General features: G+C 46.8%; 1 protein-coding gene across 2 annotated transcripts; it reads right to left on the reverse strand.

The window, feature by feature from the left end:
* Window positions 1–10537: 10537 nt before the first annotated feature.
* sdr16c5b (short chain dehydrogenase/reductase family 16C, member 5b) lies at window positions 10538–67801 on the reverse strand. Of its 2 annotated transcripts, XR_015079007.1 has the most exons (7): window positions 67194–67801; window positions 62416–62547; window positions 53238–53337; window positions 39981–40125; window positions 30244–30369; window positions 26746–26892; window positions 10755–10902 (listed from the first exon to the last, which is right to left on the reverse strand). XR_015079007.1 is itself a non-coding variant. In XM_085992975.1 (6 exons), exons 1-6 carry the CDS (start codon window positions 67509–67511, stop codon window positions 10809–10811), a joined length of 915 nt encoding a protein of 304 aa, XP_085849101.1. In that variant the 5' UTR covers window positions 67512–67796; the 3' UTR covers window positions 10538–10808. The 2 variants fall into 2 exon arrangements, 1 of the variants encoding a protein (XP_085849101.1); XM_085992975.1 differs by lacking the exon at window positions 26746–26892 and having other exon boundaries at window positions 10538–10902; window positions 67194–67796.
* Window positions 67802–144179: the final 76378 nt, after the last annotated feature.

Below are 144179 nucleotides of genomic sequence, written 5' to 3' on the forward strand. Positions count from 1 at the left end.
CAGGGGTGTAAGGCACTCCCACAGGAACAAAAGGCAGCCATAAAAGACATGCCAAGGCCAGTGACCGTCCAGGGAATGAGGAAAGTGTTGGGACTATTTAATTACTGCAGGAATTTTATATCAGACTTTGCAGGGAAAGCAGAGCCAATTCAACGGTTAGTTACAGGGGGGAGACCCGCCACTGATAAGATAGAATGGGAGACGGAGCAGGAGGAAGCATATAGGGCCCTTAAACAGGAATTAATAACAGCCCCTGCCCTAGGATTATCAGATCCCACTCGACCCTTCCACCTATATTGTGATTTAGATCATGAGAGTTATTCAGCCGTAGTAATGCAAGATCACGGAGGGAAACAGAGACCCGTTGTGTATTACTCTGCAAAAAAAAAAGACCCAGTAGCGAAGGCGATGCCACGATGTGTGGCTGCAATAGATTGCGCCACCTGGGCGGTGCGAGTAAGCTAACCAATAGTGATGATGGGTAAGGTAATTTTGCATACTCAACATACATCAGTGGAACGACTCAACACAGAAAAATTGCGGACTATATCGGATAGCAGGAAAGCTAAATGAGAAGCTATATTATTCCCCAGGGATGGAACTGTGATAATACAAAAACTTACCGGGGTTAATCCAGCCACGGGCATATTGACGGAAGGAGAAGAGCACAGTTGTCAGATGAAAATGGAGGAAGAAATAGGTAGTGGAGTAAAGGAAGACCCACTAGAAAATCCTGATATACTTTCGGGATCCATCTACATAGATTATCATATCAACAGAGAACCCAGAACAGGGTGGGCAGTAGTAAATCAAGAAAGAAAGACCCTGTTAAAAGGAGCCCTTTATGGGGATAAGTTAGCACAGGTAGCGGAACTAGTGGCTTTAATAAAAGCGTTGGAAATAGCAAAAAACAAACGGATAAATGTTTATACCGACAGCCGTTATGCCTTCGGAGTGGTGCATGATTATATGACACTATGGGCCAGAAGGGGGTACATGACCTCTATGGGAGAGGTAGTAAAACATGGAAAACTAATAGAAAGGCACCTTTAGAGGCAGTGATAATTAAAATAAAAGCCCACATAAAGATAGAGGATATGGACTCACAGGAACCCCAGGACCAGGCCCCTATAGGGAATAGGTATGCAGATTTAGCCGCCAAACTAGCTGCGGAAGAAATGCAACCAGAGGACGCGTTCAAAAATGAAATAAATATGGTTATGACAGTCAGTGGGGTACAGGAAGTGAATATAATGGATATTCTGCCCTCGCAACGCGATCCTATGCAGAGCTAGACAGATAGCGAACAACTTGATATCTTCCAATAAAATCACAAGGCTTGACTTTTCTTGTAACGCTTTACTGAAAGATTCTTATTGTAAAACTGAAATACAACACAGAGATGGAAGGACACATTAGTATACAGACGCATAATTGATATGTATACACGAATTTAGGTACGCCTGGGCAACACAGTACATCTGGCAACGAATATACATTTAGCAAGCTGGAAGGCATTCTCTTTAAATTAGCCCTGTACATAGTGTATCAAATACGGCTGCTAGTTAACCAGCTAGACAGAGAAAAGTTACAACTAAACATTTTCTACAACATACAGTGTACGCTAATCATCTATAGCATTCTAAAATACTTACAGACAAACAATTTCCAAGACTCAAGCATGGGGACAATACAACTGAGGAGCACCGTGGCGCAAGTCCTGTTCCGGCGGAGGCTCCACGAGGAATGCGCTCGCAGTCCCGTGGGGGGCGTGATGACCTCATCACGCTCGGGGTTGCGACGTCATCACGTTTGCCGGTCATTGCGTCGCTGGCCGTTGGGGCCTGAGTCGGGAGCGGGAGCTGAAGGCCAGGCTGGGCCGGTGCTTGCCGCGGGAGCGGAAGATAGCGGCGCTCCCGGCGGCTGATCGATGCGGCCGAAGACGCTAGGCCGGGTTGTGCCGGCGGCCTTTCTGGAGGGCCGAGTCGGGCCGGCAGCCGCCTCACGCACGTCACGTCGTACGTGACGTGACGTCAGCACGCTAAGGCGCGTCTTAAAGGGGCAATGGCCCTAAAAGGTGAGTTAAAGGGGCAACGGCCCTAACAGGTAAGCTATACATATATAAGTAGGTTATGTACATACAGTAAGGTTGAGTTAGAGGGAGAGACAGCACAATGGAGGTACAAGAAAATACTAGTAAAGAGGAAAAGGAGAGATGGAAACAAGCTGGTGCCCGATCGCAAGATGGAATTTGGAAATGGGGACCACGAAGCCAGGTGATGGCACCGGAATGTTGCAGACAACAACTGATGGCGCTATACCATGGTGTAACACATACTGGCAGAAGTAACATGTTGCACCTACTGACACAGTACTGGTGGTGGCCAAAGATGGGTCGGGAAGTAGCGAAATATTACCACCATTGTATAATATGCACTAAGAATAATGTAGGACAGAGATGTAGAGTTAGAGTAGCAAACCAACCCAGGCCCCAAGGACCCTGGCAAAACTTACAAATTGACTTTACCGGCCCTGTAGCGCAGGACTGGGGGAAGAAATATTGCCTGGTAATAATTGACCAATTTACCAGGTGGATGGAAGCCTTTGCCACCCGAGATTGCTCTGCAAAAACAGTTGCACTAATATTGGCTACCGAGGTTATACCCTGTTGGGGAGTGCCTCTGCAAATTGACTCAGACAACGGCACTCATTTCACCGGCAAAATAATGAGAGAAACTTGTAAGCTGTTACACATAACACAAAAATACCACATACCATATCACCCCCAGAGCTCGGGGATGGTAGAAAGAATGAATAGGACACTGAAAAACACGCTGACAAAAGCCATCCAAGAGACAGGGAAGGGATGGTCGGAATTATTACCCAGCATACTAATGAGGCTGCGAGTCACTCCAGGATGCACGACCGGACTGACCCCCTATGAATTAATGACAGGACGAGCTATGAGACTACCAGAGGATCTGGCTGGAGGGGTGGGAGAACCAGGACCAGTACAAGATAGATTAAGGCGATACTTAGTACAATTAAATCAGGAGGTACAAGCACTAAATAAAGAAGGAACCGACAACAGATTAAAGATCTAGAAAGGCAGAATGCTGGAATTAAACCATACGAGTTGCCCAGAATAGATCAACAAGTAATGACGCAAGTTATCGAAAGAAAGGGAATGGAACCTCGTTGGATGGGGCCATATACTCTATTAATGACAAGTGATACGTGTGTTTGTCTACAGGAACCGACGGGTATGCGATGGAAGCACTAGACCCAGGTGAAACCATTTAACACTAAAGACCCCCATTCTACCCTCTCCTCTAGGGGAAAGAGCTCGGAAGACGACCAGACCTCTGTTTAAATTACAGATAAATATGGATCCAGTGAGATGGATTATTATAACTACTCTGATGACAACACTTATAAGCCCAAATAATGGGCTGAAAGAAATGGACTGCAAGTTAAGATCCCCTAGCGGAGACTCCACGAGGAACTTCATTATATCACACAGTTACGAGTGTGAAAAACAAGGAAAAGGATGTTACAGGTGTAACGGTATCTGGGTGAACTTGGATCAACAACCATGTGGACCCTGTAGAATGACAGATACCAGCAACATGGTTATACAATACTCCCCTCTGCCTCTATATCCCGAGCGGGTGTGATTGTGATCGACGTGATAATTCCAACATGCACCCCTCTGTCTTATTATAGCCGCACTCCTACCGGAAATGGGCATATCGTAAGCGTACACTTCTTCACGAAAAGGGTGGTAGAAGTGTGGAAACAGTGGATTCTTGCTCAATTAATAATTTTAAATCTGAGATCGATAACATCATGTATTTATATAGCACCCTTAACATAGTAAAACCTCGCAAGCCCCTAAAGGATATGGAGCCAGGGCAAGTGGATGGAGTTAAGATACAGATCAGCCATGATCTCATTGAATGGCAGAACAAAGGGGCTGGATGGCTTACTCCTGTTCCTATTTTCCTATGGCTAGAGGATTTAGTTAACCTCACCAGCAGAAAGTTGGACAATTATGAGTAGCCTGCGAAATAATCATTCCATGCCTTTCAGGTGACATACCAGCCATTAAAATAGTGAAGTAATGGCCAACATTGCTAATCCAACTCTGGAGTGTGGGAAACAAAGAGATTAAACAATGTACAGGAAACTTTGTGCTATCCGGCACTGACGGGACCGAGCTGTTGCCGTTCCCTCAAAACTGCTGGACACTCCAGCGTTAATGTTGAAGCATAAAGAGCTTTACATCTCTGTATCTGACAACACTGTTGCTTAGCAACAGCTTCTAAACAGTCGGCCCGTACCTTGGAAGCGTCTCTGTAGCTTAGCAACAGCTTCAGGCTTTCCAGAACCTGACTGTTGGGGAAAAAAAAAGCCACGAGAAGAAAAAAAGCCACGAGAAGAAAATAAACCTAACAGAACGGCTCCTGATTTTTGCCGGTGGCTCGAGCTTAGCCTCCAGATAACACAAAGTTTCCTGTACATCCCGATTCATTCATATGGTAATTTCTGGATTTTGAAAGACTGGTTTAAGAGGTCAATGGCATTAAAACCAAAGTATTTGCTTTCATGTTTTTGAAATCAGAAAAATTATTCAAATTTTGCACATTGTCTGCTTGTGCAGTTTGCACTGAAATTATTGGGACTGTTGCTTCTCGGCAACTGCATGAGCCAGCAGTGTAATGCGCTGACCTTGTGCTATAAGGCAATGCTCACAGAACAGCTGCACGTTGATGGCGTGAAATCCCTTTGTCTTCATGAATAGGGTATCATTGGGGATGGGAGCCCATATAGCCATGTGTGAGATAAATATTGCCCTAGATTTTGTAGAATTCAGCCAGTGAAAGTGCAGGCCTCTCATGTGTTGCTGCTTATTTTCCACGGTGAAGTTCATGAATCGAGAGGTCTGGGCAAACAAAACATCTGCCACCGGCATAATGTAACGGTGCACTGCAGGTTTGCGATTTAGCAGAAATCAGCTGTTGCTCCTCAGAATGACCTGTAGCATATAAATTTAAGGCCATGGTCTGCTTGACTGTGAATGACAGCCATCCCTGTTGCTGAAATGGTTTGTAGTTCTGGCTGTAGAACTGTGCAAAGTTCAGTGGCAGTTTCTTTTGAGACACATGGGCCTAGAAATTCAGTCGCGCCACTTTTGGGGCGCTAAAGTCGGGCGGTCGCTAAAGTTAGCGCCCGCCGGAAAGTGTAGGCCACTTCGCCGAAATTCAGTAGATTTGGCCAAGGAGTTTGGGCGAGTGCTGAAACTGGCGTTGCACTCCTATCTTTAGGCGCTAAGCCGGCGGTGCGGACTGATAACGCCGAGGCCGGGCGCAGCGCAGGTGCGGTCATGTTTTGATTGACAGCAGACACCCTGACGCCGGCCAGCTCTTAAAGGGGGAAGGGTCGACTTTGTCTGCTGCCACGCCCTGGATAGTGGAGCCCTGCAGCTAGGCCTCAACACTGCTGGTGGACCCAAATAGCGCCTGAAGCCATGCAGAAGGCCCGTGAACGAGCGCAGCGCTTCTCAGAGCCTGCTTTGTGGGTGCTGCTTAAGGGTTTGGAAAAGAGAAGAGAGATCTTGTGCCCGGACAGTGGCAAGAAGGCTCCCAGGAGGCAGTTCAGGAGAGCCTGGAGGGAAATCGCCCACAGGGTGTCAGCCACCAGCGATGTCCCCAGGACTGGTGACCAATGCCGCAAGAAGTACAATGACCTCACTCGGTTGGTCAAGGTGAGTAGCCTTTCCAGTGTCCTCCTCATCCTTGCATGTGCACCTCACATTATGGGCAAAGGGACCTCAAAGGCCTAATGGCCATCCCTCCTCCCGCAGCTATGGCACTGGCATGATCATCAATAGCACTTTCTGCACTTTACACACTGGACAAGCTATTCGACCATGGGAGGCAGTGCACACAACAACAGGGCACCACACTGGCCAAGCTATTCGACCATGGGAGGCAGTGCACACAACAACAGGGCACCACACTGGCCAAGCTATTCCACCATGGGAGGCAGTGCACACAACAACAGGGCACCACACTGGCCAAGCTATTCCACCATGGGAGGCAGTGCACACAACAACAGGGCACCACACTGTACTTAGAGGCCGTCCTTTCTCTTGCAGGCCAAGCTGGCCCAGAATATGAAGAGCCGGAATGTCACCGGGGGAGGCCGTGCCCAGTTCCAGGAGCTCAGTGAGCTGGAGGAGCGCGTGGCTCGACTCATGCGTGGCCGGGTGGTTGGCCCCGTTGCTATTGGTGCTGCGGACCCTGTGCTGGGCCCCAATGGTAAGGACATGACCGTTTGGACCTCTCTCGTTCCCCTTGCGCTTCAGATCTACATCCTTTGCCACTGTCTGACCAATGCGCATAATGCCACCACTCATGCCTCCCTCGCTGACGCCCTGTCCTCACTCTAAAGCTACTCTTGTGCCTTCCTGCTTTCAGCTGGTGAGGAGGAGGTCCATGAAGCTGAGAGTGCCAGTCCCTCGGAAGAGGAGGACGACGAGGACCAAGAGGAAGGCGGCACATTGGGGGAACCCTCATCCGCGCCAGGGGATGGCAATGGAGGGGAGACGTCTTGCCTGGAGGAGAGCCAGGGGGAAATGTTGCAGGGGGGTGTAGCTCCTGGGCCCAGTGGCGTCCAGGCACGCGGGAAGGGTCGGGCAGCACGGCGGCCTTCTCCCCAGAGGGAGAGTCCGCCCTCCAGTCCGGAGACGGTCCTCGCCCAGGAGGTGCGCCTCCTTCATGAAATGTCCGCGGCCTCAGAGCGGCGCCACAACGAGTTCATGGGGGTTGTGGGACAGATGCCTCAGGCCATTGAGTCCCTGGCTCATAGTGTGGCCGCTTTCGGGGACTCACAGGCCAGGGGTGTCGACCAACTCGCGGCAGCACAGGCCAGGGGTGTCGACCAACTCACGGCAGCACAGGACGCGAGTCGCGAGTTCATGAGTGGTGCCGTGCAGACACTGGCTGATCTGATGCGGGCACAGACCAGGGCAGTTCGGGCACTCACTTCTGCCACACTCGCGGTGTCACGGAAGCATCGCCAGGGCACCCGCCGCCCTGCTGCAGCACAGCGGTCTGGCCTCCACCAGATTGCTGCGCTTGCTGCAGTGCCAGCCCGGCCGAGTGCCAGTGTCTCTGGCGACCAGCGAGCGCCTGGCATCAGCCAGCTTGCCCCCATTGCTGCAGCCGCCACTGCCACTCCCCCAGCCAAGGTGCGACGAGCTGATGCAGAGACTGATGCTGCCCAGCCACAGCTGCAGCAGTCAGCAGCCGGCCCCTCCAGGGCCGGACCTCGTCTAGGCCGACCCCCAAGGGCATCTGCCGTCACGCAGTGTGCCCCTCAGGAGCCTTCCCCCAGCCTTGCCACACCCACAGGGCCCAGGTTGAGGCGGAGCAACAGGTCGGGCAGGGGCCGGAGAAGCCTGCACAAGGACTCGCCCTCTCGGCACACCAAGTAGAGTGTGTTGCCAACTGTTTTTTTATATGGGGGTGTTTGTGTTCTGGGGGGGGGGGGGGCTTATTTTGGGAAGGCCGAAGATGAAGCCAAATGTTTTTTTATATGGGGGTGTTTGTGTTCTGGGGGGGGGGGGGCTTATTTTGGGAAGGCCGAAGATGAAGCCAAATGTTTTTTTATATGGGGGTGGTTGTGTTCTGGAGGGGGGGGGCTTATTTTGGGAAGGCCGAGGATGAAGGCAAATGTTATTGACAAGTTTTGTTATTCCTCCCCAGGTTGTGGGAGTGAGAGATGTTTTTGACTGTTTTTTGGGGGTCTTGTCTGTTTCTCTGTTTCATGTGGGAAGGGCCCTGAGTTTGTTAAATAAAGCTTTTTATTTATTCAGCTTGTCCAGGTGTGATGTTTCAAGTGGTTGTTGCGTTAACCGGCTGAGGGCTTGCGGAGCGGCTGCATTCAGGTGCGTTCATTGCCACAAGCCATTCCCTGACAGGGGGCCTAGAAGTGCCGTTCAATAAGCCGCCGGCGGACGGCCCTTGGACCTTGTGGCTCCCTCCTGGGCTGGTACTCCTCCTCCTCCTCCTCCTGAGGTAGTGGTCCAACGTGAGGTGGCAGTGCCTGAGTCCTGCGCATAGCCAGGTTGTGCAGCATGCAGCAAACGACGACGAACTGGGAGACTCTATCCGGCGAATACTGTAGAGATCCGCCGGAACGATCCAGGCAGCGGAACCGTTGCTTGAGGACGCCAATCGTTTGCTCTATGATGTTCCTTGTGGCTTGATGGCTTTCGTTGTATGCCTCCTCCGCAGGGGTCCTGGGCGCGCGAAGCGGGGTCATGAGCCATGTACACAAAGGGTAGCCCTTGTCCCCGATAAGCCATCCCCTTGGTGGAGGCTGTGCCTCGAACATGTCAGCCACAGTTGTCTGGCGCAGGATAAATGCATCGTGGCTGCTTCCTGGAAAGCGGGCATTGACAGCTAGGATGCGCTGCCTGTGGTCACACACCAGCTGTACATTGAGGGAATGGTAGCCCTTCCGGTTGCGGTAATCCTCGGCATTGTCGATAGGTGCCCACATAGCCACATGCGTGCAGTCAATGGCGCCCTGCACCATGGGGAAGTCGGCGATCCTGGCAAATCCAACTGCACGCTGCTCCTGCCTCTCTAGGGTCATGGGGAAGGAGATGAATTGGTGTCTCCTTGCGAAAAGGGCATCGGTGACCTGCCGGATGCAGCGATGCACGGCAAACTGGGAGATGTTCGCTATGTCCCCAGCAGCGGCTTGGATGGAGCCGCTTGCATAAAAGTTCAGAGCCACCGTGACCTTCACTTCCACCGACAGAGAGGTCCTGCACATCAGCTGTGGACGCAGATCTCTGTGAAGCAGCTGGCAGATCTCTGCAACCACCTCCCTTCTGAAGCGCAGCCTCCTAACACAATGCGCGGCAGTCATGGTGAGATAGGACACCTGCTGCCGGTATTCCCTGAGTGGGTAAGGCCTACGTTGCCGACGCCTGATGGCCCCTCTGCGTCTAGGCATGGCTGCCCCTCTCACACAGCGTCTGCGAGCCCTTCGCACATAATGCTGGAACCGAGGGTTGGAACCCCATGCAGCCCCCATAATAAACTTGCAAACAGTGAAATCACAAGAGTCAAATTTCCAAGCTCTGGCTAGAAGCCAAAAATACCTCTCCTATGTTGTCCCAAATCAGTAAGGTCTGTTCCTTGGTCTCTGTACAGAAATCCAAAGCACTGAAGTCATTGCAGCAAAATGGCTGGCCTTTATAGTTCAGTGTAAGTGCCCTTTAATTAGCGCTCCCCGAGGCCCACAGGGCCTCTGCTGCGTTCCACTTCACAGTTCTTAACAGCGCCACGCCCACATTGGGCGGGTGCCACTGAATTTCCGGTTTGGGGCGCACAAACAGCGTTGCACGACAAAATGACGTCAGAAGCTGCGCGCGCAGCTGAGCGGGCGCAAACACTTTGCGCCGGCGCTAAATGTCAACTGAAGTTGGGCGTAGGCGCAGATCGACCTGCGCCCGGGCGCTAAGTGCCTAGCGCTGGAAATCTACCCCTCTTATGGCGTTAACGGCTGGCGAACGCAACTGAATTTCAAACCATGTTCTTTGCACACTTGTTTCAGCTATCATGTCCAGGCACAAGTACCTGGCTTGGTGTACACAACTGGCAGCATAAGAATAGGTCCTCACTGATTGGAGGTTGCTGAGTAGATCTTAGGCTTCAGTGCCCAATAATATGAGGTACAATGTACAACATCGCTACAGCCAGCCTGCATTATTGGCCACTATATTTTAAGTTGATTTCTTTGCTAGCTCTGGCCTTCTTTGCAATTGTAATAATGTACTTAAGCATCCAAACTGTGGAATTTTTGATTTCTCATGAGGAACAGCTCCACAACCAATGGGAGGTAGTGGTGAAGTTAGTGCTCAGATTTAAGATGCCCCTAAGCCCAAAGCTGCTCATGTGATTAAAATTCCAGTGAGCACAGCACATTAGACCAAAAAAAAGCTTATTTACCAACACCAGGTCAAGATTGGGCACTGCCTCTTATAGATTCCCTGATGTGCTGGGTCACACAGCAGTCATGCGTTACATTTACCAATGACTCTAAGTCACTTGAGTTTTTAATTCTTTTGTCATTTTAATTCCCTCCAGCAGTAAACTGTCTTATCTTTTTTTCTGCAAGCTCATTAACAAGCAACAGCAGATTTAAAAAAAAAACAATTCTCACCAATTTGGGGTGGGGGTAGAAAACAGAATTGGAAAGATTCTGGCAGTATTAGCTTATCTCTTGGTTTTCTGCTGATTTTAACATGCAACTCTGCCATCATCAGTAAACAGTGGAAAACATCTCTGCAGTGGGTCTACCATTTGACAGACTAGCCCCATTGAGTTACAGCTACTCAACAGTTTATATAGTCAAATTGTGGATTTTAGAAATGGTTTTCTAAACATCTCACCTTTTTAAAATTACTGTCATTTTTATTTCATCGGTTTCTAAGGAATAATGAGCATGTCACACCTTCTCAGTTTTCTGTTGATTTTAACAGGCATCTCTGCCATCATCACACCTTTATTGTCTGAAATAGAAGCATTAAATTTTCCATAAGCTTGAAATTATCAGTACACAGTAGCTTTGAAATACAAAAATACTGCAACCCGATACAGATGTCGTAATCATAAGCAAGATAAAGTAGCACCAAAGAAAAGTATTGCAATTATATATAATAATGCATGTGCTTTTGTAATAAAGTTTATTTAAAACAGTTGTTTTTATTGATTCTGCAGATCATGTTAATCGTTCTTATCTCGACCCTTGAAGTTTTCCATGGTTTGGAAAATGCCAAAGTAATTTCCAAGAAGAATTCCAAGTTTCACAGGAAGCATACTATTTAAAAAGAAAAAAAGACTGGTGACTACAATCATATATTGTTATAGCAACAAAAACCAACAATTACCAAAGAGAAAGAAAAAAGGTCCTTGACGAGCTTGCTATACACTTAACAAAACTGGAATTAAAGCAGTATTTGAAATGATTGGATAAGATCATTTTAGCAGAATCTGTCTTTTCTTTCATTGAGAATTATTTTAGTGACAATCAGTCTTTAATTGAATCTGAACTTTGACTATTAAACATATTGGAGTTCGGGCCTAAAAATTATTAGGTTCAATTAGCTTAGGCTAGTGACCTCAATTTAAAAAAAAATGTTTTGGCTAAACACTTGTCAGTTTGGCTCAGTATGTAGCACTCTTGACTTTAATCTACAACCTTTTGATCATGAAGTCCAACTTCAAGACCCAAACTCATTATCTCAGTTGACACTCCAGTGCAGTATCGAAGGAATGCTGCATTGTCAGAGGTGCAATCCTCCAGATGAGTTATTGAGGCCTTGCCTGCCTGTTCAAATGGATGTTGAAGATCCCATGTCACTATTCAAGGAAGAGAAGGACGTTCCTTCAGGTATTCTGGTCAACATTCCTACCTTAATCAAAGACAGGTTAACTAGGCTGTTGGAGGGCAGCGAAGTTCCAGGATTTTGACACAGCGATGATGAAGGAATGGCAATATATTTCCAAGTCAGGATGGTGTGTGACTTGGAGGTGGTGGTGTTCCCATGTGCTTGGTGCGCTTGTGCTTCTAGGTGGTAGAGATCACAGGTTTGGGAGTTGCTGCAGTGCATCTTGTAGATGGTACACACTGCAGCCACGGTGCGCCGGAGGTGGAGGGAGTGAATGTTTAACGAAGTGGATGGGGTGCCAATCAAGCAGGCTGCTTTCTCCTGGGTGGCATTAAGCTTCTTGAGTGTTGTTGGAGCTGCACTCATCCAGGCAAGTGGGAGTATTCCATCACATTCCTGACTTGTGCCTTGCAGATGATGGAAAGGCTTTGGGGAGTCAGGAGGCGAGACACTCGTCACAGAATACCCAGGCTCTGACCTGCTCTTGTAGCCACAGTATTTATGTGGTTGGTCCAGCTAAGTTTCTGGTCAACTTTTCTGCAACTCCAATCTGGTGCCTGCCCTACCACAGTACTGAAAAGACATCAAAGTCACAAATGGCATCCTCTGTGACTATCTATCCTTGACCCCCTTCTCTTCCTCCTCTACATGCTGCCCCTTGGTGACCTCTCCATCACCACTCTCAGTCCCTCCACTGCCTCTGTGGTATCAGACTGCTTGTCTGACATCCAGTCATGGATGAGCTGTAATTTCTTTCAGTTAAGAATTGGAAGACCGATGCCATCATCTTTATCCCTTGCCACAAACTCCATACACCACAAGTTTCACTCACCCATCACCCCTGTCCTATATTGGCTCCCTGTACCCCAATTTTAAAATTCCTTTCATGGTGTCACCCCACCCTATCTTTGGAAGCTCCTCCAGCCCTACAGCTACGCACCCCCCCCACCCCCCAATCTCAATTTCTCTGACTGGCTTTGTGAAATCCCCCCCTCACTTTGGTCCACCATTGGTGGCTATGCCTTCAGCTGCTTTGGCCCCTTGCTCTAAAATTCCCTCCTTAGACCCCTAGAACAGAGGGTAAGAGAATTGTGAGGTTGACTTATGTAATTGCACCCCGATTCATGAATTGGAGTCAGATGGCTGCAGATGCTATTTTGAAAGACAATTACAAAAATAAGTGCAGTGCAACTATGGACTACAAAATATATCACTATTTTTAGATTTAAGACTTCGGCATTCTACAGGATAAATTTAGTTGGTGCTTTTTGAAATATTTGTACTGCACCAGGAGACTGCAACGAAGTAGTCTATAATGTAAATTTACAGTCATCTGGGATTCAAGGATATATTTCAGTTTTAGGTACAATCTTAAAAGTGTTCATGACTACTCTTCCACTCAAATGGAACTTTTCTTCAATGGAATTGTACCATAAGAGTGCAGTTTTGCTTTTTGAGCATTGCATTCAATTTTTTCACAAATTGCTACAGGTCACGGATTCTTTCAGACAATCTTTGGCAATTTGATGGAAGCTAGAACACTGTTCACTTTACTGTTGTCCACGTGCTTGCTCTTTCTTTGTTTAGTGATGTGACATTCACTTGCATATCATTCAATAGCATCCACTAGAATATGTAGACAGCTTTGATGAAGCAGTAGATTTGAATAGTGACAGCCAGACTTTGATTGGCCAAAACTAAGTTAAAACATCAATTTGCAGGAATTGCTGCCTTAACGTTTGAGCATTAACCATGATCCACTACCAGTGTTGTCTCTAATCAGTGGGATGTGTGGTCTCATGGTAACTATCAGGTTTTCTGCTAGGAAAACCTCGAGATAGTGGCCTGCATCTTGGCGGCAAAGTCTGCTTGAGGTGAGGGTCTGTAAATCACCCAGTGCCACAGTCATTGCTCCAGGACTTAAGCACATAATCTTCGTTGACGCTCCAGTGCTACATTGTTAATAAGAACTTAAGAATTAGGAGCATGAGTAGGCCATACGGCCCCTCGAGCCTACTCCGCCATTGAATATCATGGCTGATCATCGACCTCAGCTCCACTTTCCCGCACAATCTACGTATCCCTTGATTCCAAAAATCTGTATCTATCTCAGCCTTGAATATACTCAACGACTCAGCATCCACAGCCCTTTAGGGCAGAGAATTCCAAAGATTCACAACCCTCTGAGTGAAGAAATTCCTCCTCATCTCGGTCTTAAATGGCCGACCCCTTATCCTGAGACCATGCCCCTTAGTTGTAGACACTCCAGCCAGGGGAAACAACCTCTCAGCGCCTACCCTGTCAATCCCCTTCAGAATCTTGTATGTTTCACAGAATCATTGAAAGTTACAGCACTGAAGGAGGCCATTTCGGCCCATCGTGTCTGTGCCGGCCAACAAAGAACCATCCAGCCTAATCCCACTTCCCAGCTCTTGGTCCGTAGCCCTGCAGGTTACAGCATTCCAAGTGCACATCCAAGTACTTTTTAAATGTGGTTAGGGTTTCTGCCTCTACCACCCTTTCAGGCAGTGAGTTCCAGACTCCCACAACCCTCTGGGTGAAGAAATTTCCCCTCAAATCCCCTCTAAACCTTCCACCAATTACTTTAAATCTGTGCCCCCTGATTTTTGACCCTTCCAAGGGAAATAGGTCCTTTCTATTCACTTTATCTAGGCTCCTCATAATTTTATACACCTCAATAAGGTCTCCCCTCAGCCTCCTCTGTTCTAAGGAAACAAACCCAGCCTATCCAGTCTTTCCTCATAGCTAAGATTCTCTACTCCCGGCAACATCCTTGTAAATCTCCTCTGTACCCTCTCTAGTGCAATCACATCTTTCCTGTAATGTGGTGACCAGAACTGCACGCAGTACTCTAGCTGAGGCTTAACTAGTGTTTTATACAGTTCAAGCATAACCCCCCCTGCTCTTGTATTCCATGCCACGGCTAATAAAGGCAAGCATTCCATATGCATTCTTTATCACCTTATCTACCTGGCCTGCTACCTTCAGAGATCTGTGGACATGCACTCCAAGGTCCCTTTGTTCCTCTACACTACTCAGTGTCCTACCAATAAATGTGTATTCCCTTTCCTTGTTAGCCCTCCCCAAATGCATTACCTCACACTTCTCCAGAATGAATTCCATTAGCCACTGTTCTGCCCACCTGACCAATTTATTGATATCTTCCTGCAGTCCACAGCTTCCTTCTTCAGTATCAACCACACAGCCGATTTTAGTGTCATCTGCAAACTTCTTAATCATACCCCCTATATTCAAGTCTAGATCATTGATATATACCACAAAAAGCAAGGGACCTAGTACTGAGCCCTGCGGAACCCCACTGGAAACAGCCTTCCAGTCACAAAAACACCCATCAACCATTACCCTCTGCTTCCTGTCTCTGAGCCAGTTTTGAATCCAACTTGACACTTTGCCCTGGATTCCATGGGCTTTTAACTTAGTGACCAGTCTGCCATGTGGAACCTTATCAAAAGCCTTGCTAAAATCCATATACAGGAAACTGTGCGCTATCCGGCACCGACAGGACCGAGCTGTTGCCGTCCCATCAAAACTGCCGGACAAACCAGTGCTAATGTTGAAACATACGAAGATTTTAAGCTCCGTATCTGGCAACAAACCCTGTTGCTTAGCAACAGCTTCTAAACAGTTGGCCGTACCTTGCAAGCGTCTCTGTAGCTTAGCAACAGCTTCAGCGAGACCTTGCAGAGCTTGACTGTTGAGAAAAAAGCAACAAAATGAAAAATGAAAAAAAACCTAACGAAACGGCTCCTGATTTTTGCCGGTGGCTCGAGCTTGCCGGACATTTAGCCTCCGGATAACACAAAGTTTCCTGTACGCTACATCAAACGCACTACCCTCATCTACCCTCCTTGTTACCTCCTCAAAAAATTTAATCAAGTTTGTCAGACACGAACTTCCCTTAACAAATCCGTGCTGACTATCCTTAATTAATCAGTGTCTTTCGAAATGAAGATTTATCCTGTCCTTCAAAATTCTTTCCAGTAATTTTCCCACCACCGAGGTTAGGCTGACTGGCCTGTAATTACTCGGTCTATCCTTTTCTCCCTTTTTAAACAAGGGTACCACATTAGCAGTCCTCTGGCACCACACCTGAAGCCAGAGAGGATTGGAAAATGATGGTGAGGGCCTCTGCTATTTCCTCTTTTGCTTCGCTTAACAGCCTGGGATACATTTCATTCGGGCCTGGGGATTTATCCACTTTTAAAGCTGCTAAACCCCTTAATACTTCCTCTCTCACTATGTTTATTTCATCTAATATTTCACACTCCTCCTCCCGGATAGCAATGTCTGCTTCGCCCCTCTCCTTTGTGAAAACAGACACAAAGTATTCATTAAGAACCCTACCGACATCTCCCGCCTCTCCAGACAGATTACCCTCATGATCTCTAATAGGCCCTACCCTTTCTTTAGTTATCTTCTTACTCTTAATATATTTATAAAACATCTTTGGGTTATCCTTGATTTTACTTGCCAAGAATTTTTCATGCTCTCTCTTTGCATTCCTAACATCCTTTTTAATTGCACCCCTGCACTTTCTGTACTCCTCTAAAGATTCTGCAGTATTTAGCCCTCGGTATCTGTCATACGCCTCCCTTTTCAATGAGATCACCTCTCATGCGTCTAAACTCCAGAGAGTATAGGCCCATTCTACACAATCTCTCATCATAGGACAGCCCTCTCATCCTAGGAATCAATCTAGTGAACCTTTGTTGCACCGCCTCCAAAGCAAGTATATCCTTCCTTACATAAGGAGACCAAAACTGTGCACAGTACTCCAGGTGTGGTCTCACCAAGGCCCTGTACAATTGTAGCACGACTTCCTTACTCTTATACTCCAACCCCCTTGCAATAAAGGCCAGCATGCCATTTGCCTTCATAATTGCTTGCTGTACCTGCATGTCAACTGTGTTTCCTGTTCGAGGACATCTAAATCTCTCTGAACACCAACATTTAAAAGTTTCTCACCATTTAAAAAATATTCTGTTTTTCTATTCTTCCCACCAAAGTGAATAACCTCACATTTCCCGACATTATACTCCATCTGCCACCTTATTGTCCACTCACTTAGTCTATCTATATTCCTTTGCAGACTCTGTGTTCTCCTCACAGCTTACTGTCCTGCCTAGCTTTGTATAGTCAGCAAACTTGGATACATTACACTTGGTCCCTTCATCCAGGTCATTAATATAAATTGTAAATAGCTGAAGCCCCAGCACTGATCCTTATGGCACCCCACTAGTTACAGCCTGTCAACCTGAAAATGACCCGTTTATCCCTACTCTGGTTAACGGACAGAAAACAATCCTCTATCCATGCTAATATATTACCTCCAACCCCATAACCTTTTATGTGGTACCTTATTGAATGCCTTTTGGAAATGTCTTTTTTCAGATGTGGATGCAAAATATCCAATGGCAGTAAGAGGAGCAAGTGGTTCATCTGGTGTCCTCAACCAACCTTACCAAAACAAATACAAAAAGAAAATACTGCAGATGCTGGAAATCTGAAATAAAAACAGAACATGCTGGAGATACTCAGCAGGTCAGGCAGCATCTGTGAAGAGAGAAACAGAGTTAACGTTTCAGGTCGATGACCTTTCGTCAGAACTCACGAAAGTTAATCAACCTGAAACGTTAACTCTGTTTCTCTCTTCACAGATGCTGCCTGACCTGCTGAGTATCTCCAGCATTTTCTGTTTTTACCAAAACACATTATCTGGTCATTCATCCATTCATTTGTTGTTGGTGGGTCTGTGCTGTGTGCAAACTGGTTGCTATGTTTGCCTACATAACAAGTGGCTGAATTTCAAAAGTAATCCATTAGTTGTAAAGGACTTTAGTACAGCCTGAGAATGTGAAAGATCACTACATAATTGAAAGAATGAACTGGCATTTACATAGCATCTTACACATCCCAAAGCACGTCACACCCAAGGATTACTTTTGAAGTGTAGTTATTATTATGAGAGTAACCTGGCAGCCAATTTGCACACAACAAAGAGCAGTGAGTTAATGCCCAGATAATCTGTTTAGTAATGTTGCTTGATGGTGAAATATTAGCCAGGACACCGGGAGAACTCCTCTGCTCTTCTTTGAATAGTGCCATGGGATCTTTTACATCTACTCGAGATGGCAAACGGGGCCTCAGTTTAAAGTATCATCTGAAAAATTGCACCTCTGACAGTGTAGCGCTCCCTCAGCACTGTGCTGAAGTATTAGCCTAGATTATGTGCAAGTCTCAGAGTGAGACCTGAACCCTTGACTGTCGGACTCAGAAGCGAGTGTGCTACCATTGAGGCAAAGCGGATAGATTTAAGTTATTTCTTTCCTTTCCTTACCCCCAAAAGATAAATGAGTCAAAACTCCGTAATATCCATCCTGCTTCATAAACCACAATATTCATGCTTAAATTCACTGGCATGGCACATCCAATGTCCAAGAACCTCCTAACCAGATAGTCACCTTTAACATGTTAAATTGCCACAACATTAAGTGAATTTGTAAGTCTGTTCCACATATCCATTATGCCATGGGAAAAAAATACTCCTTCTAATCTGAAGTTTTGTTCGCGTCATCAATTTTGTACTCATATATACCTCTCAGATTTATTTAAAAACAGCTTTCTTCAGTAAAAACAGTTCAATCCCTAGTCTCTCTTCATAACTTAAGAAGTCTGAAGCCTAGACTTATTTTTCACAGAGATCACAGAAACCCCACAATGCAGATAGAGACCATTTCGGCCCATCGAGCCTGCACCGACACATATCTCACCCGATCCCCGTAACCCCACGTATTTAATCCCCCTAACACTAAGGGTCAATTTTATATCATAGCCAATCAACCTAACCCGCACATCTTTGGACTGTGGGAGGAAACCGGAGCACCCAGAGGAAACCCATGCAAACACGGGGAGAATGTGCAAACTCCACACAGTCACCAGAGGCCGGATTCGAACCCGGGTCCCTGGCGCTGTGAGGCAACAGTGCTAACCACTATGCTACCGTGTTGCTTTTTGTTGCTTTTCTTCAAACCCTCTTCATAGCATTCATTTCTTGAAGCTAGGATGCCCATATGAACATGTAATATTTAAAATATAGAAAATTAGAATCATTTGTTTTTAGGTATAATCAAACTTTCTTTGAGATGCTTTCTATTATATGATTGTGGTCACATCTAAATCAGTTTTTCTTCTCTACCTTAATTATAAGACACTCCTTAATCTAGTGCTTATTTCAAATTTCCTGCATCAGCAATCAGAACCTTCCATTTATATCTACATTAAAATCAATCTGTCATTCTTTAGGCCACCTGCTTAATTGGTCCAGATTACTCTGAATGCCAAAATTACTCAATCATTCCTGGCTGCATTGTTTAGTGTTAAAAACAAATGCTATATAATACACAAGTACACTCCTCCATACTATTCAGGCATAGTATGAATAGAACAGATGGGGACCCTTAACAAAGCTCTGCAGAACTCTGCTAATCACTGCCCAAAGAAACCTTCTTTTCATTTTTAGCACTTATTGTAAAGCCAGTTTCAATCCAGTTACATTTTATGCCACTAATTCATTAACCTTAATCTACTTTATAGTTTTAAACAAGTTAGATTGGGCTAGAGTTTAAATTAATATGGTAAAATTAGTCAGCACAAAACAACATAACAATTCCTTTTTAGAGGCACAGATTGCAAAAAGGCAAAATGGGAAAAAGATGAAGGCTATATGTTCTAAATATATTCAATATGTAGTATACCTAAAGTATTAATTAGACACACATGACTGGTTGACATAAACCCACTAAGTAGAGTGTACTTAATGTCTGCAAAGTGACAAATATATTTTTCCAGCCACTATTCAGAGACAAACGCTTATTTTACTGACTTACATACAGTAGGACATAAATAATGGACTACTGAGTTAAATAGTCAGAAAATATTTGCAAAATTAGTTTTGTTGCAGAGTTAGGGAGAAGAGGCAAGTACCTCCAGACAGTGTTCTCAGATATTTATTTTTCATATTATGTTTGTGTCTTTTACATCAGAAGAATTATTAGATACACATGTTCAACACAAATAGTTAAAGCGATGTATAGGGAAAATTTAAAGCCTTCAAAATATGTAATTTATGGGGATTTTATTATTTCATACATCCAGTGAAGAGAGGGGTATATAGTAAATTAGTTTGTGACATCAAATAATATCTCACTGCCTTACTTAAAGCATCAAGCCATTGGTGTCTTATTACTGTAAAGATTCAGTGACCAGCTGTAACATGCCAACATATTTATCCAATCTGGTCAAGTTATTATTGCTCATCAAAATCATCTTTTAAGCTGTTCTCATTATTCACACTTAGCAAGACCATTGAAATGTTTCATGCTATCGAAAGATATATTCTCCCAGAAGAATTGCAGTCTTCAGAGGGATAATGCTATGTAGACAAACCACACACAACTATGAGTGGTGTTTGAAAATTAGAATGTTATTCCTGCAAACCACTAAGCAGCACTAATCAAAGTGTGATCCAAGTACAAATCAAAGCTTATCTTTAAATTAATAAGTGCTACATAAAATTGCAATGCTGGGATTAACTTGCAATGTTTCTAGTATTTTGATACTTTAATTAGGAAAGCACTGGAACTTTGTCATTTCTCAGTGCAATATTTACCTAGAATAGGAGTTCCAACCTTGTGAAAGTAACTACTAGTAGATTTAAGTTCCTAAATGCTATTAACTTGTATAGCTCTTAAATTAATTGATAGTCACTTCTGAAAATTATGTGGACATTCTAAGCCATTATCTGATAGTGAATTGTGCTTCAAATTAGGGAGCCACAAATGCAGTCATCAACATCTGAGCAGTAATGGCCAAATATAAAATCTCAAATGTGTTCCACTGATCCATTATATTTTGAGAGACTCATGGTGGACTGAATAGAATCTATCAAAAGAGGCCATTCACTTGGTCGGTGCTAACTCTTCAACCAAAGTCATCTACTCTAACTCCATTTCCCTGCACTTACCCCGAATCCTTTTATATTCTTCCTTTACAAAACTTATCCAATTCCCTTTTAAATGATATCAGAAATTTTTATTTTGCAAAAGGGCAAGGAAAAATTGCCTGTGCCATGTGAGCAGCAGGGATTTTTTCAAGGTACACCTCATTTCCATATGCTCCCAAACCTGGAAACTTGCACAGAGAGGCAAGACTGCATGTTGATTGACTGAAAGTAAGTCACAAAGTTGGATGAGCCAGCAGCTCTTAAAGGGCTGTTGCTCAGTATTAATACTTTGCTGCCTTGCATTGAAAGGAAGTTTGGAAACCTATAATTGCTGAAATATGCACATTGAGGACTGTACCCAGGACTTCTGCATTTAGTAACAATTCCTTGGAGGTTTTAACACAGACGTTACAGCAAAAGAATGTGGCATGTTTTGATGACAAAGGCCACCTATCAGTTAAAACACAGGTGTCAGCTGCATGGAGAGATAATGGAGTGAGTGAATGCAGTCTCCCACATCTGTTGTACCTAGGATCAAATGTGCAAGATGTTCAGCGGCATCAGGAGAAGTGCCAAAGTAGCTGTACCTATCGTCCACCTTTGTTTACTCGTCAGCCACAGTAAGTTGTGGTTCCAATGTAAATGTTCTATCTCCTGCACCCATAGGGAGAAAGCATGCAGAGAACATGTACATTTTTTTGTGACACTTGTTCATACAACACAAGCCGTAGGTTACCTTGCACCTAGCAGCTCAAAGTTTAGCTCAAAAAGGGTGCTGCCAATCAAAACACCATGCAATCTAATTTGCAAAGTCATGGCAGTAGGAGGGAGGTTAAATGGGCTCAGGGTGCTGAGGGAGTTGTTCACATCATCTTAAATATGCTCTGCTTACAGGACAATGCAGCATAACAGCTAGAGAAGGGGGACTAGGTCAAGCAGTGGCTTAAACAGGTCACCCTCAATAAGCAGATGGTCTTGGCCCTTTTTGGCTATGAATCTGTGAAAGAGATGTGCAAGGGAAAGTTAGAAAACTTAGTGACACCACCCCAGCAAGTATCCCCCATTTATTATTATCCTTTCTACACTGACTCATTTTCTTAATCCGCATGGCAAGGGCTACAATTGCAAAACAGTCAAAGCATGACACACAAAATGATTTATGATCACACCTCTCTTTGAAGGCATTGTCTTGGGGAATCTTTTTTTCCCTCCCCAAAGGTGAAATGGGAGCAAGTGGCACCATGGACTTCACAATAGTTCCCCTGCCCTCAACATAGATACCAGCACACTAGAGCATGTAGTGCACGACTGGAGGTTGCAGGAGAGGATGAAGACAGAGCTGGCCAGGTTGGGAGCATACAAGGTACGTCTACTCTATGGACAAAATCATTGGTATCCTACTGAACCGGACTTCGGACATGAGCTAATGTAGAAGCAAAAGACATTTTTCACATCCTTTGAATCTACTGTGAGCAGCCTGCAGCAGCTGGTGGAGAATGTGCAGTGGTGCACCTCTTAACACGTGGGATTTATGGGAATTCAAAGTACCAGAGTGAGTGCAATCTTCAGTTAACTGAAAGAGCACAAAACGGAACATGTGCTGAACACCTTGCTCTCAAGAAATATGTGACTGTGTTGGAACATGGAGAAGAGGCAGAGAGCTTGATGGGAAATTAAGTTAGCTTAGCATACAAAATAGGTGGGAAACTAAAAGCTAGTCTAGCATAGAGAATAGGAAACATTATTGCGAGATAGATAGTGTGTGCATGCAATTGATTGAAATAAAGCAGTTTGCCTGTACCCTGGAAGCCTGCCAGAAGGCGGCTTTTCGGCTGTAAAAGTTTGAAAGACAAAGGAGTTATTAAAATGCAGCTGCTGTTCACAGAAAGCAGACAGATAAAATGAGATAAGGGGATGCTACGTGCAGGATAGCCTAGGCCTTGGTTCAGTCTAGAAGCAATGGGAAGTTACTGAAGGGGTGGTGTCCCGTTAAATCAGGTGACACAGGAATCCAATCAAGGGAGAAGAGGCAGATTCAATTTTACTCGGGAGATAAGAATCATAAAGAGAGACATTTTGTGTTTAGAAAAGTTAATGCAGCAAAAGAAATGAATGTCTACATTTCTGTATTCATATCTGTTTAATCTACTTTGTTTGTAAAGTACTTTGCATGCTGATTGATGAAATTAAGGTATTGAACCTGAAGCACAAATAACTTAATTACTACTTGAGTAAAAAGACAACGTGGGTCTTTTTACCAACAGATTGGCACCACGAACACCATGGGCCCCCACTTACACAAGTGTCACTGGCTCAGACTGGATGATCAGTTGGAAAGAGTGTTGATGAGACAAACTGTACAGACAGCTCTTGTATAGGTCATTGGTCATCCAGCTGGGGTGTCCAGTACCAGAAGGCGTCTCAATAGAAGTTTCCCGATGAGAACATTTTAGGAGGTCAGCACATACCCCTCAAAAGATTGATGTAGCACCAGATGGCAGACAGGCCCTGGCAACCATGGAGCTGTTGGACATGGCTCCAGCTGTTGCATGAACATCTCATGTGCAACAGCCAGACATCCAGGCAACTACCATCCCAATAGGATCATACTACCCTACACAACTTGCACATCACAGTTGCTCCTCCCACTCAAGGAGCACTTAGACACAGCCTTAGATTACTGATTAGGACAAGCACTCTTCACCAGGGGAAGCACTAGTGTAGAGCTGAGAGCACATAATTATTTGTTTTGTGTTACTTGCATATTGATCTTTTTATTTCTCTTTTGTGTCGAGAGTTTTTAATTGGGTGGGGCTATGAAAAGATAATCAGTGGAAGGGGCCAGTTTGTTCTAATTGGGGTCATTAGCCATGGTTGCAAAGGGTAGTCCTGTTCATTCTTGCTGGGCCTTCAAATAATGCAGGCACCACAGAATGCTGCATAATAAAAGCATCATGCTCCCAAGATAATGATCATTAACATGCAGACATACATTCCTGTGGTCAGAAACCACCTAAGCATTTATGGAGTGATATCCTTTCCTGTTCATGTATGTATTGGGGTTTACACATGGAGCCAAATGCCCATCTGAGTTCCATCTATTCTGCACTGGACGCTTGGGAAGCCCATCAGCCACTAAAAGTTCTGCCCATTGCAATTACCGGCTTTGCTTCATTACCCAGAATTGAATCGAGCATTGCGTCTGTTCATGTTGGACGTGCAACATAGCAATTAAGGAAACAATTCTTGATGCATTTTCACCACAAACTTTTGCTGTATCCCAATCTACCTTAGAACAGCTAAAAGTCGCCCTGGACTTTATGGCTCAGAAGTTAATATCCTAGTTGTAAATAACAGCACCAACATGAAACTATTCAAAGGCAGTGGGGCTTATTTTCAGATATTTTTAGTTTATTTTGTAGCCCAGCGGTTTCAGAACTGAAAAATGTGCAACCACCTGCCATAAATGGGGAAATTGGATTTCTTTGTTTAAATTTTCACTACCAGCTCCATCTGTAAGATCTAAAATTGTAAGTTATTCACCAATAATAGCATCGCAATTATTTTTGGTTAACCAGAAGATTTGAAATACGTTAAAGATACTTTTGACCTTTTGTTTCCTTATACGGAGGAGCCATTGGAAGTGTACAAAGGGGAAGAAAGTGAGCTTATAATCCTGGTCTATAAAATACTGCATAATAGTCATGCTTTGTTTTGGTATCACAAAGGGATTCCTTGGACTCCATAGTGGTTTGCACAGAGTGATCCTAACTGAAGTGTTTCTAAACAGAGTGCTAAAGTTAGGAATTTGGAGAGAGTGGGAATTTGAGGCAGAAGGGGAACGAGAGAGTGAAGGAGCGGCCAGAGAGAAAGGTAGGCCCAAGAGTCCGGAAGAAACGCAAGCATCAGTGAGCGAGTTAAGTGATGTCAGCATAAGGGAAGGAGCTGAAAAGAAAAAATAAATTGGCGAGTAGCTTGGTGATTTTTTTTTTTAAGCCTCGAGTTTATTTCTGTTAAGTTAGTTAATAGTCTAGTAAATAGAGGCATGGCAGGGCACCTCAGTCCTGTGGAACTCCAGGACGCTTCCCGTGTCCTGGACAACCACATGTGCAGGAAGTGTCGTCAACTGGAGGAGCTCCAGCTTCGGGTTTCAGAGCTTGAGCAGCAGCTGGCATCACTGCAACGCATCAGTGAGGCTGAGAGCAACATGGATAGCACATTTCAGGAGGTGTCAACCCGCAGCACAACAGTTGGCAGGCAGAGAGGGAATGGGTGACCGCCAGACAGACCAGGCAGGTAGTGCAGGAGTCCCCAGAGTGCATCGCACACTCTAACCGGTAATACAGGTGAGGGCGATGATTCCTCTGGGGAGTACAGCCAGAGCCAAGTCCATGGCATCACAAGTGGCTCAGCTGTACAAGGCTTTGGTGGGGGGGGGGGGGGGGAAGATCAGGAAAGCAATAGTGATAGGAGATTCATTAGTTAGGGGAACAGACAGGCGTTTCTGCAGCCGTAGACGTGATTCCAGGATATTATGCTGCCTCCCTGGTGCCAGGGTCAAGGATGCCACTGAGCGGCTGCAGGACATTGGGTGGGTGGGCGGGCGGGGGGGGGGGGCGCGGGCAGGGGAGGGGGAACAGCCAGAGATCGTGGTCCATATCGGTATCAACGACATAGGTAGAAAGAGGGACGAGGTCCTGCAGGCAGATTTTAGAGAGCTAGGAAATAAATTAAAAAGCAGAACCTCAGAGTAGTAGTCTCCGGATTACTCCCAGTGCCATGAGCTAGTGAGTATAGAAATAGGAGGACAGAGCAGGTGAATGCATGGCTAGAGAGATGGTGCAGGAGGGAGGGCTTTAGATTCCTGGGACATTGGGAGTGGTTCTGGGGAAGGTGGGACCTGTACAGGCCGGACAAGTTGCACCTCACAGCTGGGACCAATGTCCTTGCAGGGGGATTTGCTAGTGCTGTTGAGGAGGGCTTAAACTAATTTGGCAGGGGGATGGAGCATTAGAAAGGAGAAACAAGGTGCACAAAGGATTGGGAGAGACAGATAGCACTAGAGTAAGAAACAGTATGGTATTAGGTGGGGTCAGACTAAGAGAATACAAGGTCTAAAATAGGTTTACAGTGCATGCGTGTAAATGCACAAAGCATGGTAAATAAGGTTGGTGAGCTGCAGGCACAAATAGCAACATGGGAATATGATGTTGTAGCGATAACGGAGACCTGGCTCAAAAAAGGGCAGGATTGGGTACTAAATATTCCTGGTTATAATTTGTTCAGGAAAAATAGGGAAGGAAAGAAAGAAAGGAGGTGGGGGTGACAGTATTGATTAAGGAGAATATTACAGTGCTGGAGAGAGAGGATGTCCTAGAGGGGTCAAGGACAAAATCTATTTGGTTAGAGTTAAGAAACAATACAGGTGCCATTACATGACTAGGTGTATTCTATAGGCCACCAACTAGTATAGGAAGGATATAGAGCAGCAAATTTGCAGGGAATTTACAGAGGTGCAAGAACTATATAGAGTAGTGATAATGGAGGATTTCAATTATCCTAATCTAGACTGGGATAGTAATCGTATAAAAAGGGTAGAGAGGGGGAAGAATTTCTGAAGTGTGTTCAGGAGAAATTTCTTGATCAGCACCTTCGATAAGGTTCCACACAAAAGATTATCATGCAAAATTAAGGCTCATGGGATTGGGGGCAAAGTATTAACGTGGATAGAGAACTGGCTGGCGGATAGAAAACAGAGAGTTGGAATAAACGGCTCGTTTTCGGAGTGGCAGGCAGTGACCAGCGGGGTGCCGCAAGGATCTGTCCTGGGACCCCAGCTGTTCACAATATATATAAATGATCTGGATCAGGGAATTGGATGCAATATTTCCAAATTCGCTGACGACACTAAACTAGGAGGAGGGGTGGGCTCTGATGAGGATGTCAGGAGGCTACAGTGTGATTTGGACAGGTTGGGGGAATGGGCGGATACGTGGCAGATGCACTATAATGTGGATAAATGCGAGGTTATCCACTTTGGGGGTAAAAACAGGAGGGTAGATTATTATCTAAATGGCAATAGATTGGGAGATGGGGAAGTGCAGAGGGACCTGGGTGTTCTTGTGCACCAGTCACTGAAGGAGAGCATGCAGGTGCAACAGGCGATTAAGAAGGCAAATGGTATGTTGGCCTTCATATCAAGGGGGTTCGAGTATAGGAATAGGGATACCTTACTACAGCTGTACAAGGTGCTGGTGAGACCGCATCTGGAGTATTGTGTACAGTTTTGGTCGCCCCATCTGCGGAAGGATGTTCTTGCCATGGAAAGAGTGCAACGGCGATTCACCAGGCTGATACCTGGAATGGCGGGAATGACCTACGAAGAGAGATTAAATAGTTTGGGCTTGTACTCACTGGAGTTTAGAAGATTGAGAGGGGATCTCATCGAAACATATAAAATTATGGCAGGCCTGGACAGGCTGAATTCAGAGAGAATGTTTCCAATGGCCGGGGAGCACAGAACCAGGGGCCACAGTCTAAAAATAGCAGGCAAATCATTTAAAACAGAGATGAGGAAGAATTTCTTCACTCAAAGAGTGGTGAGCCTGTGGAATTCCCTGCCACAGAGGGCTGTGAAGGCTAATTCACTAAATATTTTCAAGAGAGAATTGGATATATTTCTGAAGGCTAAGGGGATTAAGGGTTACGGAGAAAAGGCGGGGACGGGGTACTGAACTGGTAAGATCAGCTATGATCTCAGACGAAGATCAGCCATGATCTCATTGAATGGCGGAGCAGGCTCGAAGGGCCGAATGGCCTACTCCTGTTCCTATCTCTATGTATCTATGTATAAGATTTAGATTAGCTATAGAAAAGGGCAAGGAGCAATTTAGAGTAAAAATACTTAATTGGAGGAGGGCCAATTTCAGTGGGTTGAGAATGGATCTGGCCCGGGTAAATTGGAATCAATGGAACAATGGGCTGCCTTTAAAGAGATGGTTGAGGCACAGTCGTGGTACATTCCCATGAGGGGGAAAGGTAGGGCAACCAAAGCCAGAGCTCCCTGAATGACAAAGAGAGAGATTAAGATGAAGCAGTAAAAGGGGGCGTATAACAGAGGTCAGGTTGAGAATACAAGTGAGAACCAGGCTGAATATAGAAAGTTCAGAGGGGAAATGAAAAAGGAAATAAGAGGGGCAACGAGAGAGTATGAGAATAGATTGGCAGCTAACATAAAAAGGTAATCCAAAAGTCTTCTATGGGCATACAAATGATAATCGGCCTCGCCTCCTCTTACTACCCGTTTAGGGACCAAAAAAGAGACCTACGCATGGAGGCAGAGGGCACAGCTGAGGTACTAAATGATTACTTTGCATCTGTCTTTACCCAGGAAGGAAATGCTATCAACGTCATAGTGAAAGAGGAGGTAGTTAAGATACTGGATGGGATAAAAATTGATAAGAGGTACAAGAAAGGCTGGCTGTACTTAAAGTAGATAAGTCACCGGGATTCATCCTAGGATGCTGAGGGAGGTACTGGCCATAATCTTCCAACTCTTCTTAGATACGGGAGTGGTGCCAGAGCGCTGGAAAACTGCAAATGTTACACCCTCATCCAAAAAAGGGTGCAAGGATAAACCCAGCAACTACAGGCCAGTCGGCTTAACCTCGGTAGTGGGGAAGCTTTCAGAAACAATAATCTGGGACAAAATTAACAGTCACTTGGACAAGTGTGGATTAATTAAGGAAAGTCAGCATGGATTTGTCAAAGGCAAATTGTGTTTAACTAACTTGATTGAGTTTTTTTGATGAGGTAACAGAGAGGGTTGATGAGGGCAATACAGTTGACGTGGTGTACATAGACTTCCAAAAGGCGTTTGATAAAGTGCCACATAAATAGGCTTGCCAGCAAAGTTGGAGCCCATAGAATAAAAAAGTGACAGCGGCAGCATGGATATGAAATTGGCTAAGTGACAGGAAACAGAGTAGTGGCGAACAGTTGTTTTTCAGACTGGAAGAAGCTATACAGTGGTGTTCCCCAGGGGTCAGTACTAGGACCACTACTTTTCTTGATATATATTAATAATTTGGACTTGGGTATACAGGGCACAATTTCAAAATTTGCAGAGGACACAAAACTTGGAAGTATATTGAACAGTGAGGAGGATAGTGATAGACTTCAAGAGGAAATAGACTGGTTGGTGAAATGGGCAGACACGTGGCAGATGAAATTTAACGCAGAAAATTGCGAAGTGATACATTTTGGTAGGAAGAACGAGGAGAGACAATATAAACTAAAGGGTACAATTCTAAAGGGGGTGCATGAAGAGAGAAACCTGGGGGTACATTTGCACAAATCGTTGAAGGTGGCAGGGCAGGTTGAGAAAGCAATTAAAAAGCATACGGGATCCTGGGCTTCATAAATAGAGGCATAGAGTACAAAAGCAAGGAATTTATGATGAACCTTTATAAAACACTGGTTCGGCCTCAACTGGAGTATTGTGTCCAATTCTGGGCACTGCACTTTAGGAAGGATGTCAAGGCCTTAGAGAGGGTGCAGAAAAGATTTACAAGAATGGTTCCAGGGGTGAGGAACTTCAGTTACATGGATAGACTGGAAAAGCTGGGGTTGTTCTCCTTAGAGCAGAGAAGTTTGAGAGGAGATCTGATAGAGGTGTTCAAAATCATGAGGGGTCTAGACAGAGTAGAGAGAGAGAAACTGTTCCCATTGGAAGGGTCGAGAACCAGAGGACACAGATTTAAGGTGATTGGCATAAGAACCAAAGATGAAATGAGAGAACATTTTTTTTTACGCAGCTAGTGGTTATGATCTGGAATGCACTGCCTGAAAGGGTGGTGGAAGCAGATTCAATCACAGCTTTCATTAGATAAGTACCTGAAGGAAAAACATTTGCAGGGCAATGGGGAAAGGGCGGGGGAGTGGAACTAGCTGAAGTGCTCTTGCAGAGAGCTGGCACGGGCTCGATGGGCCGAATGGCCTCCTTCTGTGCTGTAACCATTCTGTGATTTTATGACTAATTTAGTCACCTCATATGTACATTAGCTCTAAAACAATCATGAAACATATTACGTACATGATTTTCCATTTCATTCCATCTTCATTGCTGTGTGGAGTTTATATAATTTCATTATTTTATATTCTTGCATGCAGTAGCACTCCAATTACAGGAAACTCTCGATTTACCGGCACCCAAACAACCGGAAATCTCGGTTAACCGGCAAAATTCAGGAAGGAGTAGGTTCAGTTAAGTTTTTCTTCATATTAGTGGCCGTTCCTGGATCTGTGGCTGTGTAATCAGGGGTTTCTGCACTTGTTGCTAAGCAACAGGGACGCTTGGATTTGTTGCTGTGTACAGAGTTCTCGTACCTTTTAACTATAACTCTCTGTAATCCGGACTTTTTGATAAACCGGCACCACGCCGGTGCCGGATAAAAAAGTTTCTTGTACAAAGTTTAACTACAATCTTAATATGCAGGCATTATGTCAGCAACTGTAAAGTGAAGCAGTTACTTATAATTGGTCATGCTTTGACGGAATGTTGTATTCATGCACCATTGTGTACAATCACTAGTTGTTTGCCAAACAGGAGTCTTCATGTAGAAGAAAAATTGTGTCATGACAAGCAGTTGCAGTAATGGAGATTTAGCACATTCAAGGCTTAGACTGCTTAAAAGACAGCATAAAAATGAATTGCAGAACTACTTACTTTTTAACAGCAAGCATAAAATATAGGCTTCGTGGCATCACAAGAAGCACTTGTTCCCGTAAAATGGCATCCGTAATCTTTTTGGCAGCGTAATTTTGATCTAACACAGGAAGAAGATGTGGCCACCTGTAGAGAAATTGAACATAGATTACGAAGTAAAAGCTGTGGTTCGATTGTTCACAATTTGTCTATTAAAAAAAAAATCATTCAGGTCTTCAAGACTAGAATAAAGGTGGTCAACCACCCAAAAATAGTTTATTAGAAATCCTACTAAAATATATATTAAAAAAGCAGAAGTTTTCTCCAAAATTGTTCATCAGGATCTCCCTGCTGACAACAGGGAGGTTTTTTTTTTGCCAGTGGTATCCATTAGCTGCACCTAAACAGTAGCAATAAATCTGTGGTACTACCAGATCGAGGAGTTTCCCTCAATGCAATAAAGGCTTCGGAGCACTTTTTGGGGCTAAACAGTAGTAAGCAATTTGGCAATATGAACATGCCACCAGCAGAGGGAGGGAAGACTCTCTGCAAGCCTTCAAGAGGGAGCTGGGCCAATTCTTGGCTGAGGCAGAGATCAAATTGTATAAAAGTTAAGTGGATTTAAAGTTAACGTATGCAGGATCAATGTGATCTCCTGGACTCGTTTTGATCGCTTGAGTGGGTCGGAGAGGAATTTTCCAGATTTTTTCCCTTATTGGTCCTGGTTTTTCTGCCTCTCCCAGATTATTATATATACCAGAGGGGGGTTAGGAACGGTCTAGTCATGATGCTCCAGGCATGAGTGTGGGGTAGGCTTGATGGACCAGCTGTCTTCTCCTGCATGTCATTGTCATATGTTAACTGTGTATTCACCTTTTCTTATCCAAGCTTGAATACATGTAATGCTAAACATTTTTCTGGGATGTAGTTTGTCTATTTCCTTTGGAATCTTAAATACCTTAATAAGATCACCTCAATACCACCCTCTCAACAAAATCGGGCAAAAGTAAACATCCTAGTACCCTGGAACCCATTCATCAACATAATTGATCTTCTTTGTATTCCCTCAAAAGGCCAAGATGTCCTCTTGTATTTTATACAGACTATCACGTTGTGCTCTATGCCTCAAACTAGACATTCTAAGTTCCTACTTTCACAACACATGGCACCACATTATGACGGTGGTTTAAGAGTGTTTACCACTAAAACTTTCATATCCCTCTTCTGTGTGCTTTCCTGTATTCCCACTGTTTGTTTTCATTCCCCAGCCTCATGATTTTGTGTTTCTGTACAAGAAAATATATCCTCCACTTTATGGCCTAAAATCCCTCAGCAAATGTTCTACTTCTTCCCTACTATTTATGGCCCTCCCAATTTGGTGTAATTGTCAAACTTTGACAGTTTTGTTATTGTTCCTTCCTTAAAATTATTTATATACACCGAAAATAACAATGGTCCCAGAACTGATTCCTTCAGCACACTGCTAAATCACATTTTCTTTGTTGGTGCAGCTCTCCTAACATAGAAACACAGAAGATAGGAGCAGGAGTAGGCCATTCGGCCCCTCGAGCCTGCTCCGCCATTCAATGAGATCATGGTTGATCATCCAAACTCAGTACCCTGTCCCTGCCTTCTCCCCATATCCCTTTAGCCTTAATATATCTAACTCCTTCTTGAATATGTTTAATGAATTGGCCTCAACTGCCTTCTGTGGTAGAGAATTCCACAGGTTCACCACTCTCTGGGTGAAGAAATTCCTCCTCATCTGTCCTAAATGGCTTACCCCTTATCCTTAGACTGTGACCCCTGGTTCTGGACTCCCCCACCATCGGGAACATCCTTCCTGCATCTAGTCTGTCTAGTCCGGTTAGAATTTTATAAGTTGCAATGAGATCCCCTCTCATTCTTCTAAACTCCAGCGAGTATAAGCCCAATCGACCCAATCTCTTCTCATACGTCATTCCTGCCATCCCAGGTATCAGTCTGGTGAATCTTCGCTGCACTCCCTCCATGGCAAGAACATCCTTCCTCAGATAAGGTGACCAAAACTGCACGCAATACTCAAGGTGTGGTCTCACCAAGACCCTGTACAACTGCAGCAAGACATCCTTGTTCCTGTACTCGAATCCTCTCGCTACGAAGGTCAGCATACCATTTGCCTTCTTAACTGCCTGCTGCACCTGCATGCTTACCTTCAGCGACTGGTGCACAAGGACACCCAGGTTTCGTTGCACTTCCCCTTCTCCCAATCTATTGCCGTTCAGATAATAATCTGCCTTTCTGTTTTTGCCACCAAAGTGGATAACCTCGCATTTATCCACATTATACTGCATCTGCCATACATCTGCCCAATCACCCAACCTGTCCAAATCACACTGGAGTTTCTCGGCATCCTCCTCACAGCACACACGTCCACCCAGTTTTGTGTCGTCTGCAAACTTGGAGATATTATATCTAGTTCCCTCGTCTAGATCATTAATATATATTATACATCTTCATTATGTGGATTAAATATGCACTTCATCAGAAGCATGTTCAGGTTATAAACCAATAGACATACCATTTAACAGGTAAATGAATAGTATTCAGAGCAGAACAATTATAATTTATTATTCTCGATTCATATCAAAACAATAAAGACACTACCCTCGAGTTCTCTTTCAAATTAACTAGTTCCCAAAAAACGATGTTCACTTCTTATTTGCAAAACCAGAGTCACAGACTCTCTGCTGGCTGAAGACAATAGACTGCCTTCAGAGGTCAACTTACCCACAGGAGTATCATTCCAAATCTTTTGAAGGTGCACTGAAACAAAGCCCTTGCACAAAAAACTGCATTTTCTGTAATTATATCAGATAACTATTCTTTGTCAATTGCACAGTAAGTTTGTATGCCAGTTGAAGTACCTGTGATAGTTGGAATTTAATACTTTGCCCATCCAGCCATCAAAGAGTAAACAGGTACAACCCAAGGCCTCTACATTCAAATTGACACTGATATATTAAAACCATCTTAATTTCAAGAGGAATCCGTCACAAATTCGTATTCAATTCCTTATCGATCCTTTTTCAGGCAGCTGTCTGGGTTCCAATTCATAGCAGCAATCAGACGATGCAAACCAAGGACTTCAAGATCTACATGTTTCTGCTTGGGCAAAACTATGGCAGGTGGAGTTCAATGTGGGAACTCAGAAAAATGAATCAGAATATTTTCTTAATATTGAGAAACTAGGAGCAGTGTGGGATTTAGGTATTCATGTACACAAATCATTCAGTTTTGGATATCAAACCTCAGGAAGGATATACTGGCCTTCGAGTGGGTACAGTACAGTTTCACCAGAATGATACCAGGGCTTTTATATGCTGCCCCTCGGCGATGTCACCCAAAAATCACAATGACACCCAACTCTACCTCACCACCACTTCTCTTGACCCATCCACTGCATCTGATTTGTCACCCTGCTTGTCCGACATCTGGTATTGCACGTGCAGAAACTTCCTCCAACTAAATATTGGGATGATCGAAGCCATTGTCTTCTGCCCCCATGACAAACTCCATTCCCTGGCCACAGATTCCATCACTCTTTCCTGGCCACTGTCTGAGGCTGAACCAGACTGTTCACAACCTTAAGAACATACGAATTAGGAGCAGGAGTAGGCCATACGGCCCTTCGAGCCTGCTCCCCCATTCGATAGGATCATGGCTGATCTTCGACCACAACAACACTTTCCCGCCCAATCACCGCATCCCAGGGTTCAATCTAGTGAACCTTCGTTTCGCCACCTCGAAGGCAAGTATGTCCTTTCTCAGATAAGGAGACCAAAACTATGCACAGTACTCCAGGTGTGGCCTCACCAAAGCCCTGTACAATTGTAGCAAGACTTCCTTACTCTTGTACTCCAATGCCTTTGCAATAAAGGCCATTTGCCTTCCTAATTGCTTGCTGTACCTGCATGCTAACTCTCTGTGTTTCCTGTACAAGGACACCTAAATCTCTCTGAACACCAACATTTCATAGTTTCTCACCATTTAAAAAATATTCTGTTTTTCTATTTTTTCTACCAAAGTGAATAACCTTCACATTTCCTCACATTATACTCCATCTGCCACCTTCTTGCCCACTCACTTAACCTGTCTATATCCCTTTGCAGGCTCTTTGTGTCCTCCTCACAGCTTACTTTCCCATCTAGCTTTGTACTGTCAGCAAACTTGGATACATTGCACTCGGTCCCTTCGTCCAAGTCATTAATATAGATTGTAAATAGCTGAGGCCCAAGCACTGATTCTTGCGGCACCCCACTAGTCACAGCATGCCAACTGGAAAATGACCCGTTTATCCCTACTCTCTGTTTTCTGTCCATTAACCAATCCTCTATCCATGCTAATATATTACCCCTAACCCCAAGAGCCCTTATCTTGCATAGCAACCTTTTATGTTGCACCTTATTGAATGCCTTTTGGAAATCCAAATATACTACATCCACTGGTTGCCCTTTATCTACCCTGCTAGTTACATCCACAAAAGACTAAATAACACAATTTCCCTTTCATAAAAGCATGCGGACTCTGCCTAATCATATTATAATTTTCTAAGTGCTCTGTTACCACTTCCTTATAATGGATTCCAGCATTTTCCTGTGACTGATGTCATGCTAACTGACCTGTAGTTCCCGGTTTTTTCTCTCCCGCCTTTCTTGAATAGCGGGGTTACATTTACCATCCTATTGGGTCCTACTTGACCCCAAGCGGAGCTTCCAACCCCATATCCTCTCCACCACCAAGACCACCCAATTCCACCTCTGCAATATCCCCCATCTCTGTCCCTGCCTCAGCTATTCTGCTGCTGAAACCCTCATCCGTGCTTTTTTTGACCTTTAGACTTGACTATTTCAATTATCTCCTGGCTGGCCTCCCATCTTCCACCTTTAATAAACTTCAGCTCATCCAAAGCTCTGCTGCCCGTATCTTGACTCGCACCAAGTCCCGTTCATCCAGCACTCCCTGACCGACGTTGGCTCCTGGCCAAACAACGCCTCAAAGGGACAAAGGAGCTGAATTCCAGAGGTGAGGTGAGAGTGCCTGCCCTTGACATCAAGGCAACATTTGACTGAGTGTGGCATCAAGGAGCCCGAGTAAAACTGAAGTCAATGGGAATCAGGGGGAAATCCCTCCATTGGCTGGAGTCATACCTAGCACAAAGGAAGATGGTTGTGGTGGTTGGAGGTCAATCATCACAGCCCCAGGACATCGCTGCAGGAGTTCCTCAGGGCAGTGTCCTCGGCCCAACCATCTTCAGTTGCTTCATCAATGACCTTCCCTCCAACATAAGGTCAGAAATGGGGATGTTCGCTGATGACTGCACAGTGTTCAGTGCCATTCACAACTCCTCAGATAATGAAGCAGTCCGTGCCCGCATGCAACAAGATCTAGATGACGTTCAGGCTTGGGCGGATAACTGGCAGGTAACATTTGCGCCACACAAGTGCCAGGCAATGACTATCTCCAACAAGCGAGAGTCTAACCACCTCCCCTTGACATTCAACGGCATTACCATCGACGAATACCCCACCATCAACATCCTAGGGGGTCACCATTGACCAGAAATTGAACTGGACCAGCCACATAACTATTGTGGCAACAAGAGCAGGTCAGAGGCTAGGTATTCTGTGGAGAGTGTCTCGCCTCCAGACTCCCCAAAGCCCTTCCACCATCTACAAGGCACAAGTAAGGAGTATGATGGAATACTCTCCACTTGCCTGGATGAGTGTCACTCCAACAACACGCAAGAAGCTCGACATCATCCAGGACAAAGCAGCCCACTTGATTGGCACCCCATCCACCACCTTAAACATTCACTCCCTCCACCACCGGCGTACCATGGCTGCCGTGTGTACCATCTACAAAATGCACTGCAGCAACTTGCCAAGGCTTCTTCGGCAGCACCTCCCAAACCCGCAACCTCTACCACCTAGAAGGACAAGGGCAGCAGGTGCATGGGAATATCACCACCTCCAAGTCACACATCATCCTGACTTGGAAGTATATCGCTGTCCTTCATTGGTCACTGGGTGAAAATCCTGGAACTCCCTCCCTAACAGCACTGTGGGAGTACCTTCACCACACGGACTGCAGCGGTTCAAGAAGTCAGCTCACCACCTTCTCAAGGGCAATTAGGGATGGGCAATAAATGCTGGCCTTGCCAGCGACGCCCACATCCCAGAAACGAATAATAAAAAAAAATTCTCATCCCCTTGTTCACATCCCTCCATGGCCTCACCCCTTCTTATCTCTGTAATCGCCTCCAGCATGCGAACTCTGCATTCCTCCAATTCTGGCCTCTTGTGCATTCCCGATTTCCTTCGCTCCTCCATTGGCAGCTGTGTTCAGCTGCCTAGGCCCCAGGTTCTGGAATCCCCTCTGCCTCTCTCTCTCCTTTACGACATTCTTAAAACCTACCTCTTTGACCAAGTTATAGGTCAGCTGTCCTAATATTTCCTTATGTGGCTCATTGTCAAATTCTGTCCGATAACGCTCCTGTGAAGCGCCTTTGGACGTTTTACTAAGTTAAAGGCACTATATAAATGCAAGTTGTTGTTCTAAATGATGAGAACAGGTTGCATAAACTTGGTTTGCATTCCCTTGTGTTTAGAAAGTTGAGGGGTGATCTAATCAAAGTCTCTATGTATCCTACATCGTTTCAGCCTGTTCTTGTCCCACGGAACTGATTTCTTTCTATCTTGACTCTTTTCCCCTTGTCCAGTCTCTTCCCACCTACATCCGCGACTCTGCCGATGCCCTCCGCCACTTTAACAGTTTCCAGTTTCCTGGCCCCAACCGCCTCCTTTTCACTATGGACGTACAATCCTTCTACACCTCCATCCCGCACCAGGGTGGCCTGAGAGCGCTCCGCTTCTTCCTTGAACAGAGGCCCGACCAGTCCCCATCCACCACCATCCTCCTCCTCCTGGCTGAAATTGTTCTCAGATTGAACAACTTCCCCTTTGACTCCACTCACTTCCTCCAAATTAAAGGTGTTGCTATGGGAACCCGCATGGGTCCTAGCTATGCCTGCCTTTTCGTGGGATATGTGGAACATTCTTTGTTCCAGTCTACTCGGGTCCTCTCCCTCACCTCTTTTTCCGTTACATTGATGACTATCAGTGCCGTTTCCTACTCTCGCCCTGAATTAGAAATTTTTATTCACTTTGCTTCCATTTTCCACCCTTCCCTCACCTTCACATGGTCCATCTCTGACTCTTCCCTTTCTCGACTTCTCGGTCTCCATTTCGGAGGACAGACTATTGAGAAACATTCACTATAAGCCCACTGACTCCCACAGCTACCTGAACTATACTTCCTTCCACCCTGCTTCCTACAAAGACTCTATTCCATTCTCCCAGTTTCTCAGTCTCCGACGCATCTGCTCGGACGATGCCACCTTCCATACTAGTGCTTCCAATATGTCTTCCTTTTTCCTCAACCAAGGATTCCCCTCGACTGTGGTTGACATGGCCCTCGACTGTGTCCGTTCTGTTTCCCGCACTTCTGCTCTCACCCCTTCCCCTCCCTCCCAGATCCACAATAGGGCTCCCCTTGTCCTCACCTTTCACCTCACCAACCTCCACATTCAACGTATCATCCGCCGCCATTTCCGCCAACTCCAGCGTGATCCTACCATCAATCACATCTTCCCCTTTCAGCATTCCGAAGGGACGGCACCCTCAGCGACACCCTGGTCCACTCTTCAATCACCCCCAACATCCCTTCCCACGGCACCTTCTCGTGCAAGTGCAGGAGATGCAACATCTGCCCTTTTAGCTCTTCCCTTCCCACTGTCCAGGGCCCCCAAACACTCCTTCGAGGTGAAACAGCAATTTACTTATACTTCTTGCAATTTAGTATACTGTATTCACGGCGCGGTCTCCTCTACATTGGGGAAACCAAATGCAGATTGGGTGACCGCTTTGCGGAACACCTCCGTTCAGTCTGTAAGCGTGACCCCCGAGCTGCCGGTCGCCCGTCACTTTAATTCTCTGCTCTGCTTCCACTCTGACCTCTCCGTCCTCGGCCTCTAGCACTGTTCCAACGAAGCTCAACGTAAGCTCAAGGAACAGCAGCTCATCTTTCAATTAGGCACTTTATAGCCTTCTGGACTCAACATCGAGTTCAACAATTTCGGACTGTAGCCTCTGCCCCCATTTTTTTTTTTTTCCCCGCATGGCAGTTGTTGATGATTCTGCCATTCCCATTTACACCGCATCTAGACTCATCTTTTGTTTCTGAACTTGTCCCATTACCATCTCCTTTTGCCTTGCACGATCATCCCTTTTGTCTTTTAATCTCTCCTGCCTTCCACCCTATCACAGACCTTCCCTTTTGTTCTTTCCTCCCCTCCCACCTTTCCCTGCACTTGCTTAAAAATCTGTTCCATCTCTAACTTTTTACAGTTCTGACAAAGGGTCATCGACCTGAAACGTTAACTCTGTTTCTCTCTCCAGATGCTGCCTGACCTGCTGAGCATTTCCAGCATTTTCTGTTTTTATTATTCTACCAAATCCCTTTATCATTTTAATGGGGGAAATCCAGAACAAGGGAGCATAATCTTAAAATTAGAGCTAGTCCATTTAGGAGTGAAATCAGGAAGCATTTTTTCCACACAAATGGTCGTGGAAATCTGCAACTCCCTCCCCCAAAAGGCTGTGGATACTGGGTCAATTGAAATTTTCAAGACCGAGATATACATCGATAGATTTTTGTTGGGTAAGGGTATCAAGAGATATGGGACAAAGGCGGGTAAATGGAGTCGAGGTACAGATCAGCCATTATCTAATTGAATGATGGAACAGGCTCGAGGGGCTGAATGACTTACTCCTGTTCCTATGCCCTGGGATGTAAATATTGACCAGAATGAAATATGAAGTCCTTTCAGTTTGCTGGAAAATAAATAACAATAATTGACCTTAACCCTGTGTGTGTAAAATGGCCGATTAAAGATGAACAAACTTAGTGAAGATACTAGTATATTTTAGTCACATGCCCAGTATCTATTGGTTTTTCCTTCATCATTCCCTTTAAATCCTAACCTTGTATGTGAAAGGCAGTCCTCAGGTTCATTTTTAAACATCAATGCAATCAAGGACATCTACAATTCTTTGGTTATTTGCTATCTTGAACTCATCCTCCACCTTACCCCCTCCAAAAACAATCCATCAGAAGTCTAACAGCTACCTTTGTAGCCCTTTTTCATGCATATATTTACAGAACCCTCATTTAAAAAAAAAAGTTACTGCAATCCTAATCTCATTATCTCAGCTCTCCTAATCCATTTATTTTCTTCATCTTTTCGCTATACTCATTCCGGTCTTTAAATCATATCTGTAGTTTTAAATAATGCAACCCTTTTTATCCCTCATCACCCGTATTAGTCCTTTTATTGCCTACGTTTGTTTCCTTCCTACCTCTACTGCACTTTCTACCTAATGGAATATGCTCATTTTGTAGCCTCCTGTTTATGTCTCTTGCCTTGAGCATGTAGAATTATCCCGTGTGTTGGAGTCACTACATTTTCACTTGGTATAATTCAGATTCATTAGTAGGACTGATTAATTTCTAGTAATTTTGCAGTGAATATTTATCAAAGTGCCACATTACCAACGTTTCAAGACTGTAAGATTTAAATAATGCAATCTAGCAATACATTTTAAAGCTTGAGTTGAAAGTAGAGATGCCATATTTAATGAATTAACATATCAACCTACTTGGTTTTACAGCCATCAAACATGCCAGTGTTTATGAAGTATGGGCAAACGAGGGTAGTCTTGACACCATTTTTTCCTGAAACTAGCATTTCTAGTGCAACAGACTCAGCAAAACCAATCGCTGCAAACTTGCTTGAACAGTAATCTGTAAGAGAAGAAAGACACCCATTGTTCACCAAAGTTGCGAAGGAAGCAGTTCCAGTAGGACAGAAGTCAGTTGTGTTTAGAATAATAGGACAGTTTAAAGAAATGTAAATGGATTAACATTTAGTTTCTGTGATTGAAATAGGTCCAGCACAATGCAGCATAAAAAGTGTGACTACTTCATATATGTATAATAATAATGCATGCGTGCTTTTACTGTTTACTCACTCCCCATCTGTTCCCCAGAGTTCAATACCTCGGAGATAAATCGGATTATGATTACAGTATCCTCATGTTAAGCAGATATGAGAAATTCCTGCATACAACAAGCATCATTCATTTTATGGTTTCAGAATTTTAAAAAGTGTGAAGTTTCAAATTACTAACACACATAGCAGTGATATTCAATATATTAGAATTTTTTGACATGCAAATCACATGTATTTCAATCTCCTCCCTTTCTCCCTTAAGCAGTGTTGTTACTTTGTACTCACACCTTCAGCAACCTGTGCAACTTGATTGGAGCCATGTAATCCATTTTCACTGACTAACAATTAACATCTGAATTTAGGTTCCAACAGGACCAGTATATGCAATACATGGTGCTGGGCCACTTCCAAATATGCTGCATCAAGGAAGTTAGAGAATTCTAAATATTCTTGAGAGTAGAGCAATGAATAAAAGTGAGATCCATTAAAAAGGAAAACAGTCAGGTGCCAACATTTGTATGTTTCTTTTTTGTGGACTATATTATTGAAGCAACAAAAGTGAAAATTAAAATGATTAATTCATTAAAATGTCAGTAGAAAAATTAGCAAGTAATTACATAGAATTTACAGCACAGAAACAGGCCATTTGCCCCTACTGATCTATGCTGGTTGTTTATGCTCCACACAAGCCTCCTCCCACTGCACTTTAACTTGCCCCATCAAGAGTGGTCTGCACAGAGTGATCTTAAACAAAGTGCACTTAAAACAGAGTGTTAAAGTTGGGAATTTGGAGAGAGTGGGAATTTAGAGCAGAGGGGGAAAGAAGTGCTGCTTTTTGTGGCTCCAATACACGTAGTGCTTTGTGTTCCATGTAAATAATTAATTTAATCTACCTTTAACTTAAACTAGATCTAGTAATTAGTTAAAAAAATAAACTATAAGCTAAGTTAATTAAATAAATAAAATGTAATTAAATAAATAAAACAAGGTTATATAGGGATGGCAGTGCAGGTGGTATGCTGCAACTGCAGCATGTGGAGTTTTTGGTGAGCATTACGATCCTGGACGACCATGTCTGCAACAAGGAACTTCAGCCCAGAGTTAAAGTTCCTCGAGATACAGGCACTGCGGGGCATCAGGAGGGGGGAGAATTACCTGGATACTTTGATCCAAGAGACAGTCGCACCCCTTAGGTTAGGTAGTAGTCCAGGTCTGGCTAGTGGTCAGGGACAGGAGGGTGCAACTGTAACTCAGGCAGGTAAGAGGACCCCAAGTACAGTGCTGGAGGAACCTTGGCTTTTGCCCTTACCCAACAGGTACAAGGTTCTTGCTGCCTGTGTGGATGAGGACAAAGTCTGCCAGGTGGATGAACAAACTGACCACAGCAACATTGTACAGGAAGCCATTCAAGTGTGGGGGGGGGGGGGGGGGGAAGGGAAGTGTAAAAGGAATATGGTAGTGGTAGGGGACAGTATAGTCAGGGGGATAGATACTATTCTCTTCAGCTGCGACCAGGAGTTCTGAAGGCCTGCCAGGGTTAAAAACATCTCCTTGTGGCTGGAGAAGAACTTGGAATGGGAGGGGGAGGATCCAGTTGTCGTGATCCACGTAGGAACCAGTGACATAGGTAGAACTAGGAATGAGGTCTGACGAGAGAGTTTGAGGAGCTAAGTCGAAATTAAAAAGCAGAACCTCAAAGGTAATAATCTTTGGATTATTACCTCAGCCACGTGCAAACTGGCATAGGGACAAGAAGATCAGAGAGTTAAATGTGTGGCTGAGAGAGTGGTGTAGAAGAAAGGGTTTGGATTCATGGGGCACTGCCGCCAGTACTGGGGAAAAAGGGAGCTGTTCCGTTTGGACGGGCTCCACTTAAACTGGGCTGGGGCCAGTGTCCTGGCAAATTGAATAATTGGGCTGTAGATGGGGCTTTACACTAAAAGGGTGTTTGGGGGGGGAAGGTGAAATTTAGAAATATGAAGAGAAAAGTCAAGGCAATGGAGCTGTGTAGCGAGTTGGGTAAAGATAAGCAGAGTGTGACAGGAAGGGACAGAGAGTTTAACAATAATAGTGCATCGGCGAATAAGGTGAAAGCAGGGAATAATGGTAAAAAGTTCAAATTAAAGGCTCTTTATCTGAACGCACAAAGCATTCATAACAAGGTAGATGAATGAGTGGCACAAATAGAGATAAATGAGTCTAATAGACATTACAGAGACGTGGTTGCAAGGTGATCAAGGTTGGGAACTAAATATTCCAGCGTACTTGACGTTTTGAAAAGATAGGCAGAATGGAAAAGGAGGCAGGGGTAGCCCTGATAATAAAAGATGACATAAGGATAGTAGTGATAAAGGATCTTGGCTTGGAAGATCAGGAAGTAGAATCAGTATGGGTGGAGATAAGAAATAACAAGGAATAGTTTATAGGCCCCCGAATAGTAGCTATACCGTTGGACAGAGTATTAACCAAGAAATAGCTTGTAACAAAGGTAATGCAATAATCATGGGGACTTTATTCTTCATATAGACTGGGCAAATCAAATTGGCAAAAGTTCATGGAATGCATTCGAGACAGATTCCTAGAACAATACGTTGTGGAACCAACCAGGGAACAGGCTATTTTGGATCATGTATTGTGTAATGAGACAGGGTTAGTAATCTCATAGTAAAGGATTGTCTGGGGAAGTGTGATCATATACGATAGAATTTCACATTGAGATTGAGAGCGACATACTTAAATCTGAAACTAGAGTCTTAAACTTAAACAAAGCCAATTACATCGGTATGAGGGGCGAGTTAGATTGGGAAATTGGATTAAAAGGCATGGCGGTAGATACGTAGTGGCAAACATTTAAAGAAACATTACAAAATTCTCAACGAAAATACATTCCATTGAGAAATAAATACTCCACGGGAAAAGTGATCCATCTGTGGCTAACTAAAGAAGTCATCGACCCGAAACGTTAACTCTGTTTCTCTCTCCACAGATACTGCCTGACCTGCTGAATATTTCCAGTATTTCCTGTTTTTATTAAAGAAGTTAAGGATGTTAGATAGTTGTGGAACCAACCAGGGAACAGGCTATCTTAGATCTGGTACTGTGTAATGAGACAGAATTAATTAATGATCTCATACTAAAGGATCCTCTAGGAAAGAGTGATCATAGCATGAATTAATTTCAAATTCAGTTTGAGGGTGAGAAAGTTAGGTCTCAAACCAGTGTCCTGAACATAAATAAAGGCAATTACAAAGGTATGAAGGCAGAGTTGGCTAAAGTTGACTGGGAAAATAGATTAAAGGGTAAGACAGTAGATAAGCAGTGGCAGACATTTAAGGAGATATTTCATATCTCTCAGCAAAGATATATTCCAGTGAGAAGGAAGGACTCGAAGAGAAGGATGAACCATCCATGGCTAACTAAGGAAGTAAAGGATGGTATCAAATTGAAAACAAAGGCATACAATGTTGTGAAGATTAGTGGTAGGCCAGACGATTGGGACATTTTTACAAACCAGCAAAGGATGACTAAAAAAGTAATAAGAGAGAAGATAAATTGAGAGAGTAAACTAGCAAGAAATATAAAAACAGACAGTAAGAGCTTCCACGGGTACATAACAAGGAAGAGAGTAGCTAAAACAAATGTTGGTCCCTTAAAGGATGAGACTGGGGAATTAATAATGGGAAACAGGGAAATGGCAGAGACTTTGAACAAATATTTTGTATCAGTCTTCACGGTAGAAGACACTAAAAGCATCCCAATAATAGATAATCAAGGGGCTATAGGGAGGGGGAAATGTAGTGTATGTAACCTGTACCACCTTAAGAGGATACCTTAAGGTGATGGGCTACTTTTTGATGGCTCCTGTACATTGTAGTACCGGTGGTGACCACACCGGTATATAAACCCTGCGGAGCAAAGTGTATCCCAGTTCAGCCCTGACCCTCAATCACTAAAGACCTGTTTACTTACTTCTGTAGTCTGTGTCCTGTTATTCAGTATAACTGCAATTGAAACCACAGACTCAACAGTGGCGACGAGTCTGATCTTACCTTGTGGCAGTTTTGCATCAAAGGAAGCTTCGTCCTCAGAAACGGGCGTCGGAAAAGGGCATCCACCCTCAACATCCTGCATCGCACGGGAGGCCGTCGGAAACCCGGGTTGGTTTACTGACCACGAAGTCAAGCATCAGTGAGCATCCCTTCTACGACAGCAGCGGGTAAGCCCGATCGAGCGGCACGGGGGGGGGGGGGAAAGTCGGCCGAGTTGTCAGTGGGAGAAGGGGAGGGAAAACGCCGAAAAGGGCAGAGAACACGACCGCAGCCGGTGTCAGGGGCCGGACTGCAATCGGGCAGAGACGCGCAGCAGCCAGAAAAGCGTTTATGGCCACAAGGACCGCAGGAGCCACGGGGGGAACAAGAGCAGCAACGTAGGGGAAAATAAAGGACCGCTGGGAGGCATGGACGGCAACAGCGCGGAAATCACCATTTTGAGTCGGCGGGGGAAGACAAGCGCGGGAAAAGCCGGCAAGCGCGGGCAAAGCCGCCATCTTGGAAAAAAAAAATAAATAAAATAATATCCAAAGGGGAAGGAGAAACTCAGCAAGGATGCCAAAAACGGGTAACATCACTGCTTTTGATAACGATGTGGAGGATTGGGCCACTTATGTGGAACGCATTGAAGTTTACTGTACAACGAATGAGGTACCGGATGATAAGAAAGCACTAACCCTATTAAACTCAATGGGTGCGAAGACGTACGGGTTATTAAGGAACCTTGTAACACCAGACAAACCGGTAGGAAAGAGTTTCACGGATATTGTTACTATCCTGCAGGAGCATTTAAACCCCACACCGCTGCTGATAGCGGAACGATTTAAATTCTACAAAAGAATTCAACTGAAAGCAGAAAGCAACGCTGAATTCCTAACAGAACTGCGCAAGTTATCAAAGTACTGCCAGTTCGGAACAGGACTAGCAGATGCACTGAGAGATAAGTTTGTGTGTGGGCTCCTCAGGGAAGGAACCCAGAAGCGACTGCTAGAGGAAAAAGACCTTGCGCTGGACAAAGCTTTCAGCATTGCAGCATCCCACGAGGCAGCAGCACGGGGCGCTGCAGAGATACAGCAAAGGCCATTGGAATTCAGCACCAATGAAATGGCATTGGGCACAGTAAAGTGCTATCGTTGTGGAAGGACAACGCATGACCAGAACCAGTGCTGGTTCAAAGATAAAGAATGCAGGCAATGTGGCAAACTTGGTCACATAGCGAGAGTATGCCGGTCCGGGAAGAAGACCAGCAGCAAGAAGTCACCGCAGGAGAAGTACAAAAAAGTACACAAGGTGACAGAGAACAGTTCGGATGAACAGAAGACGGATTCAGACTCCAGCAGTAAGCAACTGGGTTGTCTGAAAATACATAATGCGGGTAACACAGCAGACCACCAAACTATCTGGGTCATGCTTTGGATTGCAGGAGTCCAAGTGAAGATGGAATTGGACACTGGGTCGGCATTAACGGTCATGAATAAGCATGATTACAAAAGGTTATTCTCGCACATTCCCCTGAGGGATACGGAGATTGTATTGAAAACATACACGGGGCAAATAGTATACCCCAAAGGAAAGATAAAAGTAAACGTGGTCTACAATGGTAAAGAAAGTCAGAAAATGGACTTGTATGTGTTACCTGATGGAGGTCCGCCACTACTGGGACAGGAATGGATCCGGAGAATAAATGTGGACTGGCATTCTATACAAGCACTGACTGTAGATGCCTGTAAGGAGGACGACGTCAAACCTAAACGACTGTCCAAAATCTTAGACGATGCTAAGGAGGTGTTCCAACAGGGACTTAGAACACTGAAAGGAATTACGGCAACCATCAAGGTTGAAGAACATGCAAACCCAAAATTTTTCAAAGCCAGACCGGTGCCTTATGCGATATGACCTGCTGTGGAAGCAGAGCTGGAAGGGCTAGAATGTTCAGGGGTACTGTCCAAGGTGGACTGGAGCGAATGGGCTACACCCATTGTTCCTGTCATGAAGCGTTCGTTGAGCAACAAGCCGGGGGAACCTGGGAAGGTTCGCATCTGTGGCGATTTCAAGATCACTGTTAATCCGGTTCTTCACACGGTGCAATATCCGCTTCCGCGGATTGAAGATATCTTCGCTTCGCTGTCTGGCGGGAAACACTTCACTAAGATAGACCTGGCGCAGGCGTACCTACAGATGGAAGTTGATGAAGCGTCACGTCAGTATCTCACGATCAACACGCATAAGGGCTTATATCGGTATAATAGACTGGTTTTTGGAGTGGCATCGGCTCCAGCAATTTGGCAAAGGGCCATGGAGCAGGTATTGCAGGGAATTCCAGGCACACAATGCTACCTGGATGACATCCTGATTACAGGAGATAACGATAAGGATCACCTCGCGAATTTGGAGCAGGTGCTCATCAGATTGAAAGAATATGGGCTCAGAGTTAATCGGCAGAAATGAGAGTTCTTTCAAAAGCGAATCTCGTACTGCGGCCACGTCATTGACCGGGAGGGGCTCCATAAGTCACCTGACAAGATCGAAGCTGTTGTAAAAGCTCCTGCACCGGAAAATGTATCCCAGTTGAGGTCGTTCCTCGGGTTGGTTAACTATTACAAGTTTCTTCCAAATTTATCCACGGTGTTACACCCGTTAAACACTCTTTTGCAAATGGGAATACCATGGAAGTGGAGCAATGATTGTAAGCGGGCTTTTCAAAAGAGCAAAGCACTGATCACCTCTAAGTGTTGGCTCACTTTAACCCAACGCTGCCTATTCGCTTAGCTTGGTGATGCTTCTCCATATGGTATCGGGGCAGTGCTCTCACATAAGTTTCCAGATGGCTCGGAAAGGCCAGTCGCTTTCGCATCCAGATCATTGACCTCCGCTGAGCGCAACTATGCTCAGATAGATAGGGAGGCTCTCAGCCTCGTGTGGGGAGTTAAGAAATTTAACCATTACCTGCAAGGCCAAATGTTTACGCTGCTGACAGATCACCAGCCGTTGGTTTCCATTTTCAACCCTAAGAAGGGTGTTCCGGTAATGACGGCGCAGAGGCTTCAGAGATGGTCCCTTTTCCTAGGGGCACATCAATATGATATTGAATTCAAAGGTACAAAGCAACATGGTAATGCTGATGGGCTGTCGCGCCTGCCACTACCTACAGCGGAAGAGGCACCGGCAGTTGACCTTGTCGAGATATTTCACTCAACCATCGAATGCTTACCAGTCACCAATGCGGGTATTGAGAGAGAGAGAGAGAGAGACCCGAAATGGTCTCGGGTCTACGACTTGACAGTGAAGGGATGGCCAGCACATGGCAAACCACTGTTACCAGCATTCTCAGCCAGACGAGAACAGCTGTCCGTATGTCAAGGAACATTGATGTATGGAACAAGGGTGATTATTCCTCCGAAATTAAGAGAGTTCTGAAAGAATTGCACGAAGGTCATCTGGGGGGGGGGGGGGGGGGGGGGGAAGAGTCAAGATGAAAAGCCTTGCTAGGGCTTATGTGGTGGCCAGGTATCGACAAACAAAGAGGATCTGACTAAAAGCTGCTCAGGGTGCCAAAAAGTTCAAAATGCACCTCCAATTGCACCGCTGCATCCGTGGGAATGGCCTTCAGCCCCATGGCAACGTGTGCATATCGACTTTGCAGGTCCATTCATGGATTCCATGTTTTTGATAGCAGTAGACGCACATTCTAAATGGCCAGAAGCGATTAAGATGTCGACCACTACCTCTGAGAAGACGATCGCAGTTCTAAGAACCATATTTGCAAGGAATGGGTTGCCGGAGCAAATATGTTCAGACAACGGACCACAGTTCGTGTCAGAAGAATTCCAGAAATTCATGAAAAAGAATGGGGTGAAACACTATACATCTGCCCCATATCATCCGGCTACAAATGGGTTGGCCGAGAGATTTGTACAAACATTCAAAAAGGCGATAAAGGCCATGAGTGAAGACCATATTCCACTACAACACAAGGTGGACAATTTCCTGATGGCGTATCGAAACGCCACGCATGCAGTGACAAATCAAAGCCCTGCCATAATGTTCTATAACAGAAGGTTGCGGTCCCGGTTGGATTTGTTAAAACCCAATGTGCGAAGGGAAGTCGAAAACAAGCAATTCCAGCATGTAAATAACAAGGCCACTCGTAGTTTCGAAATAGGACAACCAGTGTTGGCCAGGGACTATAGGGATGATAAATGGCAACCTGGAACAATTTGTGCACGACAAGGGCCCTTGATATACACGGTAGACGTTGGAGAGAACGTAATACGACGTCATGCTGACCAACTTGTGGAATCGAGAACAAGGGTCGACCCCATGTCTACGGCAGAGACACCAGTTGAAGAACTTATTGAGCCTGTAGCATCTACCTCAGACTCGAACGTACCTGATGATGTTCAATCCATAGGAGATCAAGTGGATGAGTCACCCCAGCAACGAGAACCAGAGACCCCTGAAAGGCGTTATCCGGCCCGGATCAGGAGGCCTCCTCAGAGACTGAATCTTTGAACAGTTTTGTGTGTAAATTGTATATATGTTATCCATGTAATGTTTAATTTGGGGTGTACACGGTTAAGCTAAAAGGGGAGGAATTGTAGTGTATGTAACCTGTACCACCTTAAGAGGATACCTTAAGGTGATGGACTACTTTTTGATGGCTCCTGTACATTGTAGTACCGGTGGTGACCACACCGGTATATAAACCCTGCGGAGCAAAGTGTATCCCAGTTCAGCCCTGACCCTCAATCACTAAAGACCTGTTTACTTACTTCTGTAGTCTGTGTCCTGTTATTCAGTATAACTGCAATTGAAACCACAGACTCAACAGGGAAGAACTTAAAACAATCACTATCACTAGAGGAAAAGTACTCAGTAAAATAATGGGACTAAAGGTGGACAAGTCCCCTGGGCTTGACGGCCTGCATCCTAGGGTCTTAAAAGAAGTGGCTGCAGAGATAGTGGATGCATTGGTTGCAATCTACCAAAATTCCCTGAATTCTGGAGAGGTCCCAGCAGATTAGAAAACCACAACTGTAATGCCCCTATTTAAGAAAGGAGGGAGACAGAAAGCAAGAAACTATAGACCAGTTAGTCTAACATCTGTCATTGGGAAAATGCTGGAGTCCATTATTAAAGTAGTAGTAGCAGGACATTTAGAAACTCATAATACAGTCAAACAGAGTCAGCATGGTTTTATGAAAGGGAAATCATGTTTGACAAATTTGCTAGAGTTCTTTGAGGATGTAACGAGCAGGGTGGATGAAGGGGAACCAGTAGATGTCGTGTATTTGGATTTCCAGAAGGCATTCGATAAGGCGCCACATAAAAGGTTACTGCACAAGGTAAGAGCTCACGGGGTTGGGGGTAATATATTAGCATGGATAGAGGATTGGCTAACTAACAGGAAAGAGAGTCAGGATAAATGGGTAATTTCCCAATTGGCAAACTGTAACTAGTGGGGTGCCACATGGATCAGTGCTGGGGCCTCAACTATTTATGACTTGGATGAAGAAACTGAGTGTAATGTAGCCAAATTTGATGATACAAAGATAGGTGGGAAAGCAAGTTGTGAAGAGGACACAAAGAATCTGCAAAGGGATATAGCTAGGCTAAGTGAGTGGGCAAAAATTTGGCAGATGGAGTATAATGTGGGAAAATGTGAGGTTATCCACTTTGGTAGGAAAAATAAAAAAGCAAATCATTATTTAAATGGAGAGAGATTACAAAATGCTGCAGTACAAAAGGGATCTGGGGTCCTTGTACATGAAACACAAAAAGTTAGCATGTAGGTACATCAAGTAATTAGGAAGGCAAATGGAATGTTGGCATTTATTGCTAGGGGGATGGAGTATAAAAGTAGGGAAGTCCTGCTACAACTGTACAGGGTATTGGCAAGACCACACCTGGAGTACTACTGACTGTTTTGGTCTCCTTATTTAAGGAGGGATATACTTGCATTGGAGGCAGTTCAGAGAAGGTTCAAGAGGTTGATTGCCGAGATGAAGGGGTTGTCTTATGAAGAAAGGTTGAGCAGGTTGGGCCTATACTCATTGGAGTTTAGAAGAATGAGAGGTGATCTTATTGAAACATAAGATGCTGAGGGGGCTTGACAAGGTAGATGCACAGAGAATGTTTCCCCTCGTGGAGGAAGCTAGAACTAGGGGGCATAGTTTCAGAATAAGGGGTCGCCCATTTAAAACGGAGATGAGGAGGAATTTCTTCTCTGAGGGTCGTGAATCTGTGGAATTCTCTACCCCAGAGAGCTGTGGAGGCTGGGTCATTGAATATATTTAAGGTGGAGATAGACAGATTTTTGAACGATGAGGGAATCGAGGGTTACGGGGAGTGGGCAGGGAAGTGGAGTTGAGGCCAAGATCAGATCAGCCATGATCTTATTGAATGGCAGAGCAGGCTTGAGGGGCCAAATGGCCTACTCCTGCTCCTATTTCTTACCTTATTAAGAGAGGCTTATAATGTCACAAAAAATAGTAGTAAGCCTGAGGATTGGGAGAGCTTTAGAAACCAGCAAAGGATGACCAAAAAAAAAGAGAAAATAGAATGAGAGTAAACTAGTAAGAAATCTAAAAATAGACTAAGATCTTTTACAAGTATGTAAAAAGGAAGAGAGCAGCAAAAGTAAGCATTGGTCCCTTAGAGGCTGAGACAGGAGAAATTATAATGGGGAATAAGGAAATGGCAGAGACTTTAAACAAATATTTTATATCTGTCTTCACAGTAGAAGACACAAAAAGCATACCAATAAATAGTCGGGAGCCAAGGGGCTAATAAGAGTGAGGAACTTAAAGTAATTAATATCAGTAGAGAAAAAGTACTTGAGAAACGAATGAGACTAAAAAACAAATCCCCTGGATCTGATGGCCTACATCCTAGGGTTCTAAAAGAGGTGGCTGCAGAGATAGTGGATGCATTGGTTGTGATCTTCCAAAACTCCTTAGATTCTAGAACAGTCCCAGCAGATAGGAAGGTAGCAAATATAACCCTGTTATTCAAGAAAGGAGAGAACACACAGGGAACTACAGGCCAGATAGCCTGACATAAGTCATCGGGAAAATGCTGGAATCCATTATTAAAGAAGTGGTAACAGAGCACTTAGAAAATCATAATATGATTAGGCAGAGTCAACATGGTTTTAGGAAAGGGAAATTGTTTTTGACAAATTTATTAGCATTTTTTGAGGATGTAACTAGCAGGGTAAAGGGGAACCTGTGGATGTAATATATTTGGATTTCCAAAAGGCATTCGATAAGGTGCCACATAAAAGGTTGTTATGCAAGATAAAGGTTCATGGGGTTGCACATAATATATTAGCATGGATAGCGGATTGGTTAATGGACAGAAAACAGAGAGTAAGGATAAACGGATCTTTTTCAGGTTAGCAGGCTGTAGCTAATGGGGTGCCGCAAGTATCAGTGTTTGGGCCTCAGCTATTTACAATCTATATTAATGACTTAGATGAAGGGACGGAGTGTAATGTATCCAGGTTTGCTGACGGTACAAAGTTAGGTAGGAAAGTAAGCTGTGAGGAGGACACAAAGAGCCTGCAAAGGGATATAGACAGGTTAAGTGAGTGGGCAATAGGTGGCAGATGGAGCATAATATGGGGAAATGTGAGATTGTTCACTTTAGTAGGAAGAATAGAAAAAACAATGTTTTTAAATGGTGAAGAACTATTAAACGTTGGTGTTCAGAGGGAATTGGGTGTCCTCATACAGGAAACAGAGTTAGCATGCAGGTACAACAAGCAATTAGGAGGACAAATGGCATGTTGGACTTTATTGCAAGGGTGTTGGCATACAACAGTAAGGAAGTCTTGCTACAATTGTACAGGGCTTTGGTGAGACCACACCTGGAGTACTGTGCAGTTTTGGTCTCCTTATCCGAGGATTTGTTAAGGGAAGGTCGTGTCTGACTAACTTGATTGAATTTTTTGAGGAGGTGACAAGGAGGGTCGATCAGGGTAGTGCGTTTGATGTAGTCTATATGGATTTTAGCAAGGCTTTTGATAACGTCCCACATGGCAGACTGGTCATGATAAAAGCTCATGGGAGCCAAGGTAAACTAGTTCTGCATAAAAATTGGCTGAAAAAGTTAGGGCTGGTGCATTCAGAAGTAAGTCAGTTTTTAAAGATGTGATAAGTGAAAATTACTGAACAACCTCTCTGGCCCTGAAAAATTAATTTTACAAATGTGAGTCTCATATTCTCAGAAGAAAATTAGTGCTGGCGATTTAAAAAAAATTAAATAAGATTTTTTTTTTACATTTTCTGACCGTCTCTTTATCTCTCTCCCTTAATCCCATCCGCACTTCCCAATGTTTATTTCGGTTTCTCTACAGCATTTAAATCTAAGTTATATTTCCTGGTTTAGATTCTGCATGTCTCGGTGAGAATTCTTCAATCTGATTGGCTGAAGAACCTTGTGGCTTCTTGCCCTATTCACAGACGCCACAGCCCTTGTACAGGGCGTCATGCTGGAAAAGCTGCCAGATTAGAGGAAATCTCCACTGACAAGCCCGCGAAAAGTCTGTGGACAGCTATCGGCAAGATGAGTGGCGAGCAAGGTTCCTTCGTCGCTAAGAGCAAAATCTGGGCCTGTGTGTTACATGGTATAATGCTCCTGTAATTATAAAAGTATAATATCTGCACTTCTGTAAGAAAAGCAAAAGGAGGAGTGTCACTCATTGATATTAAATACCTTGAAAATATGCACAAACTTAAATGTAGAAAACAGCAATTCAAAGCTTAAACATATCCTGCCTCAAAATACACCATGCTTGGTCTAAATATTATAAACACATAAAAATCTCCAGAAACCACAGAAGCTATTCTTACCTGCCAATCCGTTGACTGGAAACAGTCCTGCCGAACTGGCAATGCTAACCAGATGGCCATGGTTGCTGGCAACCATTGCAGGAAGGAATGCTTTATAGGTCTAAAAACAATTAACCCTTAGAATTACTAAATGGACTTTAACTGATGGTACATTGTTTTCACTTAAAACTACAAAGTATTATTAAAGGAGGAAGAGAACAAAATAAGACATTTTTGAAAATTGTATGGACAATCCATTGTTTTTTTAGTACATGTTGAGCGCCCAAAATCTGGAGTTCCGGAATCCATAAAAGGTTCCGGAATCCGGACACCCTGTTTCCGCCGCCAGCCGGGCCCAGGCATTTCCAGACTTGGGACGTGTTTCTGATGTCCAAAGTCCAGAAATGCCCGAGCCCAGGTTGCGATATTTCCGGACTTTGGACATCAGAAACACGTTCTGAAGTCCGGAAAAACACGAAAACCGGCTCAGCCTCGGTCCAGAGGTTGCCAGATTCGGGACGTTCAGCCTGTAAAACAAAATTTCCTAGATTGTTTACATTAATCGCTGTTAAATGAAGGAAACCAAAACCAGTGAATATAACAGGGGAGTAAAACAGTGTGAAGTACAGAATGGGTCAATGCATTATAGAAACCCACTAAAAACCATGTACAAAACTGAAAAACAGCAATTACAACACAGAGGCATTTTGTCTTGAGCTTTTAGCAAACAGTATCCAATATGTACATGTATTTATCCTACAATACACTGCAGGTAAAACAATGTAACATCTAAAATTGTTCATGGGCCAGTTTTATTACCATTTGTGCATTGATGCAAAACAGTTTTAAGATGCACAATAATGTAAAAGCAGTAGTATAACTCAGAATTCAGGCCAGTAATCTGAATTTTCAAAAGGCATTTGATAAGGTGCCACATAAGAGGGTGTTACACAAAATTAGGGCTCATGGGATTGGGGTTTAATATATTAGCATGGATTGAGGATTGGTTAATGGACAGAAAAGAGAGAGTAGGAATAAACAAGTCACTTTCAGGTTGGCAGGCTGTAACGTGTGGAGTGCTGCAAGGATCAGTGCTTGGGCCTCAGCTATTTACAATCTATATCAATGACTTAGATGAGGGGACCGAGTGGAATATATCCAATTTTGCTGATGATACAAAGCTAGATTGGAACGTAAGCTGTGAGGAAGATGCAAAGAGGCTGCAAAGGGATATAGACAGGTTAAGTGATTGGGCAAGGAGCATATGGAGTATAATGTGGGGAAATGTGAAAAAAAGAGATTTTTTTTTTTTATAAAAAGGTGAGAGACTAGTAAATGTTGGTATGAAGAGGGATTTGGGTGTTCTTGTACACAAATCACAGAAAGCTAACATGCAGGTACAGCAAATTAGGGCGGCACATGGTATGTTGGCCTTTACTGCAAGGGGGTTGGAGTACAAGATTAAGGAAGTCGCTGCAATTATATAGGGCTTTGGTGAGACCACACCTGGAGTATTGTGTACTGTTGTGGTCTCCTTACCTAAGGAAGGAAATACTTGGCTTAGAGGGGGTGCAACAAAGGTTCACTAGATTGATTCCTGGGATGAGAATGCTGTCCTATGAGGAGACATTGAGTAGAATGGGCCTATATTCTCTGGAGTTTAGAAGAATGAGAGGTGATCTCATTGAAACATATAAAATTCTTAAAGGGATTGACAGGGTAGATGCCGAGAGGCTGTTTCCTTGGCTGGAGAGTCGAGAATTGGGGGTCCATAGTCTCAGGATAAGGGGTAGGCCATTTAAGACTGAGATGAGGAGAAATGTCTTCATTCAGAGGGTTGTGAATCTTTGGAATTCTCTACCCCAGAGGGCTATGAATACTCAGTCATTGAGTTCAAGACTGAAATCAACAGATTTTTGGGCACTAAGGAAATCAAGGGATATGGGGATCGGGCGGGAATGTGGCGCTGATGTAGAAGATCAGCCATGATGTTATTGAATGGCAGAGCAGGCTCGAGTGGCCATATGGCCTACTCCTGCTCCCATTTCTTATGTGGACCAAGCTAAAAGTTGGACCACCTCCACCATGCTTGGGACTTTGCATCTTCTACACAGGCCTACACTGTGCCATCTTCAGAAAAAAGGATGGGTTTTCCTCTTCATTGCATCTGGGGAATGCTCTCGAGGCCCAATTAGAAAAATCTACCAACATTTGATAATTTTGTGTCAGAAGGTCATAGGTTTAAGCCAGGATATCAGCACATAATCTCGGGGGTTTATACCATTTTAGCGGTTTGGGAGCCTGCCTCTTGTATGAACAGAATCCTACTAATGCATGATGGGAACCTCTATACATGTTCAGACTGTACCTGAAGCTAAGAGAGATAGCTCTAGGCCAAAGTATGAACTTCAAGCCCAGACTTTGGAGGCAGAAACCTTCAAGAAAAATATTAATTAAGCTACTCAGACGTAAAATAAAAATTTAATCGGTAAACTTAATCATATTATTGTGCAGACATAATTTTATATTGCAAACCTTGTTTGATTCATTAGAAATTTTGAGAAAATAGTAGCTTTGAAAAAGTAGTCTTTAAAAAAAAAAAGAGCCATTGAGCAGGAGACTCGAGTGGGGAGCCCAGATCTCTGCACCCACCCCCACCCGCCAAAACCCCTCTCCTTGGCACTTTCTTCACCAATTATTAGCATCATCATCATGGTGGGGGAGAAAGAAGCAAGGCTGAGGTAGTCAAAGATAATAATTGTTACCTGACCATACACGTTGCATGTTAGGAAGTTTCTAAGAATGAATACAAATAAGCCATCAGCCTATGACTGGTAACATGAAAGGCTTGCGTGAGCTGCAGGAGCCAATGAGCTGGAAGTGGCGGACGTTGTTTTAATGGATCGGGGTGGGGGGGGGGGGGGGGGGGTGTTAACTTCTTCGATTAATGAGCATTAAAAAAAATTAATTGCCAAAAAAATTAGCGTGTTAACTGCAGAATTTAAACTGTGATTAATTCACAGCCCTTAAAATTATGAAAAGTCTAGACAAATTGGATCCAAGTATGCTTTTCTGCGGTGTACAGAATTTAAGCACATTGAACAGATTACTGGCATGGGTGGTGGAACAAGAAACCTTAATGGGTTTCAAGAAGGCACTCGACAAGATTGTCAACAAATGGAATTCAGCATTACTGGGAATGTAGCAAGTGAATAATGTGGATAGGTGGGCTAAATGTCTTCAGCCTGAAACGGTTACTATGGTCGTGATTTCGCCGACCGAGGCAGGTCTGGGGCAGCCGGGGTCGGTAGCACGGTCCCAGCCCGCTGCCTACTGCAGCCCGCACTCTCCAAGTGATTTTACATTAATAGGGCTTGTTAAGCCTGTCCTGCAAAGTTCCCGTCCAATTAAAAGGAAGCAGATCGGATGACTTCATTTGATGACGCGTCATCAGCCGGTTTCCTTAAAGGGGCCATGTCCAAATTGATCTTGACAGTTCTGCTGTCAGTGTTCTACAGCACTGTGGTGCTGCAAACACTGATAAGCACTTTACAAAGGTGCGCGGCTGCACCCAGGCTCTCCCTTGACTCCCTCCATATGGAGGGAGTCACAGCACGCAGGGAGGTTCTCTTTCCTTCCAATGGGCGAAAGACACCTCCCCAGACCAACGCAGCCTGGTTAAACATTGCACAGGAGGGTACAAGCAGGGATGTTGTCAGGAGGACCAGGCTGCAGTGGTGCAAGCCTTTCAATGATCTGAGTAGATCACAAAACGTTACTGCCAAGCCACACTCAACCTCATCCTGATGTGCCACTCATCACATCCACATCACTCTGCCTTCCCTACCCTACTCCTGCACATCTTTACTCACACCAATTTACCTTGCACCTCCACGGTCGGAGGTGCTGTCTTTTGGATGAGACGTTAAACCGAGGCCCTGTCTGCTCTCTCAGGTAGACGTAAAAGATCCCATGGCACTATTTCGAAGAAGAGCAGGGGAATTATTCCTGGTGTCCTGGCCAATATTTATCCCTCAACCAGCATAACAAAAACAAATTATCTGGTCATCATCACATTGTTGTTTGTGGGACCTTGATGTGCGCAAATTGGCTGCCACGTTTCCCACATTACAACACTTCAAAAGTACTTCATTAGCTGTAAAGCGCTTTGAGACGTCTGGTGGTCGGGAAAGGCGCTATATAAATGCAAGTCTGTCTTTCTTTCACCCATCCCCCTCTATCTATGTCATCACTTCCCCATCTCACTAGCCACCCCTTACACTCACCCTCATCCTACTGCAAGCATACAAATTAACAGCACACAAGGGTAGGCACCTGGGTGGTTTAGCCAATGTTCATGTGAAGTTTGTGTTAATGTGTTGTCAAAACATTGAAATCTATATTTTCAACATTTTACCTTATTGGACAGATCTGTGCTCACCTTTGAAAGTGTCTTAATGAGTTCCAGGGAATGTTGAGACATAACTGTGAAATGGTAGCTTTCATACCACTTTTGCAGCTGTCGCCTATTCACAGCAATGGGGAGACAGAGAGAACCCGACCTACTTACCTGACGTGATCTCCGAACGACGTTAGCCTCGTTAAAATTGGTAAAATAGTAATAGGCTGGCAAAGTAGTAGTTAACAAGCATTTAACAAGCATCTTAAATGCCTCCCCCACTACTTGGTGTTGGATCTGTTCTGAAATCGCAGACCCGACACTTTGAAAACTTGCATGGAGGCGGGTTCGTAGCGGGCTCCCAACCTGCTGTCAATCATTTCGATTTTGACAGCGGACCCGCTTCCGAACCCGCACACTGAGCGCCAGGCAAAATCACGGCCTATGTAACTAAGGATACTGATATTGATAAGTCTGGAAAAAACTATCCTCCCTCTTACATTTGTTTCTTTCTCATCTCCCTCCTTCTCTTCCCTTCTATATGTCTTCCACTATCTTCTTTGACAAGAGGCCCCAAGCCATTGAGAGTATCTATGACATAACATACAAATTACAATCCTACATCCTTAATGGAATAATTTGCTTAGAGTGCCAATTCCAAAATGGTTGTCCCAAAGTTAGGGAATGAGCAGGCAAATTAAATTGATTTGTTAAAACTAGTTGATAAGAATTTTAAAAAAACTTCTAGATTATCAAATCCTGGTGTTGAAATTGCCAAGTTTTTAGCTGTTCAAATTGTGCTGTGGCATTCTTTAACTATCACTTGTCCTTTCTTCGTTATTTGGGAATAGCAACAGGAACTACTACAGAATTGTGGATGTACTTACTCTGCTGATTTGTGTACTCAGCCGTTCTGTGCAGAGGTACAGAATGAAAGCCAGACACCTCCCCATAAAAAGGGGATGGAGGAGGAAAATTAAACAGGGCTTTTTCATTGAGCTCATTTAGGACTATATATTCCAAGTAAATACTTTTAAACTTAAAGGAACACATTAAAAGCTCTTTTACATTAAAAAGTAATCCAAGTTAATCATATTGGTGAGCTTTAATCTCACTATCAGTCAAATTCACAGAAATCACACAGAAACCCCACAATGCAGATAGAGGCCATTTCGGCCCATCGAGCCTGCACCAACACATATCCCACCCGATCCCTGTAACCCCTACACCAACACATATCCCACCCTATCCCCGTAACCCCATGTATTTAATCCCCCTAACACTAAGGGTCAATTTATCATACTCCTCAGGCAGTACTTTTATATTTTTCCAGGTGTTGAAGGTGGCATCAGCATCCAGCACTACCCACGTGGAAGATTGAACAGGGTTCTACAGACTACTGTATGGTTTTTAACTCAGTTCCAGGACATAACCTATAAAACATGTTAATAGATTGGATAAGTTTGTTATGACATCTACAGTTCTTAAGTAATGTTTTTGATCTATTATCCCATGTGCTGTAATTTTGCTGTGGCAAATTCTGGGGAAAATCATAGGCCATTGATGATAAATGTCAAAAATTACAGAAATCACAGTAAGAACCATGAACAATAATGGTCACATTTTATGGTAACTAAAGTATCTTTTGCCATATTTTTATACAAATACCAAGAGATTTGTGTATTATGGGTTCCCTTTGTTTCCACAGTTGGGCTGTTTTTGTAGAATCAGTCAGCTATGGAGTTTACGGATGTCTACAGCCTGCAGACATTGGAGTGGGTGTTTGCATTCTGTTGTATAGTGGCCACTGCATCTTGGACCTGGGAAGGGATAACGGAGATGCTACGATACACTGGGTGGTCCAATAGTAGTCTTGTTGTTGCTTTCCATCTTGCAGGAGCATTTGAAGGAGGGGTTGAGATGCAGAGACTCAGCAGTCCAACAGGAATTTAAAAGCAGTTTTAAACTGCCAGAGTCAGCAGTACTGTGGAGTCCAGAGGTTCATGCTCACTGGAGAGGGGGAGCAGTGCTGGGGAAGGACGACTGTTGGAAGTGGGAAACATGTGTCAACGTCCATACCCAGAGAAAGAGTCAGAAACTACACGTGTTGTTTTATTCCTTACCAGCAGATAAACTGGTTTGGTTGGCAGGTTTTTTGGAAATGAATGTTTTATGTAAATAACCCTCAGCTCAGTCATCTGTGGATCCGTGCTGAAACCAAAAGGGAAGGCTACTGTAGGATTTGGCATGTCCATGTTTGATAGCAGTGTGCAGGGCAGAGGTAAACTAAAAAAGGCCTCAAGCTCCCATAACAAATCTAAGGCCTTGACTGTGCCCCATTTAAGGGAAACATAAGAGATGCATGAATTAACCCTTTCATTTGAAGGCATACTTATGCTTTGGTGCAGCACTTCTGCCTATTACTATGATGTGGAGATGCCAGTGTTGGACACACGAATCTCCATCAAAGACGGACACCTCAGCACTTCACTCTACCGCAAGCCCACGGGCAACCTCACGATGCTCCACTTCTCCAGCTTCCACCCTAACCACGTTAAAGAAGCCATCCCCTATGGACAAGCCCTGCGAATACACAGGATCTGCTCAGACGAGGAGGAACGCGATGGACACCTACAGACGCTGAAAGACGCCCTCGTAAGAATGGGATATGACACTCGACTCGTTGATCGACAGTTCAGATGGGCCACAGCGAAAAATCGCATAGACCTCCTCAGAAGACAAACACGGGACACAACCAACAGAGTACCCTTCATTGTCTAGTACTTCCCCGGAGCGGAGAAACTACGCCATGTTCTTCGCAGCCTTCAACATGTCATCGATGACGATGAACACCTCGCTAAGGCCATCCCCACGCCTCCACTACTCGCCTTCAAACAGCCGCCTAACCTCAAACAGACCATCGTTCACAGCAAATTACCCAGCTTTCAGGAGAACAGCGACCACGACACCACACAACCCTGCCATGGCAACCTCTGCAAGACATGCCAGATCATCAACACAGATACCATCATCACACGTGGGGACGCCACCCACCAGGTACATGGTACATACTCATGTGACTCGGCCAACGTTGTCTACCTCATACATGGCAGGAAAGGATGCCCCGGAGCATGGTACATCGGCGAAACCATGCAGACACTGCGACAACGGATGAACGGACACCGCACAACAATCGCCAGGCAGGAGTGTTCCCTCCCAGTCGGGGAACACTTCAGCAGTCAAGGACATTAAGCCTCCGATCTTCGGGTAAGCATTCTCCAAGGCGGCCTTCGAGACACACGACAATGCAAAATCGTCGAGCAGAAACTGATAGCCAAGTTCCGCACTCGTGAGGACGGCCTCAACCGGGATCTTGGGTTCAGGTCACGCTACATGTAACCCCACCTGACGTAGAGTCATCCAGACTCGAGTCGTCGTTGGTTTGTTCTCTCTACACAGATGCGGCCGGGCCTGCTGTGATTTCCAGCAAAAAAAAATGTTTTTTGTTTGTTTTTTGTTTTTCATACAGACCCCAGCATCTGCAACATTTGACCCCTTGTGACCCCACCTCATTGTTCTTTGATGTAATGTTTTCCTGACTGACCTGTTTGGACACCATTCACACCCGTGATTGCTGTGATTATCTCTCTGCCGAGGTGTGATAAAGGGCAGTTAGAAAGATTACCTGTAATCATCTGGCAGTACTCTCTGACTATATATGCTGTGCTTATATGCAACTCTTCACTTCACCTGACGAAGGAGCAGCGCTCCGAAAGCTTGTGATTTCAAATAAAGCTGTTGGACTATAACCTGGTGTTGTGTGACTGCCTATTACTATGCCAATGCCAGGATGAGCTTGTTAATACTGACAGGGACAAAGGGAAAATCATGGTCCTTTCATCTGACAATATGGCAACAAGAGGTCTGGAGAAGACATTATCAGTATTGCATTCCTTCTTGGTGATTTATACATTGGGAGAAAAGGAGGATAAAACTAATTGGAATTGAGGGTTTAGTAAGAAAAAAAAATTGGCAATAATAGCTTCTAAAACATATTTGATCAACTGACTTCTTTAAAATTGATCAGTGTTGCTAAATTTGCCACTATGATTGGTCAGGTCACATGAAGTGGGATTTTCCAATAGTGTAAGATATTTAATGTCAGAGATTGCTCATCTAAATTCAGAATATTTTCAAAGGAGGTTGGAAGGCTGGATGTGTTAAGAATGTAAAGAGAAGGTTTTGGAAGTTAGAAAGAAGTTTTCAGAAAGATTAAAGTTGGTTTAGATCCAAGTAGAAATATAATTGCTCCAGTGTAGTATCAAGTCAGATTTTAAAAGTGCTTAAAAAGAGTGTGATGGCAGTGGGAATGTGGATTTGCATACACAAACAGCTAGCAGCATAACTAGAGCCTCGGTTGCATAAGTTCAGAGGTGAAAAGGGCTGATGCAAACTCAGGGATCTCTGCAGCTTTCCATGATGCCCCCTCTGATTCAACACCAATGAATTGAAAGTTCTGTGCAGGAAAGGGCTTTGGATTACCCACAATGAAATATGGTGACCGTAGCCTTCTCCTTTAAAATTGCGTACATATTTAAGTTAGGTCTTGTTAGACAAACCAAAGAAGATACAAAACTATCTTTATTGATCTGGCCAAAGGTAAAATAAAATGCAAAAAATGTTTGCTTTTTTATCTTGCATTTTATTGCAACCCACTGAAAATGGGCTATACAAGATTGCTGAGCTCTGCTAAGCTCAAATCATCCAATAGTTCACTATTAACAGTAATGGAGTGCTTACCCAAAAATGTGCAAGAGTGTTCACCTCCATGGTTTTCTCCAGCAAGGCATCTGGGGAATCAATGAATTTCTTTCCAGTAACAATACCTGCATTGTTTATCAGAATACTGACATCTCCAACCTCCCTTTTTACCTGTCAAAAAAAAGAAACTTGTTAAATATCAACACATATACCAAACTCTTTACCTTCAAGGGATTTATATAAAAGTGCATTTTCCTATATTTACTAGGGTTATTCCATTATTTCTTTGAAAATTATGTTCTGTTTAACTCATTTGCACTCCAGTTTATGAAGTGGTTAGTTCATTAATTATACTTCCAATTACATTATTATCTTTTACACTTACCAGCCCTTCTTCAGCAGCTCATCAGCTTGGATTCAGGGTATCTAATCAATCATTAGACGTCAGCAATAAGTTAAGCATCTGAATGAGATAATAATGAAACATTTGATTGCTGAAATATGACTTACAGTCCATGCTGATCAAAACTGGTATTGGGAGAGCGATGAGGAGTGAAGAAAGCTACAGCTAAGAGGCTCATGATGTTTGGATTTGGACGATTAATGCCAACTCTATTCACCCAAGAGCGAGCTTTGTCAGGATGTTTCTCTCCAATTGAATGAAGCTGCGTAAAAAAGTTTTTCCTCATGTTGCCTTTGGTTCTTTTGCCAATCACCTTAAACCTGTGTCCTCTTGTTCGCGACCCTTCTGCCAATGGGAACAGCTTCTCTCTAGCTACTCTGTCTAGACCCCTCGTGATTTTGAACTCTATCAAATTTCCTCTCAACCTTCTCTGCTCTAAGGAGAACAACCCCAGCTTCTCTAGTCTATCCACGTAACTGAAGTCCCTCATCCCTAGAACCATTCTCGTAAATCTTTTCTGCACTCTCTCCAAGGCCTTCACATCCTTCCTAAAGTGCTGTACCCAGAATTGGACACAATACTCCAGTTTAGGCCAAACCAGTGTTTTATAAAAGTTCATCATAAATTTCTTGATTTTGTACTCTATGCCTCTATTTATGAAGCCCAGTATCCCATATGCTTTTTTTAAACTGCTTTCTCAACCTACCCTGTCACCTTCAACAATTTGTGCACAAATACTCCCAGGTCTCTCTGTTCATGCACCCCCTTTAGAACTTTGATTTTACAGGTTATCATAAGAATCTGAGCTAATGAGGGTTTTTTTGTTGATTATACTAACTTGTTAATTCCTATGCAATTTTATTTGCATGTAATGTAGAATTACTCTAGAAATTAGTATTCATTAGGTATCTACCTGCAGGCCAACTTAGAAAACTAGTAAAAGCTGACCAATAGCTTTAAATGAAACTGACACAGCTTCAAACGCTGACAATTTATGAATGGGCCTGACATGGGAAAACAATAGTCAGATCGGCAATTGGGATATACACCATTCCTTCACTCGGAGAACGAAAAACCCTAAAAGAAAAAAAAAATGTCGAAGGCACAAAATTGCAGGTGCATTTTTGGAAGGGGCAGGGAGGAGGTGGAGGCAATCTGGGAGAATGCGCTCTTAAAAAGATTTGAATTTTTACATTAATAATTATGCATTCTGGTTAATTTTAAGCACTTTTATACTTAACAATTACATCTTTTATTTTTAGAAAAAAGTGAAATTTGAATTTTGAAGCTAACCAAAAGTTACCTTAATAGTCACTGTCCTTCCAATCTCCCACCACTCCAGTTCACAGTGGCACTCTACCAACCCCTCCAGACCTATTCACCGAACCAGTGTAACACATCCAAATTCCTACCCTTTCAGAGACACGCTCTTCTTCAACCCGCCCAGTTGATACTGGTACTCTTCTCCCTTTCCTTTGTCAATTCAACCTGGAACACTTCTCTCCCTCCAACATTAAGCCAGTCCCCTCCAACCCCCACCCAGAAGTTCATACCTCCATTTTCCACCATCCCCTCCCCACAATTCATGCTGGCACTCTGGCTCCTCAATCCATTTCAATATTGAGACTCTCCTTCCTCCCTCACCCCCAAGCACCCACTCCCAGCTTTCCCCAACTTTTCCCAAAGCACATTCCCAGCTTCTTCCCCTCATTACCATCCACTTAGCCTTTTTTTCTATTGCCATCCATCTACCTTCTCCTCGTCATAGCCATCGATTTCCCCTTCTCTCTCCAATTCAATTCCCCCTCCCTTCAATTTCACCCATGCCATGCATACTCTCTCCACCTCCTCACATTTTCTTCCCCTCCTCCCATCCAAGTCCAATGGCTAATGCACTCCAGTGTAGAGACTGAAATCTGGCCAATAATGCTGGAAGCTTGTGAAGAGGAGTGGATTGGTTCAGTGCATTACATGCCAGATTCAGTAGGAGTGAGATGGGGGGCGGGGGTGGTGGAGATAAGGAGGGTAGAAGTGGGTCCCGGTTACAATGATTTGTATCAAATGTCAACTTGCTACCCCAGGCCCACAAATGCGGCCATGCCAGTGTTAAAATGCTGAAGGTTGCAATGTATGTATCCAATATACAAAGTTTGTTACGATAATGTTCTTTCCATACACAGTTTTATTCTCATTAAACATATTTAGATGATTTTACTGATCAATACTAATTTTATAAATTGCAAAAATGTAAAAAATAGTAATAATTCCCAAACATAGATCACTAATAAAAACAAGAGCACTTTAGTTCCTTGCAATGCTCTCGATTATCCCTCTAAAAAAGGTACTATAAATACTCTTGTTTTCAATATGCAGGTTTTTGGCTTTCCCTATATGTGCCAATTTTATACAAAGTAATCCATTGATTTAAGAACCATTAATGAAGCGTCCCATTGCACTATAAAAAAGGTGCTGTCTTTTACAGGTATTTTCAAGCAGCTAAAATCATTAATTGACTATACAGTGCCATCCATACTGTACATAGACAACAATAGCTGGCTATGACCGACCTTGGAGTACAATGAGTATCTGCAATTCTGGAGTCCAGGTTAACACTATAAATAGCAGGCCTGATATTTGTGCAACAGCTTTGAACTTATTGTTTTAAACAATGATTGCTCTTAAAACAAAATAGACTGCAGTAAAAACATCGCTCATCTGATAAAACACCATTTCTTTCAAGCTAGTTAGTGAATCATGCAATGTTAAAGGTCAGTTGTGTAATGCAGTGTTAAAGGTCAGTTGTGTATTGCAGTGTTAAAGGTCAGTAGTGTAATGCAGTGTTAAAGGTCAGTTGTGTAATGCAGTGTTAAAGGTCAGTTGTGTAATGCAGTGTTAAAGGTCAGTTGTGTAATGCAATGCACTGATTACACAGTATTGAAAGTTATTAGTCATGTACACAGTAAAAAAAAAAGCTTATGATGGTAGATTTTTCCAGCTACATTGCAGGATAATTCACTGAATTGTCATGAAGATTTGGTAAAGGAATCAGTTGGATATGTTTTTACTCAATACTCCCTGATGAACAATTAAAAGTCAGATCCTCCACCATAATTGATCTGATACATTAATACTCCATTTATAATCATAGCCATTAAAATTCTGCTGCAAGCTCAACCAAATTAAGGAGGTATCAAAAGACATACTGTGGCAAGTTCATCCAGGGTTGGGGAACGCATTGGTATATAATTTTTAAAATACATTATTTTTTAAATATAATAGTTTAAAAGTTTATTGTATAAAATAGCTCATTTTGTTTTGAAAATTTGACATTTTAAACTGTTCAAAAGCAGTTTACTGTGCTCAGATTCTGCATCTGCTCAGCTGCTTTCAATAAAAGCTGCCATTTTACACCTAGTTGTCTCACTTGACTCAACATAGCTTGACCAGATGGCTAGCTGTTATATGGCAGCTAGCTAAACTGGTGGCTTTTTACTTAAAGTGCTTGGAGCTAAAAATTTCTTTCTAGCACACACCTGTGTTAAGTACATTAGGAGTGCAGTGGGATGGCTGGAAATTAGTCCAGGATCTGGAACCACAGTGTCCCAACAGTTTCTGTCCACCACAAACATGGTCCTCTGCATCAGAAGGGACGTGGCTAGGCAGAGGTTACACCCAGTGCAGCAGTTTCCTTGTCCTCAGCCTGGGAGAAGAACAGTGGGCCAGAATACTGAACTGGAGCGGGTGACCGGCCAGCTGAAGAGGGACCCATGTTGGGGTCCTGGCCTAGATCCCTGAAGGTCTTAAGAATTTTAGCCCAATTTTTCATCCCTCTTATAAAGGGTGGCAATGGGCACATGCAAGTCATTTTTCTGTGGCTATGGGGGGGGGGGGGGGGGAGAACAGGACAGGGGTGAAGCAGGAGTCCTCTCACCAGAGAGGATTTCACAAATTGGGTTTGGTATCCTAGGTTAAGGAATGGAAAATTAGCCAGGGTTCCTGCTACACTGTTGAGCAGACCACGCTGGAAGTGGGGGGGGTCTGGACTCCAGGCACATTTGTCAAACAGCCCACTGGCACTCAAGTGTTATGGTTCACATGACCAGATCTCACCGTGTCTGGGTGCTGACCCTCAGTAGATGAAGTGGGGAAGGTAGAAAATAATTGGTGAGGAGGAGCGAGTTCAGATTTCCCTCCCCCTTTAAAGATATCCATTCTTTTGTTGGGTGGGGGCGACAAGGCCAGACTTCCAAACTGAAGTCAAGGAATTACATGAAAACAGTGGTAGTGGGATTTATTTACTAAACAAATAATGGGTTGCTATTATAGCCTGTGTGCATTGTATTTAATCCCTCCTCCCCGCCCCTCCAGGGAGTAATGCAAGCCTTCACTTTTAGAGGGAGTGTATTTTCCTGACCTGGTCGGCTACTTCGTACACGGATGTCTTCTTGCTGCAGTCACACGAGTAGGTGTAGACCCTGGCTCCTCTCTCTCGGGCCAGCCGCGCCGTCTCCTGGTTACCTTCCGTATTGATGTCCCAGAGCACGAGCGTAGCTTGCAGGCGGGCGAACTCCAGCGCCAAGAGCCGCCCGATGCCGCTGCCAGCCCCGCTCAGCAGCACGATCTCCCCGCTCACCTTCTTCTTCCGCACCGGCACCACCAGCAACACCAGTGCTTCCAGGGTGTAGTACAGCGACAGGACCAGCGTCTGAAGCGTCTCTACAAAGAAGTTCATGTTGTTTGTTGGCAACCTGTTGCGTCGTCCTCACACCAGTCGCTCCCTTCGCCCGACTCCTGCGTAAACCTGGCCTGTTCAGAAAAAAACAGCGACCTTTGCTCGAAACACGTCAGCAGCAATTGACTGTGGCCGCTCCAAATGCTATAAAGCGGCGGCTGTCGTTTATGCTGCCCCAAAAGTGATTTTGCAAATTAATTATGTTGCAATTCTGCTGCCTTGGGCGTATAAACAAAAGTTCGCGTTCCCGCTTTCCCTTTATTGTCATTACCAGTGGCTAAATCGTGCCACCTACAGGTTTCGGAACGCTGAAATCACACATTGGCTGTTCAGTGCTCCCGTGGTTTAAGGCGTGTAAAAAGTGAACTCTTGCATGATCTTTGCCTTCAGATCAGTAGATGAGACATAAAAGACTAAAACTACACGTTGCCAACCTTTTACATGGACAGTTTCGGACCCAGTGCCTGTTCACATTTGTTTAATCAAAAGCGCAACACAGAATCCAGGGGTGCAACCAACAACAACAACTTATACATTTATATAGCGCCTTTAATGTAATAAAACGTCTCAAGGCGCTTCACAGGAGTATTATGAGTCAAAAAAAATTGACACCGAGTCACATAAGGAGAAATTAGGGCAGATGACCAAAAGCTTGGTCAAAGGGGTAGGTTTTAATGAGCGTCTTAAAGGAGGAAGGAGAGGCGGAGAGGTTTAGGCAGGGAATTCCAGAGCTTAGGGCTGAGGCAACAGTAGGCATAGCTACCAATGGTTGAGCGATTATAATCAGGGATGCTCAAGAGGGCAGAATTAGAGAAGCGCGGATATCTCGGTGGGCGGTGGGGTTGTGGTGCTTGAGGAGATTACAGAGAGAGGGAGGGGTGAGGCCATGGAGGGATTTGAAAACAAGGATGAAAATTTTGAAATTGAGGTGTTGCTTAACCAGGAGCCAATGTAGGTCAGCGAGCACAGGGGTGATGGTTGAACGGGACTTGGTGTGAGTTAGGACATGGGCAGCCGAGTTTTGGATGACCTCAAGTTTACGTAGGGTAGAACGTGGGAGGCCAGCCAGGAGTGCGTTGGAATAGTCAAGTCTAGAGGTAACAAAGGCATGGATGAGGGTTTCAGCAGCGGATGAGCTGAGGCAAGAGAGGAGACAGGCGATGTTACGAAGGTGAAAATAGGCGGTCTTAGTTATGCCATGGATATGTGTTCGGAAGCTCATTTAAATATGACACCAAGGTTGCGAAAAGTGTGGTTCAGCCTCAGACAGATGTTAGGGAGAGGGATGGAGTCAGTAGTTAGGGAACGGAGTTTGTGGCGGGGACCAAAAACAATGGCTTCGGTCTTCCTGATATTTAATTGGAGAAAATTTCTGCTAATCCAGAACTGGATGTCGGACAAGCAGCCTGACAATTTAGAGACTGTGGAGGGGTTGAGAAAAGTGGTGGTGAGGTAAAGTTGGATGTCATCAGCGTACATGTGGAAACTGACGCTGTGTTTTCAGATGATGTCGCCAAGGGGCAGCATGTAGATGAGAAATAGGAGAGGTCAAGGATAGATCCTTGGGGGACACCAGAGGTAACATTGTGGGAGCAGGAAGAGAAGCCGTTGCAGGTGATTCTCTGGCTACGATTAGATCGATAAGAATGGAACCAGGCGAGTGCAGTCCCACCCAGCTGGATGACAGTGGAGAACGATGGAGTAGTCAACCAAGTCGAGAAGGACGAGAAAGGATAGTTTACCTTTGTCACAGTCACAAAGGATATCATTTGTGACTTTGATGGAGAGCCGTTTCGGTACTGTGACATAGGCAGAAACCTGATTGGAGGGATTCAAATATGGAGTTGCAGCAAAGATGGGTATGGATTTGAGAGGTGACAACACGTTCAAGGACTTTGGAGAGGAAAGGGAGGTTGGAGATGGGGCGGTAATTTGCAAGGACGGAGGGGGTCAAGGTTTGGTTTTTTGAGGAGAGGGATGATGACGGCAGATTTGAGGGAGAGGGGGACAGTACCTGAGGTGAGATAACCGTTAACAATGTTAGCTAACAAGGGAGCCAGAAAAGGAAGTTGGGTGGTCAGCAGTTTGGTGGGAATAGGGTCGAGGGAGCAGGAAGTGGGTCTCATAGACAAGATGAGTGTAATGTATCCAAGTTTGCTGATGATACAAAGCTAGGTGGGACAGTAAGCTGTGAGGAGAACACAAAGAGCCTGGAAAGGGATAGAGATAGACTAAGTGAGTGGGCAGTAAGGTGACAGATGGAGTATAATGTGGGAAAATGTGAGGTTATTCACTTTGGTAGGAAGAATAGAAAGACAGAATATTTTTTAAATGGTGAGAAACTTTCAACTGTTGGTGTTCAGAGAGATTTGGGTGTCCTCGTGCAAGAAACACAGAAAGCTAGCATGCAGGTACAGCAAGCAATAAGGAAGGCAAACGGCATGTTGGCCTTTATTGCAAGGGGGTTGGAATATAAGAGTAAGGAAGTCTTGCTACAATTGTACAGGGTCTTGGTGAGACCACACCTGGAGTACTGTGCACAGTTTTGGTCTCCTTATCTAAGGAAGGATATACTTGCCTTGGAGGCGGTGCAATGAAGGTTCACTAGATTGATCCCTGGGATGAGAGGGCTGTCCTATGATGAGAGATTGTGTAGAATGGGCCTATACTCTCTGGAGTTTAGAAGAATGAGAGGTGATCTCATTGAAACATACAAGACTCTGAAGGGGATTGACAGGGTAGATCCGAGAGGTTGTGTCCCCTGGCTGGAATGTCTAGAACTAGGGGACATAGGCTCAGGATGAGGACTGAGATGAGGAGGAATTTCTTCACTCAGAGGGTTGTGAATCTTTGGAATTCTCTGCCCCAGAGGGCTGTGAATGCTGAGTCTTTGAGTATATTCAAGGCTGAGATAGATAGATTTTTGGACTCTAGGGGAATCAAGGGATATGGAGATCAGGCGGGAAAGTGGAGTTGAGGTCGATGATCAGCCATGATCTTATTGAATGGCGGAGTAGGCTCAAAGGGCCGTATGGCCTACTCCTGCTCTTATTTCATATGAGCGCGGAGAGGTCATGAGGGGAGATTGAAGAGGAACTGGAGAGAGATGTGAGTTCAAGGTTAGGGGAGGGGAGTACCTTAGAGGGTGGGGGGAAGGGGGATATGGGTGGAGAGCAATATGAGGAAGTGGTCAGAGATGGCTTTATCTGCGATTGACATGATGGGAGTAGCAAGGCCACGAGAGATGGCAAGGTTGAAGAGATAATTACTAGTCCTAGCCCTTTTCGCGCCACCCCAGATCAGACGTATTCCCCAGACGTCCACCTTCAACTAAAGTTAGAGCTAGCTGAATTCTATAAGACGCTTAATTGGGTCTAAAGGTCTAGGCTATCTCTCTCTAAAGGAAAGGAATGACTTGAAGTTGTTACCATCCTCCAGATAGCACTTTTAATAAGTTTAACTAGACTGTAACCTTCGGGATATTATGAGGGTCCGGAATACTCCCCCAGAATTCTGTAACTCCTCATCAAAGAGTGTACAGAGATTGAGTTTGCGAGTTTGATAGAGAAGTACTCTGTGAGACAATTCTATAAATATATAGATTTATTAAAGAATCGACATGTAGTTAACAGCTGGTGATTTCAGTTGTAACATTAATAGTTCAAAATACAAATAGCTTACATTTCTTTTTCTCAGAGATCCTTATTCTCAAATCTTAACTTCGTTACATTTTTACATTTCTACTTCTTTCTTAATCCAGGATATCCACCAAAATCAAATAACAGTACCTTTTGATCCCCGAGACTCAAAGAGTTAAAAACTTACAGAGCCTGCCTCTGAAGTTAAGAATCGCTTGCCCCTTCCAGCGACTTCTGACTTTCTATCTGAAAGTTCCATATTTTATACCCTTTCTCAGTGGTATACCCTTTGAAGTTTTCTGCTGATGTAAGCTAATTATCTCTAGTCATTCTTTCTGTTGACTTCTTTCTAATCTTACTGTCAGTTCAGCTGTTAACTTGCAGAAACCTGTCTTTACCTTTAGGTGTTCAAATTTTATCATAAAAAATGGTTATGACTGATGTATCTATTTGATGCCATTCTTACAAAGTTCTTTCATTCAATTTCTAAATCACCTTAGCTGGTTATAAGCCAGACTTAGTGGGCTCGATTTTGTCATGGGGCGGGCTGGGGGCGTGACAGCCGCTTTTCGTGTTATCCACCTGACTCCACTTTGATGTGGGGGAAAATGTAATTTTCAACTAATTGGCCAATTAATTCCCAGCGTGTGGGAACCCCTGGCCCCGTGGGACGACGTCCGGCTCGCGGTCGATGCCATCGGGGCGGTGAAAGCAATGCTGCCCCCCGGCGCCGCAAGGTGCGTCGAGGCGGCTCGGGCACGTGGGGAGATCCCGTCCGAGCTTACTCCCGTTCGGATGGAATTCCTTATCGGTGCCTTGCCCCGAGACTCCCCTCGGGGATCGGCGCCTCACAACTTGAGCCGTCTCGAGGAAATACCCTCCGTGCTTTTTCATTCTGCGCGGAGGGGTTTCCTGTACGGGCTGCTCTTGCACACCTTCCACTTTGCCATCTTCGCCTGCCGTCCGGACACGCCGTGGCGTGCCGTTTTACCTCCGGACGGAGGCGGAGGTCCCCAATGGGGGGCTCTCTATGCGGGAGTCCTCCCTTGTTCTATCGGGGATTTGGCCTGGAGGGTGTTGCACAGAGCAGTTCCGTGCAATAGATTTTTAAATAGGTTTACGGACTCCCAGACCGCCTGTTTGTTTTGCGGTCTGGAGGAGTCCGTCTTTCACGTTTACACGGGGTGTGAGAGGTTGCAGCCCCTCTTCCATTTTTTGAGGGGGCTGCTCCTCAAATTTTGGTTGCACTTCAGTCCCACGCTCCTGATCTACGGTCACCCCGTGCGGAGGGGGGCGGGCGGGTCGGAGGACCTCCTCGTGGGCCTGCTCCTGGGCCTGGCCAAGAAAGCCATTAATTGGTCCTGGCAGCGGGCGAGCGAGGGGGTCGTCCGACCGGATTGCCTCCCCCTTTTCCGTGGCCATGTTCGCGCCCGGGTGGCCCTAGAGATGGAGCACGCGGTGTCCGCTGGCACGCTCGAGCTTTTTCGTGACCGGTGGGCGCCGCGGGGACTGGAGTGCATAATTAATCGGGACAACCAAATTTTAATTTGATTGGTGGAGGGCTATTTAAAAGGGTTATTGGGTTTTTGTCACTTTATGTGTGAACTTGTTTTTTTTGGTCGAATTAAAAAGAGAGGGAACCCCTGGCCCAATGAGTCTTTCCATTCTGAAAGTCACCTCTGATGACATCATCAATGCTGCTGGATTTAAGGCTTGCAAGCAGCCTTGCTTCTTCTGCAGACTTTAAACTTTATGGCCAGTGGTGTGATCGATATATTCAGCCAATATGTCCAGCAGTAGGCCAAAGTCTGCACCAAGATTCGATGATGCAGCCCTGCAAGCTCTGTTGGAGGGAGCAAGAGGAAGTAAGGAGGTGCTCTTCCCTTTCTCAGGGAGAAAAAAGCCTCCCCAGCAGACGAAAGCTGTGTGGATGCAAGTAGCCTGGACCTTTAGACTCAATTAAGCGTCTTATAGAATTCAGCTATCTCTAACTTTAGTTGAAGGTGGACGTCTGGGGAATACGCCTGATCCAGGGTAGCACGAAAAGGGCTAGGACTAGTAATTATCTCTTCAACCTTGCCATCTCTCGTGGCCTTGCTACTCCCATCATGTCAATCGCAGATAAAGCCATCTCTGACCACTTCCTCATATCTCTCTCGCTGTCTATGTGCCGCAGAACCTGGCTGCAGTGCAGGAAGAGGTTTCATGACCTGCGCACTGGAAAAGTGAGTATGACTTTCCCATCACCCTCAATCTGATCCCCATTGCCTCTCCTCACCAGCACTCAGCTTTGACAACCTCTTTCTCCACATCCCACTTGACAATGACATCCCTGCACCCTTACCCATTCCCTCTCTATGGTCACATTCACCTAACTATTCGACTATGCAGCCCTCAAACTTCCTATCGCTGTGATGCTATGAAAACAACTTACAACACACAGGGAGGGCCCTTGGTCTTGCCACCTCACTCCATCGTTGTCTCCTTCTAGCCATCAATGATATGGATTCTCTACACTCACTCCTTCATTCTCACTCAAACTCCACTTGTCTCCCTCATTGCAGGAAAAGAGAGCTCACAATAAGAGGGAAAGAGCAAGGACAGGAGGAGGGACACCCTCAGTAGCCCAGCTCACCCCCTGGGAGGAGGCGGCCCTGGAGATCGTGGGAGTGGAGGTGGATGCAAAAGTGGGGGACGGACAAACGGGTGCATCAGAGCAAGCTGGTGACAGAATAGTTTATCATCTCTCTCATTGACATTGCATGAGTCACTGATAATGATTCTGATGCTCTAACAGATTGACTTTTGATCATCTGCAATATTCAATGTGTATGTAACCTTGGCCTCACATCTCTGTCTCTTTCCTTTACTCCCCCACAGGGCCATCGAAAGCCCCCGTCCCCACTATCCAGGAGGAACAGCCTGAGCCTCCAGACTCCTCAGAGGAAGCTGCAACCTCTGAGGGCGCAGCGTCAGCAGAATTCAGCGCACTCAGCACCAGCGCAGACACTCGCACCTCGGTGGTACCTTCACGAGATAGAGTAGTGTTGTCGCCTGGTGCATCACAGCTCACAAGTGAGCATTAGCAGATGGTGGAGACCGGGACAGCAGTGGAGAGTCCTAGTCGGAGGGCGCAGGACTCTGCTGCATGTCGACCCTCTGCCTCCGGGTCCATCCAGAAGAAGTGCGGTGCTGGAACTCCAGGAACAGGTGAAGGAGTCTCTGGCAGGTTTTGTCTCCAGGGTCGCTGCGAGTGTGGAGCGAATGGAGGAGTCCATCGCGAGCATGAGCAAAGCCTTTGTGGAGGCATTGGCGCATGAACGCATCACCATGGAAAGGATGGCAACCTCCATGGAAAGGATGGCAACCTCCGTGGAAAGGATGGCAACCTCCGTGGAAAGGATAGCAACCTCCGTGGAAAGGATGGCTACCTCCATGGTAAGGCTGGCTACCATAGAGGAGAGGATGGTTATGGTAGAGGAGAGGATGGTTACGGTAGAGGAGAGGATGGCTACATCCATGGAGGAGCTTAGTCGCCAGGGTATGGAAAACATGGTCTTTGTTCAGAATAGATTGACATCTCTTGAGGAGCGATGGTCAGCTATTGAGCAAACAAACCAGACCTTCAGGCAAGTCCTCAGGAGTAGGACTTCCAGTACAGAATCGGGTCCTCATGGCCCCCCTGAATTGCAGCAAGGTGCTGTCAAGACACTTGCTAGCTCTGAAGTGGGCCTGACCCATGAGAGGGATGTTGGTGGCAGATAACAAGGAAGTGGGGGCTCCTCTCCAAGCACTCACACGACCATGCCACTGCAAAGCCCTTGGTCAGAGCCCCACCAGAGTCCCCATCCAACTGAGATCGGCGTCTCAACCCCTGCACAGCTGCAGGAGCAGCAGACTGTTACCGAGCCCTCACAGGTTCGCAACCCCAGAGGACGCCCGGCAAAGGTGTCAAGACAGGAGCAGCAAGAAAGTGAGCAAGGGGCCTCCACATCTGCTGAAGCCACAGGGGAAGCACCATGTAGGAGCACGCGTAAGTGGAAGATAATGCACAAGTAGTCACAAGGGTAGTTACTTGGGTGTCATGTGTTTATTTTTGAAATGCCATCAGTTGCTTATTTTGATAAAAAAATTCTGATGGCAAACTGTTGCAGTTGTGGCCTGTGTCATTTCGCAAATGGGACTTCCACAATGAGGGCTTAGGGCGACTTGCAATTGTCATTATGGTGGTCAGGGTGATAGGAATCCGCAGGCTTGGCCATTGTCAATGCTCTGGTAAGAAGGTGCGAGGGATGACCCTTAGTGTTAGGGGGATTAAATATGTGGGGTTACGGGGATAGGGTGGGATATGTGTTGGTGTAGGGGTTACGGGGATCGGGTGGGATATGTGTCGGTGCAGGCTCGATGGGCTGAAATGGCCTCTATCTGCACTGTGGGGTTTCTGTGATTTCTGTGAAAAGCTTTTGATTGGCCAGGCTAAGCAAATCTGGCCAAGATGAATGCGTCCCTTTCATCCCAGCCAGCAATGTGCTCGCGCTGGTTGATGCGCCTCTGCAAGCTGGTCATTGTCGCTCTCCTCCTCCTCCTCCACCTCATCTGAGGAGGCTATGTGATGAGCCACTTGGTCCTCAGGAATCTGCAAGCCATGATGCTGTGCCATGTTGTGAAGTGCACAGCAAACCACGACGATTCTGGAGACCCTGGCTGCTGAGCACTGCAAGGCTCCACCTGATCTATCAAGGCATCTGAAGCGCATCTTTAGCAAGCCGATGGTTTGCTCAATTATGGATCTGGTGGACATGTGTCTGGAGCTGTAGCGCTCCTCAGCTTCGTTGGATGGCCTCCTCAACGGCGTCATTAGCCACGTCTTCAGGGGATAGCCCTTGACTCCAAGTAACCATCCGTTAAGTTGTTCTGGCAGACTGAAGAGTGGAGGCACACTAGACTGGTGCAGGATGAAGGCGTCATGGCAACTGCCAGGGTAATTGGCACAAACATGCAAAATTTCCTTCTTGTGGTCACACACCAGCTGTACGTTGAGGGAGTGGAAGCCCTTGCGGTTGACAAAAATACCTGGATTGTGATGGGGTGCCTTAAGGGCCACATGCGTGCAGACAACGACGCCCTGCACCCTTGGAAATCCTGTCAGATTGTCAAAAACCGCACGTGCGGTTACACTGGCTTGATCCTTGGAGAAATGGATGTGATTGTGCGCGATGGCAAAGAGGGCATCGGTTACCTGCGTGATGCAAGTGTGTGCGGCCACCTGGGAGACACCGCTGATGTCTGCTGCTGATCCCTGGAATGAGCCTGAAGCAAAAAACTTGAGTGCAGTGGTGACTTTGACGGCCAGTAGTAAGGGGTGTCCACCTGCTCCTCTGGGCTCCAGGTCTTGCTGCAACATTGCGCAGATGTCACCCACTACCTCTCGAGAAAGTCTGAGTCTCCTTTGGCACTGCTGCTCAGTCATGTTGAGGTAGCTGATCCTCTGTCTGTAGACCCTGTTTGGGGGGTATCTCCTGCGCCGACGGGCTTACATGTGCTGGCGCCTTCTGGCCTGTGCAACTTCAGGTGGGTGAGCAGCAGCTTGGCGCTCCTGTTGTTGCTGCTGCTGTTGGTGCTGCTGTTGTTCATGGTTCTGCTGCTGCCGCGGCTGGTCTTCATCCGAATCTGATGTCCAGGAGGAAAGGAAATAAATGGTTCCCATGCTTCTGGTATATGCCACCATTGAGGAAGCGCTCAGTCAAAGTGGGGAGAGGGGTTTCCCAGGAGGTCACACTGGAGATGGGTGTCAGGCTCCAAACTTCCACAACAATGAGTATGCCTGCTAAAAGTTCCCCCAGACCTGAGACAACAAAGTTCTGCCACCTGCAAATGAAGATTGCTGAAAACTCCTTTTTAATGGTGGAGCTGCAGCTGGTAGTAAGTAATCCACTTCTGCTACCATCAGGTTTCACTGGTGTGTTTCAGAGGAGGTGTGCAGCACGTGGGAAAACTGTTAAAATCATAAAGGACCTTCAAAATGGTATTATAGAGGTACTTAACTGGTTGTTAAGGGCCTTAAGAGGCCATCCCGCCTCTTGGAGGCGGGATGGAAACGGGGTCAGAAAACACGCCTTTGGGAAAATTGCTTGGAGGCGGGATTGGGCCCGCCCACCAGTCTTTGCAATTTTAACACCTCACACGCCTCCAATCCCGCCTCCTCAGGCCTGGCAAAATCGAGCCCAGTGTCTCCTAACTGTTCCAAGTTCAATACAAAAATCATGTGATTGCTTGTTGCATCTATTGAAGTCATATTTACAAAGTCTTCTGTTGTACCTTTTACAATATGTAAATCAAAAACACTTCGGCCTAGATATTCATTGTAGCCACTTTTGGGGCGTTAAAGTCGGGCGGCCGCTAAAGTTTGCGCCCGCCGCCAAATCGAGGCCACTTCTGCGATATTCATGAGCTTCGCCCTAAGAGTTTGCTCGAGCGCTAAAACTGGTGCTGGACGCCTCTCTTTAGGCGCTAAGCCGGAGGTGCTGAGCGAGAGCGCCCAGGCCGGGCGCAGCGCAGGTGTGGCCATCTCGTGATTGACAGCAGACACCCTGGCACTGGCCAGCTCTTAAGGGGGAAGGGTCGACTTTGTCTGCTGCCACGCCCTGGATAGTGGAGCCCTCCAGCTAGGCCTGAACACTGCTGCTGGACCCAAATAGCGCCTGAAGCCATGCAGAGGACCCGTGAACGAGCACAGCGCTTCTCAGAGCGTGATCTGAGTGTGCTGGTTGGTGGTGTGGAGAAGAGGCGCCATATTTTGTACCCGGACAATGGCAGGAGGGCGCCGCTCCGCGCCTACCGGAGAGCCTGGAGGCATGTCGCCAGCAAGGTGTCAGCCAACAGCGAGGTCCCCAGGACCGGTGTCCAATGCCGCAAAAAGTTTAATGACCTCACGCGGATTGTCAGGGTGAGTACCCTTTCCAGTGACCTCCTCATCCTTGCATGTGCACCTCACATTATGGGCAAAGGGACCTGAAAGCCCTAATGGCCAGCCCTCATCCAGCAGCTATGGGACAGGCATGAACATCAATTGCACATTCTGCACTTAACACACTGGCCAGGCTATTCCACCATGGGAGGCAGTGCACACAAGATCAGGGCGACACACTGGCCAGGCTATTCCACCATGGGAGGCAGTGCACACAAGATCAGGGCGACACACTGGCCAGGCTATTCCACCATGGGAGGCAGTGCACACAAGATCAGGGCGACACACTGTACTTAGAGGCCGTCCTTTCTCTTGCAGGCCAAGCTGGCTAATAATCGGAAGAGCCGGACTGCGACCGGGGGAGGCCGACCCCAGATCCAGCCGCTCACCGAGCTTCAACATCACGTGGAGCGCATCATGGGTGCCCGGGTGATTGGCCCTGTTGCATATGGAGATGCCGACCCTGTTCTGGGCACCAATGGTGAGGACATCCATGTTTGGACCTCTCTCGTCCCACTTGCGCATCAGATCTACATCCTTTGCCACTGTCCGACCAATGCGCTGAATGCCACCACTCATGCATCCCTCGCTGATGGCCTCTCCTCACTCTAAAGCTACTCTTGTGCCTTCCTGGTTTCAGATGGTGAGGAGGAGGTCCCTGAACTTGCCAGTGACAGCCCCTCAGAGGAGGAGGAGGAGGAGGAGGAGGAGGAGGAGCAAGAGGAAGGCGGCCCATCAGGGGAACCCTCAGCCGTGGCAACCCATGCCAATGTAGGGGACATGTCTTCCCTGGAGGGGAGCGTCGCGGAAGTGTCGGAGGGGAGGGGAGCTCATGGGACCTGCGGCCTGCAGAAACGCGGGAGGGGGGTGCCAGGTCGGCGGCCTTCTCCCCAGAGGGGGGAAGGGTCGGAGGGGAGTCCAATTGCTGGGCCCAGTGGCCTCCAGCAATGCAGGAAGGGTCGGCCAGCTCGGCGGCCTTCTCCCCAGAGGGAGAGTCCAGCCTCCAGTCCGGAGATGGTCTTCGCTGAGGAGATGGAACGCCTCAAGGACTTGTCCGCGGACTCGGAGCGCTGGCACACGGAGCTCATGGGGGTAGTGGCACGGTTGCCTGAGGCCATCGAGTCCCTCTCTCAGAGTGTCACCGACGTCGGGGCCTCACAGGCCACCAGTCGGGCGGAATTCGGGGCAGCTCAGGCAGCGAGTGGCCAGGTGATCAGTGGTGCTGTGCAGTCACTGGGTGCTCTGATGCGGTCACTGAACAGGTCAACACGGGCAATCACTGCTGCCACACTCGCTGTGTCAGCCAGGCATCGCCAGGGCACCCGGCGCGCTGCAGCAGCACAGCGGTCTGTCCCTCGGCAGATTGGTGCGCATGCTGCAGTGCTGGCCCGGGCGAGTGCCAGTGTCTCAGGCGACCAGCGAGCGCCTGCCATCCGCCAGCTTGCCCCCATTCCTCCAGCCGCCACTGCCACTCCCCCAGTGGAGCTGCCAGGAGCTGCTGCAGCGACTGCTGCTGGCCAGCCACAGCTGCAGCATTCAACAGCCGCCCGCTCGACGGCCAGACCACGACTAGGCCGACCCCCAAGGGCATCTGCCGTCACGACATGTGCCCCTCTGGAGCCTGCCCCCAGCCTTGCAGCAGCCAATGGCCTTACTTTGAGGAGGAGCAGCAGGGCGGGCATGGGCCACACAAAGATGGCCAAGGCATCGACCTAACGGGCCAAAAAGTCGAATGTGTGGCCAGTTGTGTTTGTTTTTTGAGGCCGAGAATTGGATGTTTGTTTTTTGAAGGCCGAGGATGTGATGTTTGTTTTTTACGAAGGCCGAGGATGACGGCCATTTTAGTTGCACTGTTTTGTTAATCCTCTCCAGGTTGTGGGAGCGAGTAATGTGTTTGAGTGTTTTTTGGGGGTTTCGTCTGTTTTTGGTTTTCATGTGGGAGGGTCCCTGAGTTTGTACAATAAAGCATTTTATTTATTAACATTGTCCATGTTTGATCTTTGAAGTGTTTGTTGCCTTAACCGGCTGAGGGCTTGCGGAGCGGCTGCAATCATGTTCTTTCATTGGCACAAGCCATTCCCTGACAGGGGGCCTAGAAGTGACGTTCAATAAGCCGCCGACGGGCGGCCCTTGGACCTTGTGCCTCCCTCCTGGGCTGGTACTCCTCGTCCTCCTCCTCCTCATGCTCCTCCTGCTCCTCCTCCTGAGGTGGGGGTCCAACGTGAGGTGGCAGTGCCTGAGTCCTGCGGATAGCCAGGTTGTGCAGCATGCAGCAAACGACGACGAATTGGGAGACTCAGTCCTGCGAATACTGGAGGGCTCCCCCGGAGCGATCGAGACAGCGGAACTGTTGCTTGAGGACGCCGATTGTTTGTTCTATGATGTTCCTAGTCGCTTGATGGCTCTCGTTGTATGCCTCTTCAGCAGGGGTCGTGGGCGCGCGGAGCGGGGTCATGAGCCAGTTACACAAAGGATAGCCTTTGTCCCCGATAAGCCATCCTCTTGCGGGAGGCTGTGCCTGGAACATGTCAGCCACAGTTGTCTGTCGCAGGATAAAGGCATCGTGGCTGCTGCCTGGAAAGCGGGCATTGACAGCTAGGATGCGCTGCCTGTGGTCACGCACCAGCTGTACGTTGAGGGAATGGTAGCCCTTCCGGTTGCGGTACTCCTCGGCATGCTCAAGAGGTGCCCGCAAAGCCACATGCGTGCAGTCAATGGCGCCCTGCACCATGGGGAAGCCCGCTATTCTTGAAAGTCCCACTGCACGCTGCTGCTGCTTGTCCAGGGTCATGGGGAAGGAGATGAATTGATGTCTCCTTGTGAAAAGGGCTTCGGTCACCTGGCGGATGCAGCAATGCACGGCGAACTGGGAGATGTTAGCGATGTCCCCAGCAGCGGATTGGAAGGAGCCGGTGGCATAGAAGTTGAGAGCCACCGTCACCTTCACTGCCACCGACAGAGACGTCCTGCGCATCAGCTGTGGCTGCAGATCTCTCTGAAGCAGCTGGCAGATGTCTGCAACCACCTCCCTTCTGAATCGCAGCCTCCTTACACACATCGCGGCAGACATGGTCAGATAGGAGGACTGCTGGCGGTATACCCTGGGTGGGTAAGGCCTCAGTTGGCGACGCCTGTTGCCCCCTCTGCGTTTAGCCAGGGCTGCCACTCTCTCACGGCGTCTGTAAGCCCTTCTGGCATAAGGCTGAAAGTCAGCGTTGGCACCCAATGCAGCCCCCATTATATGCTGGGAAACAATGAGCTCTCAATGAAGGCAAAGATAATTGCTAAGCTCTGGCCTGAGCCAAAAATACCTGTCCTAGGGTTGGTCCAAACCAGTAAGCTCTCCTCCTTGGTCTCTCTCCAAAAAACCGTTGCACAAGAGTGAATGCTGCAAAATGGCTGCCCTTTATAGTGCAGGGTAAGTGCCCTTTAATTAGCACTCCCCGCGGCCCGCCTCGGCTGTGTACCGTTCCACTTCACAGTCGTTCGGGCCGCCCGGCGCACAATGGGGCGGCGCGAGTGAAGTTGCGGTTCGGGGCGCACAAAGGGCGTTGCACTAGTAAATGACGTCATGATCTGCGTGCGCAGCAGGGCGCGCGCTAAGACTTTGCGCCGGCGCTAAATGTGTACTGAAGTTGGGGCGAGGCGCAGATCGCGCTGCGCCCGAGCGCTAAGCGCCTAGCGCTCGAGATCTACTCCTCCTAAGGCGCTAACGGCTGGCGCGCCCAACTGAATTTCTAGGCCTTCAACTAGAGTGTTCTATGCATTTCTTAGCTACTTCAATGGTTATATTACGAATTATGTCCCCTGTCTTTCATTTGATGTGATATTTATGAAGGCATATGTTTCTTTAATGTTAGGGGGAAAAATTCAGTATCGCCCTGTTTGGGGCGCCATTATTGGCCGTGCGCAAAGTTTAGCGCCTGGCGCTAATTATCGTCTCCGACGGCAAACTTGGCTTTTATCGCCCCTGGAGGTGATTGGAGCGCTAAATCAGGTGCTTCACACCTGTCTTAAGGCGCAAAGACCAAGGAGCGAGGCGCTAACTCAGAGCACTGGCGAAGCTCATGTGATGTCAGTCAGCAATGGAACACAGACACACTGGCGCCGGCCAGTTCTTAAAGGGGAGTTCTGATGAAAGGTCATCGACCTGAAACATTGGGGTCGATTTTAACTCAGGTGCGGGGAATTGGCGGGTTCCTCGAATTTAGTGATTCCCACACGGTTCTAAATGGGTCTGTGAGATTGATGCAATTTTAACTCAATTGGCCAATTGATTTCCAGCGTGTGGGGAGCCTTGGCAATTGAGTATTTCCAGTCAGAAAGTCGCAGAATATGACGTCAGTGGCTGTCTAAAGGCTCCCGAGACCCAGGTAAGGCCTCAGTGCAAGAATCGGCGGGAATTGCGGGCTGAGCGGCTGTATAAAGGCTCCAGAGACCCAGGTAAGGCCTCAGTGCGAGAATCGGCGGGAATCGCGGGCTGAGCGGCTGTATACAGGCTCCAGAGACCAGGTAAGGCCTCAGTGCGAGAATCGGCGGGAATCGCGGGCTGAGCGGCTGTATACAGGCTCCAGAGACCAGGTAAGGCTTACCAATCTCCAATCTTGGAACTCAGAGGGAAGGAGAGAGGTAAAAAGTAATCCAAGTGTGACGTCACCAGAAAGCGGGTAAGCGATTGGTTGGTGAGTATTTCTCTCTTTTTTAAGCTTAAACTCTGTGGTTTATAGTTTCTAAGGTGCGATATTCATCATCTAGAATCGGGGCAGTGGGTATTTAAGAATAATATTAATAAATCTAATTAATTACATAGAATGGGAGATCAGGTGATGTGTTGCTGCTGCAATATGTGGGAGCTGGTGGACACCATTGATGCTCAAGGTGATCACATTTGCAGTAAGTGTTGGCTGCTCGAGGAATTCCGGCTCCATGTTGAAGAGCTGGAGTCCGAGCTTCAAACACTGAGACACATCAGGGAGGGGGAGAGTTACCTGGACTCTGTGTATCAGGAGGTAGTCACACCAATTAGATTAATTAATTCAGATGTAGCCCGTGGCCAGGGTCAGGATGGTGTGACTAGAAGTGAGGCAGGTACGGGGATCCAGGAGGTAGTGTTGGAGGAGCCGCAGCCCTTGCTCTTGTCCAACAGGTTTGAGGCTCTTACTCCCTGTGAGGATGGGAACGGGGACTGCGGGGAGGATGAGCAACCCGGCCACAGCACCGTGGAGCGGGGTGCCATTCAAGTGGGGGGAGATAAAAGAAATGTTGTAGTGGTAGGGGATAGAATCGTTAGGGGGATAGATAGAGTTCTTTGCAGCCGAGAGCGAGAGTCCCGAAGGCTGTGTTGCCTGCCCGGTACCAGGGTTAAGGACATCTCCTCTGGGCTGGAGAGAAACTTGGAGTGGGAGGGGGAGGATCCAGTTGTCATGGTCCATGTTGGTACCAACGACATAGATAGGACAAGGAAGGAGGTTCTGCTGAGAGAGTTTGAGCAGCTAGGGGCCAAATTAAAAAGCAGAACCACAAGGGTAATAATCTCTGGATTACTACCTGAGCCACGTGCAAATTTGGCTAGGGTAAATAAAATTAGAGAGTTTAATGCATGGCTCAAAGACTGGTGTGGGAGAAATGGGTTTTGCTTCCTGGGACACTGGCATCAGTACTGAGACAGGAGAGAGCTGTTCCATTGGGACGGACTTCACTTGGCCAGTGCTGGGAATAGAGTCCTGGCGAATCGAATAACTAGGGCTGTAGAGAGGGCTTTAAACTAATTAGTGGGGGGGAGGTTTTAAGAGAGCGAAAAATAAAAATGACAGCGGAGAAGGCAATAGAGCAAGGTAGCAGTGGGGGAATTAAAAACCAGAGCGTGTCAGGAAGGGACAGAATGTATAATGATAAAGGTAAAGTAGTAAAAGGGGTAAAAGCAGGAATAATTAGTCAGAAAACATATTTCAAAGTTCTTTATCTGAATGCACGCAGCCTTCATAACAAAATTGATGAGTTGACGGTACAAATAACTACACATGGGCATGATCTGGTGGCCATTACGGAAACATGGCTGCAAGATAATCATGACTGGGAACTAAACATACAAGGGTATTTGACAATTAGGAAGGACAGACAGGAAGGAAAGGGAGGTGGTGTTGCTATGTTAATCAAGGATGGAATCACTGCAATAGTCAGAAATGATATTGGGTCAAAGGATCAGGATAGTGAAATAGTTTGGGTGGAGATAAGGAATAATAAGGGGAAAAAGTCACTAGTGGGCGTAGTCTATAGGCCTCCTAACAGTTGCAACTCTGTTGGTCGGAGTATAAATCAGGAAATAGTTGGGGCTTGTAATAAGGGAACAGCTATAATCATGGGGGATTTTAACTTTCATATTGACTGGACTAATCAAATTGGGCATGGCAGCCTTGAGGAAGAGTTCATAGAGTGTATTAGGGACGGGTTCCTTGAGCAGTATGTAACTGAACCAACCAGGGGGCAGGCAATCTTAGATCTGGTCCTGTGTAATGAGACAGGATTAATAAAAAAATGTCATAGTAAAGGATCCCCTTGGAATGAGTGACCATAATATGGTTGAATTCCAAATTCAGTTTGAGGATGAGAGAGTTGGTCCTCAAACCAGCGTACTGAGCTTAAATAAAGGAGACTATGAAGGTATGAGAGTAGAATTGACTAAAGTGGACTGGGAAAACAGATTAAAGTGTAAGACAGTACAAGAGCAGTGGTCTACATTCAAGGAGATATTTCACATCTTTCAAGATAAATATATTCCACTGAGGAAAAAGGGGAATAAAAGAAAAGACAGCCATCCGTGGCTTAGTAAAGTAATAAAGGATAGTATCCGAATGAAAACAAGGGCACATAAAGTAGCCAAATCTAGTGGGAGGATAGAAGATTGGGAAGCATTTAAAAGCCAGCAAACAATAACTAAAAGATTAATTAAGAAAGGGAAGATAGATTATGAAAGTAAACTAGCAAAAAATATAAAAACAGATAGCAAGAGTTTCTACAGCTGTATAAAAAGAAAAAGGGTGGCTAAAGTGAACGTTGGTCCCTTAGAGGATGGGACCGGGAAACTAGTGGTGGGGAACATGGAGATGGCAAAGACGCTGAACAAATATTTTCCATCTTTACAGTAGAGGACACTAAAAATATCCCAACACTGGACAAACAGGGGGCAATGGGGGGGGGGGGGGGGGGAGGAGCTAAACATGATTAAAATCACTAAGGAGATGGTACTCAGTAAAATAATGGGACTTAAGGTGGATAAATCCCCCGGACCTGATGGCCTACATCCTAGGGTCTTGAGAGAAGTGGCGGTAGGGATTGTGGATGCATTGGTGATTATTTTCCAGAACTCCCTGGACTCAGGAAAGGTCCCGGCAGATTGGAAAACTGCTAATGTAACACCCTTATTTAAGAAGGGAAGTAGACAAAAAGCTGGAAACTATAGACCAGTTAGCCTAACATCTGTGGTTGGCAAAATGTTGGAGTCCATTATTAAGGAATCAGTAACAGAGCATTTGGATAAACATAATTTAATAGGACAGAGTCAGCATGGTTTTATGAAGGGGAAGTCATGTTTGACAAATTGGCTCGAATTCTTTGAGGATGTAACATACAGGGTGGATAAAGGGGAACCAGTGGATGTAGTGTATTTGGACTTCCAAAAGGTATTTGACAAGGTTCCACACAAAAGATTACTGATCAAGATAAGAAATCACGGGATTGGGGGTAATATACTGGCATGGGTGGAAGATTGGCTATCTAACAGAAAACAAAGAGTTGGGATAAATGTTTCATTCTCGGGCTGGCAATCAGTAACTAGTGGTGTTCCGCAGGGGTCAGTGCTGGGACCCCAACTCTTTACAATCTATATTAACGATTTGGAGGAAGGGACCGAGTGCAACATATCCAAGTTTGCCGATGATACAAAGATGGGAGGGAAAGCAGTGAGTGAGGAGAACATAAAAAACCTGCAAAAGGACATAGACAGGCTAAGTGAGTGGGCAGAGATTTGGCAGATGCAATATAATGTTGGAAAGTGTGAGGTTATGCGCTTTGGCAGAAAAAATCAAAGAGCAAGTTATTATCTAAATGGAGAGAAACTGCAAAGTGCTACAGTACAAAGGGATCTGCGGGTCCTGGTGCATGAAACACAAAAAGTTAGTATGCAGGTGCAGCAGGTGATCAGGAAGGCCAATGGAATCTTGGCTTTTATTGCGAGGGAGATGGAGTATAAAAACAGGGAAGTCTTGCTGCAGTTATACAGGGTATTGGTGAGGCCACACCTGGAATACTGCGTGCAGTTTTGGTTTCCATATTTAAGAAAAGATATACTTGCTCTCGAGGCGGTTCAGAGAAGGTTCACTCGGTTGATTCCGGAGATGGGGGGGTTGACTTATGAGGAAAGTTTGAGTAGGTTGGGATTCTACTCATTGGAGTTCAGAAGAATGAGAGGCGATCTTATCGAAACATATAAGATTGTGAGGGGACTTGATCGGGTGGATGCGGTGAGGATGTTTCCACTGATGGGTGAGATTAGAACTAAGGGGGCATAATCTAAGAATAAGGGGCTGCCCTTTCAAAACTGAGATGAGGAGAAATTTCTTCACTCAGAGGGTAGTAAATCTATGGAATTTGCTACCCCAGAGAGCTGCGGAAGCTGCAACATTAAATAAATTTATAATGGAGATAGACAGTTTCCTAGCAGATAAGGGAATTAGGGGTTACGGGGAGAGGGCAGGGAAGTGGACGTGAGTCTAGATTCGGCTCAGCCATGATCCTATTGAATGGCGGAGCAGGCCCGAGGGGCCGTATGGCCTACTCCTGCTCCTACTTCTTATGTTCTTATGTTCTTATGTTTTAAGGTCCACAGCAAGCCTTGTTTCCTCTGCAGGCTCCCAAACTTCACCATTAAGACAGCACAGGAGCCTGCAGGAGCAACAGCCAGCAGGAGGGCCAGATCTGCCCCCAAATTTGATGAGGCTTCACTCCAGGCATTACTTGATGGTGCTAGAGCCCACAGGGAGGTCTTGTTCCCTTCTTCAGGGAGGAAGAGGCCTCCCAGTCAGACCAGGGCTGTGTGGCTACAGGTGGCAGGTCAAGTCAACTCCTTGGGGCTCACACGAACGTGGTTGCAGTGCAGGAAAAGATTCCATGACCTTCTTCGCACTGGAAAAGTAAGTACTGTATGAAGTTTCCATCACCCTCAATCTGATCCCCATTGCCTTTCTTCACCAGCACTCAGCTTTAGCAATCTCTTCCTGCACATCCCACTAGACACTCACATCCATGCACCTTTACCCATTCCCTCTCTCTCTATGCTCACATTCACAGAACTATTCCACCATGCAGCCCTCACACTCCCTCTCACTCTGATGCTTTGAACACAACTGACTACACACAGGGAGGGCCCTTGGTCTTGCAACCTCACTCCATCTTTGTCTCCTTCTAAGTATCTATGCTATGCAATCTCTGCACTCACTCCTTCATTCTCACTCAACCTCCACTTGTCTCCCTCATTGCAGGAAAAGAGAGCTCACAACAGGAGAGAGCGAGCCAGGACAGGAGGAGGGCCGCCCTCATTAGCCCAGCTCACCCCCTGGGAGGAAGGTGTCCTGGAGTTGGGGAAGGAGAGACAGGTGCATCCCCGCAAGCTGGTGACAGAATAGTTTTCCATCTCTCTCATTGGCATTGCATGAGTCGCTGATAATGATTCTGAAGCTACATCATATGGACTTATGATCATCTGCACTATTCAATGTGCATGTAACCTTGGCATCACATCTCTAACTTTTTCCTTGACTCCCGCACAGGACCATCGAGAGCCCCTGTCCCCACTGTGCAGGAGGAAGAGCCTGAGCGGCCAAACTCCTCAGAGGAATCTGCAACCTCTGAGGGCACAGCGTCAGCAGAAATAAGCGCACCCAGCACCAGCGCAAACACTCACACCTCGGTGGGACCTTCGGGACATAGAGTAGTGTTGTCACCTGGTGTATCACAGCTCACAAGTAAGCATCAGCAGATTGTGGAGACAGGGACAGCAGTGAAGAGTGTAATGATATCAGCAAATAGTGATGGTATTTGCCTGTTTGATTATGATGCCTTACCAGCATAGTTGCCTGATTGATTACTTATGCCTGACCAGCAGAGGGCATGTGACAGAGACAAGCAGTTTAGTTTTAGTTTCGTTTTAGATGGATTTCTAGCATGGTGTCTCCTGTAAGGCTGTTAACCAGAGTTGAACAAACTTTAGATTAAAAGACATTCTCTTTCATAAATGTCTCGTCATTGAACCCACAAAGAAATCAATACAGAGAGTTCTCGTCGGAGGGCGCAGGGCTCTGCCAGCTCGGCTCCGCTGCATGTCGATCCTCTGCCTCTGGGTCCATCCGTAAGATCAGAGGTGATGGAACTCCAGGCACAGATGCATGAGTCTCTGGCAGGTTTTGTCTCTAGGGTCGCTGCGAGTGTGGAGCGAATGGAGGAGTCCATAGCGAACATGAGCAGAGCCTTTGTGGAGTCAGTGGCGCATGAACGCATCAACACAGAAAGGATGGCTACCTACGTGGAAATGATTGCTGCCTCCGTGGTAAGGGTGGCTACGGTGGAGGAGAGGGGGGCTACGTCCATGGAGGAGGTTAGTCCCCAGGGTATGGAAAACATGGTGAGTGTTCAGAATAGAATGACATCTCTTTTGGAGCGATGGGCATCTATTGAACAGAGAAACCAGACCTTCATGGAAGTCCTTCTGAGTAGGAAGGCCATTGTAGATATGGGTCCCCATGGCCCCCTTGATGTGCAGCAAGCTGCTCTCAAGCCACTTGCAGGCACTGAGGGGGACCTGACCCATGAGAGGGAGGTTGGTGGCTGACCTCAAGGAAGTGGGGGCTCCTCTCCAAGCGCTCACACTTCCATGCCACTGCAGAGCCCTCGGTCAGAGCCCCGCCAGAGTCCACACCCAATGGAGATAGAGGTCTCAAACCCTGCACAGCCGCAGGAGCAGCAGACTGCTGGCGAGCCCTCACAGGCTCACCACCCCAGAGGATGCCTGCCAAAGGTGTCGAGACAGGAGCAGCAGGAAAGTGAGCAAGGGGCCTCCACATCTGCTGAAGCCACAGGGGAACCACTATGTAGGAGCACGAGTGAGAGGAAAATAAAGCACAAATGGTCACAAGGGTAGTCGCTTGGGTGAAATGCTGTGTATTTTGTAAAAATGCCATCAGTTGTTTGTTTTTCATAAAAATTCTGATGGCAACTTCTGCAGTTGTGAGTGTGTCATTTCGCGAATGGGGCTGGAGGTCCTCTAATGCCAAGAGGGGAAGGAAAAAAAGGCCTCCCATGCTTCTGGTAGATGCCTCAGTTGAGGAAGCGCTGAGTGAGGGTGGGGAGAGGGGTCTCGCAAGAGGTTACACTGGAGAAGTGTGTGAGGCTCCAACCTTCCACAAGTGTGGTTAGGCCTGGTAAAAGTTGCCCCAGACCTGAGACAACAAAGTCCTGCCACCTGCAAATGATGACTGATCAAATATCCTCTTTAATGTTAGACCTGCAGCTGATAGTTAGCAAGCCAATAGTGTTCACGCCATGTTTCACAGGCGTGATCCCCACCAGGCGCGTTTTACGTGGGAAAAGGGTTAAACAGGCAAGCGCCTGTTAAAATGGGATTATAAAGGCCAATCAGTGTTTAAGGGCCCTAAAGACCAGTCCCGCCTGTTGCAGGCAGGACTGATTCAGGTCCATCAGACACAGCTAGGTTAAAATGGCGTGGAGGCGGGAAGCAGGCGGTGGGGGGGGTCCCGACCCCCAGGTTTTGCGATTTTAACCCCCCACACGCCTAAAAGCCTGCCTGTTGGCTGCGTTAAAATCGAGCCCATTAACTCTTTCTCTCTTCACAGATGCTGCTTGACCTGCTGAGTTTCTCCAGCATTTTCTGTTTTTATCTTAAAGGGGAGGGTTGATTTTGCTCTCCATTATAAATTTTGGAGTCCATTATTAAGGAGACAGTAACAGGACATTTGGATAATCATAATTTAATAGGACAAAGTCAGCATGGTTTTATGAAGGGGAAGTCATGTTTGACAAATTTCCTGGAGTTCTTTGAGGAAGTAACATATAGGGTGGATAAAGGGAAACCAGTGGACGTAGTGTATTTAGACTTCCAAAAGGTATTTGACAAGGTGCCACACAAAAGATTATTGCTTAAGATAAAAAATCACGGGATTGGGGGTAATATTCTGGCATGGATAGAGGATTGGCTCTCTAACAGAAGGCAGAGAGTTGGGATAAATGGTTCATTCTCAGACTGGCAATCGGTAACTAGTAGTGTTCCGCAGGGGTCAGTGCTGGGTCCCCAACTCTTTACAATCTATATTAACGATTTGGAGGGGGGGACCGAGTGTAACATATCAAAGTTTGCAGATGATACTAAGATGGGAGGGAAAGTAGTGAGTGAGGAGGACATAAAAAACCTGCAAGGGGACATAGACAGGCTAAGTAAGTGGGCAGAGATTTGGCAGATGGAATACAATACTGGAAAGTGTGAGGTTATGCACTTTGGCAGGAAAAATCGTAGAGCAAGTTATTATCTTAATGGCAAGAAACTGGAAAGTACTGAAGTACAAAGGGATCGGGAGGTCCTGGTGCACGAAACTCAAAAGGTTAGCATGCAGGTGCAGCAAGTGATTAAGAAGGCCAATGGAATGTTGGCTTTCATTGCTAGGGGGATAGAATATAAAAATAGGGAGGTATTGCTTCAGTTGTACAAGGTATTGGTGAGACCGCACCTGGAATACTGCGTACAGTTTTGGTGTCCATACTTAAGAAAAGACATACTTGCTCTCGAGTCAGTACAAAGAAGGTTCACTCGGTTAATCCCGGGGATGAGGGGATGGACATATGAGGAGAGGTTGAGTAGATTGGGACTCTACTCATTGGAGTTCAGAAGAATGAGAGGCGATCTTATTGAAACATATAAGATTGTGAAGGGGTTGGATTGGGTAGATGCGGGGAGGATGTTCCCGATGATGGGTGAAACTAGAACTAGGGGGCATAGTCTTAGAATAAGGGGCTGCTCTTTCAAAACTGAGATGAGGAGGAACTACTTCACTCAGAGGGTGGTAGGTCCATGGAATATGCTGCCCCAAAAAGCTGTAGAAGCTACATCATTACATAAATTTAAAACAGAAATAGACAGTTTCCTAGAAGTAAAGGGAATTAAGGGTTACGGGGAGTGGGCAGGAATTTGGACATGAGTCTAGGTTCGGATCGGACATGGCCCTGTGGGTAGCGGAGTGGGCCCAGGGGCCGTGTAGCCTGATCCTGCTCCTATTTCGTGTGTCTAATTCTGTTAGATTCAGGAGATGGTTCTGTGATAGTGGATTGGCGGTTAGGATCAGATCAGCCTACTCCTGCTCCTATTTCTTATGTTCTTATCCACATCCTGCTCATTACAGCTTTGAATCTCGGCCTGGAGAGACCTGTACATCAAATCTGCTGGAAAGAACAATGGAGAGATCCAGTGAAAGAGCTGAGAGTGCAGCCTCCACAGTCTCTTCTAAATTGATAGAAGGAAGGGCAAATCAAAATGAACCTGCAAAGTGCTGCTCAGTACCCAAAACTCCTTCACACAGTGTTGAATCTCTCTCTCTCTCTCTCTCAGAACGCGTGGTGCAAAAATGTCACCAACAAAAAAAGGCAGGAAGTGGTCGCCTTTAAATAGCGATCCCCCAGTCCCTTTCTGACTGCAAAATGCTCCCCTCAACCTGTCGTTGCTGGTGGCAGCCAGTAAGGCAGGGGGCGTCACTCAATATCGTGTCCGGGGCGATACCCCCCGGGGCGTTGCACACTCGACTGACGTCACGATCTGCCGGCGCAGTAGATCGTGGCGGTCGTGTTTAGCACCGCCGCAAAATGTCTAGTTAATTTTGCGAGTGGCACAAACACCGCTGCACCCGGGCGCTAGTTGCTTTGCGCCCCATTAGCGCCCTCTTAAGGTGCTAACGGGAGGCGCAAACAACTGAATTTTTCCCCCTTAGTTTTTAACACTTTAAACAGGGTAATGGTATTGTGTTTCTCCCAAACTGCAGACTTCTTGGAAACTCCAACCCTTTGCTTCAATAGGGCCATTGTCTCAGTTTAAACAACCAATTCCCATTTCAAAGGCTTGTATGGTGTTTACAGCTTGTGTTAACACTTCATCTTATCTCAGAAGCCTGTATTCTGTTTACAGCCTGTGTCATTGAGGCTTTTAGATTTTTAAACCCAGTTTTCATGTTTTAATAAAGTCAGAATTCTGTTCATAGGATGGTCTTTCTGAAATATGGCTATTTCTTTACACACCCCTCTTGACCAAAAAATGAGCTCATAACATCAGGGCAGAGTTTGGTCAATATTCCTCATAAGGTTACAATAGCATATTAATTTCACGATATGCACAATCATGTGCTACATGAAAATTCCTTTTTAGTCATCCTAGGACAATGTTTTGCCTTATTTTAAATTGAACACAATTTAAAAGGATGATAAGTACATAGTCATGCAATTAGCGAAACAACATGTACTTATAATGTCCAATCGGCAGATGTACGTTCCGTAGAGGTGAGTTATTCATACGAGTCAAGGAGACATCACTTGAAACTAATTGTAGCTTGACATGCTGTTCCTTCGATCCGGCGTGTGTACAGATGCGTGTTTTCGTAAAGGCTTTGCCAGGCACTCAGTTGATTCCTTCTTCATCCGCTGTGTCTTCCTCCTTCGTTGAAGTAACTCGTTGATCTTTCCTTGTTTCGGTTGTTGCTTTTCGCGAATCCAATTCCTGATGCGTTGCCAAGCATCGTGTCGAGGAGTCGGCGACACCTTCTGACTGACCGTTGTCAGTACTTCGATCGCATTCCTGTGTCGTGCTCCAAGCTGGGTCTTGAAAGACAGTGTTCGACTGCACCTTGTATAGTTCCTCCTTTTCGGTATCCCGCAGGATATCTTTTGATATTTTCTATAGAGACTGTTTTAAGAATATGCTTGCCATTTGGCTGGTTAATATGTGTTTGAACTGTTCTTTCGCTAATAACAGAATGTATTTGAACAGGTTTTTTCCACTTCAGTCTTAAACCAGGTTTTTGCTTGAACTTCTTTTCCTGTACCAATTCTCCTACTATGGGTTGTCATGCTTTATTTGTCAATTTTTTCTGCCTATTTGCTTCCCTTATCCTCTGATCAATTAGATGAATCTCCTCTGTTACTTCTTTTTAAAAATCTAACTCTTGCTGTTGGGTCAGGGACTCAGAGTGTGTAGAGGCAATAAAAGAACTATGGGTAAGCGGTGTATGCATCTCAACCCCATACATCAGATAATATGGAGTTTTAGGGGACACTGTCCCTGATTCAGATGTGGGCACATTATTGAGTGATAGCTGTACCTCTGGAATGATGGTGGTCCACTTATTCCCCCTAATTCTCAACAGTTTGACCAATAGCTTTTTTACTTCCTGGTTTTTACGTTCCACCAGCCCCGCTGATTGCGGATGACGTGGCGTGCTGTGCTCTAAGCCAGTCCCTCTTTGTTCGCAGTAGTCTTTGAAGACCTTGGATACAAAGGCTCCGCCTTGATCGGAGTGTAAGATTTTGGGTGCACCAGCTACAGTAATTATATCAGAAATAGCCCTGGCAAGTGCGTTTTCCGAAAGTTTTTGTGGAGACCAGCCAGCAGAAGGAAGTGCATCCATCTACACAAAGGAGAACATGTCTATATCCCAAAGACGGGGGAAGTGGTCCAATAAAGTCAATAAAGCATTTTCCCATTGGCTCATCAGCTTTCACAGGAGCCAATGGTGGTGGCTTAATTAGTGATGACTTATTGGTTAAATAGCATGGCTCACAATTTGACACGTATGTTTTACAGGCCTTAAGCATGCCTGGCCACCAATATAAGAGGGTCAATTTGCAGAATGTTGTTCTGGCACCACAATGTGCTTGACTTATGCCCTTGTGAGCTTCTTTTACAAGCTGTTCTTGTTTGTGTCTCGGGGGTACTTCTCAGTTTCCCTTGGGCAACTTAACTAGTACAATACCCGTAGGGGTTTCCGAGTAAAAGTACTTTGGTGGATATCCTGGTGGATTCTCTTTTATTGGGTCTAGTAGCTGAATTAGTTCCTCATCCTGATTAGCTGCCTGTTCTGCCCTAGTGATTACACTAACATTGGCAGGCCCCTCTCGAGGGGGTGTCATGCAGACCGAACATTTCGCTTGTTCGTCTGCAAGGCTGTTTCCTTTTGAGTGTACTGTCCCAGTGGTATGCCTGTTTACATGAATCACCTGACAATTCTGTTTCTCCATTCTCGAATGGAGAATTTCTTCCCACAATGACTTATGTTTTATGGGTTTACCCTTATGATTGGTAAAATTCGTTTGTTCCCAGAAAACTAGATTTTGTTATATCCTCTTTTACAGTAGTCACTATCCGTGCAGATTAGTGTGGGTTTAATAGGGTCTGCTTTTTCCTAAAGCATACCGTAATGCTGCGGCTTCAGCATATTGCTTATGGCCAAGGGGTATGGACAGTAATTCTTCTGGATAAAAAGAATAGGAATCTCAAAAAGTCCCTACTACTATCCCCATCCCAGCTGAGGATTGTTGGGATGTCCCTTTTTTAATCATCATTGAAGATCCATCACAGTAAATAACTTGATGGTATTCTGTGAGCGGTCTCATAGGTATTTGTCTGATTCCCTCCTCCGTATCATCATCCTCCATGATGGGGAGAGGTTCTATCTTTCCACATTGATTTGGATGGCATTGTAGATAAGGGTAGTATCTATTTATGAGTTTCTCGAGGAGGTCTTTGCCTCCCCCCTCTAGGCAAGTTCGATCAAGCTGTGTTCAAACATGTTTTTCCCTGTCATCCTGGTCTGTGTATGCTTCTACAGGTCTGGTTGAGATTTTAAGGTAATGTTTCATGTCTGGTCGTCCTATAATGAGGGAACAGGCCAATTGTGGTCCCAGTCCTACATCTAGGGTCACCATGATTCCATATATAGTAATAGGTATTTTGTAAAAATTAATTACTTTGGTTTTGTCTTGTGTGAATCCCCCTAATGATTTTTTACAAATTGGGCTTCCCAAATCTGTCCACTTAGTTTTTATAATTGCAGGATCTACTACAGTGTAATCAGATCCCATATTAAACAGGGCATTCACTTGTATATTTGTGGGCAAGGTTGCCAAGGCATAGGGGAATTCAAGAGGCCCTGGCTGGGTGCCAGGCCTCCAATCCTGGGATTGTTCATCCTCAGGATGCTGAGTTTCATTTGCTGCTTTGTCTTTAATTACTTTAACTGATTTTTGCTCCTCTTGGGGGTTTCATGTTTTCCAGATCACTGAGGGGGTTTGTCGGACCGTTTATTATCTTGATGATCCTCCTGTTGGAGTGGACATTGGTTCTGCCGGGAATCTTTTTGATCCCAATTTCATTTTTCTCGGTACCCTCCCATGGCTCTCTGAAAGTTTTGGCCAGTGTAAAAGCTGTCCCCATAGGGAGTCCACTGCCCTTCGCTTTCCTTTCGAGGTCTAGCCCCTCATCTATCCCATCTTTCTGGGGAGAAATCTTTCTTGTATTGTGGGTGAGTTGGGGGTGTAAACCTTCTGGAATACCCTCTTGGGGGTCCCGAGCCACGACTTTGTGTCTGGGCGGTGTTGTGTCTGAGTATAATAAGACACAGACTGCAGGAGAAACGGTACAACAGGTGTTTACTCAACGTGGCTCACAGTGGAACTGACTGTACAGATTACTACTCAGTGCTATATACAGGTGTGGTCACTGCTGGTACTGCAGTATACATGAGCTGTAAAAAGTAGTTCCCCCCTTAAAGGTATATACATTACAATTCCTCCCCTTTTAGATTAACAGTACCATAACACTCATTTAACAATTAAATATCAAACTAATTACAATTAACACTTTTAACATGCAACATTAGCTGAAAATAATCTATTATATATTCAGTCTTTGGGGAGGCTTCCTGATCCTTTCTGGATAGTGCCTTTCCCGAGTGTCTTGCTCTTGGTGCGGAGGCGATTCTGGTCCCCTGTCGTCGGTTGGTTCATCAGCTTCTGATGCTACTGTTTCTGGGGTAGATGCGACCTGTATGTCGGGTTCATCACCAGGTACGTATGGGCGAGGCATGGGGTTGACTTGTTCCTGTGACTCTAGGATCTGGTCAGCATGGCGTCTCACGATGCTCTCCCCAATGTCCACTGTGTACATTAGTGGGCCCTGCCGTGTGCATATCGTTCCTGGCTGCCATTTTTCTGTTCGGTAGTCGCGGGCCAAGACTGGTTGCCCTACATTGAAGCTCCTTGTTGGCTTCTCATGGATGTGCTGGAATTGCTTACTCTCAACATCTCTTCGTACGTTTGGTCTGAGCAAATCCAGGCGAGATCTTAACCTTCGGTTAAAGAACATCATGGCTGGGGCCTGGTTGGTGACTGCATGTGTCGCATTCCAGTAGGTGAACAGGAAATTGTCCACCTTGTGCTGCAGCGGAATGTTTCATTGTTCATAGCCTTTATTGCCTTCTTAAAGGTTTGTACGAACCTCTCAGCCAATCCATTTGTGGCTGGATGATACGGGGCGGGTGTGTAATGCCTTACCCCATTCTTTTTCAAGAACCTCCGGAACTCTTCGGACACAAACTGTGGTCCGTTGTCGGAGCAAATCTGTACTGGCAAGCCATTCCTGGCAAAAATGGTCCGTAGGACTGCAATAGCTTTCTCCGTGGTGGTGGAGGACATTTAGATGACCTCAGGCCATTTCGAGTGTGCATCCACGGCTATTAAAAACATTGAGTCCATGAATGGACCAGCAAAATCAATATGCACCCGTTGCCATGGAGATGAGGGCCACTCCCATGGGTGTAGAGCGGCCTGTGGTGGTGCATTTTGGACTTTCTGGCATCCTGAGCAGCTCTTGGTCAGGTCCTTGATTTGTTTATCGATTTCCGGCCACCACACATAAGTCCTGGCTAGGCTTTTCATTTTTACCTCTCCCAGATGACCCTCATGAAGCTCATTGAGCACTGTATCCCTTAACTTGGGTGGAATTACCACACGGGATCCACACATCAAGGTCCCCCGGCACACCGACAGCTGTTCTCTCTTTGTCGAGAATGCTGGCAACAGTGAGTCGCCATGTGCTGGCCATCCCTTCACTGTCAAATCATATACCTGAGACAGTGTCGGGTCATTTTGGGTTTCCTTTTCGATACAAGCTTTAGTTACCGGTAGGTATTCAACTACAGTCAAATGGAATATTTCGACAGGATCCACTGCTGGTGCTTCCTCTGCAGTAGGCAGTGGCAGGTGTGATAGTCCATCATCATTTCCATGCTGTTTCGTGCCCTTATATTCAATCTCATAGTGGTGCGCCCCTAGAAAAAGTGACCATCTTTGTAGTCGTTGCGCAGTCATCACCGGAACGCCCTTCTTCGGATTAAAAATGGAGACAAGAGGCTGGTGATCAGTCAGCAAGGTGAATTTCTGCCCGTGCAGATAGTGATTGAACTTTTTCACTCCCCACACTAGGCTGAGGGCCTCCCTGTCAATCTGGGCGTAGTTACGCTCGGCTGAGGTTAGTGATCATGACGCAAAGGCTATTGGCCTCTCTGAGCCGTCCGAGAATTTGTGCGACAGCACCGCTCCAATGCCGTAGGGTGACGCATCACATGCCAACCGAATTGGTAATGCTGGGTTGTAATGGGCCAATACCTCTTTCGATGTGATTAGTGTTTTGCTCTTCTGGAAAGCTCGTCTACATTCATCACTCCACTTCCATGGCACCCCAGTTTGCAGTAGGGTGTTCAGTGGGTGTAGTATTGTAGACAAATTTGGCAAGAACTTATGGTAGTAGTTTACCAGCCCGAGGAACGACCTCAGTTGTGACACATTTTCCGGTGCTGGAGCCTTGACTACTGCCTCAATCTTCTCTGGGGACTTATGTAACCCCTCATTATCGATAACGTGGCCACAATACGAGATCTGTTTCCTAAAAAACTCGCATTTGGGGCGGTTAGCTCGGAGCCCATATTCCTGCAATCTAGTGAGCACCTGCTCCAGGTTGGCAAGGTGATCACTGTCATTTTCGCCCGTGACCAGGATCTCGTCCAAATAATCAAATCAAAATCAAATCAACTTTTATTGTCATTGTTAGTGCACAAGTGCAGTACAACGAAATGTAGGCTTGCGGCTCCCGAGAGTGTACATTGAGATTAAGACATTTAAACATTCAACATACATTTGGCTTGTAATACATTAACATAAACATAACCATAATAAAGTGCATTGGCAGATGTGCAGGCTTTAGAGTTTATTTGTAGAGTTCAGTAGGATGACAGCCCTGGGAAAGAAGCTGTTCCTAAATCTGGTCGTACGGGTGCGAATGCATCTGTAGCATCTCCCAGATGGCAGGAGGGCAAACAGACTGTGGCTGGGGTAGGTAGGGTCTTTGATGATGGACCGTGACCTCCGTAAACAACGTTTCTGGTATATGTGCTCTATGGTCGGTAGCCGGGTGCCGGTAATGCGTTGGGCAGTTTTGACTACCCGCTGCAGGGCTTTCCGGTCATAGTAGCTACAGCTGCCATACCATACTGTGATACAGTTTGTCAGGATGCTCTCTATTGTGCAGCGGTAAAAGTTAGAGAGGATCAGGGGTGACAGGTTACATCCCTTCAGCCTCCTTAGGAAATATAGGCGCTGCTGGGCCTACTTCACCAGAGAGGAGGTATTGAGGGACCAGGAGAGGTCTTCCGTGATGTGGACTCTGAGGAACTTAAAGCTGTCCACCCTTTCCACCACAGCCCCATTGATGTGGATGGGGGTGTGACTTCTGCCTTTAGACTTCCTGAATTCCACACTGGGTCCCTGGAATCCCTTGCAGGACTTGTTTCATTGCCCTCTGCCAAACAGCCGGAGCTGATGCTACCCCGAATACCAGCCGGTTGTATTGGTAGAGACCTTTATGGGTGTTGATTGTGACGTATTTTTTTGCTGCTTCTTCTACCTCCATTTGCAGATACGCCTGGGCCAGATCAATCTTAGTGAAGCATTTCCCTCCAGATAGCGAGGCGAAAATATCTTCAATCCGCGGAAGTGGATATTGTACGGTGTGAAGGTCCGGGTTCACTGTTACCTTAAATTCCCCACAGATGCGAACCTTCCTTGGTTCCCCAGGCATGCTGCTCAACGACTTTTTCATCACAGGGATGATGGATGTAGCCCACTCGCTCCAGTCTACCTTGGACAGTACACCTGAACGTTCCAGACTCTCCAGCTCTGCTTCGACGGCTGGGCGGATCGCATAAGGTACCGGTCTGGCCCTAAAAAATTTTGGTCTTGCGTTTTCTTCAATTTTAATCGTCGCTGCCATGCCTTTTAGTGTTCCGAGTCCTTGCTGGAACACTTCTTTCGCATCAGTTAGGATCTTTGACAGTCGCCCAGGTGTGACGTCATCATCCTTTTTGTCAGCCACAGTCAGTGCCTGTATGGAATGCCAATCCAGTTGTATTTTCCGGATCCATTCACGTCCCAGTAATGGTGGTCCTCCATCTTGCAATACATACAGGTCTAGTTTTGGTGTTTCCTTACTGTTATATATAACGGTCACCCTTATTTTTCCTTTCGGGTAGACTTTTTGCCCTGTGTACGTCTTCAAAATAACTTTTGTGTCTCTCAAGGGTATGTGTGAGAATAGCCGCTCGTAGTCCTGTCGGTTTATGACTGTTAAGGCTGATCCTGTGTCCAATTCCATCTTTACCTGGACTCCTGCTATCTTGAGAGTGACCCAAATGGTTCGGTGATCCTCCGTTGTGATCACATTATGTAGTTTCAGACAACTCAGTTCCCTGCTTTCGGAGTCGTTATCACTCTTTTGTTCGTCTGAACTATTCTCCGTCATCTTATGTACCTTCTTGTACTTTCCTTTGGTAGGTTTCTTATTGCTGGTTTTCTTTCCCGACCTGCAGACTCGTGCTATGTGTCCTACTTTTCCACACTCTGCACACTTTGTCTTTGAACCAGCAATCATTCTGGTCATGTGTTGTTCTGCCGCAGCGATAGCACTTCTCTGTTCCATATGACATTTTGTTTGTGCCATATTCTTGCGGTCTCTGTTGTATCTCTGCAGCGCCCCATGCTGCTGCTTCATATGATACCGCAATGCTGAAAGCCTTTTGCAGCGTAAGGTCCTTTTCAGATAAAAGCCGTTTCTGGGTTCCTTCACTTTGAAGCCCACACACAAACTTGTCCCTTAAGGTATCTGCCAGTCCCGCTCCAAACTGGCAGTGTTTTGATAGTTTGCGCAGTTCTGTTAAATAATCAACATTGCTTTCATCCTTATGCTGGTTCCGTTTGTGAAACTTGAATCTTTCTGCTATCAGCAGTGGTGTGGGGTTTAAATGTCCCTGTAGTATCGTTACTATGTCTTCAAAACTCTTTTCCATTGGCTTCGTTGGGGTTACTAGATTTCGTAATAAACCATATGTCTTTGCGCCCATTAAATTTAACAATACCGACGCTTTCTTGTCATCTGACACCTCATTTGCCTTGCAGTACACCTCTATTCGTTCGACATATGTAGTCCAATCTTCGACTTCATTGTCAAATGCGGTGATACTGCCACTCTTCGGCATTTTGGGTGTGGTTTAAAATGGCATCTCCCAATGGCTTAAAATGGCATCTCCCGCGCTTTCCTTCCTCCCCCGCTGCTGCCAACGGCGCTCCCGGCGGTTCTCGTGGCAATGGCGGTGCCCTGTAGGTTTCGCGCGCTTCTCCTGAGCTGCTGCCAACGCCGCTCTCGGCGGTCCTCGTGGCAATGGCGGCGCCTCGTGGTTTTCTGCGCGTCTCTCTCTCCCTCTCTCCGACGCTGCTCAGCCCCTGAACACCGGCTGTGCCCTGTGCGCTCTGCCCGCTCTCTCTCTCCCCCTTTGACGCTGCTCGGCCCTTTGCTGTGCCGCTCGGTCGGGCTCTAGCCTGCCGCTGTCCGGGAAGGGTCTGCGCACTACCTGTTGTTAGCCCGTTTCGCTGGACCACCTTGAATGAAAAGCCAAGCCTGGCTCTCGACAGCCTCCCCCGCAATTCTCGAGTCTCTGCTGGATGACTGGGTGGTTGCCCGTGGTCGACGCCCGAGTCTCTGGCCTTGACCTCCAATCCACTGATCTCCAGGAACGAATCCCCGGGAGGTGATGCAGAGTTGCAGGTAGGTTCGAACTTGCCTTCTCGCCAATGTTGTGTCTGAGTATAATAAGACACAGACTGCAGGAGAAATGGTACAACAGGTGTTTACTCAATGTGGCTCACAGTGGAACTGACTGTACAGATTACTACTCAGTGCTATATGCAGGTGTGGTCACTGCCGGTACTACAGTATACATGAGCTGTAAAAAGTAGTTCCCCCCCTTAAAGGTATATACATTACAGGCGGGGTGGACTTGAGACTTGGGTCTATACAGTCCTTCTTTTTGAGTACCAAAGGAACCTTCTCCGTTTTTTTTTATCCCTAGTTTCTGATCTCATTATAGGTTTAGTTTGGGGTAGACCTAAGAGGTCATGATTTAATTGGATAATGCGATTGACATTATCCCATCTTTGTTGGTTATCTCGATAATTGTTTAGAGCACCCTCACAGGCAAGTTTGAGGGCTGTATTTTGGTATTGATTGGCCAGACAACCGTGGATAATGTCCCAGTTATCCTGTGTGAGTACTTTGCCTATTCTGTAGGCAGCTACCAGCCCTTTAATTGTGGCTGTATTAGTGAATATTTCCTTGATGGAACCCATTACATGCCCTCCCTGAGTTGCCGTAAGAACATAGGCGTATATTTGAATCCAGCTGTTACACTGGTTTAATGGGGGAATTAAGTCTGAACTTAGTATCATTTGCAGTAGTTGCCTCAGGTGTTGGGCATTCCAATCTTGGCAACAGGTTTCCAATTTATCAAGGTTAGTTAGAATCCAGCAGGTTTTTTCCTGGCTGTTGTTTCCCAGTCTACCACACATTGTGTAGATAGAGCTCAGGCTTACTTGACCTAGGGGCGCAATGTGTGGTTGCTGGGGTTGGCCTACTGGACCATTAATCATTGCACCTCCAGCATTTAGATAAGATTGAGCTAGTGCCTGTTGGCATTGATTATAATGGATTCTAAGCTGTCTATAGTTTCTTCAAAGATTCTGGTCATTTATTTCATCATGAGCGTGCCACCTTAACTGGAATCCATGGCCCCCAGGAGCATAGGCTGCTCCGGGTCTTGCTATTTGGCCATGGTTGCCTCCACCTTGTTGGGCACCATTCATTAGGCCTCCCAATTGTGCAGGTGTGCACCTTATCAGTAAGGAATTTAGTGGATTTGGAGTATTTGTTTGATTATCCCACTGGATATTCTGTATCCCCTGGTTTTGGTGATCAACATCAATTGTGCCATGAATTCTAACAGCTCCGTTGGCATCAAGGCCTTCTATTTCAAAAATTATCACTTGGTTTTGTGGAGGTACAGGGATAGGATTATTTCCCCTAATAAAGCAATCATTTGAATTTCCTAATAAAAAGACTTGGCCAATTCCGACAGAGTTTGCCATTTCGTCAGGACCTAACCTCGGTTAGGGTTTAATATGAACTTTATAAGAAATTTATAGACCTCAATGGTATATTGAGGGAGTTCTGATTTAAGTTCTACAAGGCCTGATCAGAGTCTTGTCATCTCTAGAGACTTAAACCTGGGTCTTAGTACCACTGTCAGTAAAACACTCCTTCTATACTTAATAATAATCTACAGGATGATATAGATATAAATATAAGTATAGGTTCTGTATCAACTCGTTAACACACACATTGGGCGGCAACTGAAGGGATAATTACTAGCCCTAGCCCTTTTCGCGCTACCCCAGATCAGACGTATTCCCCAAACGTTCACCTTCAACTAAAGTTAGAGATAGCCAAATTCTATAAGATGCTTAATTGGGTCTAAAGGTCCAGGCTATCTTTCTCTAAAGGAAAGGAACAACTTGAAGATGTTACCATCCTCCAGATAGCACTTTCAATAAGTTTAACTAGACTGTAACCTTCTGGATATTATGAGGGTCTGGAATACTCCCCCAGAATTTTGTAACTCCTCACCAAAGAGTGTACAGAGATTGAGTTTGCGAGTTTGATACAGAAGTACTCTGTGAGACAATTCTAAAAATATATAGATTTATTAAAGAACCGACATGTAGTTAACTGCTGGTGATTTCAGTCACAACATTAACAGTTCAAGATACAAATAGCTTACATTACTTATTCTCAGAGATCCTTATTCTCAAATCTTAACTTCGTTACATTTATACATTTCTACTTCTTTCTTAATCCAGGATATCCACCAAAATCAAATAACAGTACCTTTTGATCCCCGAGACTCAAAGAGTTAAAAACTTACAGAGCCTGCCTCTGAAGTTAAGAATCGCTTGCCCCTTCCAGCGACTTCTGACTTCCTATCTGAAAGTTCCATATTTTATACCCTTTCTCAGTGGTATATCCTTTGATGTTTTCTGTTGATGTAAGCTAATTATCTCTAGTCATTCTTTCTGTTGACTTCTTTCTAATCTTACTGTCAGTTCAGCTGTTAACTTGCAGAAACCTGTCTTTACCTTTAGGTGTTCAAATTTTATCATAAAAATGGTTATGACAGATGTATCTATTTGATGCCATTCTTACAAAGTTCTTTCATTCAATTTCTAAATCACCTTAGCTGGTTATAAGCCAGGCGTAGGGATTGATTTTGCCAGGCCCAAGGAGGAGGGATTGGAGGCATATGAGGTGTTAAAATTGCAAAAAATGGCGGGTGGGCCCCATCCCGCCTCCGAGCAATTTTCCCACATGCTTGTTTTCTGACTCCATTTCCATCCCACCTCCAAGAGGCGGGATAGGCCCTTAAGGCCCTTAACAACCACATAATTGCCTCCATAATCCCATTTTGAAAGGCCTTTCTGATTTCACCACTTCTCCCACGTCCTGCACACCTCCTCTGGAACACACCAGTGAATCCTGCGGCCTCACTATTGGACTGCTTACTAACAGCTGCAGCTCCACCATTAAAAAGGAGTTTTCACCAATCATCATTTGCAGGTGGCAGAACTTTGTTGTCTCAGGTCTGGGAGAACTTTTAGCAGGCATACCCATTGTTGTGGAAGTTTGGAGCCTGACACCCATCTCCAGTGTGACCTCCTGGGAAACCCCTCTCGCCACCTTGACTGAGCGCTTCCTCAATGGAGGCATATACCAGAAGCATGGGAACCATTTATTTCCTTTCATGCTGGACATTAGATTCGGAGAAAGACCAGCCGTGGCAGCAGCAGAACCATGAACAACAGCAGCACCAACAGCAGCAGCAACAACAGGAACGCCAAGCTGCTGCTCACCCACCTTGTAGGAATTATTAGCGGGGTTGGGGTTATTGTCTCTGGCCAGCCAGAAGCCTCTGAGCTGCTCCAGGAACCCCCGTGTGGTTTCGAATCACTCCCCTATTCCTGGTTCTGACCGCCGGACTTATTCAGTAGCGATGTAGACAGAAAAACGTGACTCGTGATTTGATGCAAAACAGACCAGTATTTATTGAAACAAAAAGAAAGAAACAACTTAAAAATAATCGATACAACACACTTATGCCTGATACAGCATTTTTGCTTAACACAACACTGTTACTTCAATACAGCACTTTTAATACAGCACACTTAGTGTTCACTACAGCACTTTTCTGCTTAGTGCAACACTGTTACTTAAATATAGCACTTTTAATACAGCACACTTAGGCCTAGAAATTCAGTTGGCTGCGCCAGGCGTTAGCGCCTTAGGAGGAGCAGATCTTGAGCGCTAGGCACTTAGTGCCCGGGCGCTGCGCGATCTGCGCCTCGCCCCAACTTCAGTAGACATTTAGCGCCGGCGCAAAGTCTTTGCGCGCGCTCAGCTGCGCGCGCAGATCATGACATCATTTCGTCGTGCAACGCCCTTTGTGCGCCCGGAACCGGAACTTCACTCGCGCCACCCCATTGTGCGCCGGGCGGCCCTAACGACTGTGAAGTGGAACGGTACACAGCCGAGGCGGGCCGCGGGGAGCGCAAATTAAAGGGCACTTACCATGCACTATAAATGGCAGCCATTTTGCAGCATTCACTCTTGTGCAACGGATTTTTGGAGAGAGACCAAGGAAGAGAGCTTACTGCTTTGGCCCAACACTAGGACAGGTATTTTTGGCTTCAGGCCAGAGCTGTGCAATTCTCTTTGCCTTCATTGAGATCTCAGTGTTTGCCAGCATATTATGGGGGCTGCATTGGGTGCCAACGCTGAGTTTCAGCCTTATGTCGGAAGGGCTTACAGACGCCGTGAGAGAGTGGCAGCCCTGGCTAGATGCAGAGGGGGCAAAAGGCGTCGCCAAGTGAGGCCTTACCCACCCAGGGTATACCGCCAGCAGTTCTCCTATCTCAACATGTCTGCCGCGCAGTGTGTTAGGAGGCTGCGCTTCAGAAGGGAGGTGGTTGCAGACATCTGCCAGCTGCTTCACAGAGATCTGCGTCCACAGCTGATGCGCAGGACGTCTCTGTCGGTGGCAGTGAAGGTGACGGTGGCTCTCAACTTCTATGCAACCGGCTCCATCCAATCTGCTACTGGGGACATCGCTAACATCTCCCAGTTCGCCGTGCATTGCTGCATCCGCCAGGTGACCAATGCCCTTTTCAGAAGGAGACGTCAATTCATCTCCTTCCCCATGACCCTGGACAAGCAGCAGCAGCGTGCAGTGGGATTTGCAAGAATAGCGGGCTTCCCCATGGTGCAGGGCGCCATTGACTGCACGCATGTGGCTTTGTGGGCACCTCTGGAGCATGCCGAGGATTACCGCAACCGGAAGGGCTACCATTCCCTCAACGTACAGCTGGTGTGTGACCACAGGCAGCGCATCCTAGCTGTCAATGCCCGCTTTCCAGGCAGCAGCCACGATGCCTTTATCCTGCGACAGACAACTGTGGCTGACATGTTCCAGGCACAGCCTCACCCAAGAGGATGGCTTATCGGGGACAAAGGCTATCCTTTGTGTACCTGGCTCATGACCCCGCTCCGCGCGCCCACGACCCCTGCTGAAGAGGCATACAACGAGAGCCATCAAGCGACCAGGAACCTCATCGAACAAACAATCGGCATCGTGAAGCAACGGTTCCGCTGTCTGGATCGCTCCGGGGGAGCCCTCCAGTATTCGCAGGAGCGAGTCTCCCAATTCGTCGTCGTTTGCTGCATGCTGCACAACCTGGCTATCCGCAGGACTCAGGCACTGCCACCTCACGTTGGACCACCACCTCAGGAGGAGGAGCAGGAGGAGCATGAGGAGGAGGAGGACGAGGAGTACCAGCCCAGGAGGGAGGCAGAAGGTCCAAGGGCCGCCCGTCAGCGGCTTATTGAATGTCACTTCTAGGCCCCCTGTCAGGGAATGGCTTGTGCCAATGAAAGAACATGATTGCAGCCGCTGCGCAAGCCCTCAGCCGGTTAAGGCAACAAACACTTCAAAGGTCAAACATGGACAATGTGAATAAATTAAATGGTTTATTGTACAAACTCAGGGCCCTTCCCACATGAAAACCAAGAACACACGAAACCCCCAAAAAACACTCACACACATGAGTCACTCCCACAACCTGGGGAGGATTAACCAAAGATGTAAATAAAAATGGCCTCATCCTCGGCCTTCAAAAAACAACCATTCCACAAAACACAACATTTGGACACACCCTCTACTTTGTGTCCCGCGAGGGCGATGCCCTCTGCAAACTTTGCCGGCCCCTGGACGCCCTGCTGCTGCTCCTCAAAGTGAGGCCAGTGGCTGCTGCAAGGCTGGGGGAAGGCTCCTGAGGGGCACATGTCGTGACGGCAGATGCCCTTGGGGGTCGGCCTAGACGAGGCCTGGCCCTCGAGGGGCCGGCTGGTGAATGCTGCAGCTGTGGCTGGCCAGCATCAGTCGCTGCAGCAGCTCGTGGCAGCTCCACTGGGGGAGTGGCAGTGGCGGCTGGAGCAATGGGGGCAAGCTGGCGGATGGCAGGCGCTCGCTGGTCGCCTGAGACACTGGCACTCGGCCGGGCCAGCACTGCAGCATGCGCACCAATCTGCCGAGGGACAGACCGCTGTGCTGCTGCAGCGCGCCGGGTGCCCTGGCGATGCCTGGCTGACACAGTGAGTGTGGCAGCAGTGAGTGCCCGTGTTGACCTGTTCAGTGACCGCATCAGAGCACCCAGTGACTGCACGGCACCACTGATCACCTGGCCACTCGCTGCCTGAGCTGCCCCGAATTCCGCCAAACTGGTGGCCTGTGAGGCCCCGAATTCGGTCACACTCCGAGACAGGGACTCGATGGCCTCAGGCATCCGTGACACTACCCCCATGAGCTCCGTGTGCCGGCGCTCCGAGTCCGCGGACATGTCCTCGAGGCGACGCATCTCCAGACTGGAGGCCGGACTCTCCCTCTGGGGAGAAGGCCGCCGAGCTGGCCGACCCTTCCTGCGTTGCTGGACGCCGCTGGGCCCAGCAATTGGACTCCCCTCCGACCCTTCCCCCCTCTGGGGAGAAGGCCGCTGAGCTTCCACCCCCCTCCCGTGTTTCTGCAGGTCGCTGGTCCCAGGAGCTACACTCCCCTCCGACACTTCCCCCACGCTCCCCTCCAGGGAAGACGTCTCCCCTACAGTGGCATGGCTTGCCGCGGCTGAGGGTTCCCCTGATGGGCCGCCTTCCTCTTGCTCCTCCTCCTCCTCCTCTTCTGAGGGGCTGTCACTGGCAACTTCAGGGACCTCCTCCTCACCATCTGAAAGCAGGAAGGCACAAGAGTAGCTTTAGAGTGAGGAGAGGGCGTCAGCGAGGGATGCATGAGTGGTGGCATTCAGCGCATTGGTCGGACAGTGGCAAAGGATGTAGATCTGATGCGCAAGTGGGAAGAGAGAGGTCCAAAAAATGATGTCCTTACCATTGGTGCCCAGAACAGGGTCGGCATCTCCAGATGCAACGGGGCCAATCACCCGGGCACCCATGATGCGCTCCACGCGCTGTTGCAGGTCGGTGAGCGGCTGGATCTGGGGTCCGCCTCCCCCGGTCACAGTCTGGCTCCTCTTATTATTGGCCAGCTTGGCCTGCAAGAGAAAGGACGGCCTCTAAGTACAGCGTGTAGCCCTGATCTTGTGTGCACTGCCTCCCATGGTCGAATAGCCTGGCCAGTGTGTAGCCCTGATCTTGTGTGCACTGCCTCCCATGGTCGAATAGCCTGGCCAGTGTGTAGCCCTGATCTTGTGTGCACTGCCTCCCATGGTCGAATAGCCTGGCCAGTGTGTTAAGTGTACAATGTGCAATGGATGTTCATGACTGACCCATAGCTGCTGCATGAGGGCTGGCCATTAGGGCTTTCAGGTCCCTTTGCCCATAATGTGAGGTGCACAGGCAAGGATGAGGAGGACACTGGAAAGGGTACTCACCCTGACAATCCTGGCGAGGTCATTTAGTTTCTTGCGGCATTGTACCGCGCTCCTGGGAACCTCACTGTTCGATGTCACCCTGGTGGCGACACGCCTCCAGGTTCTCCGGTAGACGCGGGTCGGCGGCTTCCTCCCATTGTCTGGGAACAAAATATGGCGTCTCTTCTCCACAGCGCTAACCAGCACCCTCAGATCAAGCTCTGAGAAGCGCTGCGCTCGTTCACGGGCCTTCTCCATACTTTGAGGCGCTATATGGGTCCAGCAGCAGTGTTCAGGCCTAGCTGGAGGGCTCCAGTGTGCAGGGCGTGGCAGCAGACCAAGTCGACCCTTCCCCCTTAAGAGCTGGCCGGCGCCAGGGTGTTTGCTGTCAATCAAGAAATGGCCGCACCTGCGCTGCGCCCGGCCTCGGCGGTATCGCTCAGCACCTCCGGCTTAGCGCCTATAGAGAGCCGTGCATCGCCAGTTTTAGCGCTTGAGCAAACTCTTAAGGCGAAGCTAATGAATATCGGCGAAGTGGCCTCGAATTTGCGCCGGGCGCAAACTTTAGCGGCCGCCCGACTTTACCGCCCCAAAAGTGGCTATAATGAATTTCTAGGCTTTAGTGTCCACTACAGCACTTTTCTGCTTAGTGCAACACTGTTACTTAAATACAGCACTTTTAATACAGCACACCTCACCTTCCTCCCCCACAGCTGCCAGGATTTTCTCCAGCAGGGGCTTTACTGTTAAGGGCTTCCCGTCGGCGGAGGTATATCTGCGACGGGACCAGATGGCCAGGTATTCCGTACACGAGTTGCAAGTGAACATGCTGTCAGAGCAAATCGTGTACGGGGTCGGGAAGATTTCGGGGTGGGTAACCACGTACATCACCGCGGACAGTTCAGCCTGTTGGGTGCTCATGGTGTTGGGGAGCTTGATTGCCAAGGCAATGTTTGCCATTGGGTCATAAACTCCACAACCCGTGAGTCGTTTGCCAGCAGATACCATGCTGGAACCGTCTACATAGATTTCACGGCCTGAGGGATGTATCCCGGCCCGTAAACCTACGTTCACCTCCCATACCCCTTCTATGGAACACCGATGGGCTGTTCCAGGATATACCATATTGGCCGCAAGCTTTGGCTCACAAAGGCCCCTCACCCTCAGATCCATCTGCGAGAGGAGGAGGGTCCAGCGTGCAATGCGGGCACTGCTCACTGTCCCATCTTTAATCCTCTCATCCAGAAGCATCTGGGTGGGTGTGTGGTGTGTGAGGAGGGTGATGGGAGAGATGCCTGTGAAAATCAAAGATCTTTTCACAGCCCAATGTGTGGCCAAAAGGTGCCGTTCACAGTTGGAGTAGCTCCTCTCCACATCCGTGAGGACTCTGGAGGAGTAGACCACGGGCCTTAGCCTGCCATGCCGCTCCTGGAGCAGCACAGCACTGAGACTATCCCTGCTGGCTGCTACCTCCAAGAAGAACTCTTTCCCCCCATCTATGGCCCCTAGAGCTGGTGCAGTCTGCAAGTCTCCCTTGCGTTTAACAAATGCTGCCTGGCAACCCTCATCCCAAAGCCACTCCACTCCCTTATGTAGGAGTCGGAGCAGAGGGGCTGCTGTGGCTGCATAGTCCTCAATGAAGTCTCTGCAGTACCCCATTAGCCCTAGAAATGACCTCACACCCCTGACTGTGTTAGGGACTGGTAACTTTTGTACCGCTTCTCTCCTAGCCTTATCTATGGCCCTTTCTCCAGCGTGGATGGTCAGACCCAGGAATTTGACCTCCTGCTGGCCGATCTGCGCTTTCTTTGGGTTTACCTTGAAACCCCTTTTCCTAAGCAGCTCCAGCAGTTTGGCTAATAGTGAGCCGTGCTCCCCTCCTGAATCAATGAACAGGAGCAGGTCATCCACGTATTAAACCAACTGTGCGGGCTGGCTGAAATCTTTTAAACTATCTGCCAAACACTGGTGGAAGATGCTGGGGCTGTTATGAAAACCTTGTGGCAAGCAGTTCCACGTGTACTGTTGCCCCTTAAAGGTAAAAGCAAACTTATACTGATCCTCCCTCCTTAAAGGGATGGACCAAAACCCGTTAGAAATATCCAGCACCGTGAAAGTGGTCGCGGATGCTGGAATACTCCCTATCAGGTCGGCCACTGCTGCCACCGTGGGTGCACAGGCTGGGATATTGCTGTTAAGCAGCCGATAGTCCACCGTGGCTCTCCATGTATTGTCCGGTTTTCTGACCGGCCAAAGTGGAGAGTTAACATGGGTGGCTATGGGCCTCAACACTCCCTGCTGCACCAAAGAGGACATGGCTGCCTCCATGTCGGGTTCTGCCTCTTTGGGGGAATTGTACTGCTTTTGGGGCCGGGCCATGGGGTCCCCATCCACTCTAACCTCAAACCCTGTGACCCTCCCGCAGTCGTGTTTATGCGTGGCAAACGCAACTAGATTAGCCTGCACGACTGTCTGAAATTCCCCCGGGACACCATCGACCATGAGCCCGAGGTCGTAACCTTCTTTAGGCTTTACAGTACACAGGGTCCCCTTCCCTTCCTTGCTGGGGATGACTACTACTCCTCCCTCTCCACCAGTGTTGGCTCCCCACAGGCAATGATTGCGGAGATCCATGAGGATCCCATGGCCCACCAGGAAGTCGGCTCCTAGGATCCCCTTCCCTCCCTCCGCCTCCCACCTTGCCAGGATGCATGTCCATTTGGTCCGGATCGTGCCCAGGCGGATTGAGAGTGGTTTGGAGAATACTCCCGCCTGTTCCTTACCGGTGAACCCCGATAAGGCGTATGGAACCCCGCTAGACAGAGGTGAGGTGGTGGGACTAGCCACGTGGATCACGGTGCATGATGCTCCCGTATCCAGTAGATAGGCCCCTTTAACCCTCTCCACCTCCATCTGTACATGCGGTCTCTTCCATTTGTCATACCGGAGGTCACACAGGTAGACAGGCTGTGTGGGCTCTAGTCATAGTGGGGCGGCAGAGGGGGCTGAGGGAGCCACAGCACCGGTGGTGGCAGCTATTTTTCCCTGGCTGGCCAGGAGAGACCGTAGGGACTGTAGAAATGACTCGATCACAGCGGGAGGGATATCTGGCTCTGCCTTTTGGGCTGGGGCTGTGGGATCCTTTCCCTTGCTATCCTTCCAGGGATTCCTACAGTCCTTTCCCCAGTGACCATCTTTCCCGCACCCGTAACAATTTAACCTAGCCTGAGAGGGACGGTACCCCTCCTGGTGCCACTCTTTCTTACCCTGGCTCCCAGGTTTAACCTCATGGACTTTTCCCTTGGGTTGGGGCGTCTTGATACCCCTCCTGTTTCTCAGAGCTGTGGGTGGTGGTCGTGGGACCTCTGATTCCCTGACCAACCTTTCCCTGGGTGTTGCCTGTGGGACGGTTTTAATTGGGTTGCCAGTAAAATCCGACTGACCTGCCTTCGGGCTGATCAGACATATTATCCCCTTTGCCCTCTTTAAAGCCATATTCAAGCTTTCTGTCTCTGCCCTACAGGGGCCATGATCTGCTTCCTCAAACCCTTGCTCACAGGCCAGCTTATATGCTGCCTTTACCTCCCTAACCTTTTCCTTCTGCTCTTTTATTTCTTGTATGAGGCGAGTGTTCTCCTCCCGCACCGTCATCTCATTGCTCTTGGCCCCTGTAACTAGGCACTTCAGGTACTCTGACTCGTGCCTCGTGTGGCTTTTGCCCTCACTAAACTGAACCACCAGGCACTCCATCTTGGCCTGGTATTCTTCAACCTCCCTTTCCCTATCCCAACTCTCTGTTCTAGATTCCCTAAGCCTGCGGGTAACTTCCCCAAGCCTGCGGGCACCTAACCACAAACAAACTAGTGGGATAAAAAGAAAGCCAATAACTGCTGCTCTTTCCAGACCCAAACCACCATCTGCTACATCGCACACCGTTGCCGACGGTCCTGCCATGGTCGCCATTTTGTAGGAATTAAACAACAAGCGGGGTTGGGTTATTGTCTCTGGCCAGTCAGAACCCTCTGAGCTGCTCCAGGGACCCCCGTGCGGTTTTGAATCGCTCCCCTATTCCTGGTTCTGACCGCTGGACTTATTCGGTAGCGATGTAGACAGAAAAACGTGACTCGTGGTTGGGTGCAAAACAGACCAGTATTTATTGAAACAAAAAGAAAGAAACAACTTAAAAAAGAATCGATACAACACACTTATGCCTGGTACAGCACTTTTGCTTAACACAACACTGTTACTTCAATACAGCACTTTTAATACAACACACTTGGTGTCCACTACAGCACTTTTCTGCTTAGTGCAACACTGTTACTTAAATACAGCACTTTTAATACAGCACACTTAGTGTCCACTACAGCACTTTCCTGCTTAGTGCAACACTGTTAATTAAATAGGGGAGGAGAAAACGGACACAATGAGGGAAAATTGACTAAAATTAGTTTTAAAAAAATTCCCCTTAATTCCCACCCCTATACCTATTCTAAGTTGCCTTGTAATGGGCCAGAAAATGTATGCTCACCAATGAACGCCTGCCCTGTGCCCTTGCGGTCTTAGATTCTTCACCACCCCGAAAATGGAAATACCCCAGTGTTTAAAAGTAACTGCTGGTATTCCACTCCCTTGGGCGGGCTCCTGAGTTGTAGATGCGGCACGGGGGTGAGGCTGCAGAGAGAGAGAGAGATGGCTTCTTGAGAAGCTATCTTATACCCCATTTGGGGCCAAAATCTTCCCGCCCAAATCCGGATGCATCTGGGCTAAACAAAAGGGATCCGATGTCCCCATTGACTGTGATGGGTTTTGGATGAATTACCCATTCCCCTTATGATGGGTTTTTGAATGTATGATGGTTTTTTGAATGTATCCCCATTTATTGTGATGGGTTTGAATAGAGCTGTCTTGGTTTGAAAAAAAAATGTCGATTTCCTTAATTGCTGAGTAAACAGCCCTTGGATGTTAGTGTAAACAATCTGATTGTCCTGTGGTCACGCCCAACTGCAATTGATTGGCAGTCTCAAGTGGTTAATCCTTTGTGTCAACATTGTAGACTCTCTATAAACAGACATCGATTGTCCTGCAGGGAAACTCCCTGAACTGCCTTTGATTGACAGTTTAAATACTCCATTGCTTCAGGGCTGTTTTTTTTTCTAAATCCTTTGTCAGCCATCTTTGATTTTCTCTTTTCATATGCACATAGACTGTGTGGTGTCTTCTGCCACGAGGTCAGACAGCCATCTTTGATTATCCTTTTTCACAGACACACACAGGCTGCCTTTCAAGTCCTTTTTGTCAGCCCGTGCTTTGAACAGAGACTGTCTTTTGTCTTCTGCCACGAGGTCTGATGGCCATTTTGATCGCTGGATTTTTAAAGGTATATACTACCCAGGTATTCTTTAATCAAAAAACAATCTTCGGAACTGTAGAAAATTTCGAAATTATTGCAAAATCTTACAACCTGAAGCTGCACAGGCCAGAAGATGCCAGTGCATGACCACATTGCTGCCCGGGATGCAAGGGATGCACTCATGTTGGCCAGATTTGCTTAGCCTGCACAATCAAACACTTTTACCTCGCACCTTCTTATCAAACCATCGACAATAGCCAAGAACCTGTGGATTCCTATCACTCTGACCACCATAATGACAATTGCAAGCCACCCTAAGCCCTCAATGTGGAAATCCCATTTACGAAATGACACAAGCCACAACTTCAACAGTTTGCCATCAGAAGTTTTTTATGACAACAAGCAACTGATGGCATTTCAAAAATAAACACATTACACCCAAATGACTACCCTTGTGACTACTTGTGCATTATCTTCCTCTTACGCATGCTCCTACGTGGTGCTTCCCCTGTGGCTTCAGCAGATGTGGAGGCCCCTTGCTCACTTTCTTGCTGCTCCAGTCTTGACACCTTTGGCGGGCGTCCTCTGGGGTTCTGAGCCTGTGAGGGCTCAGCAACAGTCTGCTGCTCCTGCGGCTGTGCAGGGGTTGAGATGCCGATCTCAGTTGGATGGGGACTCTGGTGTGGCTCTGACCGAGGGCTCTGCAGTTGCATGATCGTGTGAGTGCTTGGAGAGGAGCCCCCACTTCCTTGTTGTATACCAACATCCCTCTCATGGGTCAGCCCCACTTCAGAGCTAGCAAGTGGCTGGACAGCACCTTGCTGCACTGCAGGGGGGCCATGAGGACCCGTTTCTGCACTGGAAGTCCTACTCCAGAGGACTTGCATGAAGGTATGGTTTGTTTGCTCAATAGCTGACCATTGCTCCTCAAGAGATGTCAGTCTATTCTGAACAATTACCATGTTTTTATTACCCTGGCGACTAAGCTCCTCCATAGATGTAGCCATCCTCTCCTCTACCTTAGCCATCCTCTGCTCTATGGTAGCCAGCCTTACCATGGAGGTAGCCATCCTTTCCACGGAGTTTGCCATCCTTTCCGTGGTGATGCCTTCATGCACCAACGCCTCCACAAAGGCTCTGCTCATGTTAGCGATGGACTTCTCCATTCGCTCCACACTCGCAGCGACCCTGGAGACAAAACCTGCCAGAGAATCCTGCACCTGTTCCTGGAGTTCCAGCACTGCTCACCTTCTGTATGGACCCGGAGGCACAGGGTCGACATGCAGCGGAGCCGAGCTGGGAGCTTCCTGCGTCCTGCGATGAGGACTCTCCACTGCTGTCTCTGTCTCCACCATCTGCTGATGCTCGCTTGTGAGCTGTGATACACAAGGTGACAATTCTACTATATGCCCCGAAGGTCCCACCGAGGTCTGAGTGTCTACGCTGGTGATGTGTGTGCTTAATTCTGCTGACGCAGCACCCTCACAGGTTGTAGCTTCTTCTGAGGAGTCTGGAAGCTCAGGCTCTTCCTCCTGGACCATAGGGACGGGGGCTGTCGATGGTCCTGTGGGGAAGTAAAGGAAAGAGTTAGAGATATGAGGTCAAGGTTACATGCACATTGAATAGTGCAGATGATCATAAGTCAATCTGTTAGAGCATCAGGTTCATTATCAGTGACTCATGCAATGTCAATGAGAGAGATGCCAAACTATTCTGTCACCAGCTTGCTGTGATGCGCCCGCCTGTCCGTCCCCCACTTGGGAATCCTCCTCGATCCCGGCAATTTCCAGGGCCGACTCCTCTGAGGTGGTGAGCTGGGCTACTGAGGGTGGCCCTCCTCCTGTCCTCGCTCTTTCCCTCTTATTGTGGGCTCTCTTTTCCTGCAATGAGGGACAAAAGTGGAGTTTGAGTGAGAATGAAGGAGTGAGTGTAGAGAATCCATTGCATAGATGCTTAGAAGGAGACAAAGGGCCCTCCCTGTGAGTTTTACGTTGTCATTGCATCACAGTGATAGAGAGTGTGAGGGCTGCGTGGTCGAATAGTTAAGTGAATGTGAACATAGATAGAGAGGGAATGGGTAAGGGTGCAAGGATGTAAGCGTCAAGTGGGATGTGGAGGAAGAGGTTGGCAAAGTAGAGTGCTGGTGAGGAGAGGCAATAGGGATCAGATTGAGGGTGATGGGAAAGTCATACTCACTTTTCCTGTGCGGAGAAGGTCATGAACCCTCTTCCTGCAATGCAGCCAGATTCTGCAGCTCATTGATATGGAGTTGACCTCCTCGACCACTTGCAGCCACACAGCTTTAGTCTGCTGGGGAGGCTTTTTTCTCCCTGAGAAAGGGAAGAGCACCTCCTTATTAGATCTTGCTCCCTGCACCAGTGCTTGGAGGGAGGATTCATCAAAGCGAGGTGCACACTTTTGCTTGCTGGTGGACATGGTTGGGAAATGAAGTCCTTCATACAATTTCCAAAGCGTTTCCACTCTCCAGAAGAAGCAAGGCTGCTTGCAGGTCTTAAATCCAGCAGCATTGATGATGTCATTGGAGGTGACTGTCTGTATGAAAATACTAATTGGGACAGGGGTTCCCACACGCTGGAATTCAGTTGCCTAATTAGGGGAAAATCACAATTTTTCAACACTTCACTTTGGTGTCGGTGTCCTGACACGAATCCACCTGACACGCCCCAGTCCGCCCACACTGGCAAAATCGAGCCCTTAGTGTCTCCTAACTGTTTCAAGTTCAATATAAATACCATTTGATTGCTTGGTGCATCTATTGAAGTCATATTTACAAAGTCTTCTGTTTGTACCTTTTACAATATGTAAATCAAAAACACTTCAACTAGGGTGTTCTATGCATTTCTTAGCTACTTCAATGGTTATATTATGAATTATGTCTCCTGTCTTTCATTTGATGTGATTTTTATGAAGGCATATGTTTCTTTAATGTTCTGAGTTTCTGTTCGAAGTGTTAGTTTTTAACACTTTAAACTGGGTAATGGTATTGTGTTTCTCCCAAACCGCAGACCTCTTGGAAACTCCAACCCTTTGCTTCAATAGGGCCATTGTCTCAGTTTAAACAACCAATACCCATTTCAAAAGCTTGTATGATGTTTACAGCTTGTGTTAACACTTCATCTTATCTCAGATGCCTGTATTCTATTTATAGCCTGTGTCTTTGAGGCTTTTAGATTTTTAAACCCTGTTTTCATGTTTTAATAAAGTCAGAATTCTGTTCATAGGATGGTGTATTTTTCTGAAATATGGCTATTTACAAGGTTGAGGGGGTGGCCATGAATATGGGTTGGGGAGTTTACATGGAGAGAGAGATTAAGGGAAGATACGAGGCTAATGAACTCAGAGGAGAGAGAGCATGATGAATTGAGATGGAGGTTGAAATCACTAAGGATGAGAAGTCGCTCGGTGCAGAGGCTGAGGGAGGAAAGCAGTGAAGGTATTGTGGTAATAACATTTTAATGGTACTTGTGTGGGTGGCAGAGAATGAGAATTTTAAATGAGAGGTGAGATGGGTGGAATAAGGTGAGATGCTCAAAGGAGGAGAAACCACCGGAGGTATAGGGGGACAGACCAAGGTGTGATTTGGTGATGAGAGCCACACTGCCACCACGACAGTCTGAGCGGGGCAAGTGGTGGAAGGTATAGCCAGGCAGGGAGGCTTCGTTTAAGAGTAAGGTGTCATCACCTCTCAGCCAAGTTTCCGTCTGGGCCATGATGTCGGTGCAATCATCCATGATAAGCTCATGGATGGCAAGGGCCTTGTTCGCAAGTGAACGGACAATCTGGAGGGAGATGCGGAGAGGGTGGTTGATGGTTGACCCCTCCCAGCATCCACAGGATCAGCGCTGGGAGGGGTGAGTTGGACGGGGAGGAGATTGGCAATAGTAGCTACCAATGGGCGCGCTGGGCGGAAAAGTCGGCGAGAGAGTAGGATGGGACAGTTGGGGTTACTGCTCGTAAGGCGGCAGCAACGAGTGCCTCGATTGGGCCCGTCGTAGAATGCCAAGAGAAGCACAGAGGGAAGCTATAGGCTTATCTAAGAGGGAGTCAAGCCTGGGACGGTGGCAGGAGAGTAGGAAAGTTGAAGAGTAATGAAGGATTAGGGTAGGGATTTGGGAGGGCAGAGTATCTGAGAGAGCAGAGATGAAAGGAGGCATGATGACAGGAGAGAGCGGTCAGGGAGGGATAGAGTGAAAACGAAAAGGGGGAGAAAAAATGTGGGAAAAAAAATGAATGGCTCGGGTCCGGAGCGGCAACCAAAGTGCACATGCGAATGGACACAGGGAAAAGCTCAGGTTACATTAATGGGATACATATTTCCTGGTAGCAGGGAATAGGTTGGAGACAACAGTGGGGAGACCAGGGTCAAAATCAGAGGTTCCATGGAGGGACAAAGCCGATGTAAGCAGGATGGAGCAGGCACAGAGCATTGATGAACCACTGTCCAAATTCAGAGACAGGTGTAGTGAAGTCCAGAAGTTATTTGAAGGGTAGAGAGTTTGAGGATGGATGTTGTTGCCGTAGGAATGAGAGTTGTTAGCGGTGCAGAAAGATGATGGTGAAATTGACGCAAGTTAGAGGTCACCGTAGATCAAAGCGGTGGAGAAAATGTAAAACCACAAGCCAGCTACCAGCAAAGCTGAGAAACAGTAGAGCGAGTCACTGGACAGCAAGTGAAGCAGCAGCTACTAGCTAGAAGCCAAAAAAGCTGAAAAACCAGTAGAACCAGTTCAGCAGAGAGACAGCCGCCATTTTAAAGTTATTTAAAAAAAATCTTTTAGCAGCAGAGTTAGAGATACAACAGGTAAGTCTTAGAATGTAGCCCAGTGCAGAAGCATAGTGGCGTAATGCAGTGTAGTTCAAAGCAGAAACATAGTCTAGATGTCCAGAGAAGTCCAGGAGATCCAAAACCATTTTGAGAAAAGAATTCAGCAGCTTAAAACTTGAAGGGACTGAATAGCAGAGCAGGGTCACAGACGCAGAGTCAAACAGTGTATTCAGTAGAGCAGCATAGTCCTGTTAGCAGTGAATCAGGTGATGGAAGTCAAGTTTCAGCAGAGTTCCAGCAGTTGAAAGGGCAAGACACGAGGGTCGGGGGATGGGCAGTGGACTCTGCAGGGGTACCTTTAAACTTGCAGTTTGAGCTTGTAGTTTGGGTGGAAATGCCTTCACTATCAGAGCCAGGATATCTTAAGCAATGGAAGAAAGGAGATTGGGGGAAGAAAGGGCAAAGGATGGTAACGGATGACCAGAATACAGTTGAAGAGAAGAGCAGCTCAGTAAGGAGCTGCCAGCCCAGGAAATATCTTGGTTCTGAGACCTCATATAACATATAACTTCGTACAACCACATATGAAGAATTGGTAGAGGTGTACTGGATGGCGGTGGAGCAGATGTTATCAGAGGCGTTGGCTGCCCGGATGTCCTAAAGCTACGTACGGTCTGCGGTCAAAGCCATCCAGGCACTGAATGTCGCACTCAGCCTGAAGGGATAGTTACTAGTCCTAGCCCCTTTAGGGCTACCCTGGATCAGGCATATTTCTCAGATGTTCACTTTCAACTAAAGTTTGAGGTAGCCAAATCCTAAAGACGCTTAATTGGGACTATATCTCCATAAAGGAAAGGAACAACCTGAAAATGTTACCATCCTCCAAATAGCACTTTTAATAAGTTTAACTAGACTGTAACGTTCCGGATATTATGAGGGTCCGGAAAGCTCCCCCAGAATTCTGCAACTCCTCACCAAAGAGTGTACAGAGATTGAGTTTGCGAGTTTTTGATACAGAAGTCTTATGTGAGACAATTCTAAAAATATATAGATTTATTAAAGAACCGACATGTAATTTACAGTTGGTGAGTCAATCACGACATTAACAGTTCCAAAAAGAAAGAGCTTACAATCTTATTATCAGAGAACCTTACTTTCAAATCTTAACTTCGCTACAGTTTTACAGTTCTTAGTGTTCTACAGGATATCCACCAAAATCAAATACCTTTGATCCCCGAGGTACAAAGAGTTGGAGACTTACAGAGCCACTTCTGAAGCCGAGAATCGCTTTGCCCGATTACAGCGTGTCTACTGTCCTATTTGAGAGTTTAATATTTTTACCCTTTTCCAGTGGTATTTCCTTTAAGGTTTTCTGCTGATGCAAACTAATTATCTCTAGTCATTTTTCTGCTGACCTCTGCAATTCTTACAGTCACCTCAGCTGGCAGCATTACAGAATTATGTCTCCTCTCTAGTTGTTCTAAGTTTACCATAAAAAACGGTGTAACGGCAGGTGTGTTTTTTACTTGATGTCATTTTTACGAAGGCAGATGTTTGTGCTTCTTTATGAAGTGTAAATTAGAACACCTTGTACAGGGTGAACCATTGTTTTGTTCCCAAAGGTCAGCCTGTCGGGAGCCTTTAACCTTCTGTTTCAATAGGTTTTTGAGTCAGTGTCAACAACTTATCTTATCTCAATAGCCAGAATGCTTTCACAGCTATTTCATCGTTCGGTTTCTAGATTTCCAGACCCAGTTTGTCATGTTTTAATAAGGCCAGAATTCTTTCAAAAGATCGTGTATTTTTCTAAATAGGTTATATTGCTTATTCCTTCACAAGCCCTGACTCCACCAGTTGTGTTGAGGAGGCTCAAGCATGTAAGCGATTCTGTCAGATCTTACGCCAATTTCGTATTAGTGTGAGGCCCCAAAACCTCCCTTGGAAGCCTCCGCATTGAAACTTGAGCCGTCTCTCAGAAATTCATTGCATAATCGATCAGAATAATGAAATACTGATCTACAACAACATTTTTTATTTGTTGATGGGATGTGGGCGTCGCTGACAAGGCCAGCATTTATTGCCCATCCCTAATTGCCTTTGAGAAGGTGGTGATGAGCTGCCTTCTTGAATCGCTGCAGTCCGTATGTCGATGGTACTCCCACAGTGTTGTTAGAACATAACATAATAACATAAGAACATAAGAAGTAGGAGCAGGAGTAGGCCACACGGCCCCTCGGGCCTGCTCCGCCATTCAATAGGATCATGGCTGATCCGAATCTAGACTCACGTCCACTTCCCTGCCCGCTCCCCGTAACCCCTAATTCCCTTATCAGCTAGGAAACTGTCTATCTCCGTTTTAAATTTATTTAATGTTGCAGCTTCCACAGCTCTCTGAGGTAGCAAATTCCATAAATTTACTACCCTCTGAGTGAAGAAGTTTCTCCTCATCTCAGTTTTGAAATGGCAGCCCCTTATTCTAAGATTATGCCCCCTAGTTCTAGTCTCACCCATCAGTGGAAACATCCTCCCCGCATCCACCCGATCAAGCCCCCTCACAATCTTATATGTTTCGATAAGATCGCCTCTCATTCTTCTGAATTCCAATGAGTAGAGTCCCAACCTACTCAACCTTTCCTCATAAGTCAACCCCCTCATCTCCAGAATCAACCGAGTGAACCTTCTCTGAACTGCCTCGAGAGCAAGTATATCTTTTCTTAAATATGGAAACCAAAACTGTACGCAGTATTCCAGGTGTGGCCTCACCAATGCCCTGTATAACTGAAGCAAGACTTCCCTGCTTTTATACTCCATCCCCCTTGCAATAAAAGCCAAGATTCCATTGGCCTTCCTGATCACCTGCTGTACCTGCATACTAACTTTTTGTGTTTCATGCACCAGGACCCCCAGATCCCTTTGTACTGTAGCACTTTGCAGTTTCTTTCCATTTAGATAATAACTTGCTCTTTGATTTTTTCTGCCAAAGTGCATATCCTCACACTTTCCAACATTATATTCCATTTGCCAAATTTCTGCCCACTCACTTAGCCTGTCTATGTCCTTTTGCAGGTTTTTTAGGGTTACTGCTTTCCCTCCCATCTTTGTATCGTCGGCAAACTTGGATACGTTGCACTTGGTTCCCTCCTCCAAATCATTAATATAGATTGTAAAGAGTTGGGGTCCCAACACTGACCCCTGTGGAACACCACTAGTTACTGATTGCCAACCCGAGAATGAACCATTTATCCCAACTCTCTGTTTTCTGTTAGATAGCCAATCTTCCACACATGCCAGTATATTACCCCCAATCCTGTGATTTTTTATCTTGACCAGTAATCTTTTGTGTGGCACCTTGTCAAATGCCTTTTGGAAGTCCAAATACATCACATCCACTGGTTGCCCTTTATCCACCCTGTTTGTTACGTCCTCAAAGAATTTGAGCAAATTTGTCAAGCATGATTTCCCCTTCATAAAACCATGCTGACTCTGTCCAATTAAATTATGCTTATCCAAATGTCCTGTTACTGCTTCCTTAATAATGGACTCCAACATTTTACCAACCACAGATGTTAGGCTAACTGGTTTATAGTTTCCAGCCTTTTGTCTACCTCCCTTTTTAAATAAGGGCGTTACATTAGCAGTTTTCCAATCTGCTGGGACCTTTCCTGAATCCAGGGAGTTTTGGAAAATTACCACCAATGCATCCTGTTGTGTGAAAATAAATTCACATCTAATCTGTGGTAAAGTAAAAGGTGCAGTTTATTGAAAACAGAGCTCTGGGAGAAGCGTCTCAGACCCCGCGGTCTGCGAGCACCTTCTCTCCGATCAACAAAATTCACAAGCTTATATACAGTACAAGACTGGAGCACACCGATAGCCGTTATTACATTACTTATTCCTTGGCCAATCCGGCTCCGTGGCAACAGCCGCCCCCCCCCCCAATTATATTCCTTCAAAAACAACCTAATTATAAATTTACATTGTTAGCTAAGCCCCTTCTTTCAGTTCTGTCTTTTATCTAAGTTTGTCCAGTTATCTGGACCGCAGGGTCCATTCTTGCTTCATCGTGGCTTCGGCCGATCTGAGTCAGTGACTTGTGATTGGACATGGCTCAAAGGTTAATCAAATATACCTTACATACATCCGCGTGACAGTTGTTACTTCGTAACCCGATTGTTCTGCAAATTTTAACCTTGTTATTGCAGCTTCTCAAATCCCCACATGCTTAACCACTTTTGTAGTTCAGTTTCTGACCATCTGTTCCATTTGTGGCTTCAACTAGTTTCAACCGAAACTAGGTTGTCATGCTGTGTCGCTTGACTGCAACATTCAACTGGTTCAAATCCCAACCCTTCAATCCCTCCTGTTGGTCCCGGTACAAATTTAGATTTTGCGCCAGGATACCAACTTCCAATGCCGTTTCTTGCCATCCACTGGGTAGTCACCCTGTATTGAGGGTTGGGCTCAATTGTCCTGAGCTCGTCCTTCATTGATCATCATGTGACTCTTTACATGTGAGACTCGTTGTCCTCGTCGTCTTCTCCTGTTGCTTGCTGTTCGTCTGTCGTTGATAGCAGGGGTTTTATCGCATCTCCAGATGCTACTGGAATGCCAGCGAGTGCCAATTTACAACATACTTTCAAAATTGCTATCATAACACAACATATTGTCATCACTACAACAACAATTATAAATCCATGTATCAAATACGATCCCCATGATCCTCCGAAGAGCCAGTCCAACCAACCTTCCCCTGAGGTTTGGTGTAATTTCTTTACCTCCTTTTGTATATGTTTGGCCAAATTGGTTATATTCTCTGAGCTATCTGGTATGTAGGTGCAGCACTCAGCGCCTATCATTGCGCGTGTGCCACCTTCTTTAGCTAGGAGATAATCAAGGGCCATCCTATTCTGGAGAGCTATTTTTCTCATAGCCACCATTTCTGCACTTATTTCAGACAGGGCTTCAGCTGTGTCATTAGCTACTTTCTCTAATACCGATGCTACGAGTCAAATTTCCTTTATTGCCCTAGCCGTCCCATACCTGGGGAATAAAATAGCGAAGAACCGCTCTGTTTCTGTAATTGCCCTTTTGGATCGATAATGGTGATGATCTGCTAGGGAGGGCAAGTGATGGATGTATGGCACCACATATCCCAAATAGCAGGACCCAGTCCAATTTCGTGGAAGCCATGGGTATGCCTTATGCCCACAAATAAAATAGGTCCCATTATAGGCAGTTAGGTTCATATTCGTTGCGAATGTGGAAAAGCCGGACTCGCCGTTACTCCCTGTGATTCCGTTCCATTTCCCCCCACTAGTGAGGTTTGTTAAACCAGTTGTGTTAAACCACCAAACTTCTAAGGGTGAACCTTGTTCGAGTGTCGTCCAATTATGTTTACAACTACTGTTTCCTGCTTCCAGATTCCCCTCTTCCCCTCTGCTTACATTCCTTATCCAACATATCGCCCCAACGGGTCTTCCTACCCCAGTTGTGTTTGTGAGGATAAGGTATGGTGGCTTTTCGCTTATATTATACACGGGTTTGTACCATCCTTCAAACATGTTTAAGGGATATCCTGCACTCCTGAACTGTACTCTTTGTTCCTCCCGTTTTCTGCTCTGGGTGTCATTACCATTAGTACTACTGCTCGTATTGTTTCTACTAACTAACCATTCTGCCATTTGAATTACGTTCAATGGTATTGGTCTAAGAGGGATTCCCCCGTTGGAGTGGATTGGGATATGGCTACATACCCAACACGCACTTTCTCCCTTGTCCCTTACATACACATAACTCATATACAAAAACGTATTAACATGTAACTCTCGTTTTTCCCGTGCCGGGTGGCATGTCAACGCCACACATATTCCACAAGACAATACTATAGTCAAATACATTTTAAAGACGTATTAACAATTTTCCAAAGGGTTATTGAGATTGATTGCAGGTATCACCTGTTAAATATACAAATATGCATTTTAGTCCTTGTAGACCTTCAGTTGAGTCCAGTGTTTCCACCGCCCCATCCCCTTTATACCTATGCATGCATGCGCAAGTATCTCCACTAATAAGGGCTTGATGCGGTCCTGACCATTTTGGGGCAAAGCCTGGTTTTTCTGGTAAAATTTTAACCATTACCTTAGTTTCCGCTGGAGGGATATACGGAAATGCAGTCAATTCCAAATCTTTATCTCTTTCTTCCTGTCTATCCCTAGTTTGCTGTCTCATTTCCTTTAACTGGTTACTTAGTTCCAAGACGTACTTACGGACTCTATCTCTCAGAGGGCCTATATCCTCTCCTCCTGTTATTATTCCATGGGGGAGTTGCATGGCTCTCCCCGTCATTAATTCATAAGGGGACAAACCCGTCGTTCGGTTTGGGCTCGCCCTTAACTTCATTAACACGGTTGGTAATACATTTACCCATTGCTGTTGCTTTTCCCCTAACGCCTTGGCTAAGGCTGTTTTCAAAGTCCGGTTCATTCGTTCCACCATTCTCGAACTCTGGGGATGTAAGATTCGAAAATTTTCATTAACTAATCACGCAAGAAAACAGGATTAATAATACAGCTTTGTTGACCAAAAGAAGCTTATACAGAAAAACCTTTGATAAAAAGGGGCATACAAAATGGCTGCCGGACCTCGTGATCAGTTTCTGGGACCATTTGATTTCTGTTACTGCAAGCCAGACAGGCTTGTGGATTGAGGACAGTAAGCCCGCGAAGGCCAGTATCGGGAAACCGAAACTCAGGGAACTGAGCATACATATTAATTGGATTATAAGTACAAAACAGCTTCAGGTAACAGGATGGGGCCCATCAAGAAATGGGCGGACAATTGAATGAACACTTAAACCCATTTACTGTACAAAGGAAAGACGGTTTAACAGCCAGCAAGGGCAATCTCCAGACCGATCAATATGCGAACCGAGTTACGGTGACAAAGTAAAAGACATTATCGGCCAGGAAGGCCAGTTAAGCTATCACCGGCTCCCGTTACAAGACAAAGCGCCCCTGCAGAGATTTCTGCCTGCCAAAAATATTACAATGACTGGACTATGATCTGGCGGGAGATAAGACTGTCCCAAAAGGGTATAACTATGGATTTGAAAGGTCCATCAGGGCAACGCTTCATCTCAATGGCTACGCTTCACTCGTAGGATGATTCACTTCTTCGGTACAATTCGTAACTTCGGTGACGACGAGAAGACTTTGGCTGGGAAGCCAGCTTGGCCAGGCAAGGCTCGACCACGACGGGAAGACGAAGGAGGGTGGCCCGGGTACTTTTGTCGGGAGATCATCGACGACCCAGGCCGAAGAAGAAGACACCCTCAGGAAAACCGACGATCCAGGCCGGATAAAAGGGACATTCCGGGCCTAGCCAGTCAGGGCCTCGACACACCATTCGGCCAGAAACTCTCGGACTCTCCCATGGACATCCAGTTCTTCAACAACCTTTTAACGGATTCAGTCATGACGAGCGCTCATCGAGGCTGTGTCCACTGCCTCATCGCCTGAGAGAGAGAAAAACAAGCTGCGCCAGAAGTTTCCAAATCCACGTGACGACGGAAAGCTGTACCAAAAGGCTGCGAACCCCCTCTTTTGCGAATCTGAAAGTGATGAGCATGATTCCGAGTTCCTCAGGTCGAAACTTAGTCTAGGTCTAGGGGAGGGGGTAAGGGTAATCGTAATATGTTTCCCCTTTTTCGATGTGCCGTGTGTTTCCCATTTCCATGGAATTAAGTTTATAGATATGTGCATGCTTGTAGTTGCTTTAATTTGTGCTTATGACATGTATTTTATAATGCTGCAAACTGTTTAATAATAAAAGCATCCATTTTGTGCTATTCAAGCTGGTCTATTGAGTTTTTCTCTGCACTACAGTTCCCTGCTCCTAAGTCTAAGGTCTAGAACCGTAGGGAAGAGTGGGTCGAACCACTCAAGGGTAATTATTGCACGAAGCCTGGTAGGAGACCAGAACGAGCAAGAGAAACCCCCTACAGAAATGGCGACCGTGGCAGGACCTTGGCAGCAGGAATGTAGCGTGTTAGATCAAGGTTTGAATAAACGAAATGTGATAGATGAGAGGATAGCGGATTATGTTTTTGGGAAGGTAAACCTTACAAAACAGTGGATACCTGACCTATTAAGGGATAGGCGCCCGCTAGACGCAGCCATCAAGTGGACGGAAGGCAAAGAGCATAAGAAGTCGGTAGAAAAGGCGGTCTGGCTGATGTGTCACAAGAAGCAAGTCCAGCTTTTGGACCAGGTCGTTGTGGCACAGACAGCCCAGATCAAAGGGCTGCTCATAGAAGTAGAGGAAAAGGTTGCGGGAGGTCAGAAACTGATTCAATCGCTTAACGCGCTGAATCAGGAACGCCAATCCGTAACTCACCGCCATGAGACCCGGATAGAGTATTTGGAATGTCAGGTCATTGAGGCCAAGGCCAGTGAAGGTAGAATGAGAGAGAGGTGTTTCCGCCTAGCTAAGCAGGTAGCGACACAGGAGGAAAGTATCTTGGGGGCCAGGGCAGCTTATAAGATGGCCATGCAGGATAGGTCTGAGAACACCGATCATAGCGCTTGCCACAGAGAGCTAGAGGACCTGAGAACGGCCCTAGCAAAGGCAACCGGCTTGGTCTGTCTCATAAACCCGCCAGCAAGCCAGTTACTGTTAGCCAAGGAATCAACAAGACCAATTCCACAGGAGGCAGTTAGGGTACCAACCCTCGAGCCCTCAGCACCTCCCGCCTATGATGAGTCTTGGACTCCGGGGAAGGAAATGGAGAAGTCAAACACAGGGGTTCTTGAGGTAGAGCAACACCAGGTAGTAGGGTCGGGACCGGCGCCGATGTGTCCCACGCGACACCAGAGGCTCGGTCCGAACGAAGAGGATGGCGCGGATGGACCCCTTGTGAATCAAATCATAATGCCCCATAGCGCACGACAGCTAAGGGAAATGATCAGTAGCATCCCAAAACTCTCCGAGTCAGGAGATCCCTCAGTGCATTTTCGGGACGTGGAGCAAACCGCAGCAGTTAACGACTGCGACGGGGCTGAACTGTCCAAAATGCTGCTGTTCTCCCTGGACAGCTCACTCCTCCAATGTCTCCCTGACGAGAGCAAGAGAGGGCGAAAAACGTACGAGGAAATACGGGATGAGATCCTGGAGATTATAGGGGAGGGTGACGGAACTCCGTTCCTCCGATTGGAAAGGACAGTACAGCTCGAGGGAGAACCCCCACGGGTTTTCGCCGGAAGGTTGTGGCCAGTGTACCGGTGCAGCTGCCCAGGAGGACCGGACCGGAACGCGCTAAATGATGACCAAAGGGCTCATTGGCTCCGGTGTCTGGTCGCCAATTGCTTGCCGCCGGTGAGGGAGCAGGCCAAGGCATGGTTTGACCGCACTAACCCCCGCTCCACGGAGGAAGTAATACTTGACCAGTTCATGATAAGTTACAGGAACAACAAGAGTAGGGATGTGCCTTCCTCAAAGGGAAAGGTGCATGAGGCGAGGCCTGCAGCTCCTGCTAAAAAGGAATGGCGTCAGGAGGGGAATCGCACCCCCCAAGCCAAGAGCAGTTGTTACGGGTGTGGAAAGGAGGGTCATTGGCGCCGAGACTGTAAAAATCCCTGGAAGGATTTAAAGGGAAAAACTCCCCCAGCCCCAGCCCAAGCGCCCGTCCGGGAGAGGGGAGCCGATGTGTCAATCCATCCCGATACGATCGAGTCGGTTTTAGAGGCAATGCGGTCTCTAATGACCTCGCAGGGGAAAGTGGCAGTCGTCAACAGCCCTGTTGCTTCCCCAACCCCAACCGAAGCGCCCAAATGACTGAAGCCCGCGCAGCCCGTCTACCTGTGTCCGCTCCGCTATGATGCGTGGAGAAGACCCGTTGTGGAGATGGAGGTGGAGAAGGAAAAGGGTAGTTACCTGTTGGATACGGGAGCATCATGCACCGTGATCCACACAGCTAAGCCTTTTGCCTCACCTCTATCTACCCAGGCTCCATTCTCAGTAGCGGGTTTCACAGGCAGAGAACAGGCTGGCGCGTTCTCCATCCTGCTCTCCATTCATTTGGGAGCACTCCACACCACATGGACGTGCATCCTATTGAAGTGGAATGAGGGGGGTGGGAAAGACATCCTCGGGGCTGATTTCTTGGTGGAACACGGAATCCTCGTGGACCTTAGAAATCACTGTCTTTGGGGAGCCGAGAATGGGTTAGGTAAGGTAGTTGTGATCCCAGGAAAGGATAAAAAGGGGACCCTGTGCACCATGAAGCCGTCAGGGGGTTACGACCTCGGACTTCTGGTCGCGGACGTCCCAACGGACTTGCAAGCGTTTGTGTCGGACAATCTGACCGCGTTTGCCACCCACAAGCACGACTGTGGGAGGGTCACCGGGTTTGAGGTCAGCGTAGACGGGGACCCCATGATCCGGCCCCAAAAGCAGTATAACTTCCCCAAGGAGGCAGAACCCGACATGGAGACAGCAATATCTTCCTTGGTGCAGCAGGGCGTGTTGAGACCAATAGCCACTCACGTGAACTCCCCATTATGGCCGGTAAAGAAGCCGGGCAATTCGTGGAGGGCCACGGTGGACTATAGAGTCCTCAACAGTAACATCCCAGCCTGCGCGCCCATGGTAGCAGCAGTTGCCAACCTCATAGGGAGTATTCCAGCATCCGCGACCACGTTCACGGTGCTGGATATCTCGAACGGTTTCTGGTCCATTCCACTGCGGCGGGAGGATCAGTACAAGTTTGCCTTTACTTTTAAAGGACAACAGTACACCTGGAACTGCTTGCCACAGGGTTTTCACAACAGCCCCAGCATTTTCCATCAATGCATGGCGGGAAGTTTAAAAGAATTTAGCCAGCCCAATCAGATAGTACAGTATGTGGACGACTTGTTCCTGTTCACGGACTCGAGGGAGGAGCACGGCCCACTATTAGCCGAGTTATTGGAGCTGCTGGAAAGAAAGGGTTTTAAAGTAAACCCAAAGAAGGCACAGATCGGCCAGCAGGAGGTGAAATTCCTGGGTCTGGCCATCCACGCTGGAGAAAGAGCCATAGATAAGGCTAGATGGGAATCGGTGCAAGATCTACCGATCCCTAACACAGTAACGGGTGTAAGGTCCTTTTTGGGGTTGACCAGGTACTGCAGGGATTTCATCGAGGACTATGCAGCCACAGCAGCCCCGCTACTCCGACTCTTACACTAGGGAGTCGAGTGGTCTTGGGATGAGGGGTGTCAGGCAGCATTCGAGAAGTTGAAAAGGGATCTGCAGACCGCACCAGCCCTAGGGGCCATAGATGGGGGGTAGGAGTTTTTTCTGGAGGTGGCCGCTAGTGGGGACAGCCTGAGCGCCGTGCTGCTCCAGGAGCGACACGGCAAGCTGAGACCAGTGGTCTATTCCTCCAGGGTGCTTATGGATGTGGAGAGGAGTTTTTCCAATTGCGAACGGCATCTCCTGGCCACGCACTGGGCTGTGAACAGATCAGTGATCTTCACAGGAACCTCTCCCATCACCCTCCTCACCCATCACACCCCCACAAAGATGCTTCTGGATGGAAGGATTAAGGATGGGACTGTAAGCAGCGCTCGGATTGCGCGCTGGACCCTCCTCCTTTCCCAGATGGATCTCAAAGTTAAAGGTCTCTGCGAGCCAAAGCTCGCAGCCAACATGGTATATCCCGGAACAGCCCATCGGTGTTCCGTCGAAGGGGTATGGGAGGTTAACATAGGTTTACGGGCCGGGATACACCCCACAGGCCGCGAGATCTATGTAGACGGTTCCAGCACGGTATCTGCTGGCGAACGACTCACAGGGTGTGGAGTTTATGACCCTACGGCAAACATTGCCTTGGCAATTAAGCTCCCCAGCACTATGAGCGCACAGCAAGCTGAACTGTCCGCGGTGGCGTACGTGGTTACCCACCCCGAGATCTTCCCAACCCCATACACGATTTGCTCGGACAGCATGTTCACGTGCAGTTCGTGTACGGAATACCTCGCCATCTGGTCCCGCCGCGGATATACCTCCGCGGACGGACGGCCTTTAACAGTTAAGCCCTTGCTGGAAAAGATCCTGGCAGCTGTGGGGGAGGAAGGGGAGGTGTTCATCCACAAGGTGAAGGCTCATTCCACCACAGAACCCAGGGCAACCAGCAGGCGGATGCGCTAGCCAGGGAGGGTGCCCGCAACGGCATTTTCTGGGACCCCTATGGACCCGGACCCATGGCGGCGATCCGAGGCAGGGAGGGGACTCCAGGGAACACAGGGGTGACACCGCCCCAGACCTAAAAACCGTCCAGACCCTGGATCCCGCCCTAAAAACAGTCCTCAAAGCCATTACTGAGGGCAAGCAGGTAGAGGGTCCGTACAGTACGGCAGCCCTCTCAGTCAAGGAAGGCATGCTGTTCCGAGAGGAACAGTGGGTTGTGCCGCAGCAGCACCGGAGGGAATTCCTTCAACTGGCCCATGAGGGTCCAGGGGCAGGACACCCCGGGCCTGAGGTTACCTGGCAACGGGTAGAGCAGGCGGGATGGTGGCCGGGACTTAGGGACGATGTCCGCGAGTTCTGTGCAAGCTGTCTTGTGTGCGCTGCAAACAACCCAGACCCCCAGAAAAGGAAAGTGCCCATGGGGCACATCAGGAGGGTAGAGGGACCATGGCAATCGATTCAGGTCGACTACATAGGGCCCCTGCCCGCCGCCCAGGGCGGCTATAAGTATTGCCTTGTCCTGGTGGATGTGTTCACCAAATGGGTAGAAGCTTTCCCGTGCAGAACAGCTACGGCGCTGGGTACTGCCAAGATCTTGATCCGGGAAGTGTTCTCACGGTGGGGACTCCCCCGTTTTGTTGAGTCCGACCAAGGGAGTCAGTTCACCGGTCAAGTGATGCAGAACACCCTCATGCTCTTGGGCATTGAAGGGAAGTGGCACGTAGCGTACAATCCCCAGTCATCCGGGATTGTTGAACGCATGAACCGGACCCTCAAGGAAAAGCTGAGGAAAGAGACAATGGGCTCGCCCCAGAAATGGGCGGAGGTCCTGCCTTTAGTCCTCATGGGGATCCGGGCCAGCCAGTCCAAAAGTACGGGGTACTCCCCGCACGAATTAATGACTGGAAGGATCATGCGAACACCCACCCATGTACTAGCCCCGGTGCTCACTGAGGGCCAGCTCCAAGAGGTGAGGCGAGACAAGTTCGTCCAAACCCTTTTGGAGCGCCTGAAGCAGATTTATGGGCAGGCGGCTGGGAACATGGGGAGACAGCATCAGGGGAACCGACTGTTGCTTGAACCTCGTAAACAACAAGAGTGGGAAGTCAGAAACCAGGTCATGGTTAGAAACTATGCCCGGGTGGGGAGTTTTGAACCACTGTACATGGGGCCCTACAGCATTGTAGACAAGGCCAGCCCCATGGTTTATGCAGTGAAGGTGCCCCGACGTACTAAATGGTTTCACATTAACCAGTGCAAACTGTTTAAGTCGGGTGCACAGGGGCAAACAACAGTGGCCAGGTCTGAGGACAAAAATCCTCAGCCTGCGACAGGGTCACAGACCACACAGGCTGGAACAGTGGCCTGCGTGAAGGGAGGAGTCATCCCATTGGAGTGGGAGGTCTCCCCTCTGATTTGGGATTCGGACGAGGAGGAGCCCGAACGGCTCGGTCCCGCCCTTGACCCGATCACGGAGGAGGATGAGTCAGAGGACGAAGATCCCGCCCTCGACTCAAGCTTAGGGGAGGTAGGGATTGGGAGCGGAGACTCACTACCTGTAGGGACAGGTGAGGTGGAGTCGGATGCCACAAATCCCGGCCCCGGGGGGGCGGAGCCTGAGGGAAGGGAGCCGGAGCCGGCAGCTGTGGTGGAACCACAGGCTGTGACGGTGAAAGTCCCAACCCCCGGTCCGTCAGCCCTGGGAGCCTCACCCAAGGCAGCCCCTCATAGGTCGACTCGAACGCCCCAGCCCAGAAAGCAATGGCCCAATTCTCCCTATCTTCCCCAACCTCGGTACAGAGCAGCCCGAGAAAGGCACGATTCCCGTTCAGCAGCGACAGTCTGCGGGGGATCAAAGCCGAAGGTCAGTGCAGCCCCGCCACAGGAAGCGGCGTGCTGCAGCCCTCACAGGAATTAGGTAGGCCGCCCGAAGGAGGGCAGCGCTGTATATAGGTGTTAGGTAATGATAAGTTAAGTTAGGTAATTGTAATGATAGTTTAAGGCGTGTAAAGTTTAAGATGATGGAATGTTTAAAAGATACTTTTCAAAGTCTGCCCAGTATGAGTGGTTGCTTGGAAGCGGGGTCAAGGGATCCGCGCGTCCGTTTAATTAAGCCAGCACCTGTTGGAAGCCTGGCTACATCATCTTATCGATTACAGAAACCAGGGATACGATGGAGAGGATTCTCGTGATGCTCGCGGCGATCGGGTGCGGGCTGGCCTATCGGGGCCGCACCAAGGACGTCATCGTGTTTGGATGTTCCGGGGACACAGCCCCCATCGCAACGGATGGGACGGGGAAGCGAGAGGTTGACGAAACCGCCACCTACTTCCACCAAGGGAGATGGCCAGGATGGCTGGGGACGAATTCTACGGAATACTCCAGCAATTTCGGTTTTGCCTACCAAGAGACTTCATTATCGTGCCCTCGGGTGAGGATCCTTGCACCCAGAGTCAGCGTTACCGTGGGAAAGAGGATCTGTTTAGTATGTAATGGGAACATACCACTAAGTCGATGATGGTGGCTGCGAAAGCTGGGAAAGGACATGAAGAACTCTACTATCGAGTGGGAGCGACTGGGTAACGATACCCATCGGACAATTACGGTGACTCACGGACAATTGCGTGTGTGTTGGGACAAATGGTGGGAACCAGATGAAGGAATATATGTCTGTATGTGGGGTTCGAAACGCGTCTGCCCCAAGGGCGTATCCATCTTTTTCCAGAGGCAGTGGCAAGATGAAGGAAAGGGGATGAGATGGGATGTCAGCACTCGGGCGTGCAGAGCCCCATACTCCCCGATTCCAGTAAACGCCACTGAACTCATCACCCGCCCACGCAAGTCCCTGCCCACGATTCCGGTAGCGCTGGCCCGGAAGGAAGGGTGCCCCACCACCACAAAGGGACCCGGGAACGGTCTAGTATTGGTACCCACCGGTCAGGTGCTGTACCAAGGGGTACACTACGTGGTGGCCTCAATGATTTTAAACCTCACTGAGGTACAATTGCCTGAGTGGTGTCCCAGGGAAACGGAACAGTTGTACCAGGTACTGTTAACCCGAATGTTCAGACAATTTTACGAGTTTGACTTTGCCGACATCGACAAGGCCAAATTATACACCACACCACAGGAAGTTTTGGATCGGGTAGGAAGGAAAAGAAGGGGTACTGTAAATGACATTTTCACCGCTTTTAACACCGGGACGTCTGTTGTCAACGCTCTAAACAACGTGGAGCTGCAGACACAGATCAATGGTTTAAAAACCCAGTTAAGGAACATACTGACAAGCGAAAATAAGGTAGTGGGTTCTGAGCTGCATGAAGACCAAGCCATGACACTACACTTAAAGGAAATAATTGCTGAGCTGGAGAAACACGCTAGGACGGTAAATGCGCTCATTAAGGAGGATCGGAATGCATCCGATCAGGCTGCGCAGAACGAGGCTTGTGTGCTATACGGGGCGTGGTTACTGGGCGAGGGCTGCAATAATCTGGAGGATTTAAAACAAGGTTTGGTCCCGTCCTGGATCAGCAACAAGCACTTGCAAGCGCTCCACCCTTTTGAGAATGCATTATGTCCGTGCCAGCTCAGACTAGCTGCAGAAGCGTACCCAGTCCCAGTGGACTGCGGACGCTCAAACCACACTATCATGGGAATAGTGGTAAGGATGCCGGTGTTGGGTCCCACAGCAAAGCCCGCCCCGGTATACAGGGTGGAGAACATTGGAGTCATTCAGGGGGGTGCGCACATTCGTTACGCAGTGGTCCCGCCTTATGTCATCAGATGGGAGCGTACGATGACAGGCACCGACCTCTCGGGGTGTCGTAGCCGGGGAGCACACATCATCCTGTGCCCCCAGCATTTGAATGCCTTTTTGAAGCCACAGTGCGGGTTCAGAGCCGCTAGCGCGAAGCCGATAAATTGCACCATGGAGGCAATGGCAAAGGACCATGTGCCCCCACAGGTGGCATATATCGGAGGTGGGACATACTGTGTCACCACTGCAGCACCTCACTACCGCCACGGACAGCACGAGTGGTGTCCGGTCAGTGACAGCAGTTTCTGTTTCAAACCCAGGGCTGAAGTTCAAGTGGCACAACAACGGATTGTCCCCATTCCTGCACCCTCCACCGTTCACCTCACTGTAAAAGAGAATTTCACGGACTTGCAGCGATTCATCGCGCATTTCGGATATATCATTCCCCCTCTCCCCGAACACCTCACCAAGATTTTAAAAGCCGTTATAGTTTCACAGAAACATTTCTACACACTGGAGCAGAAGACAATAGAGATAGGGATAGACATATTGGACATAGTCACCCCACCATGGTGGGACCTGTTCACCAATATAGAGATCCCGGCCTGGATTAGAATAGCATCCCATATCCTAGTAGTGTGTCAGGTTGTAATTGTAATATTTTTATTGTTCGTGCATTGCAAGAGAGGCAAACGCCTCCAGAGGCACGAGATCACAGGAGAATGGAGAGAACGCTATGTACGAGTGGGGGAAGAGGACACCCCAGTGTAAGCGGCTAGTGTTAAAAGTTAAAGCGTCCCTCCATTTTTTGGATTTCAGCCACTGCATGATTTAAGTGTGTGAATACTGTAATGTTATAGCCGTTGGTGAAGTTTTGTTTTTTTGATTAATAAAAGGTGTATGCAGGTGGTGCAAGGAGCATTGGCCCCTTCACATCTGAAAGATGAATGTGTTATAGTTTAAGATAATACTGCCTATGATTGTCCAACTGTACACAAGGTAATTTTCTGAAATGGGAACTGCATGTGTCGTGGGGGTCATAGATAGTTAATTATCAGGAATGTTTGGATGTGGGGAATCAGGGAAAATTTGCTCACCGAGGATTATTGATACTGTAAGCAAGCTATCAGTATCACAGGGGGGACTGTAAGATTCGAAAATTTTCATTAACTAATCACGCAAGAAAACAGGATTAATAATACAGCTTTATTGACCAAAAGAAGCTTATACAGAAAAACCTTTGATAAAAAGGGGCATACAAAATGGCCACCGGACCTCGTGATCAGTTTCTGGGACCATTTGATTTCTGTTACTGCAAGCCAGACAGGCTTGTGGATTGAGAACAGTAAGCCCGCGAAGGCCAGTATCGGGAAACCGAAACTCAGGGAACTGAGCATAGATATTAATTGGATTATAAGTACAAAACAGCTTCAGGTAACAGGATGGGGCCCATCAAGAAATGGGCGGACAATTGAATGAACACTTAAACCCATTTACTGTACAAAGGAAAGACCGTTTAACAGCCATCAAGGGCAATCTCCAGACCGATCAATATGCGAACCGAGTTACGGTGACAAAGTAAAAGACATTATCGGCCAGGAAGGCCAGTTAAGCTATCACCAGCCCCCGTTACAAGACAAAGCGCCCCTGCAGAGATTTCTGCCCGCCAAAAATATTACAAAGACTGGACTATGATCTGGCGGGAGATAAGACTGTCCCAAAAGGGTATAACTATGGATTTGAAAGGTCCATCAGGGCAACGCTTCATCTCGACGGCTACGCTTCACTCGTAGGATGATTCACTTCTTCGGTACAATTCGTAACTTCGGTGACGACGAGAAGACTTTGGCTGGGAAGCCAGCTGGGCCAGGCAAGGCTCGACCACGATGGGAAGACGAAGGAGGGTGGCCCGGGTACTTTTGTCGGGAGATCATCGACGACCCAGGCCGAAGAAGAAGACACCCTCAGGAAAACCGACGATCCAGGCCGGATAAAAGGGACATTCCGGGCCTAGCCAGTCAGGGCCTCGACATACCATTCGGCCAGAAACTCTCGGACTCTCCCATGGACATCCAGTTCTTCAACAACCTTTTAACGGATTCAGTCATGACGAGCGCTCACCGAGGCTGTGTCCACTGCCTCATCGCCTGAGAGAGAGAAAAACAAGCTGCGCCAGAAGTTTCCAAATCCACGTGACGACGGAAAGCTGTACCAAAAGGCTGCGAACCCCCTCTTTTGCGAATCTGAAAGTGGTGAGCATGATTCCGAGTTCCTCAGGTCGAAACTTAGTCTAGGTCTAGGGGAGGGGGTAAGGGTAATCGTAATGTGTTTCTCCTTTTTCGATGTGCCGTGTGTTTCCCATTTCCATGGAATTAAGTTTATAGATATGTGCATGCTTGTAGTTGCTTTAATTTGTGCTTATGACATGTATTTTGTAATGCTGCAAACTGTTTAATAATAAAAACATCCATTTCGTGCTATTCAAGCTGGTCTATTGAGTTTTTCTCTGCACTACAGTTCCCTGCACCTAAGTCTAAGGTCTAGAACCGTAGGGAAGAGTGGGTCGAACCACTCAAGGGTAATTATTGCACGAAGCCTGGTAGGAGACCAGAACGAGCAAGAGAAACCCCCTACAGGGATGGTAGGGAATATGGAATTTTTCTTTATTCCCATCCATTCGCATATCTTCTTCATTACTATCCCTGTAAAATGTGTCCCCTGATCTGAATCGATTTGGATTGGTACTCCCCATCGGGGAATTATTTCTTCTGCCATTATTCTCGCCACTATGGTGGCTGTGCAGTCCCTAGTAGGGAAGGCCTTGACCCATCGAGTAAACTGGTCTATAATTACCAAGCAATATCTCTTCCCCTGGAACTTGGTAATGGTCCGGTGAAATCTATTTGTATCTTTTCCCAAGGGCCTCTAGGTCTCGGCTGGTGGGCCATTCGTATTTTTACTGGCCGTCCTGGGTTATGCTGGGCGCATGTCAGACATTTTTGACAATACTTTGCTACATCCCTTCCTACACCTGGCCACCACCATTCCTGTCCTACCAGATGGGTCATCGCCCCTCTGCCTGCATGATCTATGCCATGGTGTAACTCCAAGAGCGTTTGTCGAATACAAGTGGGGGCTATTACCTTCCCGTCCTTTCGCCAAACCCCTTGAGCATCCGCTCTACCTCCTACACGATACCATTCCTGCCTTTCTCCCGGCGCGGTATCCCGGTGCAACCTTCCGATGTCTATCTGGTCTACCTGTGTACTTGCTACCGGTAGTTCCTGTTCTAATGCCTGCTGCGCTGCCAAATCCATGGCCCGATTGCCCTCCTGTTGGTGGGTTTCTACCTTCTGATGGGCTTTAATTTTTACTACTGCTGCCTGCTTTGGTGCCTTTGCAGCTTCCAAGAGGGCCCGTATTCGCTGTTGATGCCTGATAAGATCTCCTCCTGCGGTGACAAATCCCCTTCTTCCCCAAGCTATCATAATCGTGCACCACTCCAAACGCATATCGACTATCTGTGTAAATATTTACTGTTTTTCCTTCTGCCAGGGTCAGGGCCTCAGTGAGTGCTACTAATTCTGCCACTTGGGCTGATAATGCCCCGTCCAATCTGCCGGACAATACTGTTTCTAATTTTTCATTTATGACTGCCCACCCAGTTTGGGGAGACCCGTCAACATATTTTCTGGAGCCGTCCACATACAGGGTAAGCTGTGGGTCTTCCAGAGGATCTTCTTCCAAAGGGTCTATGTCTACTTCCTCATCTACTTCTGCAAATATGTGGGGTTCCCCTGATCCCAGGATCCCTTCAGCAGGATTCTCCCCCGTATCCCTAACAATTACCACTGATTCATCCTTAGGTATTAGGACCGTTTCCAACGTGCCCTTCGCATGTGAGATACTGACCGTAGCTTATTATTATTTAACATTTCTACTATTGTGTGTCTGGTATGGAGGATAATGTCCCCGGTCATTACTGTGGGCTTGCTAACCTTTACCGCCCACGCTGCGCAGTCCAGTGCTGCCACACATCGTGATAATCCAGCGGCTACGGATGACTGTTTAGTGGAGTAACATGGTACCGGCCGTCGCCTGTCCCCATGTTGTTGGGTTATCACGGTGGCGTAGAACCCCCCTTCGTTCTCACAATGAATGTGGAATGGTTTCCTCATGTCGGGTAGACCGAGGCCAGGGGCCGATATCAGCGCTTGTTTTAAACTCCCATATGCCTGCTCCTGTTCTGGTCCCCACTCTACCGGGGTATTATCGGGACTTCCCCCTTTCACCAATTTCTGGATGGGTTCTGCTATAGCTGCAAAGTTCGGTATAAAATTCCTACTATAATTAAAGAGACCTAAAACCTTCCTGACTCCTCGTACTGAGACCGGTCGGGGCATCTCTTGTATGGCCTTCCGTCAGTCACCTGGCATGGCTCGGGTCCCCTGGGATAATTGTTGTCCCAGGTAAATAACTGTGCTCTGCCCGATTTGAGCTTTCTTAGGGTTTACCTTGAACCCTCCTGTTTCCAGGGCTTGTAGGACTTCAGTTAAAGCAGCTGCATGTCCATGCTCATCTTCCGAGGCAATTAACAGGTCATCCACGTATTGCAACACAGTGCTGTGATACGGGTTGAGGTTCTAACAGTGAACTCATTACCCGGTGGAATACCGCCGGGCTGTTATGGAACCCCTGAGGTAGCCTAGTCCATGTATACTGTCTTTCCCCGACCGTAAAGGCAAACTTATTCTGGGATTCCTGGTCTAAAGGTAAAGGCCAGAATCCATTAGCTATGTCCAAAACTGTAAAAATCTTGTGCTCCGAGTTCAAGGCATTTAAGATTGTGGATGGGCTGGCCACTATTGGGTGCAATTTGGGCGTTACCTTGTTTAATTCAGTATAATCAATAGTCAGTCGGAATGATTTATCCGGTTTGGTGACTGGCCATACGGGCGAGTTGGTCGTGCTTTCGGTAATCCTAATTATGCCCCTTTCTTCCAGATCACGCACTATTTCTTGTACCGCTTCCCGTGCTTCTGGTTTAATAGGGTATTGCTTATGGGGCTTGTGTTCCGGACCTGGAACCATGATTGGCTCCGTTTTTACCTGTCCGGTGTCCTGTTTTGTGTTAGCCCAAACCCCTTTCATAATTTTGCATATGGTCCCGTATGGTTTTCGTTCTAGTTCCCAATCCCTGCTGCTACCCTTTCCTGTTTAATTTTTACACCTCCCTTTTCGGTGTGTTCAGATTCCTTTGCATCTATCTGACATGCCCATTGAACTGCGAGGTCATACGTAGGGGCGGCTACTACCCCCATTTTTAGGATGGCTTGGTGTGCCGATGAGAGTCCATCCTTAAACATCTGGATGAAGGGCTGGTCTGTTCGTTGTGGGTTTGCTTGCCCTGACGATTCGCAATAGGCATCAAACAATCGTTCTCCATAATCACTACTAGATTCTCCCTTTCTTTGCTTTACTGATTGGATTTTTCCCCAGTTTATAGTAGGGGCCCCAAGTGCCGTTTCTACTGCGATCTTAAAGGGCCCATATGCTGCCCGCTGTGCCGCCAGTGCGGGGGGTTTTCTTTATCCCATTCGTCTCCTTTTCCCTTGCCTGTCAATTTCATCCTTTCTACTAAAGTGTCTAATTCTGCTATTCTCATTTCTTGTTCTTCCATCTTACTGGTTTGTGTCTTAACCCTTTTTGTTAACATTACTAACTGATGTATTAAAATTACTCCTGCTTTCTTAGTTTTCTTTTGTTTCTGCTTTTCCCACCACTTCCGTTGTGTTATTGGTTTTTCTAGTGGATCCCACCCATCTTTCTTCATTTTATCGATCAAACCCTTTTGGTCATCAGCATAGAGCCAACTCATTGATCCTGGCGGACCCCAGTCTGGGCCTCCGCCTTCCGCCATAATGTATTAATTCTTGTTACTAGTTTACCGCGTCCCGGTCCCCCCTAATAACTCATTCTCAGAGGTCTACCTATCGTCCACCACTAGTGATGGCGGTCCTGACTTGTAACTATCTCACTGTCAGAGGTGATTATTTCACTTGCAGCCGTTAATACATTAATACAATACGTCACATAATGCAATGCAACAGATCCATCAACGTAACACAGCAGAGAGACATTTAGTCTGTCTTGGATTCCCAACTAACTCTGGCCTTCACGTGGGGCTCAGTCGCCCTCTTAATTCCGGCTCAGTATGGGTCCTCGAAACATTTACATTCCGAAATAACACATCAGGTTTCAATCAACTTAACCACTATTTAAACTACATCTCTCACCCGTCACGGATACCAGATTCTTTCGATACTGTGTTGCTGTCACACCGCCCTTCCGAGTGATCCAATTTCTGGATGGTCAAAGATCTGACTACTCGCCCCGCTCACTGGTGCAGGCGGTCTTCCAGCTCCGAAGTACCCTGCTCGCAGCGCCAATTTGTTGGGTGAAAATAAATTCACATCTAATCTGTGGTAAAGTAAAAGGTGCAGTTTATTGAAAATAGAGCTCTGGGAGAAGCGTCTCAGACCCCGCGGTCTGTGTGAGCACCTTCTCTCCGATCAACAAAATTCACAAGCTTATATACAGTACAAGACTGGAGCACACCGATAGCCGTTATTACATTACTTATTCCTTGGCCAATCCGGCTCCGTGGCAACAGCCGCCCCCCCCAATTATATTCCTTCAAAAACAACCTAATTATAACTTTACATCGTTAGCTAAGCCCCTTCTTTCAGTTCTGTCTTTTATCTAAGTTTGTCCAGTTATCTGGACCGCAGGGTCCATTCTTGCTTCATCGTGGCTTCGGCCAATCTGAGTCAGTGACTTGTGATTGGACATGGCTCAAACGTTAATCAAATATACCTTACATACATCCGCGTGACAGTTGTTACTTCGTAACCCAATTGTTCTGCAAATTTTAACCTTGTTATTGCAGCTTCTCAAATCCCCACATGCTTAACCACTTTTGTAGTTCAGTTTCTGACCATCTGTTCCATTTGTGGCTTCAACTAGTTTCAACCAAAACTAGGTTGTCATGCTGTGTCGCTTGACTGCAACATTCAACTGGTTCAAATCCCAACCCTTCACATCCGCAATCCCTACCGCTAATTCTCTCAAGACCCTAGGATGTAAGCCATCGGGTCCAGGGGATTTATCCGCCTTAAGTCCCATTATCTTACCGAGTACCATCTCCTTAGTGATTTTAATCATGTTTAGCTCCTCCCCCCCTATAGCCCCCTGTTTGTCCAGTGTTGGGATATTTTTAGTGTCCTCTACTGTAAAGACTGATACAAAATATTTGTTCAGCGTATTTGCCATCTCCATGTTCCCCACTACTAATTTCCCGGTCTCGTCCTCTAAGGGACCAACTTTCACTTTAGCCACCCTTTTTCTTTTTATATAACTGTAGAAACCCTTGCTATCTGTTTTTATATTTTTTGCTAGTTTACTTTCATAATCTATCTTCCCTTTCTTAATGAATCTTTTAGTTATTCTTTGCTGGCTTTTAAATGCTTCCCAATCTTCTATCCTCCCACTAGATTTGGCTACTTTATATGCCCTTGTTTTCAGTTGGATACTATCCTGTATTACTTTACTTAGCCACGGATGGCTGTCTTTTCTTTTACGCCCCTTTTTCCTCAGTGGAATATATTTTTCTTGAAAGTTGTGAAATATCTCCTTGAATGTACACCACTGCTCCTGTACCGTCTTACACCTTAATCTATTTTCCCAGTCCACTTTAGTCAACTCTGCTCTCATACCTTCATAGTCTCCTTTATTTAAGCTTAGTACGCTGGTTTGAGATCCAACTCTCTCACCCTCCAACTGAATTTGGAATTCAACCATGTTATGGTCACTCATTCCAAGGGGATCCTTTACTAGGACATTTTTTATTAATCCTGTCTCATTACACAGGACCAGATCTAAGATTGCCTGCCCCCTGGTTGGTTCAGTAACATACTGCTCAAGGAACCCATCCCTAATGCACTCTATGAACTCTTCCTCAAGGCTGCCCTGCCCAATTTGATTAGTGCAGTCAATATGAAAGTTAAAATCTCCCATGATTATAGCTGTTCCCTTATTACAAGCCCCAACTATTTCCTGATTTATACTCCGACCAATAGAGTTGCAACTGTTAGGAAGCCTATAGACTACGCCCACTGGTGACTTTTTCCCCTTATTATTCCTTATCTCCACACAAACTGTTTCACTATCCTGATCCTTTGACCCAATATCATTTCTCACTATTGCAGTGATTCCATCCACTCCGGGGGGGAGTTCCAGGATTTTGACCTAGCGACAATGAAGGAACAGCAATATATTTCCAAGTCAGGATAGTGTGTGGCTTGGAGGGGAACTTGGAGGTGGTGGTGTTTCCATGAGCCTGCTGCCCTTGTCCTTCTAGGTGGTAGAGGTAGCGGGTTTGGGAGGTGCTGCTGAAGAAGCCTTGGCAAGTTGCTGCAGTGCATCTTGTAGATGGTACACACTGCAGCCACGGTACGCCGGTGGTGGAGGGAGTGAATGTTTATGGTGGCGGATGGGGTGCTAATCAAACGGGCTGCTTTGTCCAGAATGGTGTCGAGTGTTGTTGGAGCTGCACTCATCCAGGCAAGGGGAGAGTATTCCATCACTCTCCTGACTTGTGCTTTGTAGACAGTGGAAAGGCTTTGGGGAGTCAGGTGAATCATTCACTGCAGAATACCCAGCCTCTGTACTGCTCTTGTAGCCACAGTATTTATGTGGCTGGTCTAGTTAAGTTTCTGGTCAATGGTGACTACCAGGATGTGATGGTGGGGCATTCGGTGATGGTAATGCCGTTGAATGTCAAGGGGCAGTAGTTAGACTCTCTTGTTGGAGATAGTCATTGCCTGGCACTTGTGTGATGTAAATGTTACTTGCCACTTATCAGCCCAAGCTGGATGTCGTCCAGGTCTTGCTGCATGCGGGCACGGACTGGTTCATTATCTGAGGAGTTGCAAATGGAAGTGAACACTGTGCAATCATCAGCGAACATCCCCACTTCTGACCCCATGATGGAGGGAAGATCATTGATGAAACAGCTGAAGATGGTTGGGCCTAGGACACTGCCCTGAGGAACTGCTGCAGTGATGTCCTGGGGTTGAGATGATTGGCCTCCAACCACCACACCCATCTTCCTTTGTGCTAGGCATGACTCAGCCAGTGGAGAGTTTTCTCCCTGATTCCCTTTGACTTCAATTTTAATTGAAATTCATAGGAGTGTAATCAGACAAAATCTGACACCAAGCCAAAAAAAGGAGTTATTAAGACTGGTGACTAAAAGGTTGGTCAAAAAGGTAAAAAGGAGGAGAGAGATGTGAAGAGCTGGAAAATATTTAGGGAGAAAATTCCAGACTTTAGGGTCTAGGCGGCTGGAGGCATGGCCGCTGATGGCGGGTCAAAGGGAGT

This window comes from Somniosus microcephalus, chromosome 7 (assembly GCF_052327205.1).
Source record: "Somniosus microcephalus isolate GS21.2 chromosome 7, FLI_Smic_1.0, whole genome shotgun sequence".
NCBI lineage: Eukaryota > Metazoa > Chordata > Chondrichthyes > Squaliformes > Somniosidae > Somniosus > Somniosus microcephalus.

Excerpts from the sequence above, each read along its gene's own strand:
- sdr16c5b (XM_085992975.1), bottom strand. The coding sequence starts at position 67,511 with ATGAACTTCTTTGTAGAGACGCTTCAGACGCTGGTCCTGTCGCTGTAC. Across the intron at positions 62,548-67,193 it reads TGTACGAAGTAGCCGACCAG|GTAAAAAGGGAGGTTGGAGA; the intron begins GTCAGGAAAATA and ends TTTTTTTGACAG. Across the intron at positions 10,903-30,243 it reads TTTATGCTTGCTGTTAAAAA|TATGCTTCCTGTGAAACTTG; the intron begins GTAAGTAGTTCT and ends CTTTTTAAATAG.